We start from the raw sequence: 105,992 nt of genomic DNA, 5'->3' as shown, positions 1-105,992 counted from the left end.
ACCTAATGCACACTGCAGGTGTGACATGGATGGTCTGTTATCTCCTTTTCTCCTTTTGAAGACTGACATAGCACTGAGTGCAGGAGACAGCTAAAGCCAGATAACACTGACAGGAATGGATTGAAGGCTTAAACAAAAAGAAATAATGAGCATATGGTACATTCCCACAGTCGTTGTCAAGACAGACAACAAATATCTTTGAAGGTGGGCTAGAGAAATTGAAAGCAGACAGATTCCAGAATGATGATCAACCACTACAGTTTGGGCTTGGCTGGCAGCTCAGAAAGTTGCTGGTCCACTCAGTGGGGAGGGTAAATGGTAGTGAAGGCTCAAACTGCCCAGGATACACATGTATCTTGTTCTGTTCCTTTTCTTACTTCTGGTTATTGCCACAGCCAGAAAAGGAAACAAAATGCTTTTTGGTCCTGTGTGACAACTTTTTGGCACCTGTTATTAGTTTTATCTTTTCCCAGCATCTCATTTGCCCTTGGTCCCTGCATTGGCAGAAGTGTAGGGGCAAAGGTATCAGTGAAGGGGAGGTTCCTCTGTTCACTGTTTTGTGCTGTTCTCTTGTTACACCTTGGCCATTCAGGGGTTGCTCTCTTTGTGGCTGGTACCTGAAAACATGCACTTCTGTTCTTTTGTGCTTCATTTCACTGGGGTCTCTTTGCTAATGAGTGTGCAGAAGCAGCCAAGGTAAGCACTTGCAGGTGCAGGGATCTTTGCAGAACAGAGCAATGGTATCATCAAGGCAGATGAACCCAGATCAGCAGAAGCTGAAGCTGTTACTACAGCTCAAGCCTTCTTGAACATCCAGTCATTCCATTCATGCCCAGTCATTCTAGGCTCTGTAGCGAGGAACAGCTGAAGAAGAGGAATGAGAGAAACCCACGGCTGAACGTGTTTTGCCCCAACAAGATGCCAACACTGTCTCTTAGATGGGCTATATAAAATCCCCATAAAAGTTGCCAGTCAACATCACTGGTGGCAATGTGTGTTGGTAACACCTTTTTCTGCACAGCTTGCTGAGGAAGCTGAAGAAGTGATGCTGCCAGTGTGTACCGTGTGGTGGAGCAGAGGACAGAGAGGTGCAAGCTCACACGGCATAGCACAGCTCCTGACAGGTATTTTAGGCCCGTTTCAAGTACTGTAGAGCTGCTTATGCTCAGAAACAGCCTTTGTGCATATGGTCTGTCTTTGTGCACTCCCTTGATTGATACATGGATGTTGTTCTCAGTTATGAGGACAGACCAGGATGCCCTTCCCTGAGGGCATGCTCCAGGGCCTCCTCTAAATATGTCCTGAGTCTCCTGTCTTGAATGTAGACTCCACCTGTGCCTTGTGTTTACTGAAAGAGATTTGGAAGGAGTCAGACTTTATCTGTCTCAAGAGTTGATCCAAACGATTTTGATGGAATTTTGTCACTTGTTCCTGATTGTATCTGAAGAAAATAAAAATTAAGTTAGATTTGCCACCAATAGAGCTGCCTACTCAAAATGGCCTATTAATCCTAAATTGCTCACTGCTGCTTTTAAGGCCATTAGTTAACGAAAATGCACTGCAGGCTGTAGTCAGTAAGACAAATACAACGTTGAGGACTGGAAATTGCAATGGATCCCATTTTTCCCTTTCAAACTATGGAAGAAGGGCAGTTTTCCCTTGGGGCTACTCTGTTTCAGAAAGTGCCTGGATGGAGCAGCTGCCCAAGTGCAGCAGCCCTCCTTCCTCTGTGTTTTCCAAACAGCCTTTTCCCAGCTTGCTGCTTCCTGGTCTGTTCATCATTTAGCTGTGTCATTCCAGTGGTCTGCTTTCACCACTTGTCCAGATATGGAAGGTGATACCAGCTTTTGAAGTGTCCTCTGGTGTCATGGGAGGAGGCCATTACATCCCTTCTTCCTGTTTGTAATGGGGCTGATTCAATGATCAACATTTCCTCTGTCTGTGGCTCATTAATACTGCATCTCTGCTGTGACAGATCTGGTCTCCTTCTGCAGGCCTTGAGGACAATTAATGGACAAAATCCATAATTTCAGTGTTTAGTTGCACCTTTTTCTTGCACTGGAAAATTCCAAGCTCTGTCAAAACATTACTTTTGTCCTCTCCTTAGGTGCAATCAGGGTTCAATACAGCTGGCCACCTCAACAGGTTAGACTTTTTCCATACACTCAACATACATACAACCTGATGGATGCCAGGTTATTTTTCTGCATTTTATAAACTTTTTGGGTGATCCAGGTGAAAGACTCTGGTGACAGTTACCCTACCTGGTGTACTCCAGCACAGGAAGGACACGGACCTGTTGGAGTGAGTTCAGAGGAGGACCACCACGATGATCAGAGGGATGGGGCACCTTTCCTTTCAGGAAAGGCTGAGAGAATTTGGGTTACTCAGCCTGGAGAAGGCTTTGGGGTGCCCTAGTTATGGCTTTCCAGTACCTGAAGGGAGCCTACAAGTTCTTGCAGTGACAGGACAAGGGAGAACAAGTTCAAACTGGAAGAGAGTAGGTTTAGATTAGTTTTTAGGAAAATATTCTTCTCTGTGAAGGTGATGAGGCACTGGAACAGGCTGCCTAGAGAAGTTGTGGAAGAGAGACTTGTTATGTCCCAATCCTGGAAGTGTTCAAAGCTGGATGGGGCTTTGAGTAACCCGGTCTAGTGAAAGGTGTCCCTGCCCATGGCACGGGGGTGGAACTAGATGATCTTTAAGGTCCCTGTCAACCCAAACCATTCTATGGTTCTGAGCTGTCCTGCTGACATGCTAATGCTTTGCAAAAATCCGTGTTTAGTGAAAAAGCCTTGGGGAAAAAAAAATCTTAGGTGGTGTAAATAAACGTGGGATATTTCCCATCGCGCCTAAGTGCCCCTACCGCTTCAGCAGCTCACTGCTACACAGTACAGTCTTCCAAACTGCACCTGAGCACGTAGGAAACACAAAGGTAAAGTTGAAAAATAAAATAAAATAAAACAGCTGCTTTAGCTGGCTCGGCGGCGCGCGGGTCACGTGGGCGCGCCACCGCCAATCGGAGCGCGCCACGGGCGCTCGCGAGGCTTCAGTCTCCATGGCAACGCTGGGCCCGCAGCCGTCCGAGCGCCGGCGGAGCGGCCGCCATGGTGAGTAGCGGGAGGGGGCCCGCCCGGCATTCCCGCTTCATTCCCGCTTCATTCCCGCTTCATCCCGGTATCCTGGCACCGAGGCGCTCCGCCCCGGGAGGCTGGCCCGCAGCAGGGGCAGGAGCGCGGCCTGTCGTCATGCGGGAGCCGCTCGGGGCAGCTGCGGCCGCCACCTGCCCTCCCGGGCATCCCTGCCATCCATGCGGAGTCTCCCAGGGCTTGGGGTTTTTGCGGGATCCGGTGGCCAGGTGGCTTATCTGCGTATCAGAGTGGCTGATCACGAGTGGCCTGTGCTTATGTGTTTATTTACTAGTATAATTTCGTTTCTGTCTGTAATGTATAGAAGCTTTCAACTAAAAAAACCCTCCAGCAACAGCAAAGACGACATTAATTTAGTTTTCCGTATGACCCCTCATCTGCAATATGTGGGACTTGGTGGGCAACATCGGTCTTGCAGCCACATTGTAAGAGCTGGTTTTAATTTAGTGCTGCTTCCTCGGCTGCATTGAGTTTCCAGAGTATTTGTCAGAACCCAGAACATCCCTCTGGCTATCCTGAGCAGCCAAGACCCCTGCCAGGGGGCTCAGAGACCTTGGCACAGAGCCCAAGATGCCTGTGGTTTTGATTATGACCTGTGGAGCAAGTTACCAACCTTAGATGAAGATCTGCAAGCTGCAACAGTTAAGTAGAATGGTAGTGAATTTATCATGGGGTGAAAAAGTAGATTTTGAGGTTTTTAGAATGGAGATTCAGAGGGGCAAGATGAAGAGGTCTGGGCGTGTCCAGCCTTTCTTTTTGACCTCCGTCTTCTGCTGTGATGTTGGCACATACAGATTGGTTTAGAGTAGAAGCTCACTGTCTAACATAGGTGGTAATTATTAGAAAGTAATTGTAAACATTGTATATGTAGTTTTTAGTATAAAGACATAACACCGCCCTAGGGGCAGACAGAATGCCTCGGACTGTCTTGCTGAGTGGACCTCAGCAGGCCAGGAGAAAGAACTTTATAGATAAGATGCAATAAACAACCTTGAGACCGAGAACTGAAGAGCTCTGACTCCTTCTTCAAGTGCTGGGCTGAGAAAAGAGACTTTTGAACTTCTCTCAAGGTCACTCTGACCAGCTAGAGACCCCAACAAGTATTGATTGATCATCCAGGTATCCCAGGATAGCATTGTCACTGGAGCTTCCCTAAGGACAAGGTGATCAGATGAACTGTTTTGTCTGAGTTAGTACATTGCTGTCTCTCCCCAGCATCAGCCAAGCTAACAAAGTACATTGGAGTAAATGAAATGGACCTGCCTTTGCATCAGCTCTCCAGGGACTGTGGTGACAAACTCCCAGTCGTGCCCTGTTGTGCCTCCTTGTCACTCATGCTACCTGCATGAGCTGTGTAGTTCTAGTGTGGTTGCCAATGCCAATAATCCTTTGAAATAGAGGCACACATAAAAGGGCCACTTAGCCAGCTCTAAAATTACTTCCTTCTTAATTTGCCCTGGCAATATTTGTTTCTGGGTGTCCTGGTTTAGGGCTGTTGAGAAACAAATTCAGGTTATCACTTAAGATCTCCTTCTTCATCAAAACCAGCACAGGCAGCAGGTTGAGGGAAGTGATTCCCTCCTCTGCTCTCATGAGACCCCATCTGGAGTGCTGCATACAGTTCTGGTGTTTCCAGCTTAGGAAGGACATGGAGGTGTTGGAGCAAGTCCAGAGGAAGAACATGAAGCTGACAAGAGCACTGGAGCACTTCCCCTATGAAAATAGACAAGTTGAGGGTGTTCAGCCTGGAGAAGAGAAGGTTGTGGAGAGACCTCATAGCAACCTTCCAGTAACTGGAGGGGGGCTATAGGGAAGCCAGAGAGGGACTCTTCATCAGAAACTGCAGCAATAGGACAGGGAGTAATGGGCAGTAATTGAAAGAGAGTAGGTTTAGATTAGATATATGGAAAAAAATTTCATTGTGAGGGTGGTGAGGCACTGCAACAGGTTGCCCAGAGAAATTATGGATGCCCCATCCCTGGCAGTGTTCAAAGCCAGGTTGGATGGAGCTCTGAGTAACCTGGTCTAGTGGAGGTGTCCCTGCCTGTGGCGGGGAGTTGGAACTAGATAGTCTTTAAGGTCCTTTCCAACACAAACATTCTGTGGTTCTGTGAGAGTTTACATAAGTCTCAAGAGTTTACATAAAAAGTAACAAACATAACATACTTTCCTCTGGACTTTTTGTTAGTACATCTATGAAAGATACATCATTCAGCTACATTATGCATGTGTAATGTAATACCAGGATATATTTATCTAAGAGCTTCGTCTCCTGTACAGTCCTTCTGGTTCTGATTCTCTGATTGCCTCTGTCTCTGATTTTGTATGACTTTTTGGAGGTTACTTGAGCCCTTCCTTCCAAGTACTGGAGCTTTCTCACCCACCTATGAGAGGTACATAGGGACTCCATATACTAAAATATGGTTGTTTTTCACCATGCTAGTTAGCATGCTAACCCTGTGAAAGCAGCCACAGAAACTAGTCAGAAGGCAAGTGTTCACAGTAGTTATGCTCATTTTGCCTTATATTTGTGCTTGTATCCTCCTCCACAGGCAGAGCTGGGCGTTAATGAGCACCACCAGAACGAAGTGGTCAGCTACATGCGCTTCGCTCGTTTCAAGCGTGGCATGTGTCTCAAAACAGTGGATTCTTGTTTCCAGGACCTCAAGGACAGCAGGTGCTGTGTGGGGTGGTGCTGAGCAAGCATAAAGCAAAATATGCTAGCAGCAGTGGCAGGTTTGAATACTTTATGTGGCGAGTTTTCTCCATTTAGGTTTGTATGTTCTTGTATTTTCCAGAAGTTACAAGTCAAATGCTTTTAAACCCAAGCTTGTCAAATTCTTAGGAATTAACAGAGATATTGACAGCATGACATTGCTTCATATCTTGCTTCTGATATGTAAATTCAACGCAAGGCTGTAGCTGAATTAATATTTGTGATTTTAATGATTTAAAGAGAAAATTCAAATTAAATAACCAATTAGTAATGCTGTGGTCATCTAATATTGACTGACAGTGGATGTTTTTAGGAAACATTGCATTATATCAGTGGTGCCTGTGTAGTGAGATCTCATAACAAGGCAGAATTGTTACCTTTATCACACCTGACTCATCTTATCTCTCTGTTTAGACTCGTTGAAGAGACCTTCACAGTTGACGAGGTGATAGACATGCTGGATGGGCTGCAGAGTGTTGTACACAGTGAAGTGGAGTCAGAGCTCATAAACACAACTTACACCAACGTTTTACTTCTGAGACAGCTCTTCTCACAGGCTGAGAAATGGTACCTGAAGTTACAGACAGATGTCTCTGACTTGGAGAATCGGTAACAGCTGTTGGACTATACTTGCAACAATAAGAAAACATCAAAGTGTTGACTATTTGCATTCTTTTCCTAACCATAGAAACCTATTCTTTTACTATTGAATCAGTGATAGGTTAGCTTCAATGTTTCCATCTATAAAATAGCAAGATACAAAATAATTTCAAAATTGTGAGCAAGATGTTTGATTAGTAATATTCTTACTTGAATTAATCATGTAGGAGCTGGTGACTGGACTCAATTAAAACTTTTGTTGTCTGGTTAGATTATATTTTAATAAAGGATGCTAAATCTATTGTAATGCATGTATCATGCCATTGTATGTCATGATCTGTTGCATTTATGGTATTTGAGTCGGGCTTCATCCTGTTCTTCTGACAAGAATTTTACATGCAAGAAAAAGCATAGCAGCAGCCTGGTAAAATGTGTTTCTTAGTGTAGCTCTTAGTAAAGAAATGTCTCCTTATATTTTTCTTTGGTAAATAAATGCCTCTTTATTTTTTTTTTCAAGAGAATTATTGGACCAGGTTGCTGAGTTTGAAAAATCAGAATATACCTCTTCAAACAAAAAGGTAGAATTTTATTTTAATCAAATGTCATGTGGACTCATGACAGATGTTTAAAATGCCTAATATTGACTGTCTGTGCTTAGGAGAAAACCAGAACCAAAACCCCACCCTTTCTTTTTCAAAACAGTCTTTGAAACTCTCGAAGAAGTCACATTTTGCATTTTGGCACCAAGGCTCTCTCTGAAGTGCCTTGACTGTTTCCAGAGTGCCTGTTCTGCCCTTCTGGGGTGTGCCTCACACACCTCATCCCACGGTCAGCCAGATCAGGATGCGTTGAAGCCTCTGCTCCTGGGTTCCCTTCCCCTGGCACCTGGGCTGAGACTGGGACATTCACTTGTGCCAAAATGGACCCAAGAGCTGAGAAGATTGCACAGTAGAGATATCACTCTAGTTTGTCTTGCATGAATATGGCTGCAAACCTTATTAAAGGTGTATTTATGTATATTATATTGTATTTATATATATAAAATACATGTTATTTTTAATACCTTGAATGAGAAAATTATTTGGAGCTTTGTAGATACTTTTTACTCTTACAATCACTCAAATATTATGTTCCCCTTACTCCTTTTTTCTTTTGGTTGCTGCAGGATTGTCAGTCTTCTGTAGAACCATGTTTGCAATACTTTTATGTCTCTGTGCACTGTCTTTGTTTAACTTAAGCTCAAAGCTCCATAATTTAGGAGCCAAGGAAGCAGTAAAAAATGAATTTTAAATAAAAGGTTGTTCATTTGCTTTGCAAAAGAAAGCTGAATTGACTATCAGTAGTTATTTTACAGGCTAAAGAGTACTTTTCTTACCCCTAAAAATATGTATAATTTAATATTTTCACCTTTGTTATTTCTTTAGTCCACTGCAGATCCCATTAAACCAAAACTTGCTCCATTAAATGAAGGTGGATCAGAGCTGCTAAACAAGGTAAGAGCTTGACTGTTCAGGCAGTTGTGGTCAATGATCATTCTGCTTATGCAAATGAACTGAATAACTGTACAGTAATATTTATATAATGTGTCTGTCACTATACAGACATCACAGTAATATATCCCAGAATATAAAGTAAAATACTAGTAAATTAATAAACATTGTAAAGCATCAGAAATTTATTGTGCACTTATGATCTCTAACATGTATCGCAGTATCAACCCCTCTTTTGCAAAAACATTCTGGTCTTTATAGTAATTTATTTTTCCTTTTAATGGAATAAAATAGTAAATTAGTTCCATACAGCTAGCTGGAGCTTCAACAAGAAGTAAATTAAAATATGCAGCTGGCTGAAATGACCAGGTTATTGAACATTTTCTGTATCACCTCAAGTCAATCTTATTACATCCATTCTTTTTTGTTTTGTAAGTTGGTTAAATTCCTCCTGAAGAAACCGGCACTTAAAGAATTTGGACTTTACTGGTTTTGAAAACATTTGATTTCTAACTTGCTAAACATTTTCAGAATTAGGAAACACTTTCTTGTACTTAATACTATCAATAGTTTTTATTAGGTATTGTACTCATTTCATTCACCTGCACTTTTCTAAAATGTCACACTTTTTACAGTACCCTTTTAAGTTTTTGATTATCAAGATAATTATCAAGGAGTTTTATTTTCTGTCTTCTCTCCTGTATTCCCAAATGATGTGTTGAGTACAATGTCTGTCTCAAATTGTTGTTATTCACTGCAATAATTAAAACATTCAAAGAACTCAGGCTCGTGTTTTGCTTATAGGTTAATGTAGTTCTCTTCCAAAAATAATTTCATAACAATTTTTCTTGAATATGTACATCTGTTGTCTTTTTTTCCCCCAAAATCATTCAAAGTTCATGTGGTGAATTTACTCTGATGAAACATGGGTATTTCCTGTGACACAAAACAGGAGATGCAGTAACCTGGTATTTGTCTCTTTTGAAAAGGAACTGCAGATAAATTCTTCCTTACCTGTTGATTGAAAATATGAATTATAAGCAACAATGTGATTTGCATCCCTAAACATGCAATTTTTAATCATGAATCTTGTTACTAACAAGATACTGATCTCAATAATCTCAATGCAGTAAAGCATGTGTTTAAGTGAACAGCCCTATATGTTACAGTAGAATTGGAGACTTAAATTGCTTTCTCACTGAGGCAAAAAAACCACAATAAATTAATGAATTATTGATTTCTTGTGGAGGCCATTTTTATAAGCATTTAGGATCTCTTTTGTTTTCTGAAGTTATGAAGTGTATTTTCTTCCCTGAAATATTTGCAAAATCCAAAATGGCACCAGGGTGTGTTCACAAACATTTTCTTGTTCTTTAACCCAAAGACAGTTGCTCATCTCCAAGAAGAAAATGAAAAATTGAAGACTAGACTTAGGACCATAGAAACACAGGTAAGTTGCCTGTAATCTTGAATGCTTAATGTTGGTTACATATTTAAAATTATCTAAATAATAATCCCATGGTTATTATTCTTATGTTTTCAGTTAAAATACATTTCCGAGGTTTTAAATTTTCGATGTATTGCAGGCTACTGCTGCCCTAGATGAGAAGTCCAAGCTGGAGAAGTCACTGAGGGATTTACAGATGATCCAAGGAGATCAGAAGGTAAATATAATTATATCCCTCTGCTCCCATTTAACACAACTGCTGCCAGCACATCCAAAATGTTGGTCTGTATGGTGTGTTCCTGTTCTGGCAAATACAAGAGTTTAAGTTAGTGTTGTTCCTGCTGGTCTGTCAGTCAGCAGGTAATCCATAACATTAGTTGATGTTATGACATGTATTCAGGAACTATCAGGAAGTAGTATTCCAGAAGTCATATTCCCAGGGCTGATACTTGTATTAACAGACACAAATCTCTGTCTGTCTGTTTCTTCGTGTTTAGAGTGGTACCTGTCGTTGTCAAGGTGGTCACGACACAAAGCAGAGACCACAAGCAGTCTCAGATGGAACTCTATATTATTGAACATGGCTGACCTTTTATATACTTTCTACTTGTTTATACTTCTTCTGTCCTAACTATTAACTACAATAAATCAACATAACACTATGAGTAAAAAGTTACAGTGACTTCAGCTAACTTTCTAAAAATACTTCGTCCAGCTACAAAGTTATCTTCTTATCTTTTTTCAGCTCCTCACTTCTCTTAGTCTCCTTAGTTACAGCCTTGGAGAAAACTCCTTATCAGCTTCTTCTTGCTTCTCAGCTTCTTCTCACTCCTTTAGCCAACAAGCCTGCTGTTAACCCCTTCTACAGATACCTAACCTGGTTTTTAGACCAACAATAAAACACTAATTCTTTCACGCATTTGTCACTTGATGTTGACAGGAACAAGCCAGACTTGCTGCTTGTTTGATTTTTTTGTAGTTCTCCCTATAACAGCATACTGTTAAAACAGTTTCATTTTTTATTTTTATTACTTGAGGTTCCTAATCTGTTTTGTAAATGAGGACTCCAGCATGGTGAGGTGCTGCTGGCAAAAAAATGTAAGAAGCCTCAAGTCATGTTGACACAAATAACTTTCTTCATGTCACCTGAGTATTCTTCTAAGTTTCTACATTTATTTGTCAATAATTAAAATTCTCCAAAGTTTGTTCATATGTAATTGTGTCTTAAATTTAAAACGTTTCAGTTCAGGCTTTCAACAAAATTAGAAGACTTTAATCCCATTATTTTGAGTAATTGACTTTAAAATTCCTGCAGTATTTACAGATTAGGAAGCGAGGTTCAAGATAATAAAACATTTCTATTTTAATTTTCACATTTTAATCCTGATTTCTTTTTATTTTGCTTTCTACCTGGTTTATGGTATGTACTTGGTTTTCTTAATATGTTAAAAGTTTACTTAGTAGCTTTCAAAATTGTATTCAATAATATTTTTTAATAGGGAACTTGATTAATCAGTCATGGCAAATATTTTCTTTCTCTGTTTTGTTAAACTTTAAATTATTAAAGGTTTAAAATATAAAGGGGTGTATTAAATCCTGGATAATACTGTTTGTAGTGTTAAAAGATTGGAACCAAATCTCATCCTGCTTTTCTGGTTAAATATGAATTGGCCTCAGTGTCAGGGCTGCTGTGTATCTTCAGCTTTCATGCCCTTTTTTGCCCTCTGTAATCTGTGACTTTCTCTCAGTTGTTCATAAAGCAGTAGATTTCAAACTCTTTGAGCAAATAAATGACTGCCAAACCCCAACTAGTTCTTAGGGATCACTCATCAGATTGTTTTTTTTTTTAATTAATAGTTAACAGATAGCTTCATATAGAAAGTGTGAGTTACAGTAACTGGGAGTAACTCCCAGCAGTAACTGGGAGTAACTGCTTTGTCAGTTCAGTTTAATTTGAAGATTTAGAATTTTTGCATAAATGACTTATGTCATGGTTAGTAAATAACAATTAAAATGTAAAAAATGGATGTAGTGCTTATCAACACTGCAGCCTTGGACTCTGTCTCAGAACTCAAAATAAGCTTTTCATCTGTACAGGTACTACTATCCTGTTCTCAAGTCTTATGTTCCAGACAGAAAAAGGAACAAGGCTTTCTTAGGTTTTAGATTTTGTTGTTTTAAGGTGCTTCTAGTTCAGCCTCATCCTGAGTCATGACACTTTTGAGTTTGAAACCTAAAATGTTTTGTGTTTGGTTTTATTTAAATGAAAATCCATAGGACAGTTACATGATCATAACATTTTATGACTCAGAACTGATATTCAGAAAAGTTTCAGTTGATTCTTCTCATAAGGAACAAGAAAGTTGCTTTGCAACTTGGAGCCTCTTTGTGTAAGACACCTGAGAACGGTGCAGTGTTGGTACCTGGCTGAGAGTGTGAGCCTTTACACTTTCAGCCTTTCCTACCTGTCCCGCACTAACAGCTTTGGAAATGTTTCAAAAAACATTGCAGCGTAGACATTCAGATCTTAAATGGTAATTTACTGTTTCTGTGTGGTAAACAACTTCTTGTAATATGATTCATCCTCTGGCTCTAGCAAATTCATAAAGCAGCAAAGTACAGGAACTTAAAATTTCATCTTGGCTGAGAAGACATTCCAGCCATCTTTAAAAAGCATTTATTAACAAGTTTTTTAAGTTATAAATCAGTCCCTGCTCTAAGTTCTTTTGTAGTTGAAGCACTTCTCATTTAGACTTTACAGGAGTAACTTGTACATAATTTTTAAAAGTGAAGGTGTACCTACTTTGTGTGGAATTTGGCACTAAAAATTTTAATTATTTCTTCTCTTGAATTTGATGTATTTTAAATATTTCTTCTTGAAGAATAATGCAAACCAGGATATCACTGAACTGGAGAATAAAGTGGCAGCTCTGAAATCCCAGTTTGAGAAGACTTTGAATGACACTACTGCAAACCAAAAATTCTTGGAAGAGGACTTGGTGACAACAAAACATGACTTACTGAAGGTTCAGGATCAGCTATCCACAGCTGAAAAGGTTAGCATTGTATTGTAATGTGAAGATGCATTCCTTACTCACATTTTAACTGATTAGTGATTAAACAAGCATAAGCTACAGGATGCAGAGTTTACCAGGCCACACTTCTGCCCTTGTATTTTTGTTATTTCAGTGGCAAAACACGTGAAACCTAAAATAGCAAACCCACAACTAACTGCCTGGTTATAACTAGATGAATATTAAAAAATTGACTATTTGTCTCAAGAGAAATTTTTAAATGAAAAGTGTATTCCCAGTCTTCTGAAGACTTTTATCTTGATTTTGTTAGAAAATGAAGTTGAGGTATCTATGGCTGCCCCAGTAATCTCCTTTGAATCTACCAGCTGACTTTATCTAAATTTGAGTGAAGTTACAGAAAACTAGTATTGTCAAACTTGAGGAGGAAAAGCAAGTTGTGTTTTTTAAAAAATATTTTTTTCTCCAGTCTTCATAATATGTAAATAATATGTTGATGTTATTATGTAGGAACTGGAGAAGAAATTTCAGCAAACAGCTGCCTATCGCAACATGAAAGAGATTCTCACCAAGAAGAATGAGCAGATAAAGGATCTGCGTAGAAGACTTTCCAAGTAAGTGATGCTGCCCTGTCTGCCTCAACAAGATCCTTGTTCTGGATCCGTGTTCTGCTCCCTTTTTGTCTCTAAAACAGTCAATACATTTTCCCTTAAAAAGAACTTCTAACAGGCTATACTTTGATTTTTAACAAACCAGTCCTTTGAATGGATGTTTGGTGTGGTTAGGGCAGCTGCCATGTAGCAAGTAATGAGAGAATTTAGTGTGGAGAGCATACAGGGTATTCATGGCTATGGTAGGTAAGTCCTCAGGTGCTACACACAGAGAAATACAGATGGCAGATGTTCCAGGTGCTTTGGCAATTGGTTGGGTTTGTGGGTAGGTCATTCCTTCATCTTACTATTTGGTAAACTGGCCAGTTTTAAAAGGAGAAAATAGTCTAAAAAGTAAATTAATTTGTCTGTGGCTTAAGTCATAGAGCAAATCTTGACAGAAATGCGTCACTCTTGGGTGTAATTTATTGCTTTGGTTTCTTTAGAGACAAAATGTCTTTGAAGTATTTTCTAGTCTGTTTTAATAATTTTTCAATTTATTCCTTTTTAATCCTAGATATGAGTCAGAGGACTGAAATACCAAAAAGCATCTGATCTATCAGAAGTTGTCATGGAAAGAAAATGTAGGCTGGTATTATTTTTCAATAATTTTTGTTTTGAATGTTATATTCTTTCCTTCTAGTGTTTAAAATAACTCTTTATTAATATTAATTTCACACTGAAACTCTTACCTTACTTCCTTGTAAACCTACAGTTTATAGGTATTAGTTTCTGCAGTCATGTTTTAATGGTTAACCATTGACATTCCTTGAGAAATACCAAACAGACCTTGTTGAAGAACTGAGAACATTCCCTACAAAAAAAAAGGAGTTTATTTTTGTTAAAAAAAGGGGGGGGGGAAAGACCAAAAATATATGCATTAGAGTTTTTGATGTCTTCAAGATGGAAACTCCAGTTGTTACTTTTGTGTAGTTAATGTAGTTATGAAGTAGCATTATATGTAAGAATTCCATCAGTGAGAGAGTAGGAGGATCAAAAAAGAAACACTGATTCTGTAGTGTTACTTCACACTGGATATGTCATAGTTCAGCAAAGTGTGGCCAGTAGCATTTTTCTAGTGGGTGTTCATTAGATGAGATAAATATGCTTTATGGCCAGAGTGCTGGACCCTTTCAAATAAAGTTGTGCTTTTTCACTTTAATTGATTTAAAGCAAATTTGAACATCAGAAGACAGATTCTGATTTTGCCAGTATTCTAAATATTGAGATGATAATCTAAATATGCATAGGAAAGTTAGTGGAAGAACATGGGAGAAAACTTATTTTAGATGTTTTCATCTCCTTTCTTAATGTAACCTCACCAGAAAACAGCTTACTTCTCTTGTGTCTTCTACTTGTAATGCTCTGCCTTGCATTTGTTTGTCAGTTGCCTAATAGTGCATTCTACTTGTTCATCTGTTCCTGTTCATATGTATCTTGTATTTTACTTCAAATAAAATACTATGTTTTCAAACATTTGATCTTTAAGGAGCTGGAGTTTTTTAATAGGAGTGTTTTGTATAGCTGTTTTTTTAATATCTGTAAGACTGGGTGGCAGATCAGTAAAGTATCTTGCTAGAAATGAGAATATGTAAATTACAGATTCGTGCTCAAAGCCACGTCATGTCAAACATCTGTAAAAGAGAGTAGCAGTGACAGGGCTGAGGGTGTTTGTGTTACAGAAACTGGCATTTAACAATGTTTTTCTCAGGAGCTGCTTGAACTGAAACGGATCTTTTTTCCTCATTATTTCTTTAACAAGCAAAGCTGTTAAAATTGCTTAACTCAAATCTGCCATACACTTGCAGTCTGAGTTCTTCTTTTTTCCCTAAGTTTATGTTTTCATGTTTTCTGTAAGTTCTCCTGTCTTTTGCCTCTCACTGGTTAAGTGAGGTTGGTTTGAGATAAAGTCCCATGCCTGTGGCAGGATGTTATTGCTGTAGCACAATAGTAGAGAGTTATGGGGTGACATCCTCCTCATGCAGTGACAGTTAAGGTAATGAAAGGTATTCTTTTGCCCCTTGTACAGTCACTAAAATGTTAAGTTCCTAATAGGCATGTACCAAAGAGCTTTTTGGCCTGTGTTTGCTCAGAAGAACATGAGTACTTTTCTGGATGAATGTTGTGGTTTTTTCTTCATAATACCACTCACTTTATGAGATCAATTAGTATTTCTAAAATAGCAGGTGAAGGGTGAGAAAAGCCAGGGATTCTCATGACTCTTGCTGGTCTTCTCATCAGTCTTTGGCTCTAGAATACTGACTCTGTGATCATCCTTCATTATCTGTGTAGAAACCATCTCAGCAAGGAAGTACACTGTAGATGGCTAGGTCTCAGTAAATAAGTTGGCTTAGACAAGCATTGTTACACGCCTTGTTATCTCCTCAAATGAGTAAGGCAAATCTTGTAAAGAACTGTGCAGGGCAAAATTGAAACTCAGACTTTGATTTCTTGCCTTGCAGATTGCCAGTTTAGCGAGTGTGGGATCACTGAGATGCTTGCTTTTTGTGCTGCAGCATGGCTAATTAAAAGTCTTGTGTGGAGCTCTTGGTGGAAAATACATCAAATTTGACAGGTGATGTACCTGTCAAAGAAAACCTGGAGCATTATACAGTTGTGATTTTTTTTCTTGAGATAGGTACAATATTTTGAAGATGGAAATGACATCTGAACCTCTCCTGACAGTGCCTGATGTTTCTAAAACTTCACTTCTTTCCTTGAGGTGTAAATTCTAATACTCCGTTTAGCAGCCTTTGTTTCTTGTGCTGCTCAAATAGACATCATCCATTTCTTCCACTTCAGTTGTTAATTCCCTAGGTATGCCTGAAGGGAATGTTTAGAAAGAAAATTCCTGGATGACTAGCTGGTCTGCAGAAATCAGATCTCTTTCAGGCTGGTTGGGGTTTGGTTTTTGGTTTTGTTTTGGTTTTTTTCTTGCAGGCTGAAGAATATGGGAATGAAATCTAGGCATCTCAGCTTTGCTAGTACTGACTCTGACAGCCAACAAACAACCCTATGCTCCAACAGTGACTTCAGTGGTTGTTAATAAATGAGACATCCTAATGAGACCATGCATTAACCAATGATCTTTAACTGTTCATGAAGTACTCATTAACCTGTTTTTCTCTTGTGCCTAATAGCCATATAAAAAATGTCCTAAGGTGAGTACTAATACCTACATTGACACTTAACTTGCAAGCACACCTTTTTGTTTGATATTGAGACTGATATCTTGAACAGCTGAAATTTGGACATTTCCCACATACCTTACTTTTGGGAAAGCCAGTCATCTGCCAGGAGCTTAGATTTCAGACCAGCCAAAACGTTTGTAAGATTCCTTAGTTTGATTTCCCTCTTCTGGCATTATAAAAGACAGGGCTTGACCTTTGTGTGACATGAAGTGCTGTGAAACCACAGTGAAATCTTTACTGCCTCAGGAAGCAAATGTGAATCATGTTGGGATATCAGGTGGCTGAATGGATCAAGCTTAAAAGGTTAGATCTGGTCTAGAAGGATGTGCCTTCTAAAACATTGTGAAGTGATTTGAAGGTAAGTTTGTATATGAGCAGGTAAGAATTGTTATTGTAATTGTTACCATGGTTATTTTTGTAACTGACTTTGAGCAGAGAATGTGCCTACAGAGTTACCCTGTGTTTGTTAATTTTTACAACATCCCAGGGAAGGTGTTATCCCAGGATTCCTGCCGTGCTCTGGCTGCCCACAGACTCTCCCTGAAGATGTCTAGATGTGCCCTCCTTAACAGGGTCTCCTCTTGGACATATCCTGACACATTAGGCAGCTTCTTTGGAGTCAGCTCTTCTCCAAATAAAGGTGGGTAGGTACATGTCATTCTGTTTCAACAGAAAGTTTTGTTTGTTAATTATTTTAAAATTCTTTTTAGGAACTTGTTGATGTAGTGCCTTGGAGTGTGCAGGACTGTGGCAGGGCAGCTCACGACTGACAGCTACTGGTGAATAAGAGAGCTGCCCAGAGACCTCCCCAGAGTGCAGGCAAGCTTTGATAGAGGAAGGGGCAACTGGCAGGTGACAAGCAGAAGAACTGACTGAGTAATCCAGCTATCTTTTAGTGACATGCCAGTTTCTGACTCTCATTTGACACAGATCAGTTTTGAAGTCTGGGTGAATTAGGTACAATTCTAAGAATCCAAACTTTATGGAGTGAGTACCCTAAAAAATCAGACAGTCAGAAGATGGATAGAGTTGTGATGCTAAGGAAAAGCAAGGAAAATAATAGGAGAGACTGTTTTCAGGCATGCTTTTCTTGGGAGGTTGAGGTAAAGTTAAACAGTTTTAGGGGTGTTTGAGAGGCTGGAAATGACTTCAGGGTAGAGGCCTTAAAGGCATCATCTACAGTTTGGAACTAAGCAGCAAGTAGTAGTGATAAACTGGAAGGAATAATTGTAATCCTAGTAACTGCTTAGAGGAGTAACTGTAACCTCCAATTACTCATAGAGCAATTGCCCAACAGTTGTCATGGCCTATGAGTTGTCAAAAATCCAGATGGATTATTTCTTTCTCCTAAGGTAAGGAAATAGGCATCTTAGGGTAGCTACTGTCAACAGTGAATCCCAACAGAAAACCCATATGTGGAAGCTGCTACTCCCTTGTCTGCATATCTGCTTCCCATGACAGCATCAGTAAATACATGCAGAGGCTGCAGACACTCCACGCCTTTGCTTTGATTGTCATCTGACACACTAGCAGATACACACTAGCAGTGTTTGCATCTGGAAGTGAGTTCCTCCAGGAACTGAAGATACTGAACACCAGAGCTGCTGACACTTTGTCCCCCTCCTATGTCTGGCTCACCAAGGAAAGCACAGAGGGTTTATTTTTAAATTTAAGTGGTATAGTGATACATACTGGAAGTAGCATAATAAAGGTCCAGGCTACCTGGTAGAATTTCTTCCCTTGTTTCTATGACTTTTGCCAATCAAACCATTGAGCTTCTCTCCCACCCTGAAGTCATTGTCCCCAACCTGTTGGTAGGACCCCAGATTCCCTTTTTGTTTGCATTTTAGGTAGCTGGGAGAGGCATTTGGCTTTTCACTGTACTGGCATCAAGAGACACAAGACCAGGGTTTTTAGTTGATATCTTCACTTAAGTTCTTGAGGTTTTGCTTCAGTGAGAAATGGGATTCTTTGCTTTGTTTATCAGCTTCTGACTTGGTTTATATAGGGCAATTCTCCTGGGCAGTCCCATCAGTCCCTGGTCTGCTGTGCAGATGAACCCCTTCCCTTCTCAACCACTCTGCCAAACCCCACATCTCAAATTTGTTAGGTACTAGGAGAAAAAATTCTTTCTAATCCTTCTTTAATATGAACAGTGACATGATCAAAATTTCTTCCATATGTCTATTAAAGGCTTATCTTTGTCCCTAAAGATAAAGCCAAGCCCTTCCCTAACTCAAATGAAAGCAGTTCAGAGGAGATAAAATCATGAACAACATCAGAAATAGCATATTGATAATTTGAGGTGTATATAGAAAGTCCCACAGCAAGAATTCTTGCATGTTGTCTGTTTAAATACATTTAAATATATTTAAAGTGTGTGTCCCAAGGAGCCAGTAGATGACAGGCACTTTGCTGGGTGCCTATGTGCTTGACCACCTTTAAAAAAACTCACAGTAGTCTGTGATCTGAGCTACTGATGAGACTGACATTTGTGACAGAGGCAAGGATTCATCTCATTCCACCTGAACTTCCTGATCTGGCCTGACCCAAGATGAGGACATCACACGTCTCTGCCTGCACAATCTCTTCCAGTCCATTAGTAAACTAGTTTGAAATGTAATGGGAAGGAGGTACAGAGCCAAGGAAATCTTTAACTTGATGATGCTCATCAGTAGGAGTAATCTATTCACACAGAAGCAACCCAAGTGGTAGCAATGTGCTATTTTTTAAGGCTGTCCCGTCAGCAAATTATTTAATACTGTAAGCTATTTTTACACATAATTTATAATAAATCCCACTGCCAGGGACAGGCATTTGACTTTTTACTAATTTCTGGAAGTTTTCCTGATGTGGGACAACTCACATTCTCTGTGTGTGTCTTTCAGTTTAACAGCTTATGGATTTAAAATTACTTTGTATTATTCCTTCTGGCAGAATTCTGGGTTATACCCATGAGACATATTGCCAGGGCTAGCTGGCATGCTGCAGTTCTGCAGGCAAGACAAGAACTGCGTGGATACTGCAAAAAAAAATCACAAACTCCCTCAAAACTACAGGCAGCTTTGGCAAACCCTGATGTTTTCCAGTGAGAACTTAGATCTCTAGCACCACTAAAACACACCCCAAAGAATGGATGCACTTACAGGAGATGTGTACCATCACATGCTTTAGCAGACACAAAAGTGGTGTCCCACTTTGTGACTTTGGTAATACAGGTGGCTGGTCAGCAGGTCCACCTGAGTGCTGCTGCTGGGCTCAGCAGCACTGCAGGACACACTCTGCAGTTCAGGCTCCTGTCCAGAGCCCCCAGGGTTGGAGTTCTCACCCATACCCACAGCTGGAGGCTTTGGCTCAGCCAGTGCCCAATGGGATGCTGGATCAGCACACCCAGAACTGGCTGGGACCAAATTCCTGGTGCTGGAGGAATGAGACTGACAGCATCTGAGTCATACTTGTAAAATGATCCTGAAAGGTGCCCTGGAAAAACCCCATTTAAACAGAGGAAGGAAGGTGAGTCCCTGGAGTTGCTCAGCTACTTTTTATTGCTGCAGACGCTGCTGGCAGCCTCCTTCACTGGGAGACCTGTCCAAAGTGGTTGAGCTCAAAGTGTACCTTGGCAGGGGCCCAAACACACAGGGTTCATGTTCAGACATGGCACCTCAGTGTGCCTTCAGATGACCCAAAGGTCCCCTGGATCCTCCTGCCTCCATGATGGTCACAGACACCTTTTCCCCCTGGCCTTTGTGTTTGGTCCCTGCTGCTTGAAAGTATTTTAGAACAGCAACCCCTCAGAAAAGTTCACCTGCAGCAGTGGGGTTTGAGCATGAGGGTGAATGAAAAAGACTGGCTGTTTCACCCTGTCACACACATGCAGAGTATGTAGAGGGAAAGCATTATTCCAGGAGGGTCAAACTTGAGTGTTGTCAAATGTGTACCAGGGTGGGGACCTGCAGGGCTGATAGGACTTGTTTCAAGGCCACTTTTGGAACTGGGGAGTGTGCTGGGTTGGTTGAGGTGAGCACCAGGGCACAGTGATAGGATGTCTGAGGATTCTGTTTATTATTACCCTAAAAGCACTGACAGTCTCTAAACCCAGTCCTAATTGTGTGGGAACCCCTCTTCTGTGCAATCAAATTCAAGCTGGTGCCTCATGCACATGAATGCCACTTGGTAGGAAGGGAGCCCTGTGGGGAAGGAGTGTCCCATTTCCAAAACCAAACTTCAGCCCCAATGTTATTTCCTCACAGCTTCAAGTTGGCATGTGAGTTACTAAAAATCCGTCAGCTCACATCCTTCCCAGTCAAGACCCAAGCAGCTATTCACCCAAAGTACCAATTTTATAGTTCTGTGTGTGTCTATAATCTATTTACCAGCATTCCTATTTCAGTATGTGCCTGTTAATAAGATTAGTAATTAAAAAGCTTGATAGGAATTGGCAAGCACAGCTCCTCCGCCTTTCCCTCCCCTCTGAGCCGGACTGGCGTGGAGTGTGAGGCACGGTTGGCAGAGTACCTGAGGGAGTGAAGGCAGGAGGCTCTGCTGCAACCTCTGCCGGCAAGAAAGCAATGGAGAAATCCAGACCCTTATGGGACAATCCCCTGCAGTTTGTTTTCGCCTGCATTTCCTATGCTGTGGGGCTGGGAAATGTGTGGAGGTTTCCATACTTATGCCAGATGTACGGAGGAGGTAAGTGGGGTTTACATTTTCTTGCTTCCCTCGAGGAGGAGTGGGGCAAGATTTAAGTGCAAAAGTATGTTGTCCATGTTAGTGCTCTGTCCACCCAGCAAGGTCCAGGGCAGAGAGGAGGTCTGGCTTTCTGTTGTTGTGCAATCTGTTTTGTTGTGGCTTTATTTTATGTATTCTTTAGCATTAGGTTTTTACCTGACAGCTGCCCCAGTATAGTGGCATTGTTTCCTGTAAGTGCAATGAAACAGTGGGAAGGTCCATGTTTTCTAAAAATACTGAGGTAGAGTGAGAGATCCAGATCCACATAGTATTCATTTATTATATTTTTGTCCCACTGAATCACTTTGAAGGTGTCAGAAATTGGTTCATGTTCTTGTACATTCACTTATGGGGACTTGGAAAATATTGAGAAGGGGAGATAATTATACTGATTTAACTTAACGATCAGCTGTATTATTTCAAGTACCTGTCATTAATATCTTTTATATAAAGCTTTGCTTTAGAAGATAATAACTTGACTGCAAATCTGCCTTGAAGTTGAAGCCTTGGCTGAAATGCCCTAATCAACAGGGGTTTCATAGCTAAAGCCTCCCAGGAACCTTTGGAAATAAGGAATAAATTGATTTGTCCTCCAAAAATAAATAAACCAACCAAAAAGACCTCAAAACCCTCTTTAAAAGTTTATCCTCCTCCTGGGTCCAAACTGAAGAAAGATGATATTTGTGGCATATATGAGCCACAGCTGTTCTTCCTTAGAAATGAAAAGTCAGATAATTAGATTAATTAAAGACCATTATTAATAATCTCCTCTAGTATACAGCTACCACAGTTTTGAAGAATCTTTAGAAACAGGCTCTCTGTAAGACAAGTTTTTTTACTTCTTCATACTTCATCTGTTGACATGGCTGGGGACTCATCTCAATCTTGAATTAAGGGACATGATGAGCATCTGCCTTATCTACTTCTGGTCTCCTTCTGCCTTTTCTTCCTTTCAGGAAGAAACACTGAGATGTTAAACAGCTTTTTGCTTTTATGCTTATTTTGCTGGCTTGTAGCTTACTTCTGAATGCACTTGTAGTGGTAACAGTTGGTTCATGCTGCTATTTGAAAAGCCATCTCAGGGCTGAGACTGCATCAAAGCTATCCTGTGGGATCAGGTCAGAAAAATCCAGATAATATGGTGGTGAAGTGTCAGTAGAAGATAGATGCTGCAGTGGCTGAAGCTTTCTTAGAGAGTTCAGATAGCAGAAATGATAGATGTGCTGTAATCTTGTGTGTATTACCCTCCATATGCTTTAAGGGTAAAGACTTCATATCTGACACTGAACTCTAGCACAAAGCTTAAAATGTGTTTCTGTACACAGTCAAACTGCACGTGATCAGTTTGCTAGTTCCCATCATGGCAGACATCCTGAAGGGCAGCAAAACTCTGACTTTTGGGGGGCTTTGGGTCATTCTTTTAATCAGCCATCTGTACTGTGATGAAAATTCTCTGAAAGGTGGTGAAAATTCTCTGAAATGTAACCAAAACTGGAACATTTGGTTAACCTGAATAGAAGCTTAAATAAGCTTCCCTGCTCATTGCAAGGGCTTTGGACTAGATGATCTTTAAAAGGTGCCTTCCAACTCAAACCATTCTATGATACACCCAAGAATTTTCTAAAAGCATGTTTTATGTTTTTCCATTATTTTTCATTATATTTTCCATTGTTTTTCTCTTTACCACTTATATTTATGTGGGGAAAAGCAGCTCTTTCTATTGTGAAATTAAAACTCCTGACAGGAGGTTTTGCTTTTCTTAATTGTTTTATCCACTGCCCTCTTAAAGAGGATTCTGTGGCTTTCCTGGGGTTCACAAAACCCACGCATACAGAACATCGTTTCAGGAACTTAAAAGGTGGATATGTCAGGCTCTGGGATTAACTAGGGGGGCGCCAGCTTGTTTGGCATCTTCCTTGCAGTAAAGCATGGAGCCAATCCCTGTCCTGCCCAGCAGGGCAATCGGGCCCTTATCACGGATGATGCTGAGTATTTGTAACCTGAGTATTTGCACTTTGTAACCTGTCATTCTGTTCATCAGCAGTTTCCCTTCTTCTCCTTCTCCTTGCTTTCCTGCTGGGAGCATGACCTGAGCAGAGCAGGGTGCATGCACCCCTCGTAGGTGCAGTTCCTCTGTCCCTAAGCGGGCTGGGCCAGGCTCCAACGAGGCTGGGCCGGGTCTGCAGCGGGGCTGGTGCTCAGCAGCGCTCAGCCCTGGGCAAGGAAGCCCCCGAGCACCAGGCAGGAGCCCGAGCAGGGCCGAGGGTGCCACTGGCCAAGCCCAGGGCCTTGAGCAGAGCCAGGGCACACTCCGCACCTTTTGCCAGCTACAGGGATCTGGCCTGGGGCTGGTTTGTGCAGACAGCTGGCACCGGAGGGAGCAACGCCCGGTGTCAGTAAGCGGGAACTTGAGTAGAGCCGATTCCCAGCTGACAAGGAGCTGGTTTATTGGCTGCCCAGAGTCACTTGTGTGAGCCGTTTTGGTTCTCCTCTTTGGGAAGAGTAGCACTAGGAGCAAGATCTGTGTGCAAACAGGATGCAGAGCAAGGGGCAGGGGCTTAGCCCTGGCACCCCAGCCGTGGGGGGACACTGGGGTGAAGAACAAGCCTGAAGGCATTTCTCCTCCTTGCCAGTTGGCACAGTCAATGCCAAACATGTGGCAGCGCTGCTGGGAGGGTGGAAAACCTTTGCAAGGCCTAATGCTGATTCCCCTGTGGTAGATGGCAGAGCTGCCTCAGTGGCTGCTGGGGCAGCTCGCACCCCACCGGCACAGAGCGGCTGCGGGAGCTCTTAAACCTCCGACGGCTCCCTTGTGGCAGAGGAAGTTATCTAACAGAGTAACAAAGGGGTTGTTAATAACAAGAGAGCTGGGAGGTGGGAAATTAATTCCCAGAATAAACCGGATTATTGCTCTGTGTTTATTTCCAGGTCTTTGCCTCAGTCGCTGCATGGAGTTCATTCCTCCACAGCGCTACACAGAGCCCATTGCAAGGAATGTTAATGCCACAGATTAAATCCTAAATAAGAGATATTTACGTAAATATTTTGGCTTGCTGTAAAAAGGGAAGCAGGGAAGCCTTCACAAAAATCCAGCTTTTGACTCAGTCAGCAGCTCTTTCTGAAGTGAGCCCCAGGTTGAATACAAGGATTTTATTTTTTTCTGGCAGAAATTTAAGCCAAAGCACATCCTGATTGCCAGACAAGAAGGTACTTTTCCTTTCCTCGCTGTCAACCTTCTCACTCCTGCTGTTCCTCTTCCACAGGAGCATCTCTGTGGCTCTCCATGTGCAGGGAAGCAGGGATGAGCAGCCCCATCCAGGAGACTCAATGCCTGTGTCCCAGGGTCTGCTCCCAGGCTGGGAGGAAAGGCTCTGGGGGAAAAGCCTTCATTCATTTGCTGGTGCTTATGGGCATTTGGGAACTTTTTTGTTTGGTTTTTTGATTGTTTTTTATTTTTAAGCAAGGCCAGACTTTAATATGTAACTCAAAACTCTCTGTTTGACACAGACATTGCTGTTACCTTTTCTTTGAGCACTTTGGGTGTGCAGCAGAACACCCCACACTGAAGTAAATCTTTCCCTCATCCTCTTTGTCTCATTATGGGTTACAAGGTTTCGCAGGTGGCTGGTTACCCTTTAACAGCCCCAGCCCCCAGCATTGCTCAAACCGCCCGGATGCATCTGGGCAGTGCTGCCGCGCAGCAGGGCCGACTAACACAGTTTAACAGCAGAAACCCCAGCCCTGCCAAGTCCCTGCGGAAAATTCCTTGTGCCCAGGCAGTCAGCGCCCACCAGCCTCTGGGACTCTGCCTGAAACCTCTGTGAGATGTCCTTCAGGATTGGGCCATGCCCTCAGTACTCCAGGTACCTGGACAGGACCAGGACCAGGCCAGCCAGCCTCTGGGGCGCTGACAGCATGACTTGAACACAAATAGGGCAAAGTGGTGTTTATCTTGCTGCTGATCTGCTGAAGGCTGACTGTTGGGTTTGTTCTCCCAGGTGGCTTTTTGATCCCATACCTCATCATGCTGATTGCCGAGGGAATGCCCCTGCTGTACTTGGAGCTGGCTGTGGGGCAGCGCATGAGGCAGGGCAGCATCGGCGCCTGGAAAATAATAAGTCCCTACCTCTGTGGTGTTGGTATGTTCTCAGTTTCCATCTTTGTTTTCCAGCATGCAGGGAACCTGGGTGATTTTAGATTGGAGAGCTTTGTCTTTCAGAAAAAACCCAGGTGGGAGCTCAGGTTTTACTGGGTTTCATCAGGCTGAGCAAAGACAGACACCTCATGGCATGCATTTATCCTGTCCCTTGTTGGGCACTGGGGCTTGCTGTGTCGGGTCTGGATTCAGAGGTGTGAGTCCCCCTGCCCGCAGGCAGACTGCCAAAATCATGTTGTGAAGGCCAGTGCTAAACCCAGCCCTTGGGGCTGCCTACACTGAGTTTTGACCCAAAGAGCACCTTCCCAATAAGCTCAACATGAGTGATAAAATGGTGCCCTAATTTCCTACTGTTCCAGTCTACCATTTACCAATGTCCACTCTTGGCTACATTTTTATATTATTAAATTACCCTGAAAACCCAAGCTATCATTAATTTGCATAAGCACACTTGTTTTTTTAATGATACATTGAATAATTCATTCCTCATGGCCCAGAGTATCAAATCCAGGTCAGGATAGTCCTGGTGGGAGGAGGAGGCACTGACTGCAGTGTCAGGGACATGCCCTGTGCACATGGCTGTGCAGGGACAAAGCCTCTCCTGTGTCAGCCATGGTGGTGCTGCTCCCACATCCCACAGATGTTGTGGAGCCCTGGGAATTTTGGGGTTTTCTGCTGACCAAGTGTCTCCCTCCATACCCACAGGAGTTGCCAGTGTTGTCGTCTCCTTCTTCCTCTCCATGTACTACAATGTGATAAATGCCTGGGCCTTCTGGTACCTCTTCCACTCCTTCCAGGTGTGTGGGCTCCCAACAGCCCAGCTTGGCCCTGCTGTGGCTGTGGAGGGTCACAGTGGCTTTTCCTTGGTGCTGGATGTTGCATGGCAACTGGGAATAGGGAGGTGGAAGGGTGTCAAAAGCTTCAGAAACCCAGGGCTTTGCTGCAGGGAAAAGTTAGGCAGTGATGTGGTCCTCCGTGGTCCTCCCAGAGACATTGGCTGTTGTCTTCTCCTCACCATGGAATTCAGGTCAAGGCCAGGCTTGTGACACTTTGGTCACATGTGCCTTGGTGCCAGGGCGCCCTGCATCCTGGGATGGGCCTGTCTGATGTCAGGGGAGAGGTTGGTCCCATGGTAGAGGCTTGGAGAGTGTCACCTCCAGGGGAGAGGGTTAAAGAGGCTCAGTCCTTGGGGAGAGAATCAGTCTGGTCATCCCCAAGGAAGAGGGACAGAGCTGATCTGTCCTTGGGTAGGGGAGTTCAGAAAGGGTCATCCCCAGGGGGGAGGATCAGAAAGCATCAGTCCTTGGGGTGAGGGTCATTGCCAAGGGAGATTGTCAAAAGAGATCATCCCCAGGGGAGAGGGTCATCCCCAACCATGCAGAGAGAAGCAAGCCCGGGCAGAAACCTGTCCTTGCCATCATCATCCTCCCCATTCCCCACTGGCACCTCGGCTCTCCCTGCCATGCCCTCACTCATGGCCCTTCCTGCCAGGACCCACTGCCATGGGCCACCTGCCCCCTCAACAGCAACCGCACGGGCTACGAGGAGGAGTGTGAGAAGACTTCATCCACGCAGTACTTCTGGTACCGGCAGACCCTGAACATCTCCCCGTCGCTGGAGGCCAGCGGCAGCATCCAGTGGGAGCAAGCGCTGTGCCTGACGCTGGCCTGGCTCGTGGTTTACCTCTGCATCCTCCGCGGCACCGCCTCCACCGGCAAGGTGAGAGCGGGCACAGCCCTGCCGAGCCCGGGCGGGACGTGCGGGGCGCTGACGGGCAGTGGGGAATGGCTGCTGCTCCTCGGGGTCAGGTATCCCCCCGAGCACCGAGCTCTGCTGCCCTGTCAAGGTGCAGCTGAAGCAGGATCAATCACAACGCTGATACTGAAAAAGTAACCCGGGGAACTCCTTTAAGCACAGCAGCTCTCTCTCATGGGCAGTTGTCAGGCTGCTGGCCATGAGGAAAGCTGCCTGCCCCAGCAGAGACGTGTCAGGAGACGTCTATTCCTTGGTCTTTGCAAGAAAAACAAGACATTACTGGGCATTTTTTGCTTGCATTTATTCACAGCAGAAGTTATGAGGAAGTGGGGAGAAAAACCCCAATGTCCTGGCTGAGCCTGCACTAAGCAGCAAACTGAGGGCTGTAATCCCCAAATCGTCTTAGCCAAATACAGAAAGCCAAGAGACTGTAAACTAGGAATAACCTCTTAAACTTGCTGCAACTGATTCAATTAAATTTTGATTCAATTTGATTAAATTCAAGTTTTATTTTGACCTTTTATGAGCTCTGCTTGCCTTCCTTATAGAGCAAACATGATGATGACGATGATAACGATGATGTGATGATCACCTTTGCCTAATGAGTTTTTGATAGATGGTTGTGAACTGGTGTTATGCCACCAAATGATATGGAACTGAGTTTGCTGCAAATATTTTAGATTTTTGTTTGATTTCCAGTCTAAGAGAAGACACTTGGAATAGTAGCACAGGTCTTCAGGATTATTAAAAACTTGTTTCCCTAAAATGTAAATCTAAAGTTAGATTTGTCTGATAATGTTTTGTTAAAGATTAATATCAGGATAACAAACACATTAATGGAAATTATTTATGTAAAGTGAGACTGACATAGCAGATTAGCTTTGTCTTACATATTCTTTAGACCAAGGTCTTTACCCTCTTTCCCCAGGTCGTCTATGTGACAGCCTCTTTGCCATACTGTGTTCTCATCATATACCTCATCAGAGGTTTAACACTTCATGGAGCTGTGAATGGGCTTGTCTACATGTTCACACCAAAGGTACAGAAAAACTGTATTGAATTCTTCAGGAAATGTTATTGGTTACTGGGCACGGAAGTTTTAAAAGGTCTTGGTCCTTCTTTTTTTTATACTGAATTTTTGCTGCAGTAACATAGGTCTGGCAGCTGGGAACCTCAGCTGGGAATGGCTGGAGGCTGCCATGGTGCCCACAAGTTGCTTGCTTTTTCCTGCAGAAAAAGACCTTCCCGTTAGCAAACCTGTTGCTTCCAGTCAGAGCAGTAACCCTGCCCAAAACCACCCCTGACCTGTAATGAGTGCACAAAGGGCCCCATCCTTGCAGGCTGGAAGGGGCAGTGCTGGGCACTTGGTGGAACTTCATGGTTTTGCTCTCTCATCTGCCTTTGCAGCTGGAGCAGCTGTCGAACCCCAAGACCTGGATCAGCGCTGCCACGCAGATCTTCTTCTCGCTGGGCCTTGGCTTTGGCAGCCTCATCGCCTTTGCCAGCTACAACGAGCCCTCCAACAACTGCCAGAGACACGCCATTATCGTGTCCCTCATCAACAGCACCACCTCCATATTCGCCAGCATCGTCACCTTCTCCATCTACGGCTTCAAGGCCACCTTTAACTACGAGAGCTGTATCAACAAGTAAGAGCCCTCTGTTTCACTGGTTTTCACTGCATGCTGTTCTGGGGCAGCTGAAGGGGGAGGTAAATAAATAACAGCACGCAGCTCTGCCAGCACTGCCCCAAGACCAGAGCTGATACTGCTCTAATAAAGCTAAAGGAGCTATTCAAAGCGATGAAGCCTGAGATGAAAGGTCAGAAAGCTTTGCCTTTTGACACCTGGGTGCTGCTTCCAGGCACAGGCCTGGTCAAGAGGGTGAGTTTGCCTGGGCAAGTCATAGAGGAACTTTCCCCTGTGTTCTTGTCCTGGCCTGTGCTCCAGGGAGTGTGGGGGAAGCTGATAAATGCAGTGATGATCAGATCCCCTTTTTTAAGGCTCAGCCCTTAAGTTCCACAAGTTCATCCTCCTTGGCTGTGATGCTCTGCAAGTGCCCAGCAGCCTGCAGGATTGTGTCCTGTAGCTGCAAGCTTGCGTGCAGTCCCTGGCACAGGGCCCATGTCAGTTACACATTTACTCATATTTTTAGAGCTTTCAATCCATCTGTTGATCAGAGAGGAAACCAAGCTGCTAGTCCTTGCTTGTTGACAAAAGACTTTAAAGTTGGTGGGGTGTGGACGTGAGACCACAGGGCAAAGGGGAAGAGACACCAGGCAGCACTGGCCAGCTCCCAAGATACCTGCCTGGGACCAGCAGTGTGGGCACAGGAGCTGCTCCCTGCAAGGCACAAATGAGCACAAGGTTGCCAGTGCCCCGGCACTGTGCTGGAAGTGCTGCTCTCACCCAGGGACACTGAAGCCCTGGCACCAGCAAAACATTCCCCTGGGGCTGATGGAGAAAAGGGATGGGGCTCTGGGCCTGAAAGCCATTAAATTCCTGTAATCCTTCCCAGGGTGATCCTGCTGCTGCTGAATGCTTTTGACCTGGAGGAAGGCTCTTTAACAGCAGACAACCTCAATGAGATGAAAGATTACCTCATGGCCACCCACCCAGAGGAATATGCCCAATTAGCACCACAGATTAAAAACTGCAGCTTGGAAGCTGAGCTAGACACGGTGAGTTGCACCACTTTGTGGTGTCTCCTTTGCTCCCATTGAGCCCAGGAGCTGCCTGGCCAGGGCTGGGGATCATTTCTACACCTCAGGATGGGGCAGGGGCTCTTGGGTCATTAGCATCCAGTGTCCATGCAGTTGGGACAAACCAGTGAAGACCTCACCTGCCTTTGCTGTACAAAGCCACAGCTCAGGTGTACATGGTCACGGCACAGAGTCACTCTCTTTTGTCCTATGTCCTTTATTGAGCTGAGGAGCTGCCTGCAACTCAGTTTTCTCCCCTTGTCTCCGTCAGGCTGTCCAGGGGACGGGACTGGCATTTATAGTCTATTCAGAAGCGATCAAAAACATGGAGGTGCCCCAGCTGTACTCTGTGCTCTACTTCTTCATGCTGCTGATGCTGGGCATTGGCAGCATGCTGGGGAACACGGCTGCCATCCTCACACCGCTGACCGACAGCAGGGTCATCGCCTCCCGCTTCCCCAAGGAGGTGATCTCGGGTAAGCACCTGCCAGGCTGCTCACAGGCCACACAGGGAGCACCTCTGTGAGTGTGTGTGTGTGTGTGTGTGTGTGTGTGCACAAGCTGTGGTGTCCACTGCCATTGAGTGAAGTGCCACTCCACTCTCTGACCTCGGGTGGAGCAGGGAATAGCAAATACGCTGCTGGAAGGGTTTGCCTGCCCTTGTGAAATCCTGCCCATCCTGTGCAGGCCTTTCCCTTGGGAGCTCCCAAAGCAACAGGGCAGTCATGGGTGTGTATTTCCAGGCTTCCCGACACACCCCAGCTCCTTCAGACTCGTGTCTCCTGACTGGTGAAGCTCAAAGGGAGGATACAAATGGCAGCATAGTTGCAGCAAGCAGCTGTTCAGTCACATTGCCAGTATCCCAACTATGAACCACCTCAGCCATTGGTCAAAAGAAATAAGTGCTCCTTTCTGGGCATGGAAATCAGTTTTAAAAAACTTGTTTTCGCTGGACACCCAGCAACAACAGCAGATGCTGCATGCACGTGTGACATGGCTGTAGCTAATATTTGGCTGTCTTGGCCATGTCTGGATGATGTGCTGTGACTGTGCAGGTCTAAAGAGCAGCAGTTTAATAACAGTCACCCATGCTAAGGGGCAGGTCTTTTCCACAGGGAAAAGAAAATTCTTCTCCTCAGAGAGCTGCTCAGCAGAAATCCCACCAGCTTGTTAGTCACAACAAGCGTGACATTGTCCCTACACAAACTTCCAGGTGTAATGGCAGGATCCCTGTTTTTATCCACACAGGTGTTGTGTGTTTCGTGAATTGTATAATTGGCCTGATCTTCACCATGGAGGCTGGAAATTACTGGTTTGACATCTTCAACGACTACGCAGCCACCCTCTCGCTGCTGCTCATCGTGCTGGTGGAAACCATCGCTGTGTGTTACATCTATGGCATAAGGAGGTAAAGCTGGAGCCCTGCTTCCTTCATAGTGTCACAGCTGGGGAGCAGCCACAGGCCAGGAATAGAAATACTGCCTTGGGATGAACATTTTTTCCTGTGCTATAGGATCAGCAAGGGGATGGGGGTCTCCCCTGCCCTGCAGACCCCTTCTGGGGCCCTGGCTCAGGGCTGTGAGGGGCCAGGCTGGGCTGACAGGGCAGTACTAAGGAGTTGTACACACAGCTCCCTGCTCTTGTCTTCGGTCTCAGGAGCAACTTCTGCCAAAACTCTGCTCCTCCCATGACAGGAATTCAGCACGAGCACAAGAGTGCCAGTAAGTCTGGTTTCAAAGGTGGTCACCTTGCACATTGTTTGTCTCCCAAGTCAATCCTTGTGGGTAAAAGGAAGCTCTGGAATCAGGAGAAGTTTTGAACAGCAGAGGCATTTGAAAATAGCTGAAAGGAAAGGCTTCAGCATTTGCTTTGTTAGTCTGCCAGCACAGAGGGTGTCCAGGCACATATGTGGGTATTTCCTCCCTGATGAATTCAAAGCATTTGAGTAAGATCCAGGTGTCCTGTGAGATTTTAGGTACCATTCCCAGTGTCAGTACTTCCCCATAGACAGTCAGGTAACAGCACTGAGAACACTCAGCTACACAAACCCAGCTGTTTTCTCCACAGTACTACAGCATCATTCTTTCTCTCTGTCAGCTGACACCAGTAACAGCCCAAGCTTATGCTTCAGGCAGAACTTTCTTGTTGTATCTATTTCTAGCTACTCTCTGCAACTTGGGATTCTCTTGGAAGCCTCACTGTCTTTGTTGACTTCCCCCTCACTGTGATTATAGTGAGCCAGCTTTTCAGATAATTCTCTGCTCATTTGTGGTCAACTGTACAACCCTCCCTCATCTGGCATCCTCAATTCTGTAGGCAGCTTTTGAAGTAACTCAGAACAAGGTATTCATCAAGTATCTGTAGCCAGTCTCAAAAATACGTGTTCGGTTTTCTTCACAAAAATGTTTGGTTTTCTTTTGAACAGATTTGAGAAAGATCTTTACACCATGATTGGACACAAGCCAAACTGGTATTGGAAAATTATGTGGGCTTTTGTTAGTCCACTGCTTATTATAAGCCTATTTATTTTTTACCTCACCGACTACATCCTCACAGGAACATTGCAATACCAAGCATGGGATGCCACACAGGTAAGAGTTTTGGGTCTGGGCTTTTTTTCTGGTTTAGACCTTCCTTATTTCCTGCAAGCATACAAGCTTCTAAGCTTCTAACTACACTCTTCCACAAAATGGTGTTCTGAAAGCCAGTAGCTGGAGTCAGGGCCATCCCTTAATTTCGTGGAAAGGAAAACCAGGGAAAACTTGACTTAGTGATGATGCAGTGATTCTGTAGAATCAACTAATTTCCCTCTGTGATTCTTAATCGACCCTTCATAGAATTACATTTCATTCATGTTGAAGACCCAAAATCATCTTTAAAAATACACTTTAAAACCCCCTACTTTTTAAGCGTATTTACTTTGAACAAAATTAGTGGTACTTTATGAGAGCTGAGCTGCTGCTAGAATAGTTTTCCTAATTTCCATATACATTTTTCTTCATGGCCAGGACACTTTCTTAAGAATACTGGCCTGTGCATTTGTCACAGAGCAATTACTAATGGATAAGCAATCACTGGTTTTGTAACATTTTGTGGAAATGTTTCCATCATGCAGGAACAAAGCACATAATTGTTTTCATGTCATGGCCAATTTAGGACTCGTGGCAGGCCTGGCCTGTTGACTGGGTGTCAGCATGAGCCCACAGGCTCCAGGAGAGCAACAGAGCCCTGACAGAGGTCAGGGCCCAGCCACCTCATTAAGAAACACAAATCAAGCCAAAATCTGCTCTTTACCAAAGCTTGCAGAAGTTTACCCTGATCCTGTTGTTAGCAGCTCTGTTCTTGTCAGTTTTCAGTGTGTGTGGTTGGACAGAGAACACCAAGGGCAGCTGTGAGCTGCCACAGACTGCAAATGCTTCTCAGAGGTCCTGCTTAGGTCCATACCCACAGCTCTGCTCCTAGCCCGACTCTGGGACAGATCCCACAGATCCCACTCTGTTTTCTCCCTTGCAGGGCCAGCTGGTGACCAAGGATTACCCAGGCTATGCCCTAGCGGTGATCGGGCTGCTGGTGGCATCATCCACCATGTGCATCCCCCTGGGAGCACTAATGACTTTTGTAAGGAAGAGACTGAAGAGGGAACGAGTCTCAACTGTGGCATGAAAGCTGACAGCTGGATTTGGGAGGACCTTACCCCCATCACCAGTGACCGGGCACTTCTGGAAGACAGCAGCAACCATTATTTGTAGCAGCTACTTATAGAGTTGAGAATGGTGGGTGCTATATTGACCAAAAAGTGCTCTTGAGAAGTTCCACAATGGTTTGGGGAAAAAAAGCTCTTCTGTAACAAGATGAAGCTTTAAAGCGGCCTCTGTAAGAGGTGAGAAGGAGAAGAGCAGCTCACAAAATGCCAGCTAGCACAAATTAACCAGCACATCAGCCCATTACACGTTAGGTGATTCTTTTCCACTGTTGTAGCACTGCCGGTGTGGAAACATGACCAACCAAGCATGTTCCTGCACCAATTTACCAGCAAATGCCCCCAAACCATTCAAGACACTTAAGCATACTCATTGTTTGAAATGACATCTGTATTTCATAAACAGGTGAAACTGCTGAAGTCTGGCACTGAGAATGTGACAATTGCTTTGCTACATGGGGAATAATCAGCAGGATGGCACTGGGAGATAAATGTGGCCAATGTGGCTTCTTTTATACTTGTGTCCAGCAAAGCAGTGAATATATATATTTATATTTGCATATATCTATATATATGCACACATATGTGTGAGCTGCACAAGTTCTCCCACCTCCAGAAGTAAGCTTCCAATTCCAGCATGCAACTGTGCGCTGTGCTGTACTTTGTATTTTCTAGGGATGTACTCTAAGTACACTGGAAGATATCTGTGATAAAGCTGCTTTACGAGCCCCACCTAAACAACAGTATGCCATATAATTAGCTTTGACAAAGTTCATATCCAGGTATTCTTTAATCATCAATGTAACAATCCAGCAGTTCCATGGACCTGTTTAATTTCCCTGTGCAAATGTTTTATAAAGAAAGCAACATTGTTTAAATTGCAAGCTTCATGTAATAGAAAACATTAAAATTATATCTATGAACTTTAGAAAAGGTTGCTCTGAAGAACAGTATTAGAGACACAGTCATGGGACAGGGGTTCTTAATACAGCATCTTAACTATGGAACCATTAGAAGATGGCAAGTGCCTTAGAAAAGAGGGATTCATTTCAAACACTGTGAAAGCACAACACAAGTCTCTCGTTCTGGGGCAAAAAGCAAGAGGAATTGTACAGCCCCCAGGGATGGGCAAAATCTCGACAGTGACAACCAAGATCTGTATAGTCTGCAACAGCCCTAGAAAAAGAACACACCTGCCTCCCTCCCCAGGCTTTGCTAACAAAGGAAAGACACCTTTTCACATTTCTGTTTATTAAAAATGGATACCATAAACAACACCTGTACAAAATAAACCTGAAATTGCCTAGAATATGGTAATTGCCCAAAATTGCCCAGAAATTGCCCAGAATATGATGAGAAGTTATCGTCTTGGGCCTCCTCTTCCTCTTCCACGACCTCGGCCTCTGCCACGGCCTCTTCCACGGCCTCTTCCAGCAACTTGGCAGGCAAAAGAAAAAGAGAAAATAAAGTGAGACCAAGGAATCCTTTCTTTTTGATTAAAACATTCTGTATCGAGCATAATCACCACACTGCTTCCCTGTGATAAGACATTACATTAGGTATTAAGTCTGTTAATGCTCAGTAAGTTTCATGTAATATTTTCATCTTTTGTGTTAGTTCTTCCAGTATACAACATCCAGAGACTACTGTCTGTCCTTGGATTCACTGCAGAAAACAAGGACATAAAATAGTTGGCTGCTCCCAAATGACTGGGTAATCTGACAGGAAACCAGGATTCATTCTTTTTATATATATATACAGTCTAGTTTTTTTTAGAGAGAAATGCAAATTTTGACAAACTGTGAGATTCCCAAACCCATCTTGTCTCAGGCACCATGTGGAAGGTCAGCGTTTTGAAAGGATCCCAGCATCCACCAGCTCCTACTGGTCTCAGTGATGCCTCTGCCAATTGCAGGTGTGATTCTAAGGCAAAGGTCTTGACTGTGTGCTCCCAGTTTTAATTACTGCTATTTAATTGTAAAGGGAAGACAGAATCATAGGACAGTGCAGGCCACAAGCAACTCCTGAATATCATATGATCCATAAGGTGAGAACGTGCCTTTGCATCCCTGTCTCCCAAAGAAATGTGACCCACCAGGTTGCAAGGACACTCTGCAAACTTTAGATTATTGGTTCACTTCAAAGGTGTTTGTGAGTGCAGGGCTCACAAAGATGCTGAAAACTCTGCAGCAGTGGGTGGCTCTCTAAGAGACACCCACTGGCACCCACATTCAAGCAGCAGGCTGATTATTCTGGGATGCAGGTTAGAAATTCGGAAGAGACAGAAGGAGGAGAGACACAGGACAAATTTGACTTAAGCAAGGTGTCATTATATTGCTGGTAATACACTGACCCTGTAAAATCCATGGAAGCATCAGCCCCAGCTGGATGACAGCATCAGGAGGCAGCTGTGCTCACCAAGTGCCAGCACGCTTGGACACAAGGCACACGTGGCACACACAGCCCAGCCAGTATCCTGCCCTTTCCTCACCACTTGCTAAGGACAGAATCAAGGGTTTTACACTGCTGAAGCCCAAGGGCATTCATGGATTAAGGCAAAGCACAGCACAGCTTTGGTCTGAGAGCACTTCCATGCAGTGGGGATGCAGGGAGCATCAAATGGAGGTAACTGGAGCTATCAGGGCTGCTTCCCCAAAGCTGACACCAAGTAGGGATGTTCTCGTTCACATCACGACGTGAGGTTCAGGAAAAAGCAATCCAACCACACTCATTTCTCCGCGTGGTCAGATTGTTTTAATGAACTTGAGAGGAGCAAAGCCCCTCTGAGAGCTTTATCCTTATTGCCCACCAAGGCAGCAGCTGCAGCGCTCACACTCGGTGCTGCACAGCTGAGGTTCTCCACCAATGCAGAACACCCTGCACGCCCACATACTTCAACACTAATTACAGGAGAAATGGTACAACATGATTCTAGAGCACAATTAGCTTTCACTTACAGCTCACTGTTTTTAAAACACACAGATTAACTGGTGGGCAAAATATATACTGCTGCTGATTTCCTGGGGTTTACTGGAGACTCATCTTCAGTAGTGTGGATTAAACTTGAGTTATAGTCTATACTGTTAGGCTTCCAAAAAGAAAGATTTTTATTCAGCATCACTTTGAAAAAAAAAGTTCCAGGAAGAGCAGAAGAGCTGTGACTGGAACACTACTGGGAGCCAAAGCTGAAGATGCACTCACTGGAATACAGCCTTGATTCCCTCAGGTTCTCAAGTCTATCAAATTCACTGATACCATTTTTATCCCCCACCAAATTTCAGTGAACCATTCAACACCATCTGAGATAAGGTCCTGCACTTATTATCTGTGTGAAGCTCCCCATACAAACTGAGGAAACACAGACACCTGGGGAAGAGGAAGTAAATCTCTTTGGGTGCCAACTGTAAGACTCAGTTAGGTTAAGACTTACTCAAGCTGATAAACATTTACATTTTGAAAAACAGAAAAGCCATAACACAACTTCATGTGAATGAAGCTCTGCAGATGCCAAGGAGGTGGGCAAGGCAGTCTGAGCCAGTGCCATGTCAAACCCTTGGGGATGAAGGAATTCAGTGCCAAATGCAGACACCGACAGACTCCAATCAGACGCCTTCAGACACACAGTACTAAATTGCACACAAAGGCAGAACAAACACAGACTAGGAAAGCACAAACTCACCTGCTTCTCTTTTCTTGGATTTGACTTTTGGTTCAACATCCACTAGCAAAGTATCCAGAGGCAAACTGTCAGGCAGAATGAAGTAGCGGATGTTGTTCCCTCGAATACTCAGGGTCTCCAGCTGTACGGGCTCTCTGTTCTTCAGAGTCATTTTCACTGCTTTCAGGTGTGTGTTCATACTCACATCCACTCCTGAAACAACACAAGCCTCATTTCAGGGACAAGGTCTCTTGTTGCCTGCTTTTAAGTGCACACATGAAATGAGATTTATCCTGTTCATCAACACCTGCTTCTACCACTCATGAATTACTTCAGTCTGTCACAGAATGGAACTACATCTCTTTTCTCTCTTGAATTACCCAGTTACCATGAGAGGCCTTTAGCTCCTCATGGTTAGAGATCTTTATCCAGGTCCTGGCAATAGCTGTTTTGTAAATGGTTAAAATAACTCCTCTGAACAACAAATAAACTGCTGCTTAATACAGAAGGCTAATACTAATCTTTAGTCCTTTAAAAAGAAGAAAAACAACCCTTGGAGAAGAAAAAATAACACGGGCAAATTCCTTTTTCTGTAAATCTTAGGAAAATCCAACCACAAAAGCAACATTTACCTCCTGATAAAATACATTCAACACCAGAGTGAATTCTCTGTGAAAATTCAGAAAATATCCCACTGCAAGGAACAACCACTGTGGTTACAAACTCTGAGAACAGCCAGTACACAAGAATTGTATGGAATCAGTACTGTGTACACTATGCTGTGTTATGCACAATTCCAAACTGGAAAAAACACCTCAGCTGGATGCATGTACTGTGTAATAGCTGTGAGGAGCAATTAAAAAAAAAAAAAACAAACCCAAAGTTTTTATTTTGCATAGAGCTTTAGGTGGGATCTGATCTCCAGCTATGAAGATCAAAATGACAGTGATTTTATTTTTCTGTCTGTCCCCCTCCCTCTGGATTTTACACAGCTCCACCTGACCCAGTCCCTTGGCTGCTGTGAGGGGCATTACACAAAACCTGCCCCTTCATCCCTGCTCCTGCCCTGGAGCTGGGAGGAAGAGGACATTGTGCAATGTTTTTGCAGATTCTTACCAGAAAATGAGAGAAGCTTTGCTCAACAATTAAGCCTGAAAGAGCAGCGAGGTCAGGAGCCCAGCAGAGTGTTTGCTTCCCATCTGGCTGGGTTCAGCAGAGCGTGCTGCAATCGGGCACCGAGCTGGCTCCCTCAGCTCTTAATCAAAGCTGATGGACCTGGCTGCAAAATAATGCCAGTTTTGAACTCTGCCAAATCCCCACGGATTGCTGCTGGCCAAAACAGCACCTCAACAATCCTCTAGAATAAAACTCAAACTCAACAAGAGTTGTATCTTTTTTTTTTTTTTTTTTCCAAGAGTGCGGGGGCAGAAGAGCTTCTGAAAGCCACCTGGGGGTGAGTTTAGTAAGGGAGATGCAGCAGCTTCCTCGGCTCAGCCCTGAGGGTTTGCCTCATTAAACACAACACGCCCCACCCACATCTACCTGCTCTAAGTACAGCTCAAGGGAACACTCTCAGAGCAACGTCCCTCACTGAGGTTATTAAAGAAAACAAAATGGCTTGCACATGTTTTAATATGTGAGAACTACTTAACGAACCCTGCAGAATTCCCTGCAACTTTCAGCTCAGTGGTATAAAGAAGCACCTGGTAATCAGGAACCCCCAGGAAAGCACAGGACAGACCTCTGGCAGCAGAGGGGGAGCAGATTCTCTTGGCCAGGATTCCTCTTTGCCCTGTATCCCACACCCAGCTCTGCCGTTCTCAAACCCGCCTCTCACACAATCAAACATATGCAAATATGCATTTCCATCTAGACTTGCTTTAACAAAAACGTGCTCAACAGGAATAATTATTTTTTAGTCTACATGCAAAATTTAACCAATTTTAGCCCACATCAGCTGGAAAAGGCTGCCCAGAGAAGCTGTGGATACCCCATCCCTGGCAGTGTTCCAGGCCAGGCTGGATGGGCCTTTGAGCAACCTGGTCTACTGGAGGGTATCCCTGCACATGGCAGAGGGTTAGAAATGGATAATCTTTAATGTCCCTTCCAACCCAAACCATTCTGTGACTCTGTGACCGTGCTACTAAAATGACAAGAGACTACCGAGCAAGGTTTGGAAGAGTTTGCTTCCTTCCTCCCCCTGAGCCTGTCTGCAAAGCTGCAGCTGGGCTCAGAGGCTCCCAGTGCTGCAGCAGATTTACAGCTCCCAGCAGAACCTCTAAAACAAATCTCTGAGCATGGATGGACTCACCCACTACTGCACATCAAAGACAATCCGTGACCCACTGAAATTCCCAAGTATTTTCGTGGTTCCCTATGGAGAGCTGGCTGGTCACAGCTCCCGACTGTTCCCAGCAACCCCCGACAATTTCCAGACACTTTTGCAACACAAACACACCTCACGCTTGCACATAAAGCTATGAATTGAATTACAAAGCCCATCTCCGGCACTTCCCTGTGCCGGTCCCCGCAAGAGGGAGCACAGGACAAAAAACTCATTCAAGCCAGGACTGCCAATTGTCTGTCGAAAGGCAACCGGGAGTATTTTGCTGCATCCTCCCATCCTTCCGTACCTGTGATCGTTCCATGCACCTGCGTCCCATTCTTCAGCTCAATGGTCACAGTCTCATGGCTCAGCTTCATTAGAAACCTGGGAATTAAAAACGCATTTAAAAAAACCCCATCCCGTTCACTTCCACACAAAGCCGTACGTGTTGGACAAGCAGCACCCAGCAGTTCGGCATCCTGAGCTCCCTCGGACGGCGCTCACGGATTCTGCCGGGAATGTTCAGTGACACACTCCACGTCCTACCCAGCCACCGGGAGCTGGGACGCTTCAGTGACACTACTGCCGGATCCAGCATCTACTTCCAGGCCAAACGGCCATTATTGTACGGAGAAGGAACCATTTTAAAAGTCGTTACAATCGCGGGAAGGCAACGCCAGCCCACTCCGGGGGGTTTCCCTCCAAAAAGTGGGACGGGGGCTTTGCTGAGCGACCCGCGCAGGCCCCGGCTCGCAGCGGGGTCCCCGCCCGGTCCTGTCCAGCCCATCCCGGGCCGCCCCCGCTCCCGCCCGCGGTGAGGGGAGAGCGCGGGGCGGCCCTGAGGGCGCGGGCTCGCCCGGCGCTGCCGCTGCGGCCGGGCGCGGGCAATCCGCCTCCATCCATCCCCATCCGCGCCCACTCGCTCACCTGACGAGCTTCATGGCGGCGGGCGGGCGGCCCCGGGCGCGGAGCGGCGGCGGGCGGGGAGCCCCGGGCGAGCGGAGCCCCTGGCACGGTGGGGCGGAGGCACCTCTCGGTCAGGCCGCGCCGGGCCGCGCGCGCCAGGACGCTGCCAGCACAGCGCCCCCTAGCGGGCGGGCGGACCCTTAGCGAGCGCCGGCAGCGCCCGGTGCCGCCCGTGGGGGAGAGGGCGGGGAAAAGGTGAGAAGGTGGAAAAGAGGGATGGGGGAAAAAATGTGAATAGAAGGGAGGGGACTTGGTCTATAAAAGCCTGGCTGTTCGTAAGGTTTTACATCTACCAGCTCGCCTTCCTTAATTAAAAATAAATGCTAGAAAAAAGAAAAAAGTACTTTGTTTTAAACCTGCTTTGAGCTGTACAAATAGGAAAAAAATCCAAAGCCTAGAACCTGTAAAACACTAATTTATAGTAAAAAAAGTTACAGCTTCACGATCCAGAATAGAAAGAGTGTAATAACAAGAATTCTTGTAATAGCAAGAATCTTCTCTGTGCGTGTCAGTCTCTTCACCTAGCAAAGGTAAAAGGGAAAGGAGGAAGACACCTTGAATTTTCACCTATTGGTATGGTTAATAAGGGTGCCCTTGTGAGGAAAGAGGCAAAGAGCCATTGGCCCTGAGCAGAGGTGACACTGGAAATGCAGTACTGGAGCACTCCAGGCACAGGTGCTCCAGACAGAAACATGGCTGAGAGGAGCAGAACATCTCACAGTGCAGACTGAGACCAGGCTCTGCCTGAGATCAGCACAGTTTGAGTGATGATCCCTGCAACGAGCACACACAAAACTGAAGCAGCCTTCAGGTGTGAAACAGCTCCTAAGGAATGATTTGAGAACAGTCTGCTCCAAAGCACAAAAGGCACTGCAGACAGCACATCTAGAAAAGCTGAACATTTTATTGTCATTTAAGAGTAGTACACCATTTGTGATTTTAGAAATACAGACTCTTTGCAAAGCACTGAAACACAGGTGCCTTCCAACTTCTAAAACCTACATTATTCTAAGTCTTACAAACCTTTTATATTAGCAATTCAAGTTTGGTCTTTGCTGCAACAAGTTCTTCACCAAAGATGCAACAACTTAGTTCTAGACTGCAAGACAACTGAGCCAAGTTTCAAACTCCACCTGCCATTGAGCCACCAGAACCACTGCTTTCAAATATTGAGTCTATGATGTTCTTGTACTTTGTGCCCATGAGGGAGTTCACCTTTGAAAATTTTAAGTTAGGAGGATTTTCCAGTTAGCCACCAACTGGTATTTTTCCATTATAGCATCTAGATGCAAATGGATACCTTGCAAGTACTAGTGCTCATGAACAGGTTATGTTTACACAAAACCCAGAGAGGCCTCCAGAAACATTCAAGGTTAAAATGAACAGTTGCAAAAGAAAAAAAAAAAAAAAAAAAAATCTGTACATATTTTCAGTCATAAAATCATAACACAAGGTAACACTGGAGTATCAGTGTTTTGTGTTCTAGCTTCAATAGTGACACCTGTGCTAGCCCTAGTAGTATTCTACATGTTTGTCCCTTCCCCCCATTTAAATTTTATACTCGCAATCTGAATATACAGCTGTACTTACAGGAAATATTAAACAATGCACAGCGCCTTAAGCAAGTTCCATGTCTGGTTTTGAACAAACCATATAAAATAAGTGACAAAATAGTTTAAAATTGGTCCTTATTTTTATACAGCTTGGAAGCACTAAATTTAAAGACACACATTAACCAGCACAAATTAGTCAGCAGATTTTTTTTTCTTAAAAGATTGTGTTACAGTATCATGCATGAAAAGCAAGCTGCTGCTCCCAAGTAGAAATTCAGAGTTTAGACTTACTGCTTTCTTCTCAGGCTGTTACTCCTTTAATAAATTATTTCAATATAACCAAGGATAGAAGCAGCTGACTAGCAAAACAATATGAAGTTCATCTTTTATGTTGTGACCCATTCTTAAAGTAATGAAGTACTTTGGAACTTTAGCATAAGGAAGGTTCAATAAACACTGCAAAGGACTTTTACATTCTTTGATTTTTGTTTACATCTTCAGAAAGAAAATTCTACATTTTAACTCGCTAACTACTGGATTTTCATATGGAGACTGTAGCATTGAAACAGTGCAAGACATTTGCAACTTCGGGAACATCCAATTACACTGCCCTTTCACCCAAACAATGATTAGCAGAATATTGCATCAGTTCTAGATAAACAAGACAGGACATAAACCTCATTTTAGAATAGCATTAGGATTCAAAAATCTTTCATATTTAGTGAAAAGAATCCACACACTGATATGCACGAAGGACTCCTTAACACAGACTTTATCACAACGAACGTAATCCAGCTGTAAGTCTGGACCAGGACTTTTTATTGGTAAGAAGCCATATTTGTTCAGAGATCCCTAACAGATGTTCCATTAATAATGCTTCAACATTTGGGTATTTTGAGACACGAACAGCATCAAAGCTCTCCTGTCAAGGCCAAAAAACCAGCTGGAACAACCCAGGTGGAGCATGAGCTTAAGCAGTCCACTTAAGCTCCAAAAACATTCCAGACACCAAAAAGCTGGCTTTTGTCTTTGCATTACCCCAGAAAGAGTGGAGCCCTGTCCACTAATGCAATATTCCAAAGACCATTGCAACTAAGACTGTCAAGTCAGGTCTCAGTTGAAAGCTACCACCACCACAGGACACCGTTTCCTTACCCCTGACCCCCCCACTGCCAAGGAAGAATGTTCATAAGGGCATTTTTGGTGTGGAAAGCAGGTCAGTAGAGACTCCAAGTGTGGCTTGAAGAATCCTCAGTACCAAGCCGCTTTCCACACACACAAATTCAGTCCATCTTCTCCTTCTGGACCAGCTTGGGTGCATCTACAAAATCCTTGCCGTTGTAAAGGATGATAGCAAAAGTTCCAAAGCTGGCACTTCCCCAGAAAAGCACATAGGCCAGTGTCTCAGTCCATGTATCACCTGAGAAGAAGAGTCAGATAAACCTTTTAGCTCATTATCTCCAATTAGCAGACAGTTTTACTTTAGGACAAATGCAAATATTTCAAGCTCTCCCTCAGAGATTTGTTGTCAAATGAAACCAGAAGTCTTACACAAATCTTCTTCTGTTTCCTTACTTTGGAATATTTGTACTTGCCACGCAGTTCTTGGAATACATTGAATAGAGATCTATGGAAGTCAGCCAAGAACTCTACTGGCAACAGTGTTAGAAAATTCAAGGCAAAAGCAGAAGGCAAAAACCTTCACCACTCCCAACACAGATTTAGATTAAAGGGAAATCCATCAGAACCAGGTTTATGCCTGTATCTGACAGCTCTGAATTGTCTTTCTGCCCAAAATTAGATAGGTATTCCTCTGGGGCTTCATCCAGCCTACAATAAAGCTACAGGTGCATCTAAATTTGGAGATAATTAACTGTCCCTTAATTGATTTCTGCATGAGTTTTAATATTGTTTTCTATAGCATCTCCATTTTTTCCACACTAATGATACAGTGCTAAACCTCAATCTCCAGAGCCATATTCAAGCACCTTTTAGAATGACTGAGAAGCAATTCTACACTGAACAGTTACTGGTAACAATTTACACAAAATTCACAGAGAAATAAGCCAGTTTTATACAATTAAACTCAATAGTGACTTACCAGCCATTAGCAAACAAATAATGCACATGGAGAAAGCAACCACCATAATAATAGGCAACTGAGGAAAGAGAAACAGAATAATCACTTGATACAGAAGTACATATATTCCTTCCTTTCTTTTAAGATGGATGGTACTGTTAAGCTATTTACTTGCTTTGCTTCTCAATTCACCTGCATTCAGGTACAAATAAATGTTTGGATAGTTCCAGAATCTGGAAGACTCTATTTAATAATTATGTTTAGCATTGAAATACACTTCCTGTGCATTAAAAGAGAGGTTGAGGCGTATGCTTTGTTTAAAAAACAGATAAATACACCAGTTAAACCCATTATGTTCCCAAATCCCATTTCAAAACAGGAAGGGAAAGGTGAAAAAAGTGAAAAGAATGAGGGATTTGTGTTACAATCTATGCTCCTGCATGAAGTGTGAGAAAAGAAGTCCACAAGATTCTTCTGCAGAAGACAACAGTCATTGATAGTGACTAGTAGAATATTCCCCCTTCCACCTGGTGAAGCGTATTTGAAAAAAAGCAAGCAGCAGATTTTCCAATACCTCAAGGACACTCCATTTTCTGTCAAGGGAACAGTCTGGGTTTAATCCTATAAGCAGGTGTCACAGAAACATTACCAGATGACAGGGATGCTTCATGACTAACAGACAAGTCCTACTCAGGCATAATGAAGCCAGTGACTGAATTGTTGTGTTTCTCTTACTACAAATAAAGTCTCCATACTCACAGCTAAGAACTTCCAATCCTTCTTGACATGTAAAGGACTAGCAGGTTCTACTTCATCCACTGAATAATTTCCAAGAAAAAGATCAATTGCATCCTGGAAGAGAAAGGGAGGGCAAGAGTTAGAATGCACAACAATGTTTATCAAATACAATTCCCCATGGTTAAAAGCTTTACTTACTTGTCTAAATCCATCAGAAAAGTTGTTTTTGTAGTAACGTATTAATGAGTTCCAGCCATCCATTATTAAGCCCCACTGAGTTCTCTTCCCAGTTCTGCAAAGAGAAATTGTGAACAATATGTAATATATGTATGCATTGAGGACTATAATTTCAGATTTACATTCTATCACTATCCAGATGTGTACTACATTAAATGAACACCTGCACAGGAATACATTTATCTAGTGCTGCCTCTGCATTACTACCACGCATACTTGTAACAAAATTGTAAAATAAAATTACACTTCTTTCCATCAGACAACATAAATGTGCATCTTCATGGCACACTGCCTTGGTTTTCATTTCCAAATAGCCTTTACTTTCATATAAACACAGCATGGAATCTGGAGATTTTAGTCTGACTTTTTACCAACTGAACCATTGCAAAAAACTCATTTATAGCCTCAGCCCCAGACTAATAATCTTCTCAGATATGAGGGCTTGAAGGAAATCCCAAACATGCTTAAAAACCCAGAAGGCCCTTACAAGAAATGCTGACTTGCCTTGTGTAATCGGTCTTTAAGGCACCAGTTCCAGCATATTGTTTGGCACAAGCATTAGCATTATCAGCCCATGCTGTGAATAGGAAAATGATAAGAAATATTAAGGAAGTTATATACTCTCTGCAGAGAAAAAGTCATTGTTTGAACTCTATAAACAGCCTACCATTTTTGTAGATTTTCTCAAAGTCTGCCTGCTCTTCAATTCTCTGTCCCACATGCAGAACACCAAGTCTCTGGAATAAAAAGCACATTGAGGCTTGCTAGGAGTTTGAAAGAAAAATTAGGATTTGCTTTCAAAAAAGGCTGTATTTCTCAAACTTGAGTCTAGTCAATGCAGCTCAGGCAAGTAGTACAATAACTCCACTATGCAAGCTCTTACCGGAGCATTCAAATGACATTTCCATTCCAAATGAAAAGCCTCTCTCCTCTTCCAGCTTGTCAAAGAAGAGTAAAGCATTTACCTGCAGCTGGGCCTGCAGAGACCTGCGTGCCAACAAGCTCTGGATGACGTTAGTCCGATCCAGGCAGTCCATGCAGTTACTGCGGAACGTTCCTTCCTGCTGAGTCACAGTTTTACCCTCCGAGTCAACTAGAAAGTAACTAACACACACAACATACATATTTAGAGATAACAGTCCATATAAACCACATGGTTTCACGTGTAAATATCCTAACAACCCAACCACAACTGTCCTGAGCATTTGATGAGTGCTCAGCCATGTCTTCAAACTTTGATGTCTCCCTGAATTCCTGCCATGCTGAAAAACAGCACCAATGGATGAACATTTAGCAATCTCAGGGCAGTATTCACTCCTACCATTCAGAAAGTCAATCAGCAATATTGAGTTATATGCTACTGGGAAGAGCAACTTCTGGTGCAAAAATCAGGGACTTGTGGGGTTTTTTTTCCAGTTATTTTAGTGTCCCAGCTCCACAGATATGAAAATCATTAGCAGAGCTAAGCAGCAGAAGTAACCAGATTTGTTGGTAAGTGGTCACCAGTTCAACCCAGTCACCAATGCATAAAAAGCTGTCAGGCACATTTCTTCCAGGAAGGTACTCAGATTTTTTAAGGGTGCTTGCAAAATATGGAAGAATCTGCTACTGTCACATGCTATTCTCTCCATTATATGAACATGGGGGGGAACCAGATATTCCACCTTGCATATGCTAATTATTACCTTCATCTTTTAAATCCACTAAACCAGGTTTTTCCAGCAGTTGATGGCAAACAGCTCATTTTAAATACTGAATTGCAGACATGCATTACAACAAAACAAATATTCCAATCTACTTATCAGTTGGATGTGTGAACGGCACAGAAATATGCCTGTCCTGCCACAGCACAAAACTTCCAGTTTTCTACAGTTTTACAGATTATAATCCATAGATTAAGTTACTCCAAATGTAATTATGAACTCTGGATTAGCATATAATCCACTCTTACTGTAGAGCATTTTTATCAAGAGCCTCAGCATTTTTATCAGGAGCCTTAGAAACACATGAATTTACTTTGATTAACCTTGTTTTTTCTTCTTAAGCGCAATTTTCATCGCTCTTGAGCTAGTTTTGTTACACCATGTTTTACATTGTTGAAGACTACAGCGACAATAATACTTGTGAAGTCTTCCTTTTCCCCCCAGGTTCTGGCTACAACAGATATTAGGATAAGATAGTTTTTTATTATCCTATTTAACTAGAAATGTCTGTTCTTAAATGCTGCATCTCCTATAGCTGCTCTAAAAAATTAAAAAACTAACAAAGAACACCTCCACAAACCCAGCTCTCCTTTCTGACAGATCTTCCACAACTGGATTTAGCCCGCAGAAAATAAGAGTTGTTTACCTCCCTAGGGGTTGCAAAACTATTTTCTGTGACGATTAAAACTCAGACTTTTCTGTTCCTATTTAAGCAACAGTCGTTACAAATGAAATAAAACAAGTTAGAGCCAGCCTTGAGAATGAGTCTTCAATTTCATATCTTGTTTTAGAGATGGCTTTTTTTAAGTTTTCATTTCAAGGAAATCTGGTTATTTTCTATGCCTCCAGTGGCAGCTGACAGTAAACAAGTTAAAGGATTCAGTATTAATTCTAAGAATAAAGGATCCTTGCTATATAAGAAAAAACTGCAATCTTATTTCTCCTTATTTGAGGTGCTCAAAGTCAATTTATTCATTAGGTCTTTATGAGTTTTTAAGGCCTGTTTTTTTTGTGGTAGACAGAGAATATTAACTATAAGCTGATTAATTTATATCATTCCTGTAGCCATCACTCCAGGCAAGAGACTTCGTTAACAAGACTCTTGTTCTAGTCCACACCTTACCTCATTTTATTTTGTCAGGACAGAGTATACCACTGCTAGTTTTCTAATGTTTTAGCTAATCTACTTTGTACTTTAGTCATAAGGCTTCAAGAACAGGAAGGAAGCACTCAGAAAAGCAGAACAAACGAAACTATTTCCCTAGCAATCTACAGGTCTACAAGTAGCTATGACCAAAAATCTACTTGTGGGACTAAAGATTTAAATTGATTTGGACATTTTCTGTATTTTGATATAGAAAATAAGAATGTGTTTGCCTGTGGGTTAGTTATATTAGCAAGGGGTAACAACCAATGCCAATGCAAGGTTTGGAGCCACAACAATTTGTGTTAGAGAAAACACTTTTACAAATGCCTGTGGAAGGAACACCCAGTGTTTTACACTACAAGGCAGAACAGTTTGCTGTCAATACGACCCAGAATTACTATGGATGAAAACAAATATAACCTAAAGAGTCTTGCTTTTAAATAGCTCCAGTTGTATGCACATTCATTTCTTTGTCCAACTCTCCACCCAACCTTACAAAGGCAGCTCTTGTCACAACTCAGGGTTGCTGCAATTCTCAGACCCACTTTATGGAGAGGCAACGTGGGCTCTTCATCCAATCCCCAACCTTGTGTCTAACCTTGCACATGGTGTCAGCAGAGACATGGACACACTAATGCACACAGATGCATCTTCTTCACAGATGGCTACAGAAGGTCTGTATTACTGTGCCTTAATGCAAGACAATAGAAACTCTGAGAAGTTGTCTCATTTTAACAGCACAGAGGTGAAAGAACTGCAGAGCCTTACCTGAACTCATCTTGCTGGTCTGCCAGTTGATCCATCAAAATCTGAAGCCGATCCCACCTCATCCGACTGCACTCTTTATGGAAGTCAAACGCCACGTATCTGTTCAAGAGAGAAGCACTTTTTCAGATTATGTATGTACTGCAGTGAAGGTTACAGAAAATTCTACAGTAAGAGGCTGATCTATAAAACAGGTAGTGACAGAGGACTTGTTTTTCTTCAGAGATGACAGAGCACTGGCAAAATCTGCAGTTGTGCTGAAAGTCATCTTCCTGATGCTGCACCCTTAGTGTGAATGTTGACACCATTAAAAATTCTTTGCAAAATGCCATTAGTCTGGGGAAGCACACATTGTGTTCCAAGTTCTGTGTATGTTCCATTCAATGTTCTGGCTAATATTTGTCCTCCAGAAAGTACAGAAGGGATACAAATCTTAATGTCTTTTTTTTCCCCCACCATGATTCTTTTGTTTTCTGTTCACTTTGAAGCTACTGACTTGGAACAAAATTTTAACAGCTGATTTCTGGCAAGAAGTACTCTAAATGAGTGGTACTTGATTAATTAAACATTTATGTGTATATGTTTGCTATGAATAACAGGGCATTACACTCCTCCCCTCAAGCATTCATAACCCAAAAGTTATTTGACAAGATTTCAAGACTATGCATGAAGAAAGATGAACACTGAAACAAATAACTGAAGTCTCTGGCAGGTCAACACCATCAAAAACAATTAACCAAGAAAGTGGATTTTGATAGCAGTAGTAAAATAGGGCTGCCAAACACCACTTTTGAACATACACAGTACATTACCAAAATGCACCTTCACATAATTTCACATCTTGGTTTAAACCAGATGACTTTATAGCAAATATGCACAGAATAAAAAAGCCATGGCACAGTAATTTCAAGGATAAGGTAGAGGGGCAAATAGCTGTGTGAGATGGACACAAGCTCTCCCTCCAGAAATTAACAAAAGCAAGTACAGACAGGTTGTAAAATTGTGTACTGCACTCTGTATCCCACAAAGAGATGGAATTTCTCATAATCCAACTGGATTCTCCACTCTTGGCCCATTGTTACACTGAGCTCCAGGCATTTAAATTGCTTGTTCCCCTTCTGTTCCATCCAGTTTTGCTAACACTCAGCACTCCCTCACTAAGTTAGCAATGTAACCAAGCCCTTTTGCCAGAAGCTAGTTCTACAGGGCATGATTTTCTTTTTCCCAAAATGCAGACGATCTCCATTGCATACTATGGCTCCAATACTGGAATTACCATTGCCTCTTAATTTCCTTCCTTATTCTGCCTGTGTCCTCTCTTAGCAAGTTACTTCATAAATATAAAATGCAAACAAATCACAGAACTGGTAAAGGCCCCTGAAGAGCTGACCCCTCTGTGAGTCTCAGAGGGAATGCTTAACTTGTAACACAAAATGTGTCACTTCATGTCACATGTACCTGACCATTCCATTTGCCATGCTGTTCACCATTTTTGAAAAGGTTTGCTCAAGAGGCTTCTCTGAGCCTTTTTGGTTAACCTGGGAAAAGTGAAAACAAAGACAGAATTACTCAGAAGCCTGCTTAAAAGAACAACAACTTTTTCAGGAAGAACAAGTGAAAGCATACCAAGTTGACAATCATTTGCTTTCCATAGCTAATTATTTGTGAGTCAAAATGTCTTTGGAAGCCATCCATCTAGAAGAGAAAGGAAATGGGTTGACAGATGTACACTACTATTAAGATCTGTGCTTTACAAGGAATCACCATTATAATATTTTTGATGATTCTTATAACTGTTTGATGTTCTCTATTGTGCCAAAGCATTCCCACTTTCCTCCTCCCAGTCCACTCAGTTCTCCTCATTAAACATGCTACAGATAAAGAGTATTGTACAGATACTAAAACTGCTGCAAACTGGATCCAAAGAGAAACTACTCCCATTGATGCCTGCATTTTTTTCAGCCTTTTAATTCATTATAAGAAGTACAAGGTTTCTTGCTATTACTTTTAAAAAATAATGCTCAATCCAGTATTGCTGATTTTTATTCTTCTGATTACAGTTTGCAACCCTATCACACAAACATGAGCCCAGTAACATGTTAAAACCCCAAGACAAAAACACTCACATACATGGTTTACTGACTTGCTGATCTGTGGCTTTGGTTTATACTTGAGGTTTGGTCTTTGAGACCAGAAAAAAGGAATAGATCCACGGGTCTGCAAAAGAATGGTAATGGTTTTAAACAGCAGAATTTACAAAACGCACTTAACATTTAAAAATAAAGCAGACAGGTTTATTTTGTTAAACTAATTCAGTCTGTTTGTTTAGTTTTATTTGCATATCTTATATGCAATCTATATTTAAAAGCACAGACAGAGCTATCTATCTACGTATCTATGTTTCTTACAGTGGCTTTACCTGAACAAACGATGCTTTGCTCCCCTTGTAATGCACAATTTGTTCTGTCTCAACAAAGTTAGCAGCGTGCCCTTCTGAATCAATACCTGTGAAGGAAAAAGACCATGTTAGCCGGCTCAGCCTGCCTGCAAAACAGTGACAGCACATCAGCAAAAAGCTTCCTGCCCTTCCAAGCCCTCACAGGAAGCACAGAGCTGCCTGACAACATAAAATTAAACACAACCTTGGTAAAAGTTTAATATGATCTGTACCAAATTTAAGCAGAACTGTGCTTCTTTAAGTTAACACATTAACACATTTTGGTATTTCTAGCACTACAGATTATCATTTAATATGAAAAAAAATACCAGTGCTCTTAGACCAAAATATTCACAATTCTGTTACAATGGTACTGCAGAAACAGACAAATTTCTTCAAAAGCATGTATGTTTGGACTAAGAACAGAAAAAGTAAATTAAATTCATTGCCCTGTTTGCTTTTTAACTTGAAACAATTAGAGAACACCACTCAGGGCTCCCCTGCCAGCACCAGTGATGCTCTTATCAGGATTTACCTCTAGACCAAAAGGGCTATTACACACTTGCATTTAGCATCAATGAAGATAGCCATCTGCTAAAAATCACTACAAAACTTTTGCAGTTATGTCTTAAAGATACGAAGAAGAGTAAGTTTTAATAAATACCAAAAATGCTTCAGTTCTTAATATTTTCTTTGGAGGAAGAATCAAAACAAACTAAACAATGGGTTTTTTGCATGCCATTATCCAGCAATTACTCTTAAAGGTAACTCACATGCGCAGATGGAACACATAAATCAGTTTTTTCTTTTACCTCTTACATAGTAGCGTACACCAGCCCTGAAACAGCTTCTTCTGGAAATAAGCAGCCAGTCAAAACACTTGCCATTAACAGAACAAGAGTGCATAGTGATAACTGATAAACAACACTCAGGAAAAACCCCAATGTTTCATTAGGATATTTTTACACATCAACAGGTAGGAAACTTTAAGGAATCAAGAGAACTACATTCAAATAAATCTGTAAACATTTGTCACCCCAACAACAGTTGAACACTTAACTGGAGAGACAGTAACAATATTAGGATCAATATGCACATTGCAAAACAACACTCTATGGTGATGTCACTGATGAACAATCATTAAAACTGCTGTAATTTTGAGAAAATGTGATTCTAAAGAAGTTTATTCAGGGTCTTATGGTCCTAATTAAAAATCAGGAATCCATCTAATCCATAATTTCATTAGACTACCTTAATAGTTTCTTGCCCCTATTGTTTTAAAAATTAACAACTACTTCAAAAATACCTCTTCTAATTTTTTTCTAGGCTTTTAGAAGAGTAAATATCTTGGGGTATACATTTTGCACCTGTAAGTGCAACATACATCACATCTACAAATGCCAGAACTAGCAGTAAAATAGACTGGCTTTCTAATCTGTGTGAAGAAAAAGAGAATGAACACACATCAAGACTCCAGTCTGAACTTCTCACACAAGAATGGTTTCCTGTAGCCCGGGCTACATACCCAAAGTGCCAAATGCACCTGGGACTAACCAACAAACAGGGGCAATGACAATTAGTTTCAGCTTTACTCTTGGTTTCATGCTACTTACAGTGGCACTTATTTGGGACTGCAGTAAGCTATCAAGTCTAATAGAGACCAGCACTCATGAAAAATTTCTCCAGGTAGATGCACCAGTTTGCATGTTTTGCCCCTAAAAACTGAAACCTATTCACTTTAAAGCAAGTAAAAGATCAAAATAGTCAATATTTAAATTAGTCTACTGCAGTCTTCTCTTTGAGGAGTCTAGATACTTTGTCTCAAGTGAAATTTAGGTTCTGTATCTATTATTCAAATGGGACATAAAGCAGCTGTGTCACACATGAGCGCCTCAGCTCTGTTAAAGAACACACTGATTTCACACATGAGTCATCTTGATTTCTGTTTGTATTTATGCCAATACTGTTTGTAAACAACCCCCCAAAATATAATACAAATTGTCCCCATCCAGAATGTTCTCTCAATTCATAAATTAAGGCTGAAAAATACCCATTCCTCTGTTTCCCTTTCCCTGGAAAATTACTGCCAGGTCCTCTAGCCTTTAATTCAACATTTGCACAGCCAAAGTATTCTGCAAGAAAGATTACCTCTAACATTAGCTGCTTAGCAATTGTCAGCCTATTTTCTGTTGGCAATCTGTGCTCATTTAAAATGACAACTTGCTATTAGCAACTTCCTAGTATACAGATAAGGACAAGACAGAATTTACTGTTCTTTAGTAGGGCTAAAGAACTTTAGTACTGTTCTTTGGTTTGGAGCAGCAAGGTAAATACTAAATGTAGCTCAGGGCTTCAGGTGATTAAAATCTCAACTATCCAAGTCCATTATTTCTCATCACTGCAAGACTAGAAGCCTAGCACACGTAGTTGAAAAAATATATTTGGGTTCATATGGGGAAATAAAAAAAGCAACTTTGATATTATTGAACTATCTGCTAGTGGCACTCTAACAATTCTGCTGTGGGTTTTTCCTAGCATTTTTACTGCTAGAAATCCCATTTCTTCCAATTCCTGAGTTGTCTAAGGTTTTGCTGTAATTCTATTTTAAACAAATATTCCTTATGCTAATTTTTATACAGTGAAAAAACAGGCTTGAGGAAGGTGTTAATTGCAGTCTGTCAGTTGTTAATTGCAATTTACCCAGAACCAGCAGGATAAGGATTAGGGTGTTTCAATGTCTCCCTTTTGCTATCTTTCCTTTGTCTCTCTGCCTACTCCCACAACATTTTCCATTAAATGAAGTCACAGGAAAGTACTGGAGATCTTCCAGCTGCTGACAGTCCTATCAGATCAACTGATTCCATCTGGAAACTATTCCCTGCACACACCTGAAGGGCCTTTGCAATGGATGAACAAAGCAGAACCTGGCATGAGTCGCTCCGTCCAGTCTTGCCAGTCTTTTTCATACTGTCAGTCCAGGAACAACTACCTGGGACTTACTGCTTATACACACTGCCTCCAGAAAGCATTCAGCTTCCTAGCAGCATTGATCCCTTCTCAAAAATAAACTCATGACTGCTTTGCTAAAAAGGCTGTTTCCCAAAGTGTTGGTGCAGAAAAAGCAGCTGCCCAGGAAAAGCATCCCAGGAGCCTTCAGCAGAATTTTTCCTTTTAGTCATCAACATCCATAAGCACTCCTTCAAGTCAAAACTGTTCTCCCTTATTTTGTATCTAAATTAAATGCATCCTTATAGCAAGATAAAAAAGTACTAAAGCTGATGGGAGAGCATCTGCCATATTAATCTTAACCTTCCTATTGACCGTTATGCAAACCAAGACTGTAAAATCAAATATATTAAACCCATACAGCAGAATATTCCAGGGAGTTAACACACGAATAGACTACCAAACAATATGTAACACCCATATATGAGCAAACTATAACTTATTTGTGACAATGTGCTCTATGTTATAATTGCCAGTGTAACAATAGAACAGCCTCACAGCAGCCATTTTGTTACTGGACCACCCATTTCCAGTACACAGTTTTACAGAACAAAAGGATACATCCATGCATCACTGGTGTAGCAAACCTATGGATCTGAAAAACACAAATACATGTGAAAAATATTAAACACTAGTAGCCAAAAAAGGTAAGTGAGTGATTATGCTTTGCCTAAGGATTTTGTGGTAATTTCATATACTTTATATAATTTAATTTTTGTTTAGGGTGAAACATTCCTTTCTGAGAAAAGAAGTTCAGGGAAAGCAGAAACATATGCAATCCTTATCAGCAGGAAGAAAAAAGTAAAAGTGTAATCCTAATTAAGCAGCCTGGACAAAAAGCAAGCTGCTTTGTCCTCCCTATACACGGCATTTATTCTCTTACAAACATACCAGATATAAAGCAATACTTGCTGAAAATTCTTTGACATGGTGTGTTTGCTTTATCTCCACAGAAGGACATTTGCAGAGACAGTAGTTACAGAAGCCTTCAGTAAGACTTATTTTTATGTGATAAATGCTCGAAATGCTTGTTCCAGGGTTTTTCCTATCTTGCCATTCCATCTTCCAAGAAAACTTCAAAGTTCAATACTAGAAGTCAGAAATTACACACTTAACATTACCTAAAACTGTTCCTGCATCAAGTCACCTTCAACCGTAATCAACGTGAGGGGAAGCGTGGCCTAAAAATACCAGTTATCTCTCTTTTCAGCTTCTGTGCTTTGCCCCCTAGGTCTGTTTTCACTAGCCAGCCACACTTGATTTTCCTTTGCTGCTCCCACCACAGCTTCTCTCTCATTTCCCAAGCTTTATTTGCATAGTACTATGCAAACTTTAGACCCAGTAATATGCCCCTGGAATATGTACAACAGCCCTTCTCTAATTGCTATCTTCACATTCCAGAAGCAGGGCACAATCCAGCCTTTTGGAACAGTGCTGTCTAATGTACCAGCACATCTCCACAGGTTACCGAGGCAGAAATAGAAGCCGTGCGTCACTTGCTTTGATAAATGCAAAGCACTGGTGGAGAGAGGAGGCTGCTGGAGTGCAGGCAATCCAAGGAGTTTAACAGACAGAGGAGGTCTCTGGCAGGAAGGAGCTTAGACAGTCTGGCCATTAAGGTGCCACAGCTGTGGCTCATGGTCATGCACTTGTATTTGCTGGACTAAGTGAATTCAAGGGTTACACTTCATTTGAAATAAACTGGAAGAATCTAAATTGTCAGTCTTACTCTCAATTACCAGCTTTATGATCTGTTCACTAGCAAAACGGAATTTAAACTGCATTCATAGAGAATGATGTGAGACAGTCTTAGGAAAAAAGTGATGAACTGGACCTTGCCTATACCCAAAGATAAATAAGTAGCTAAACTTCAAAAACTTGAAAAGCATACACTGTGCAGTGTAACTTCCCCTTTGGTTTACAGGAGCAGCTATCTTCACAGCACAGTATTTTCAAATACTGACACTTCCAAAAAAGTAGCTTTCTAGAAGTACTACTGAGGGCATTAATAAAGTTGGAAGCTTGAAAGCAGAAGACTCGCTGTGCTAAACTAGACAATGATTAGCCATGTTATACTAGATTCTGGCTGTCTGAAAGAGACAGAATCACAAAAAGATGTTGCATACCTATAGCAAAAGTATATTTGTTCCCTATTAACAGAATCATTACTAAGTGTTTACCTCTGGTTGAGCAATAAATTCTCTTAGAAGGTGTCCATTCCATACAAACCGTGGATCTGCCTGCAGCAAAAAAAAAAAGCCAAGATGCTTTTAGAGACTGTAAGTTCTGTTTAATTCAACATAAAGGCAGTATCATAGCATCCACAGCATCATGTAAATTTACGTGAACGGGTACAAATGGAGATGACGTTCCCTTCTTTCATCAGTAGCCTTCATATCCTCAACTAGAAATCTAAATAAAGATTGGAGAGAGCTATTCTTTTAGCTACTCTTAAGGGTGTTGCATGACACTTCTAAACCACTGACAACTGAGCTGCAGAACATAATGCATTGGTGCCCTACACCATGGTTGTTTCCTTCTTCCAGTACTGTTATAAAAAACAAACACAAATATCAAACAAAAACACCCACACTCCAAACACAAACCAGACTTCTCTTGCAGAGGAAAACTGGAGATGTTCAAAATTGCCATTGTCCTTTTGATAAGCCATTATACTGCAGTCATGGGCATATGAAATTACACTGCAATTAACCATATGATATCTGAATTTACTTGTAACTGATGTTTTTTACTGTACTTTGCCTTTTAAACAACCTTCTGAAGTAACACAATTTTAAGGCAAACCAATCCTTTTGTCCTTGCTCTCCCTGGCAAGAGCACTGCCCGAGCAGCCTTTGATCATGCAAAACAATCCCCAAATGTAAGTAGTTTTTCCAATATTAAAAAACCAAACCAAACCAAAACCCCATCAATACATACACAAGAAAATTTCAAGTTCAAATTGCATTTGGCTGCTTTCTTTAAGACAAAAACAGCATACTAAATTCACGCTTCACACAAAGAATTGGAATACTTTAGAAAGAATACAACATCCCAAGACTGACAGCCATAAAACCTGCAGGTCTATCCCAAGTTACCCTGGAAAAGAATATGAACACAAGTACAACTTATTCCACTTTGGATTCCTCCCCCCCGCTCAAAGGAATTACTTGCTTTCTCTCAATTGCCCAAAATACTTAGCTCCTTCTTATAATTAGAAATGTTCAATATGAGAGGCAAAATTTAATTTCTTTTGGATTTTTCAAAATCAGTTTAAAGTACACTTTAGGAAGTACTTCCAACTGCTGATCTGGAAGTGTGACAGGAGATCAGAACAGATCCCTAGAACGTTGTGCTGCTCACAAGTTACGAGACTTGTGTGGACCAGTGTGCTCAGACACAACCCCTAACAGCTTGGATAAAACACCAGCATCATTTAAACATCATCTGCATCAAACTGACTGACAATTTGCAAGACACAGACACGAAGCAAACTCAAATGCTTACCCTCTCTAGAAGGCTCATTTCCTGGAACTCTGGACTTGTGTTGGCCAGCCGCTGCAGGGTGTGTGTTAGGTCGTAGGTTGTTGAGAAGTAAAACCCGTCCACGCTCAAGACATGGTTAAGCATTGATAAAAATACTTTATTGTCCTGCAACTGTTGAGATGAGGAAAGAACAAAAGAGCTGTCAAATACTGCTATCAAAATATTTTACTCTTGTAAGCTACCACTACTTTTTGAAGTGATGAGATGAATTTTGCTAGTGCTCTAGCAATACATGACATCATCCAGAGATTACCACACAAGAAGGAAAGCATGACAGTGCAATTCTGATACCAGCTCACTGGTAACTTGCAGCTAGCACACTGCAACCAAATTCTGCAACAACAGTAGAGAGCAGAGAACAGTATTCCTGTGAGGCAAATTGCTACTGATATTAAACGAACCCTAACAATTTCCAAGCAAAAGGGAAGCTGTTAGTTTCCCTGAAAACTATTCAGTCAAAAAAAACCCAAAAAACAAGATGGTAAGACAAAAGAAAAGTTATAATCTATGTTCTGGTTCAACCTCATTCCTTTCCTGAAAAAGCATCAAATTCCCTTCCAGCTCCATTGGTTAGACACCCTAACCTGCTCTTTATCAATCCACTACACATCTGTTTTAAAAAAATCTTCCACCTATCTCTCCCTCAAAAAGGTAAAAGTCAAATTTTCCCTACTGAGTAACTAAGTAATTGAACAATTCCATAAAGAAAGCAAGACAGATAAGGTGACAGCTATGCAGTTTATTGTAAGGGCTGTCAGAAGAGTAAACCTCTGAGAAAGACTTAACAGAAGCATTAGGAAGGGTATACCATTTAATAGAAGCAAAAATGCACATCCATAAACTGCAATGATATTCTAAATTGCACCATGTGAGTTTATCACCTTGAATTTTATATACTTTTTATCACCTTGATTTTATATACATCCATACCCAAATATTAAAGCCATTCTAGTAACGTGAACAAATCAGAAAAGAGGTATTGTTCAAAGAGCTTCTTAAAAAAAAGAATTCATAGCTTCCTCATGTGGGAATCCACAAAATCAGATAATTTTGAGAAAGCTGCAAAAGGCAGGCTCCACACTCCCATAATCAACATACCTACCTGAATATCAGTTAAATGCAGCATGGTCTTTTTGTAGGAGAGGATGTCAAAGTCTGTTGCTTTCCAGATTGCATGACCAAAAATCTCACCTACTTTTTTCTTTTTTGTTATTACAATAAGATACGTGCCTGTAAATCAGAAAGAACAAAGTTAAAAAAAAAAAAAACAACCCAAAAAACTGCATGTATTAAGAAAAGCAGCCTATACCTATATCAGAAAACTGAAACCAACTGGATTTTGTGTTCTTAAGTGTAGCAAAACACACAGGGCTGGAGCAAAAGAAAAATGTACTTTCTAAGCTACCCACTTCTCTATGCTCAGAGATCTTGAGCTGCTCACTAAGTTTAAGGAACTTTAAAAAAAGCAGACAACATAAAGTGTCACCTACTCTTACTTCTGATCAGTGACAGTCTGAAAATCTTCAGGTTTGCCAACTCAGAAAGAGGCCAATGCTCTTAAATGTGGTTTGAAAAGCACAGAGTAAGCCCAAAATACATGAAAGGAAGTATGCTTCAAAAGCAAAAAAGACTATTTGACTTATCATGAAAAAATATTACTCCTAACAGATTCAAAACTGTACAAAGATTTGGGGTTCTTTTATCATTTAAGCCAGGAAGTGTGCTGTTTCCCTGACTGCATGAAGCAAAAAACCCACCCATAATCACGGACAGTTCACTCAGAGCAATTAATTTACACTTGCTGGTGAACACAACACAACCATATTTCTAAGCACAGCATATTTTAGTATCACCTTGTTTTTGAAGAAAAATTTTACTCTTAATACTGCAATAGGCAAAGAATATTTATATTTGTTAAAGATGCTGCATTGCTAGACACAGGGTCAGTTTTACAGCTCACAGCAGTGAACTGCCTAATAACACTTAGCTGAACATTTAATTTAACTAATAACATCTTTACTTTGACAGCTGTATGCTAACGCTCAGTGCAAAGCTCTGGGGGACAGAATGAAAAAACCCCAAGCTTTTAAGAGACTTAACATATTCTATATTTTATTTAATATTCAGGCAGATGAAAAGTAATCGCTACCAAGCCTGTAAGTGATGACAATTCCCCTTTGGGGCAGTTCAGTTTTTAAACAGTCAGCACTCGTGGAGTCCCTAAGACACATGTATCCATTACATTGCTCTTAGTCTGCAAGACCACAATTCTTTAGAATATGAGCATAGAAAATTCAGCAGTTTTAAGATCCTGTAGAAGTCACTGCATTCAACACAATGACCCTTTGCTTCAGTTGGGAATACTGCAGTGAGTGATCTTTAATCCCTTCTACATATGGGGATTTTATTCAGTATGTATACTGCTTATTACATCATTTTTCAGAGTATTTCAGTCTCAAACTCTACCAAATTCTACAAAAAGGATTGTTGGAGCAGCAATGCTTACTCTCCCAAAAGCTTACACTTTATGAATCAGGTGTATTCATGACACTGGCTGCTTAGACCTGACCACTGAGACACTTAGAAATACTGGACAACTTATTCTTATATTATCCTGGAACTCTCTGAACTTAGAATTGTTCCAGTCTGCCCTTGCCCTTTTCAAGCTGGATTTTCTTTGTATTTGTAGGGCAGCTGCAACACAATCATTACTTGAACAGCTGCATCTACTTGTCTATCCTCCAGTCACTCTCAGCTATTTGTGTACCATGATTATTGATCAAGCTTCACAACACAACACTTGACTGTTGCATCAAACCCTGCAGCTGAGATTAAAATAGTTACAAAGAATAAGTAGATGAGCTTCTTTGCACTCATTTGAAATGCATTCCTTACAACTCAAACAACTACCAGTTAACCCTACCTTTGGAGCACCTCCTGGTTTAAGAGTTACACACACATTCATGATAAAGAAGATGTGGATGCCTCCATCCTCTAGAGGCCACATGGAAAGCCTATCATACTGATGAAAGTGCATCCTCAGATATTTGCAAATACTATTTTTGCCTTTAAAGCTTCTTCAGCAATCTATTTTGTCTAAGTATTTTTAAAGAGCAGAGTTCTGTTCTCCTTACCTGCCACCAATCGGATTGTTCCCAAAATACCAAATATAGGCCTTGTAACAGCTGAAGGGGGAACATCTTTTTTAACTGAAAAGCAGAAGAAAATAACATCAGAATTTCAGACTGCTTCTTTCATGACTGTATTGGAACACAATTAGAACAAGGTTTCTCCAGCCCTCCTTGTCAAATCAAGTTTTGCTACAGTATATTTATAAGTATATAAATATATTTAAGTATAAGAAACAAAGCAGCAGAATTTCAAAGCCTGATGGAGCTTTGGGAGGAGGATCTGGGATTCTAACCCACCATCTAACCAATTTCTCATGTTTAATCAAAGTAGTCATTCCATTAAATAAATTCAAGCTTATTTTCATGATAGCATAGCAAGAAGATTCCTCAATAATGTACTGTCCTGCCAGCTTCCAGAAGCTTTGTTTTGAAGCCATCAAGACATGAAGGATAACCAAACCACAAGTGCTTGTGCCTCCCAGGTCTGTTTGCATCTTCTGAGCCCTACTCAATTTCTGTCTCAGAAGACCTAAGCTGTCTCTGCAAAACTACCAACAGCAGCATACACGTGGCAAGGGACACAGTATTCCAAACAATACACCAAGAGAGCCAAAAAGTATCCAAATCTCAATTAAAAGTCTTACCATGTCTAAGTTTAATCTATCTACATTTCTAAAACAACAGAAGGGATTTTAGAGAAATTGAAAGAAACTCAAACCATCCCCCAGAATGAAGCATTTTCCCCGAACTCAGAAAACTGAGAAAGGTAATTCTGGAATCTTCTTTTGCTTTAAACACCTTGCAGGTTCATCTGATAAAAGAGCAGCAGTAAGAGAGATGTAGACTGACAAAAGACTTGGGATAACTATCTTGACAGTTTCAAAGGGACAGTTTTGAAGGAGAAATTGAAATAATTTACTATGATACCAAAAGTATCAGTGGAATGGGCACACTGCTCTTACATGAAATATAAAAGAAGCCTTATAAAAGAGAGACAATGACTGCTTTTATATTACTATTACTGTAGCATTTCTGTCTGTTTGGAGATCAGTAATACTGTGTTACCAAACTCCTGAAGTATCAAAAGGAAAGTCACCCAGTGCCTTCATTTTACTGTTATTTAATCAAAGTTCTTTGTTTCATACTCTTTTAAAAACGTAACTAAAATTTTCAAGACATCAACAGGCTTAAGACTCTTCCCACTGACATTTGAATCTGGATTTACAATACAGAATGAAAATTTCTAGTAAGAAGTTTTTTACTGTTGCTATTTCTGGAGACTTTATGAAAAGTCAGGTTTCAGTTTTATATAAAAGACAGCACTGGGACAATTTGCAAAAGATGAAGAATGCCAGTGTTCAATCCTTTCCCTGTTTGATCTTGAACTTCTAGAACCAACCCCAACCAGCCTGGATGAGTCAGCTTCCCCTGTTGTGACGGACAGTCTTACCAAAGAACAGGCAAGCACTATCACCCTGGGAACCCTCAGAATCAAACCCGCAGCCAAAAGGCATTTGAAACAAAGCTCTGCAGAACAGAATGCAAAGCATTGTTTTAAACGGTAACAAAGTAAAAACAATTATGTCAGTATTATCTCAGTAATGTCGTGAAGATCTTCTTGGACTCCTAGAGCAAAACAGACAAAAAGGACAGAGAAGACTGTATTGAGAAATACTGGTGAGGAGAGTCACCTGTAAGAGTGACTTCTGTGGAGACTCTGTCAATGGCAAGCACATCATCTGCTCCATCATCACAGGCTTCCACATAGAACTTCTCTGGCGTTATATGCCTGTAAGGGAAGAGAGAGGAAAAAGGAATTCATTTAGCAGAACTTACTTTGGGTTTGTTTATTCTTCATCACCTGAAGACAGAGCAATCAATTTTACACCTTATTTCAGCTGCAAAATAACAAAATTCTCACTGGATTGCTCCCCAACAGCCACTGATGCTGCCAGTGCGCAAAAAAGCAAAAAAAAAAAGCAAGTCCAGCTCATCAATTATTGCAAAATTCACAGCCTGCTCAACAATCTTAATCCTTTTTTATTACTATTACGTAAAGACATGAAAGTAAATTTGTGTATATAGTGGTCCACTCTGATTCCTGTAAGCTTGAACCATATCTGATAAGCCAAAACCCAACACAAAATCAGAAGTTTTTAAACCAAAAACTTCCTAACAGATCAGACCACATCCCTAATGCAAGTCTAATAAACAGAAATGCAATGTACGAAATTGTAAACACACCTGTTTCACATTAGTGTTGTAAGTATTGCAAGAATCCACTGGAAACAACACAGAAGAAATGGAAAAGTTCAAGTGGCACACTAATTTATTGAAGCAGGAGTCTGAACACTACCATTTCCCAGATGAGTTAGCCAGGTCTACATAACACACATGGCATTAACATGTACCCCTGCACCAGACAGACAAGTCACACATCGACTTCCTGTTCACACCTCATTGCCATCTTTCCCTTCCTTCCCCCCAAAACCAGCACAAAACCTAATGCTAGTCATAAACACTTTTTAGAAGTGCTCCTTAAAAACACTCCCATTGTGGTACTTGCAAGAAGCCAGACATGTTATACTGTGCATTGATAGGAGGGTTATGCAGAAGTGGCTTGTAGCCATACACAGGAAATGCTCAGGAAACAAACAAAACACCCCAAACACTCTTAAACTATTGTTCTTGACTCTTAAACTAAGAAAAATCACTGTAAGTCTTGACAAGACATGGGGTCAGAGTTTTAAAATCCTTGTTCTGGTAACCGGGTAGGTATTTTTAGGCTCCTTCTCCCTAAATAGATCTTGCATTTCTACGCATCTTTTATTTTTTTAATCCTTCAGAAAGCTGAATTAGAATCCTAATTTAGATCAGAGGAGTCTGATGGCCAGGTTTTGGTAGCAGGGTGAGGGGGGCCACTACAGAACTGGCTCCTGTGAGAAGCTGCTGGAAGCCTCCTGTGTCTGACAGAGCCAATCTCAGCCAGCTCCAAGACAGACCCACTGCTGGCCAACACCAACCCATCAGTGATGGTGGCAGCACTTCTGGGATAACATATTTAAGAAGGGGAAAATGCTCACCACAACCAAGCAGCAGGAGAGAAGAGAAAGAACATGTGACAGGAACAACCCTGCAGACACCAAGGTCAGTGCAGAACAAGGGGCAGAAGGTGCCCCAGGAGCTGGAGCAGATATTCCCCTGCAGCCCCTGGTGAAGGCCAGTGAGGCAAAGCTGTCCCTCTGCAGCCCAGGGAGGTCCATGGCAGAGCAGAGATCCATCTGCAGCCCTTGGAGCACCACAACAGAGCAGGGTGATGCTGGTTAGAACAGGGTGCTAATAACACCCATGTTGAAGGTTTGAGGAAAGCAAATACTGAACTGAAAAAATCCACCAAACAACATAATACAACCAACTGTAAAGCAATGCATTCATTCATTAGATAATTTAATTTCATTATAGTCTATGGGTCCTAAAATGGGAAACATATCTACAGTATTTCCTTTGTAAATCAGCATCCTTAAATCTTTCATGTACACATATTAAATGCTTAATCTTTGAAAATAAAACCATCAGAGTAAGAAATATAAACATGCAGTTCACTGAACACTGAAGCCTTAAAACACCTATCTTACCTCCATTGCTTCTGTTTTTGATGAAGTGCACATGCACCCCCAGCTCTTTAGGGGAGTTTCACAGCAATAATGGGAGCTATCTTCATGGCAAAAAGCAAAGAAGCTTACACAGATAGAACAGGGGCAAGACAAGCTTAAAGCCATCTACAAACCCTCACTTTGTTAAAGAATCTAAAAAGAAAAGAGGATGTACCATTTAAGATGCAGTCAGAAACCTACTGCTAACTGGCAGGAGGCAGCAGGACACATTATTTCCACAAGAGAAGCTTGTGGAAGAAGAAGAGAAGCAGCTTTAGTTGAATGCTCATCTTTCTCTGGGATGTCAGTTCACACACAAGATTCCAGCTAAAACAACAATTGGGAAGAGACTCTATGAAGTTTAATATTGGATCTGTTGTGTCATTAACACAGATGCTTATGGACTCTTACTCATCTGAGCATTTCAAGCAAAATAAGTTGAAAAAACACCTTAACTTATCAAGTCATAAACAAAGTGTTGAGAACTGCAGTTTCAGTTTTTGAATACCCTGTATGAAGAGCACATCACAGACAAGACATCTACACTGACTGTACAGAGCACAAAAAGCATTTCCATCCATGATAATATTTTTAAAAGCTGCTCCTTACATTATAAAGTGCAACATAGCAATGACACTACTACAGTCTCAGAACAGAGATTCACATGCATATTGGTTAAAGCCTGTTTTTAACCAACTGAGAAGCTTACAAATCTCAAATAATTGTCATATTACAAATGTTTTCTTTATCACATGCAAGAATAACAATTTCTCCCTGAAGAACAAGAAGTCTTATCTCAATATCCCCAAACTGAAAAGAAAACAGAGAATTAGGGCTGCCACTGCAAATCATGCTGGTCTCTCCATGTGTGTCATATGTCCTGCTTTGCTAGATCACATCCCAGTATTTCTCTCTCTCAAATAAATCCTAGACCAAGTTATTTCCTGCCACTACCATTGCTTTTAACAACTTTATCATCTTCATTTCCTTTTACACAATGTCTATAGTTTAAGCAAAACTAGAAATGTATGTTTCACATTTATTCAAAGTCCTCTTCCCATGGTTCTCTCCAGGACCAAATTTGGTGACAAAAATGTCATGAAGAATGTAAGGCAAGTCACCCCTGCTTTCAGCTCAATAGACCAAAAAGGCTTCAGCATCTTGCAGCAGTCTGAAACAGAAATGTTGACTCTTGAGTGAGAGGGGAATCAGGGGTAAGAGGAAATGAAATTACCAATCTACAAAGTTGACAGAACCTGAACAAATACTACACTCTTGAGGTCACCTTTAAAAACTGCCTTAAATAAAGCTGTACAACACAATCTGGAAAGCCTAAGGCCCTGCAAAATACTGAATTTGTGCTTCAGAAGAAGTGGGATAATTAGTGCTCTACAAAATCTTCAACAGAAAGATGATTCACTTAATCCTTGCCTCATTTGTGCAAGAAGTTCAAATTCAACATTTCCTAAAATATAGTTGAGGAAGAGGCCAAGACTCCAAGCAGTTCCAGCCCGAGTGGTGATTTCCAACTTCACCTATTACCAGAACTAGCTAGTAGTCTCATTCACACTTAAATGAATTTTTCTGTTGTAAAATTGTTAGAGTCAAGATGATTTCCTCTCACTTGTCTTTCAGAAAGGAAACTGATGAACATTGCATGCAAGAATAGGTTCATCTCCAAACTCTGCTCACCAGCAAGCCTGTACGTCTATCACAAGTTTAGACAGCACACATGCTAATTTTGATCATCTGACAGGGAGATAGTAAATGGTGAAGAAAAAAACTGCATATTAATTCTATTTTTTTAATGAAATAAGGACAGATGAAAGTCCAAGTGACAGTATTGTATAAAAAATAACAATTGGGAAAGCAGTATTTCATAGAAGCCCACAGTGTCTGTAGTTATGAACTGGTTTTCATACACCCAGCCACATTTTGGTTTTGTATAAACTTCATATGTGACAGTGGAGCCTGCCTTCTCCTCAGCTACACTGTCACTGCTGTCTAGAACCATACAACACATCAAGAGCTCTCACCACTTTGCTTCATCACCATCTTGCTTCCCTTAAATTTTGTGATGATTTGACATGCTGTTAAGTTCTGAGTCCTTCTATTTCCTTTTTTTTACTTAAAGGAAAACTGACCACCATTATAATGAACTATTTCTCAGTACTGCTAAAGAAGAAAGGATGCGATAAGCGCAAATATTTTACATTTTTACTATAACTCACATTACTCAAGAGAGGAAGTATTGAAGAACTGCAATAACCAAATTCCCATTTCAAATATTACTGAAGGTGACTTGAATTTCATTTTGATAGTCTGCTGCAACTGAAACTATGTAGATTGATGCAAGAGATAATGCAACTCAGTAGATTCATTCCTACAATTCAAAGTTGCAGGGAAAAAGTATTGATTCCTAACATAACAGAAACACTAAAAAAACAAAACAAAAAAAGAACAAACCACTGCCTGCTTACATCAAATGTAAAGTCAGACTCATTTACAGTTGTGAGATAGTATTTCTTTTGTTTATGTATTTGTTGTGAAGTTTCACTTCCTTAGTTACACTATAAAGCAGCACTGTGTATCATACAGATGATGCACAGTTGCATCCCACATTTTAATTAGGCTGATCTTACACACAGGAATATTCCTGTGCTCAGATACAGCATGAAAGAGGACCCAGCATGCTCTAATGGCCACTAAAGATAGTACTTCACTCAATATCACTTAAGCCTTGTAGGCCTCAACAGCCAAATCCTTACTTCAGTAATTGATTATTTCACCATAAATACTTAACATTGCCCTAATGCAGGAAACTCTTTGATGTCAGCCTCTGAATACCGTAATAAAGCAACCCAGAAGCACACCCTGTACTGCACAGAGATGCATTTAGGATCTTGAGCACAGCAAACTGCTCTGCAGTGAGATACAAGATGTTAGTTTATGCAGAGTCCCAACAGTATGTTAAGTAACAGAGTGAACACACAGGTGGTTTCAGCGCTCCAGAGATTCCAGATTTTCTAGGTGAGCAGGTGTGCTAATTATATGTCTCCCATAAATATTACTCCTTGAGCAGAAACAGCTCAAGGAATTGGAACATCTCCCATACAGCAGTAGTTGTTGCAGGGAGAAAAACCCCAGGGTTTAGAAACCTAATGGAAATACCATTTAAAAACAACAAAGAAAAGACATGTATTAAAGGCTACATAGTGTCTGTTTCTACTGAAGTTTCACTCTAGATGAAAATAATTTACTGTGTAAGTTAATGTCCTGCTCAACCAACATCCCTGAGCTTTACCATGACAGCTACTTAGATGGAGAAGGAAGAAAGAATAGCTAAAAATCCCTTCCTATAAGTGTTCTTCAAACCCAAATGCCCTTTCAGACCTCCTCCAAACACACACACGAGTGGAGGGCAGTGTCTTCAAGTGCAGTGGCTACCAAAGACCAACAAGTACTTTCACAAAGCATGTGAGGCAACATAACTATGGGCAGGAGGAGTTAAATCTGACACACAGCTAGGGTCATGGACCCACAGGATACTGAGAAGGCTATCAGCAAGGTAAGCCTTCTTCCAAGCACAAAGAGGAAAAAAGTTATTTTAACTGAGCCAAAACAACAGTCAGAATTTTCTCTATTCTGCAGACAACCTTTAACAATCAGTTTTATATATTAACCGGACTGGCAACTCCATTGCCAGTTGTGGATGCAATACCTGCAATAGCTGTTTGAATTTTACAATTTATTCCTGAGGCTACCAGAAGAAGTTCATTAAATATAGCAATGTCAGAGGTGACAACTGTGGATAGCAGTTTTCAGGTTCATAGTTTTCCCAATAACTGTTGCTGTAACTCAGAAAGTTCCACAAGCAGCACAAATGCCAAACATCAGCACTTTCACTGTTACCACCTGAACTTGACTGATGAGACTGGTCAAAGCACAAAAGGTGTGAACCACTGCTTTTGATAAGGTGGAGAATACAAGAGGTTTGTTTTGAGAGCTAGAACCTGTGACTGGATGTACAGAACAGGACCCTGAAGAGCATGGCAATCAGGGAAGCTCCATACAGGGCCAGCAGACTACCCAGAAAAGGTACAGCTGCAGAATCTGACCTTATCATCCTGAGAGTGAGTAATCAGTCAAAAATCCAAACCCAAACAGTGCCACCACTAAATCCCCAAACTGAAGTCTAGCCTGGATTTTTCATGAGAACATTCTCCTTTGACCTTGACAAGCTGGTAGGTTTGACTCATCACACAAGTTATGGCCCTTATCTTCAAATGGTTGGTAGCAAGGCTGCAGCCATTATCACAACTTGGTGTAATGACAAGAAAATAAGCTCATTTTTCAGAGCACAAAACAGTTCTGTTTTCATATTGATGAAAAAACTCATGTTAAACTACATCTGAGACAGCCTTGTTCTAAAAAGATCAAAGCTTACTTTTAGCCAAGATTAAACTTTGAATGAGAGAATTCTTTACTAGCCTGTATCCAGAAAAGTGCTTTTTACTTGAAAGAATCCTCAGTAAGAGCAACTGGGCACTACAAGTCACACAACTGCTACTCACACAACTCACCTTTACTCCTCTGCAGCCAAAAAGATCACAAGATCAGTGTAAAGAAAGACAAATACTGCTAAGGTGACAAGAGAAGGAAAAAAAAAGAAGAAAGCTTTCTGCCAAGTAAAGTCTTTCTGCTATCACTGATGATGTTACTCTTCAGCAATACTCAATTATCTCCAGGGTCGGTGTACCCTCACATACCTACCTAACCAAAATAAGAAGCCTGGTGACTTTGAAACACATAACAGCATTATGGCAAACTGTTTATACAGACCTCCAAAAGATCTGTTTGCTCTGAATTCAAAAGATGACTGTCAAATGAAACTTAACAGAGCATAAAGTACAGTTAAATCAGGCTTAAGAGTCACTTTCAGATATTGCTGCCTGAAAAGGGCATTGGTAACTCAATCATGGAGTTTCCAGCTACTGTTTAGAGGTCAAAAGCCTGGGAATGCCTTTAGGACACACAAAGACACTTCACTTTTGGCTTCAGACAGTCATGAAGAGTCTCATGCTCAGAGCAATATCCTCGGGAGTTTGAACCAGTGTGAAGGTTTATAATGGAGATGCCTCTTGCAGCGTTAATTTTGCACTGCTTTCGGTTATGCAACTTCTGCTGCTGTATTAAAGGCTGCAAACAAACATCTGGCATACACACACGTTCAAAGGGTTACAGTCTCCCCTAAAAAAATTTATTTTAATAATAAAATTACACTGGGTAGTTAGAAGAATTTATCTGGAGAAGTCACAGCCGGCACTGCACAGGAGAGTCCCGAAAGTTCAAAGCCCTCAAAGTTTAGTCATCGACTGGCATCCAAACTATCGCACACCACAAAAAAAGCAGATTTGTGTGACGAGAGAGCGATGGACAAGCACGCCTAGGGAACCTTCTGCTGGCAAGCGGCGCGGCACACCCACAGCCTGACAGCAGTGCCCGAGCCCCTCAGCAGCAGCAAGGCAGAATCCCAGAGCTGTCAGGGCCGGAGGCATCTCCGGAGATCACCTGGCCCGACGCCCCTGCCAAGGCACGGTCACCCGGAGCAGGTGACACAGGAACGCGGCCAGGTGGGTTTGGGATGGCTCCAGAGAGGGAGTCGCCACAAGCAGCGAACAGCGCAGGCTGCTCACGGCAAGGGAAGCCCCGCAGGCATTGACCTCCGGGACACGCGGGAGGGCAGCGAGACAGACAGACACGGGAGCCGCCCGCAGCGCCGTGGGATGGACGGCGACAGGGGAGCCGCGTCCGCGGCCAAAGTCCTCCCTCGCCGTCCTCCGCCCGCACGCAGCCACCACTTCAGGCCAAGCCCTTCGCGGTCACCCGGGGAAGCGAGGGGGCCGAGATGGGCAGCAAGGGCAGAGGACAGGCCGGGGGAGGGCAGGGGACAGCAGGGGACGGGTGACCGTCGCTCCACCAGCGGCTCCTCCCATCCCTTTCCCTCCTCTTCGGCAGGTGCCAGAGCCGCGCCACCCCCGTCCCAGCGGGTCACTCACAGCTTCAGGCTGGCGTAGGCCGCCGCTGCCGTGGTTCCCACCGGTGCCGCCGTCGCCATCCGTCCCCTCGGGCTGTCCCCGGCCGCGGGCTCCGCTCCGACCCGGCCGCTCCCTCCCTGCCCGACTGACGCGTCCCTGGGCCGGAGCGACGGGGCCCCGCTCGGGACAAACCTTCACGGGCGCGCTGGCGAGCCCAGGGCGGGGCGCCGCCTATGGCAGGGAAGGGCGGAGCCGGGCGGGCTCGCCGACGCCACCATTGGCCGAGGCGGCGCGAGAGAATTATGTTGAAGTATGCGGGGGCAGCAGCAGCTTTCGAGCAGGGCCAGTGGCGCAATGGATAACGCGTCTGACTACGGATCAGAAGATTCTAGGTTCGACTCCTGGCTGGCTCGGCTGCTCCTTTTTCACTCCTTTTCGTAGTAATTTTTTTTTTCTGCTTTCAGCTGAGGACGCTGCCTACAGGTTCCCCCACTTCTTATATGCCCACCGCTGCCACATCTTTGCCCTCAATGTGGGAGTCTCCAAACCTCCCAGGGTTGGGTGGTGTTACAGGGCTTCCTGCCCTTGGCAGCCCCCCAGCTCAGGGACAGCTGCTGTCCACCTGGCCACCCTTCCTGATCCTGCAGGCTATGGGGTTTGGCAAGGACCAAACCTGGGGCACCTCCTGGCCCACTGGATCTAGCTCTCTGGGTGTCATGCCCCAGGTTTGGGCAGCTTCTTGCCCCAAGGACGGGGAACTATAATTAGCTATTCCTATGTATTTGCTTCATTTTAGCTGACACCTCCAAGCTGCTGTGGTGCTGCTTGGCCAACATCCAGTCTTTGGGTCTGAGGCATCTGGTAGCTGATAGCAGGGGCACCATGGGAACATGGGAACACTACCCAAAACCCTCAAGGAACCCATGCCCACCAATGCTGCAAAGGAGACTCCCATGCTGGGGTCAGAGCCTGCTCCCACATGCAGCACATCCCTCCCCACACCCTCAGCCTGGGACCTGGGCCTCCCCAGAAGGATGCCAAAGCAGGACAGCCTCCAAGGGAGCTGCAGTAAATACCAGCAGCCTGCAAAGGACTGGAAATTCCCAGTGAACCCCACTGAGGTGGTTCTCTCCACCCTCAGCCACTGAGGTGGGAGGACAGGAGTAAGGAAGAGGTTGGGAAACCATCATTCCACAGCATAACTGCCCCCACTATGGACTCTGGGCAATGACAGTCATTGTAAGTTTAGGAAAGACATGACTCTGAGTGTTGCTCAAGATACTGTCTTTAATCACTGAAATCACAACAGGCCAGTGGCTACCAGTCTCCATTCTTTATAAATACTTAATAGCACAGAAGAAAAGAGGGCTGTGTCCACAGGAGGCTAAGGTTAGTTACACCAGCACAAATCTTAAAATACTCTCTCCTGGAGCCGAGCTTTGAAGGAAACATAAAATAACTAGTACCATTCAGTATCGTTATGCAGGCTCTGGATTTGCTTTCTGGATGCAGAAAGGCAGAGCCTGGGGGTGTGCCTGGGTCCCTGCCTGGCCCTGCTCCGCAGACCTGCTGCGTGGGGAGGAGGGCTGGGCTGGCAACTGCAGCCCTGTCATCCCTCCACCAGGGCCACAGGGCATCCCTGCCTCAACTCTCTGCCATGGATTTGCACGTGGGGACAGTTTCTTCCCATCTCCTGCCGTGTCTGAGTGGGTTGCAGATGCATTGCCATACCAACTTCTGGCTGCCCTGGAAGAAAGCAGGGTAAGGATTTTTATTGCTCAGGAAAGCTTTGCTTCTCTTAGGATAAGGGTGGGAGAGCAGTTCCAAGCTCTCTCTGGGCTCGTGACAGGAAGATGTCTGCCCAGTCAGCTCCAGTGAGGACAGCCAGAGCCACTGCAGCCAGTGAGCAGCAGGACTCAGAAATGGAAAAGAAAAATGAACAAATGCTGTGCCATGATGAGAGATGCAAAGCCCTTCCCAGCTTCTCCCAGTGGCACTCACAGGATGGGGGAAAGGGAAGTGTATCTGGTCATGGCCCTTCCCTGCCTGCAGGTACTGACTCCAGGGGTACTCCCCAGTGATGAGGCCTGGGTCAACTTGGCGTTACATTCATGAACAGAAAGTTGCTTAAAAGGCACCTACAAGCACTTGGCGTGGGCACAGAGGTGTGAAAGGCAGGTGTGCCACACAACATGTGCATGGACACAGCTGCACACACCACCCCAAAAGTGAGCACATAGCAAGTGGTCAAAGCCCACATGGGATTCTTTTTTTCCAAAAAAAAGATAATCCTTTCTTTGGAATGGCCAGCCAGACCCATGCCAGTTCTTGGAAGCTCAGTTTCCCCCTTTCAAGGCTGCCACATCACACCTGATTGCTGATGAAACTCCATAAACTCCATCATTTACAGACTAAGCAGCTATTCACTTCGTAGTAAAAAGATCTACCAAAAAAAAAAAAAAGAGCATTTAAATCTTGAAAGACTGGGAAAATGTTTTAAAAGCCCCCAAATGAAATTCAGAAACTGAAGAGCCACAGATCTTTTCAAATGCTCCTTACCAGAGTGTTAGAAACTGCTGTTCCCTGTGTTTTAACATCAGGGCAGTTTCCCAAATCACTTTGATCACAGGTGCTTCTTACACTTTAAATTACACAAAAATGTCTGCTGCTTCTGTAGCTGGGGTTTTCCCCCGGCTCTTATGCAAAAATCCTTATTTAAATGAGTTTCTGTGTTTTAAGCAATAGAAATTTAACATCATGATCTGAATGAAAAAATCTTTTAAGCTCTGGTTCCTGAAAGCAGGCTTCAGGGAATTCACTTGAATAACTATTTGCATGAGAGTTACTCATTAACAGCACAATGGGACTTCCAAGGGTCCCTTACTTTAAAGCCAGTCAGAAGAACTTGCTGGGGGAGGAACCAAGACTAACTTCTCATAGCACGTTTTCATAGCTTCTTAATAAATTAAAAGGCAACAAGATTCATGTGAACAGCAAAACCCAACGTGTATCAGCCAGGAGATAGGTGGAATTTAACATGTTCTTTGAAATTCTTCTGAAGAGGACACAAAGTGTCACACGTCCAGCTCCAGAGCTATTTCTCCCTTTGGGGGAGCTGCCTGAAGGCAGGCAGGGAGGGCTTGCAGCTCCACAGATGCCTGGTGGAGGGTCGGGAGGAGGAGAAGGTTCCCCTCTGTGCAGGATGCCCCTGCCTCCCCCTGTGCCAGACCCACTGTCAGGCAGCTGCAGAGCTGGGGAAAATCAACAGGGACTCACACACTCACAGCCTGGGAGAAATAATACTGAGCTTAAAGGAATTCAAACTCCCAGAGATAGAAGCAGTGCAAGTTAGCACACACAGGGGTGCAGGGCAGTGCAGTAGATGCTTTAGCTTCAAAACCACAAGCTCACAGGCTCCTTTTTTCAAGAGCTTCACACTGTCACTTCCAGCTCTTTGTAAATACCGGAGAGTGTTAGCATTTAATAATTTATAGGGGACCTTAAAGCTGGAAGTAGGGCAGCCTTCATTTCCCCAGTGCTGAGGGATACAGGATGGCTGACAGGAGTAAGAAGACACCGTGTGGGAGCAGAGGCCAAACTCTCTGGTGATGCAAAGAGGACTCCTGCAAGACATCTTGCCACAAACTGCTGCCCTTGAGGCTTTCCAAGAAGGAAAATTATCCTTCTCCCCACTCCTTTCTCTCCTGCTTATGTTAAGGTTTTGGGGAAGGCTCCAAGGCTGAGACAGAAGTTTAGACTGCAGTTTAAAAATGAAATACCAGTCCCACTAGTGTTTTCAGATCTTTACAAAATGAAGGCAAAAAAATGTGCACAAGGGCTTGATCTAAAAAATCAAGAGGTAGCAAAAGCATGAACTACATAGCAGCTGGTCTTTCAGAGGGAGCAACAGATGACCAAGGCTGGTGTTTCCAGCTCACTTCAAAAAAACCCTTTGGTATCTCGTTGCCTTCACTGCCAAAAGCAGCCCAGGGCACAGAACCACCTGCCCAGGACTATTTGAATTATTTACTAGGGATTGTGAGCTGGTGTTGTTTTCCACCTCAGTCCCTTCAGACAGTCCTGAGATCACAGTCACACCTGGAACACCCCCTCCCTGCTCCAGCCTAGCTGTGCTGCAGGACACAAGCTGATGGGATGCACTGCAGGGAGAGAACTATGGGATCTGCCCTGGCTGTTGCTGCCCTCGATCCATCCTGCTTGGATGCAGCACTGCTTACAGCTCCCATCCCTTTCCTAACCAGCATTTGGAGGCTAAATTTAAGGCTCTAGGAGGGCTCACATATTTGGGGTCAATTTTACCTCCTCTAAAATCATAGGTAAAACTCTCAGAAGATATATTTCACAGTGCTAAAGTGCCCTCCCTTGAGTTTTCAGTTACTCACTGAAGGGATTCATGTCCCAAGCTACACCAAAGCTCTGGATGGCTCCCAGGCAGGACCAGCCTCCAGCCCCAAGCTGCCATTCCCATCCTGAAGAGCAGTGGAAACAGGCAGAGAGAGACACTTGCAGCTGGATGGGGCAGAGGGCTGGGTGGTCAGATGGCACCATGAAACTCCGGGCCAGACCCACCAAGCTCTGAGGCTGGGGCAGCTTCACATTTCAGCCATGGGAAGATGATTCACTAGCACAGGCAGAGACAGACAACTTGCTGTTACCTGACACCTGTGCTGCTCCAGATGGGTACATGTTGCTGTCTGACTACATCAAGTGAAGTTCAAGCTACATCCCTGCTATTGGAAAAGAGGTTTGGTTGAACTGTAATGGCTTTTCAGCATGGGAACATTTTGGGAGTCTCACTGCCACGGCTCAGCTAATTTATTGTTGTTTCCACACTGAAAAGTTCTTTAAGAATGGTATCCCATCCTTTGCCAGTCAGAACCAAATTTACATCTTCAGCACAGACACATGAGGATTTAACCCCAACTGCATCTGAGGCTTTAAATTAAGAACTTTTTGTTAAACAAAAGTACCAGTACATGAGGGGCTGCACAGCTTTGGTAGGGACAGAACATGCACTGCAGGCACACCTATCAGAAAAAAAAAGGGAGCGGGGGAGTGGGAGGGTCAAGAAAAGAAACAATTTGCCTTCCTGCTTTCTCAGCAGAACGGAAAGTAAGGGCCAAGCTCTCTAACCCCTTGCTCAGATAAGCTGTTATTATTCATAGGAGCAAATCTGTTTTTGCCAACATACTCATCTGAGTTCAGGTTGTGGAGCTGGGCTCTAAATCCCTGCGTGACAAAGCCTTCATAACAATCCCAAGTTCATTCCCCAAACTCTGAATAAGCACCACTATGAAATGGCTTTGTGCTGGGTAAACACCATGAAAAGGAATAGCCAGGCTGAGGGCTGAGCTGTGAGGACAAACTGGAAAACTCAGGCAACTGTCTATATATGGAGAGCTTTTTTCCAAAGTGAGCTCTGCAAGCAAGAATGAGGGAGGATTTCCCCCATGTCCACACTTTCAGCATCCCAACCTTTCCTTTCCAAATATGATCCACTATTCAGACTCTGACACAGCAGACTGGCCCCTGTGTGTCATGCTGACACACAAGCCTGGGCCCCAAGTCATTGCAGTAGCTTAGCCTAGCTTGTTCCAGTTTTTTGTTCTGTTTAAAATGGGATGTTGGCCTTCAGTTGCCAGACAGCATTTCCTGGTTTGTGCTTGGAGAGTTAGTACTCTTACAGCCAGACTTGATACTGGAGTTCAGGGAATTAACTGAAAGGTCTGAGTGTGCCATTTTGCATAGACTCCTTTCTTTTGTTTTCCTAAAGAATTAATAAAAACAGAGAGTGTCTAAAAAGCTGGTACTAATAGGTTGGTGTCCTTCAGAGAACCTGGTGAAATGTGCTTTCAGGAAACAGTAGACTGATGGGATGTCCCCAGCAGACAGGCAGGCAAGCCAGCCTCTGGCTTTTTAATTGTGCATGGCATGATCTGAGTTCATAGGCACGAGAGCAAATTGTGCTTTCACTGAAGAATCTTCCAAAATGAGCCCAGAGGAATCTCCAGGCAGCAGAAAAAGACATGTAAAAATAAACTGATCAGTTTAGGTGACATGCCACATTCTTGGTCAAGTAGATGTGGTTTGATGCAGCTGAAACTCACAAGCGTACAAACTTGGTGAATCCAGCAAAAATCTCTCATATCCTTTGACAGGAACATTGCTGACTGGCAAAAAACATGCACAGGAAATCAGCTGAAGGTGGGGAGAGGGGGATCATGTAACAACTCTTCTGTCCCAGCTTTCCAATGCTGGTCACAGTGACTAGTAGTGGTGCTGGTAGGCAGCTGCTGGGGTTGTGCCATTCTCTATGTGCTTCAGGTGACAGGAGTGACAAAGCAAATGTTCATCCAGTGGGTAGCAGCGATGCCCGTCTTCGTCGTTCAGCTCCATCCCACAGTCCTGCAAAGAGAGGCCGTGCAAATTATTAGAGCTTGTGCTCATCTCCCAGTGTCAGCTGGAGTCTGGCTTCTAGGAAAGTCATTTTGTGACAAGGACAGAAAATACCCAGCCAACAGCTTCTTCCCAATAGGTCCAGCATGTACCACAAGAAGAAAAGCATCTGATGCAGGCATTTTGATGGGCAGCCTTGTACAAATTTGCTTAAAGCAGTTTTATTGAATAAGCTTTATCTTGTGGTACAGTGCAACCCTCTGTATTTGAAATATGCTTGTGCCTCCTTACACTGTCAGGTAAGATTCACCTCTTCACATTACAGTTGTACTGATGTGAAATCAGATTGTGGAGTCAGGGCCTCTTTTCACTGCATTATAAGCACAGTGAGAAAAAACAACTATATATTTTAATTCTCAATGAAGAAGTAAGACAGCTTTCTGAGAAGCCCTGCACAGACTAAATGGTTTTTAAGAGCTAGCATCTCCTGGAATTTTTTCTTGTGCAGCCATATCCTTTCTTAAAGACACATTCATTTCCCATGAGAGTGAAGGTAACTTACACCCCACAGGATCAGTCACCACCTTAGCATTTTTCAGCAATCTGACTTGGAAATCAGATACACTGATGTGATCTGGAGCTGGAGGCTTCTGGAAGGCGGCAATAGACCTTACTAAGTCACCATGTTTCCTGCATTAACAAACAAACTGCCACTTTTGAAAAGCAACAATTAACTTGTTGCCTGTAACTTTAAAGATGGCAAATGAAATTAGAACTGAAACCCATTGCTGCAAAAACTTTTGTCTTCAATGTGGAAACTTCTCGGTCACTGACAGAAAGGGTCTCACACTGCAAGGTTTGAATTGCTCAGCTACTGCTGCTGTAAAGCAGGAGATTTATTTCCATCTTAAAAACAATGGCAGTTATGACTATGAAGTGCCCACTCCCTGAGAAAGCTGCTGACCTACCTCGCAGTGATAACATTCCACATGGTAATCCTTGTCCATGGACACAACCCGAATGGTCTCATCAGACCCCTGTGAGCATTGGAGCAAAGCAGAAATTACAAAGGATTACAGCAGCATCAGACACATGCACTCTGTAGATTGCTTCCTGCAACAAAATGAATGTTGAGGAAATGCATTTGGGCAGCTGGTTGGAGACCACAAATAAATCTTGCCACTTGCATTTATTTTTACAGTAAAGCTTCCTCATTGACTGACTGCAGATATCCTCTAAAATGTGATACCAGAAGTATAAAAATGTTCTCTGTTTAACAGTAACATCTATCAGAAATCACAAATAAATGACTTTGTAATTTCAATAGATCACATTTTTCAGCATTGTAAATTACTTTTGCCTAAGATTCATCTCCAAGTATTAAAATGTATTAGTCCAGAGTGGACACAGAGGACATTCATGAGTACCACCAGCATCTATTGACATAAAGGAAAATTCTCCTGAACACAAAACTAGCAGCAGCATGATCCTGCAGGAGATGAAAAAAGCAGCCTGGCAGAGGAGGAATAAGCTTCACCAGTGAACAAAAGAAGGGTCACATCTCAAGAACAGTGCATGAGCTTAGACCAAAGGGTTGCATTCTGGAGGAAGCAACCATCTCTCCCCATCCACAAGCACATTTGTTTTGACACATAGTCAAGTGTGAAAGAGAGCAAGGCCTGACACTCCTCCCACAAAGGGATATGGAATAAAAGGCTCTCACCTCGGAGGGCAGAATGGGAAGTCCACACGCTGCACACTTTGGAGCTAAAACTCTGGAAGAGCAATGAAAAATTGAAGGCAAGTTATGGATCAACATAAAAAGAGAGGTCTGTATTTTCTCAGTGATAACATGAAAAGTTGCAGCTGTAAATTACTTATCCACAGGAAAGTTTTGCATCCTGAGATCATAAATTCATTTTAGCATTTATTTTAAGCAATGCTTGGCACACGTTGCTCAATCAGGCAAAAAAGAGACCTTGTATCTTACACTTTTAGTGCCAGAAAAAATACAAAATTTCCCTATAAAATTCTTGGCTGCTACTGAGAGATTTGGAAGAGAAAATGAGGAGGAACTGAGCAAGACTGTCCCCAGAAAAGTACATTAAAAGAAGTGGCAGCCTCTGGGCAGAAAAATTCTGAGAAAATACCATATGACTGCACAGCTTCTTAAGGCCTTATAACACAATAATTAATTAAATTAAATTGCAAGGAAATATTAATTATTTCCAAATAATGATGGCATACGAGGGCACTAATCTTGGCAACAGGATTGTAACAACTCTAGTCTTGGCACAACACAGAAGAGTTCTAAGGGCTGCCTGAGCAACACTTAATACCCTCCCTGATCAGAAAATGGAGCAAGGACCAAAGCAAGCCAGAAGGACAAACAAAATATGTGCAACTCTAATACCATAACTACCAGCCAAGAGCACAGCCATTTTATTTTACTGTCTAAATAAGAAGTGATTTTTAAAGTGGATTTATCAGTTGTTTAATTTAGAAGTGGCTAAAAGTTTTGCTTTGCATATTCAGTGGCAGTTCTTTAAAAGTCAAATTCAGTCCTTCAACTACTCAAAAAGTAAATCACATTGATTTCCACAGGCATTCACAGGCTTACCTTAAAGCAGACTAATTTTGTACATCACTGAACATTTCAGGAGCACTATTTTTCACTCTCTCTGCTTTGCAGAAGGGGCAGAGAACCTCTGAAACCCAGAGGTTATTTAGCTTCATCAGAGTTACACAAGAGTCAACAGCTGGATAAGAGGAGAGAGGAGGAATTTCTAGGATCTAGCCCCATCCTCAAAACTTCTAACCCTGTCTCTATTTTACCAATCTGCACTCCTAACTAGCTGAAAAGCTAAATTAGAGGCTTGCTGCTTGGAAGATCACTGCTGTTTATTTTGCCCTTACTTGTGGTAATCCCTGACACAGTAGATTTTGTTTTCAGAGTCTACAGTGAACGGCACACCATCCAGACACTCGTTGCAGATGACGCATCGGAAGCAGCCCGGATGATATGATTTCCCTAGAGCCTGCAGGATCTGCAACAGAGCAAGAGAAAGGAAAAATGCACATGAAGAGCCAATAAAGGTGAAAATAGCAAACACACAGCTTTACACCAGATAATGCTGCATACTCATCAGCAGGGCTGTGTCTTTTTTCCCCCGTTTCATCTGAAAAATCAGTTAACAAGGATGGAAAGGGCAGCTGGAATCAATACAAAGCACCTGGCTCTACGGATATTAATTATTAGCATGGGTATGAAAACAATTTAGAGACTCAGTCAAAGTGTTTAGCATGACAAAGGCTAGAAGTGACAGAATTTAAAAGAAATAAAATAATTTCTGAAGTCAACAAGTAGAGAATACTTAGCAAGATCACAAGGCAAGATGTGTCAGCCTAACAAAGGAAATACACTTTTATACTCTCTGCAAGAAGTTGAAACTAGTATTATTGCTGGGTTTTCATAATTCCTTACATATTGAAGGGCTTTGTACTCGCTCGCCTGGCTTTCTAATTAGCACAGACTATGGAAACACAGCACAGACTGTGTTGAACTCAACAGCTGCAATTCACTACCTGGAATACCATGGTCCGTCAGTAGAAGGATCAGACTTCTGAGTAGGAAGTTCCAATTGTAATGCTTTCCAGTGTAAGCAGGCAAACAAAGATAATTAATGATAAGCATTAGAAAATGTTGGGAGGCATGCTGTCAACCAGAAATTTCTAATTCCTTTGCCTCAGCTGTAGTCTTACACCACCAGCTATACCAGTCTCTCTCTGAACTTCCTATAACTGAATGCTGACCCCCTGAGTGTTCCCCACCCCATGCACATCTGGAATGGATGGTACCTGCTGCAGGCTAATCCTGCTTCACACATCTAAACTGAGGTCTGGATCACACACCTTGGGTCAAACCTGCTCCACAGAGTATCAGTACCCACAAAAAACAACAAGAAAGTGATTTAATGCAGAATTCATGGGAAGCCACAGCTTGACTGCAGGAAAGAGAGGCTGAGAGAGCTGCACTGATGCCTCACAGCAAGGGAGCACTGCAGAGCCACGACACTGCTGAGCAGGAAGCATCAACTGGATTACAAATACACTGTCCAGAGAAGTCCGAAAAAGGGATGAAAGACCTCGAGGCTCTGCTTTTCAACACCCACTGAAAACAGGCAGAGCAGTGTCTCTGCATGATGTACACTGGGGTGCCAGATTCACTTCCTTGAAAAAATCAACAAAAGGCTCAGTGGATTTTCCTTCTGATACCAGGCTCGCACTAGGCAAACTACCAGATGATAACAGACAGCGCTGGATATGAATATATTTTTCTTTTGATGCATTCTTGTAAAAAGCTGTGGGAGCTTTTTCTCCTGAAGCAATTATCACTTACCATGTCCATTATCAAATGACCACAAATGAAACACCTGTCAGCCGACTGCTGGAAACCAGAATACTGCAAGGACAGAAAAGAATTCACTTAAAATTTCACAAGGCCACTCAAGCATAAACAACAGGGTGCTGTGGAGTGTTATTTGCATATTTGTTATTGGTCCTTTTTCTGTGCTCCTTAAGACAGAAAAACGAAATTTTCCAATGCTTTTTTCGTTATATAAAGGTGTGGATGTGTTTCTGAGTGCTCGGGTTTAGAAAGAGTACAAGTTCCTGTAACTTCCAAGTCGAAAATTTAACTTTAATTTAAAGTATAAAAATAAATATCATAAATGCACATGCAAATGAGGCAGTTACTAATAAGACTTATTTACATGCTTATTTGACCACATGAATCTACAAGACAAGAACCTACTTGTGTTTATCACATACTTATGTTGCAGTATCTGTATATATAGGCCTGGAAAGCCAAATTTTTCTTTGGTTATATGGTTATAATTCTGTTGAAGGTTCTATAAAGTCAGTGGTATTGTTCCAGCTCCCTGGTAGGATAGCAATCAAGTCTGGCCCACTACAACTTTTTTGATGTTTTTCCTGAGATCTATTGATAAGGGACTGTCTGTCATGTCCATGACATGCACCTTGGGCACAGCACATCATCTGTCTGAATGAAGGAAATGCACACTTGGAAAATGACATATTTTAGGTGCATTTAATTCTTTAATTTTCATCCTATGTAGAATTTACTGAAGAGAACAAAGGTGACCCTACCTCTCTCTGACAGAAATCACTAGGATTCATCAATAAGTAAGCAAATACAACTTTTTCAAGCCTCAAGGATGGCTTCATCTACCAGGACTCAGGGGAAGAAGGGTATATGGATTTTTATCTGCACCAGCCAAGGAGAGGGGTGCAGATAAAAAAAAAGGTCTGGGGGTTTGCTTCATTCTTAGGTACACTCACACAAAATCCATTGAGGGCAACAGAAAGATATCCATTAAGATATCCATTAGGTCTCATCACAAGAGTCAACTGAGTGCTTACCAGGAAATCTTCTTCACAGAACACCTTTCCATTGACAAAATAAAAGGCTTTTCCTCTCAGCTTTCGACCTAAGGAAAAAAACACAGAGAGAAGAAAAAGATCAGAAGAGAGCAAGGAGAAAATGTGTTCAAAACCTGGCTGCTGAGAAGCAAACAACAATGAAGACATCCAAGGACAGATGTCACACAGGTGGAAGAGAGCACCTAATCCCAACATGGGTCTTCCCAGACTCCAGCATGCCAAATTCTCTTCCACTGGTGATTGCTGATGAATGCCAGTTGGTGGATCTGGACAAAAGTCCCACCTTTGGGTAGGAAGTAGGAGCTTTGCAAGCCTGGAACATCTCCTGGCAGATTACCATGTGTTGTAACCCTGGGAAGAGCGAGGGAGGATGCACGGACTCATGCTGGAAAACACCCAAGGAAAGGAGCAAGGAGGAAAGAAGAAAGGGCATACAGAGAGTGACCTACACTTAATTCCTCAAAATGTCACAACATTACTGCTTTGTTATGAGCGAGCAGCAGCTGCCAGACAAGGCACTGCAATACCTGAACACTCGCTCTGCCGCAGCGGAGTGCAACATCAGAGCACTCAACAAGCTTCTCTGCTACCTACCAGCACATTTGTTACTGCAGCTGCCAACAAAATGCTTTGAAACTATTAAAAAAAAAAATCCAAATGTCATAATCAAGACGAGATGACAATGTTTTTCCAAGAAAGGACTCTACATATGGAGAGGATTTGTATTTACTTCAGCTGTCATGTTTATGCCTCCCTTTCACTGCCTGCTTTCAGTTCCATGTGATCACGGCAATGTTTGCTCACACTGCCACCACTCCTAAACTTCTCACAAGAAAAAAGGGCTAGGTTTTGTTTGTTTATAAAAAGCTGCTCCTACCTCTTTGCAGCCTGGTTTCCCTACTGAGCCCAGGGTTTGAAATGCAAGCCTGGCACTGGAATGGTTCTGCACTGGAGCCCCAAGCGCATGCCAGGAGACAGAGCCCGGGGCAGTGGGACCAGCACTGCCTGGGCACAGCTGGAGCAGGACCTGCTGCAGGCTGGTTTTGGACACCTACCAGGCCCTGCTGGAAGGAAATTGGGTCTGAGACACTGGGGCCCAGAAGCCTCCTGCTTGACATGCTGGATGTGGCCAGCATAATTAAAAAAGTGATTGTCAGCTGCTGGGTGTATAGATGTGAACATCACATGGGACTGGACTGGGGGTCACCTTATGGTATGCACCTACCTGGCAGCCTTCAGTGAAGAACCACGCTGGCTGCAAGGCTTTAGGGAAAGGAGGAAGCTGAGTAAACCCAAGAAACAAGTGGGTTTTCAAGAAACAAGTGTTACAGTTTTCTGCATACGCCAGAGGGCACCCTCAGGCTGGGAAACAACTCCTGCTGCCAATTTCTTCCTCTGCTGCTCTCAGCTTCTCCCTGCCCACTTTTGGGATGGACTGCTCGCAGTGTCTCTTCGAGGTAAGAAAGCACCTTCTCATCATACAATTGGGAAGGCAAGATGCAGGAAAAGCTCACTTCCCCAGGCTGCACTGGGAACTGTCTCAGTGGAGCACCTACCAAAATCACGATGCTCCAGGGAAGCTCCAAAGTTTTGCCAATGAATTGAGCCAGACCAGCATTTCATCAGCAGCCCTTAGTGCCCAGTCCAAGTCCCAGGCAGCAGGGCAGGTGGAGGACAAGGCAGTGTGTTTTCTCAAGGAACAAACCCCTCTTTGCATGTGCAGGAGCTTTGTGGTTAAACTGTGGGCACTGCTCAGCTCTGTGTTTACTGGAGCAGTGTAGAAGCCAAAAGCACATGGCCCCATCACTGTCACTGTCCCCCATTCTCTTCAAATCCCTGCTAGGGACAACCATGTAACCTGAAGGTCAGAGATGACCCAGGGCACCAGCCCATCCTTGCATCAATGCAGACATTGGATAGGGCATGGAAGAAATTCTGACCATCCTGAAAGTGTCCCACTTTGTTGATTGTTCTCATCTGCCCTCTGTTGCCAAGGTTGCTGGAACCGAAACAGGACCCAGAGTTCAAAATAGAAAGTATCTAATCTGGTACATGTAATCTTTGTGATTTATAACCCAGGGGGTGTATTTGCATGATAACCCCACCTGTGTGTCTGCCTGTCCACAGGTAAGCCTGGCATGCTCACCAGCTACTCCAGAGTCACAGTTTCTGAGGAGGGACAGGAGAGGCATGGGAATACCTGAGATTTCCATCACCTTTGTCAAGGGTGGTCCTAAGCAAGCTAACAACAAGCCTAATGCAGCAAGAAGTACTCCTGAAAATCTTCCACTGATTGAAATGCAACACTGGGATTTGGCACTCCAACACTGGGATTTGGCATTCCCAAAAATGAAAAACAAACAAAACCATTTAACTTTGGTTTTAAATTACATGGTAGCAAGGGCTCCAGTTCAGCGCAATGGGCAGGTGCCCAAGTGACTTTCCACCTGCATGCAATGTGTCTCCTTAAAGACAAGCTGACAGTGGTGAGGAAAAACATACACATGGGGCCATGCAAAGAGAAATATTTCTTTGGATGAAGGCCTGGTGCATGAGCAGCAGACATTCCAACAGAAGGGATGAGGTTTGGATCACTGCCACAATGCCATTCTTCCATGGTGACAAAAAAAGCATTTACCAGCCATTCTGCACCCAGTGTATTTTTAACACGGTGACATTAGCAGGTTAAGATTGATGGCAACAGACTTTCAGTGAAGGTGCCACAGCCAGCATGCTATGTCTGGGCTTCTGCTGTAAGCTCATTCAGCAGAGGGATAAGTCCTTTGTAAAGGATCTATAATTTGGCCATTGGTATTACGTGAGTCCCTGAAGAGTTGCTGACACCAAGAGCACTTTGAGGCAGGACAGGGACAATTTAATTACTTTTGTTAGGGAAGAGGTAAGCATTTTAACTATTTTTAGCTCTCCATTACTTTCTTTAGGCTCCTGGCAGAAATGTAAAAGGAAATCAGCAAAACCCATGAGTAACCAGGTGCTCCTGCAGCCACTGTGGGAGTGGTTCATGCAAACACAGCCCATGTCTTCCCTGCTGCTCTCAACTTCTCCCTGTGCACTTCTGGGACGGACTTCTCCAGTGTCTCTTTGAGATGAGGAAGCATTTTCTCATCATACAATTGGGAAGGCGAGATGCAGGAAAAGCTCGCTTCCGAGGCTGCGCTGGGGACTGTCCCAGTGGAGCTGGGAAATGCATGTTTTTGCTGCAGCCACAGCAGTAAAAGGAACAGCACTGGGACTGCCCCACAGCGCAGAGCAGGGTGGCAGTGACTTCTGTCCCCGCACTGAGCTCCCTGCCATGGGACAGTGCCTTGAACTTAACCAGGCCCTCTCACAAGCAATGCTTCTGACTGTGCCTGCAGAGGCTGGCACAGGTTTCATCTGAGCATGGAGATGCAGTTTTACTTTCACCAAAAATAAGGATTGAGAAGTTAAATGGCATGTGAGGAATCACATATTGATAACTGCCTACTTTCAACATGTATCATGATGAAATATCCTCTGACAAACCCAGGAATATTTAAGGTGTGGTTTGCTGCTTTCAGGATCAATTGTTTTACTACATGTCTTATACTGCTGGCTCCTGACTGCATTTCACTTTTGCTTCACCCTGAATTTAGCTAATCTCACACCTGAAAAGATTCAGACAATTAAAATTTTTTGGCATTTCAACTTTACTGTCTTCACTTTTTTACAAGGTATCTTGTTCATCTTTTGACAGGAAGTTTGAGCCCTGAGCTTTTATGTACTGTTCATCCCTCACATGTCTGTCTAGTCTGTTTAGCTGTGGGACCTTCAGGATGACCTCGAGGTCATTTCAGCACCAATTTCAAAATATTTCAAGCTTAGTCACTAGTGCCTTTGTGCTAAAATAAACACACTTTGCTTAGCAGCTGATAATAGGCATACCATCAGGCTGCACTCCCAGGATGCCAGTGCTTTTGTCTACTATTTTCTCAAATGATGGCTCTCTCCTTTTGAAGACCACTCAGAGAGAGTTTAACCAGGGACTTGAAATGTCCCTGGCAAGGAGGATCCTGGGAGATGCATGATTTGCTTGCTGGGGATTTGGACTTAACTTTCTCTTTTGAAGTTGCTTTTCCATTATTTATTAAAAACAATGGGGTCACAAACCCATGTTCAAAGACAAGAGATAGCTTGTCAATGCATACAGTGGAACAGGGCCATGTCTGGATCCCAGGGCTCTATGGAGATACACAAGCAGGATTGCTGCATTGCTGGAGAGGCAGTGTGCAGACTTCACTTATCACTTATCTAAGCACCATACAACTCCCTGTGGTATCTGCACAGCAGACGGGCAAAAATCACTGCTGACTGGCAGCTTCTCCTGGGTCCCTTCCACACTGACAGCCCTGGGCCTCTGCCATTACAAAAACCAGTGCTTTTTCAAGTACCACAGCTGTAAAATAAATTTAGATATGTGATTACTGATGGCACGTTAAATTCAGCCAGTGCACGTGTGTTTTGGAAGCCCTACGTGGACACTCTGCTCACAGGCAGCATGGTGTCCCACCATGTGCAGCAGACAAGGTCAAGCATCAGACAGCTCTGCTTCATTTCTGACATCTGTCCCATTTCTCTTGGCCACCATTAAAGCTGGATGCAGTACTCAGGCTGACAAAGAAGCGTCAATATTTCCAATCAGCCCTAGAACTGAGCCTGCATGAAAGGGTCACTTCAATGGCTGTACATCCTCCAAATCAGGCAAATGGCAGGTAGCCCAGGACAGACCAAAGTCTTGCTGAAACCATGGGCAGGAGGATAGGATATCTGCAAGAGAAACTGTGCTGTGACACAGTAACTCCATTACCACAAAAGATGTTCAGTCTCTCTCAACTACACAGTTGTATGCTCCGTGCTCTCACCATACATTTGAGGAAGTAGGGAAAAACCAAACAAGCTCAAGCAAAAGACTTGGTGGCTGTTTTTTGCTATTAAAAAGTGTTGCTTTATTCTTCAAAACTCTCAGGAAATGATCTGATGCCTGAAAGCCAAAAACATGCACATGTAAGAAAGGTCAGCTGCCTCTAATAGCAACACAACCACAGGTGAGGGTGGAAATAGATCCCCAGCCAGAAACACTGCAAAACCACAGCACCCCACACAACTGAGCAACACCTCTCCTTTGCCATCAGGCAAACTGCTGCAAGAAGATATTAATGAGTTCTTCATTTTAGGGAAAACCCCTAGAAGTATCAAAATTCAGAGGTAAAATACAGTCACCTTGGGACAAAGCAGCACTTTTGATCCAGACAGTCCCTGCTCAGGAACTGGTTTTAATCCCAGTGCTCAGCCACTCTGCATCACTCTGGAGATGGCTGCCCAGCTCCCCAAAATGCACCAAAACCAGGTGGCTGTCAAGAGCTGGCCTCCCACCCTGTCACCCAGTGACTCATTGAAACACACAGAGCCTCAGAGGAGGAAGGAGGGGGAGGCAATCTCTGTGACCTCGATGAATTAACTGCATGTTGAAATGACATGAGAAAGTAATTTTTAAATTTCTCTGGTTATGGAAAGGGCCTCATCACTTACTGAGACACTACTCAGAAAATTAGTCACAGTATCATTAAAACATTGTAAGAAAGCCACTAAAATCTTTACAGCACAAATTAATCCTATGCCCATTCTTTACAGAAAACAGTACTTTGAAGACGACATTATAAAATAGAAAGACTAGAAAGACTAGCAATTTATTCCACAGAAGATTTCAACCTTTTTTTCCTCCTCACATTGTCCTAATGATTTCAGACTTTCAGCCAGCACTTGCAATTGACTGAAACCACTATTACACTGGTAAATAAATCCCTGATTGCATCCATCCCCTTGTGGAGCTGAACAGCTGCACCTTTCCCTCAAGGATATCTACTGAGGACACCTGATCCATGCCAAAGCCCCTCCAGCTCAGGCCTCATATCACTACTGCCCTGAAATCTGGTCAGGAGAGGAACAAGTACTGTCACCTTACTGTAAAAGCTGTCCTGGCTTTTCTCATCTATAGGAAGCACTTCTTGTGACAAACAATAGGATTTTTCACCAGTGAGCTGAGACTGAAGACAAAAAGTCAGCAAGAACATAGCAGCCATTTAGACTGAAGCAGAAAAATATACTGATGAATTACCTGTCCCCTAAACTGTAAATCCAAGCACACCTGAATCTTTTCTGACATTATTTTTGCTAAAAAATCATATTGTTTACTATGCAGACTCTGGCATGATAATTTTACTGAAGGGATGCTGAGGGTAGATTACTGGCAATGCTTTGCACTCTCCACTCGGAAGATTTGCACATTTCTCAAGTTGATTGGTGTGGTGGGTTTTTATCCAATTATAGGCACTAAGTTCTGCTTCCATCAGAAGAGATGGCAGTTTCTGCATCTGAAGACAACCATACACATACACTTGCCTTGGAGAAACCACTTGGCAAGGCTTACTATCCTGCTGTCTGGGATTAAGTCACATGGGCAGAAAAAGGTGACTTTCTGCTTGTAAAGTGATTTAACTGTGCCAATAAAAACCATGGCCTTCTTTTTCTAGGAGTTAAATACCAATAGAGGACATGTTTATTCAACATAATTAGCCCAAAGACACCAAGAGCTGCATTGCTCTAAGTAGCCAGGCTTCATAATCACTGCAGCAAGATTAATTAGCCCAAGCAGAGGGTTATGCTTGCAGAAAAATCTGCTTTGATAGCTTAGCTACCTAGTGTAGTAAATGACCCTTAATACCTCTAAACACAACTATGTTGTGAAATATTAAATATAAAATATATACAGCCAGAGGGTGGCAAGAGGCAGCCAGTCTGTGTGATTTCAAAGTCTGTCACTGGAACAGCAGTCTGTTAACCCCTGCACTGACATCAACATTAATCTGAGCTTGCAAAAATAGAAAAGAAAAATAAAGGAATGAAGTGATATTGACATGTCAAAGACTGAATTCTGCAATCTAGTAAAGGTTTCCAACCTTTTTTTCTGTAATCTATGCAACCATTTTCTGTAATCTATGCAAGGCTTCCAACTCTTTGCAGTAAGGAGTCAAAATCTGGTCCTCACTTTGGCCCTCATGTTGTAGTTCAACATCAAACACTCCTTTCAAATCACCTTGCAATCAGTTCTTTCTTTCTGACTTCCTTCCTCGTTTACTGATTTCCTTCCCAGCCATCTCCAACATTTCCCTTGCACTTTTTTAGCTTTCAGATTTCCTCTTGAGGACCAAGTGGTTCAAGTGCAAGACTCTTCTGCTCTAAACTACACTTCCAGCAGAGCAAAAAGGTCTGTTTTCCAGGCAACCTGTGGCATTTGGATACAAGCCTGGCTGAATCCAAGAGAAAACACTAAAACTTAACACAGAAGGTTAGAGTGATACAGTTTAGCTAAAAGTGTATAATTTGTAAGGTCTCTTTACTACCTAAATTGTAAATATCAACATCGGGAGACACACGGATCTTTTTATACCTCTGAGGCGGCATAAATTAGTGAGTTAATTTAAATGGTTAATGTGTAACAAACCATTTGATAGCTACAACTTTTTGCCCAACAAGCTGCAAAAAAACCCCCAAACCCCAAGGCGGAAACAGACACCTTGAGATTGCAGGAAACAGCTCAAGGCGTTTGGAGGCTTTTTTTTTTTAACCTACTTTCATAGCCCTCCTGTAAAGCAAATATCATTTATTACTAATCCTGCAGAAAGAGCTTGAAGCTTTTTTCCTCTCCCTCTCTGCAAAAGACTGCCTTGTTTGTGCCTCTGCCCTGTAACAAACAAGAAGATAAACGAGACATTTCTGCCAAAGTAATAATTTTAAATCTGTTGTTTTGACCTCTAAGCCAAATTTTCTGCATTACATGCCACTGGCTCAGATAAGACAGTACATTTTTTTCCTGCCAACTGAACCCTGTAGTGTATGCACAGCCCTGTTCAACAAACTGCTCTATAATTTATCTCTGAACATATGTATTGGGAAGCTGAGGATGAAGGAAATTTGGCACTATATGGGGTATCACCCCCCCACCTAAACCCTTGCTCCTTGGATCCTCTTGATTTTCTGTGTTGGGAAAACCAATGCACATTTGGACACAAATCCAGCTAGGAGCAAAATTAGAAATCCTTGCTCAAATGAAAACAGCAGGACAATGGTTATAAATATCTGGAGGACGATACGCTTTACCTTAATAGGTAATTTTGTATATTTTATTTATTGGAGTGGAGGATATTCAGTGTTCCTCCAGAGAAGAAATTTTAGGACTGAAATCAGGGGCAACCTTGACTTCTCAAAGTCAAGTTTGTACTGGATGGTGTCCAAGATGAACTCCACTTGACCTTAAAAGCACTACTTACTTTTCAACTAGAAACCAGAGTTTCCACACAGGCTGCTCAAGATGTGCTTTGCAACTAGAAAGACAACACCAAGTAAGTATTTATTTTTCTGGCAGACAGAAATGGCCTCATCACATTTCCTGCAGTGACACAGGTGACAGAAAGCCTGCAGAGGGGCACGTGTCCTCTTTGAATGAACAACAGCGTGTGTGCCCTTTGTCCCCACAGCAACTGATGGTCTGTGGGGCTGGGAGATTACTTTGGGCTACAAAAGGTGGGATTCCTCTCAAGTGGGTTTCCTCCCTGAGTGCAGCGCAGGATGTCCTGTACCTCCCCAGGCAGCCACAATGCAGAGGTTTGATGGAGCTCAAAGTCAGCCCAGAGCAGGTAAGGCCACAAAGCCCTGGAGCAAGCGAGCAGGGGCAGTGCAGGAAACCACCCCCTGCACTGAAGGGTTTCTTGCAAACCTTGCTGCTTGTAGAGGTCTGTGCACATGAGGGAAAACACCCACTACCCTGTGGCACCACTCTTTTTGGAGTGCTGGGAATCCCATGCCACCACACACCTTCCCCTCCATCCATCCATGCCATCCTGCCAGCTGCCACTGCCTCCAGTTTCCATTTTAGTATGGCCACTGCCACAATGGGAAGAATTTTATCTTCCATGACTACTCTCCTAAATATAACAAGCTGAATTAGGCTCTCACTTATATGCCCATGACTTGCATTCCCCTTTTCTATCTTGTTTTTAATACAGTCTTTTCTACGGAGGGAAATACCATTATTGCTCCCACACGCCTTTCTTTCCCCACCTCCCCATAATTTTCACTAGCCTTGTTTTTTAATTTTACTTTCAGTTTGAAACCCTTTGCCCCAGCACATCTAGTCAGCACATTTCTCAGTTACAGCCTGGGTAAGAGAGAAAATGGGCTTCATTTTGCTAAACTTGGCTTCTTTCCATCTTTCTAAGTCTCACCTGACATCTACACCTTTTCATCTTGCACTGGAAACATTTAGAAAGGGTTGACTTTTAAAATAAGCAGCAAATAACTATTCTTTCAACCCTCACCAACCCATCTCATTAGAAATGGGATTAAGTTAATTTTTAACCAAACACAGACAAACAAACAGACGTAACCACGGATACCTCTGCAACCACAACTACTTTTCCAGCACTGGTCTCCAAATAAAGATTGTAAAATTCATTTTAAAAGGAGGATCAAAAGTGTTTCTTTCTAAAGCACCAGTTGCATGGTAGTAATTTTAGAAATTTAAGACAGCTCAAACCTGCTGCTGGATTATTTTTAACAGGATCTTTGGGTGCAAGGGCAGTTCAGAGACTGCCTCGCCCTAGAGGGTGAGAGGTAACTGAAGCAAAGCCTTGGCTGCAGCCAGGAAACCTCTCCATGGGAGAAGACAAATTAATTTCAAATTAATGTCTAAGAAAGGACAGAAGAGTGAGCAGCTGACTTCTGAGCCTCTAGGAAACTGCCACTACATGCAAAAAACCAGTTTCTCTTTTCAGTTTTCCTATTTTCGGTCAGATGATGGTGAAATACTCTACTAAAAACATAGGTGAGGCAGGGCAGCTGGTGTAGGACAGCTGGGAAATAGGCATAGTTCAAGGCTCAGCTATTATTAAAAAGCACACACATCTTTCTATATTTATTCCAACTTTACAGCTCCAAATAAAACACATGCAGTCCTGATGAGTTTATAACTCTAAATACGACTCAGGAGGAAAAACCCTCAATCTCATCTGGGAAAACCAAACTCATATATACAAAAGCAGCAGAAGATTATTATTTTTTCTGACACCACATATACAGCTACACTTCTAAAAATACGCTACTACTGCTGGAGTTAAACACAACAAAACAGAAAAACCACTGTCTTACAAACACAGCCACAGTTTAAAATCAAGTGGCCAGTTCTTCATTCCAGCTCCATCACAAACCTCCTGGAAAATCCAAGGTGGATTTTTCCTCCTGGAAAAGCTGCTCAGGAGGATCCACACATTGCTGTACACCTCACCTCCAGATGTGGGTCTGACAAAGTGCCCCACAGGGAGTTCAGCAGGGCCAGCTGAACTATTAACTCTGCTTCTTGGGTAGATTTCATAGGGCTCATCATCACTGCTCCCAGGCTGATACCTTTGCAGAGTAACCAGTTCCCTCCCTGGAAAAACCATAAACCAAGCTGGCAGAGACATGCCCCTTATCTCAGGGCATGGCTGCATCTCCCTGGAGAAAAAGCAAGCAGGATGTGTAACCTGGAACATTCATGCACTTACATGCTTTAACTGGAGGAATTTCAGAGGTACAAAATTATTTTAGCAAGTAAAAGATAATGTACACAGCGAAAACGCTGCCACTGGATTTACCCTGCAGCAGCTCCATCTGAAAAGTAAAGCCTGCTGAGACAAAAAACATGCCAGCTAAGGCATTTTCACTGCCACTTTGAAAAAACACTCTTGTAAGAAAATGTGGCTATAACTGAGAGACAGAGGAATGAAAACAACCATCCCCCATACCAGAAGGCAGAAGCCTGGCACAATCCAAAATATCATTTCTACATGCCTTGCAACAATCCATTCAAAAACAAACAGCAAGCACCACCACCACCACCACCACCAAGTCACAGAGCTGCAGCAGACTCCAGCTGGGAGATAGTTTATTAACTGCTTTCTTTTCTCCCCCCTTTACACCAGAACAATGTTAAACCTGAAGAGTTTGCTGCAGGGCCTGGCACCAGGGATACTCAGGGATCAGACCAGGCCAGGGATACTCACTGCAGGCTCCACAGGTGAAGCAGCTGTCATGGTAGAGGTTGCCCATGGCTTGGCAAGCTTGGTTTGCTCCATACACGCCCTTGCTGCACTTCACGCAGGTACCTGGGGGAGAGAAGAGAGGTCACACGTGGGACCCAACAGGGTGCCTGGGGACACTGGTTGGGTGACAACGTATTTAGCTCGTCATGGTGGCTGAGCAGCTTAGGACCATGCAGTTCACTGAAGCCACAACACGTAGCTGACATCACTGTGACCTGCCCTGAGAGGCGCTGTTAACACGACATGACAGTCATCAAACCTCCACAGTGAAAGACTTTTGCAAAAAACTAAACTGCACAAGAACAGTTCCTTCCTTCCTTCCTTCCTTCCTTCCTTCCTTCCTTCCTTCCTTCCTTCCTTCCTTCCTTCCTTCCTTCCTTCCTTCCTTCCTTCCTTCCTTCCTTCCTTCCTTCCTTCCTTCCTTCCTTCCTTCCTTCCCTTCCCCCATCCTTCCTGACAACCTTTATATACATCTAAATCTGCTTAAGGACCCTTAAGGACCCTCACAAAAGCAGTGAGTATCAGTAAGGGGTGCTCAGAGCTCTTCATAGACAATAGTTTCTGGCAATTATTGTATAAGATAAGCTTGTTGGTCACAACTGATGTGAGGAAAACACAGCTGTTTACTTACCTCCTTTAAATCATCCATTTAAGTTCCCAGTTGTTCCTGCTGAAGGCCCTAATGGTTCCCCAATAAAACAGAGCCAGACTACCTGACACCTACCTCTCTTAACAAGGAAATGGGACATCAAGCCATTTTACTCACTTCAGGCATTGCCCTGCAATTGTGACAGGCTGTTTTTAAAGCAGCACCACCCTTTAACTACTGCTAACTGAGGAACTTGAATCTCTGTTTAAGCAAATAAATGAATAAGAGGCAGTGTGAAGGAAAAACAGATTATGTGTTCCTGTCTCTGGTCTGCAGTGACTCTAATGTGACTTCAACTTTCACCATTACCCAGACCTATTAATCCTGGCTCTTAAAATCCCTGGTCAAGGGACTGTGAGTCACACCTCACTCCTACTGGCCCAGGAGGAGGAACAACATCATCTTGCTGGAGATCCTTAGTTATGTGAAGGATGGTAAACAAAATTTCACTTCTTTTGGGGCACTGCAAGCTCCAGAGTAATTGAAAAAGTCTGGAGAAAGCTGGGAAAAAGTCTGTCACTGAAAAGTAACTCAATTCTGGCAGCACCAGGCTTGCACTGCCAGGGTGAGTAAGAATTTCTTCCTGCAGCCAGTAGCCCTGGCGGTCAGTTTCCACACTACAGGGATAAAACCACTCAGGAGTCCCTTGCAGTAGCACACACATGGCCGCTGAAAAGCAGACACTTGGTTTTCCCAGGTTTTTGCAGAGCAGACCTGGCTCTCAGAGCTGCAGCTGCCTGCGTGCATCCAACCAGCACGCTGAAAACTGTCCTAGTGCTGTGCCAAGCCCCACTGCACTCAGAGCCAGAGTCCACACTGACACAAACCTGCAGAGAAGGCTGCAAAGAATAATTAGTTACTTTGTTTTGTCCAAATCCTACACGAATGAAATGCTCACTTGGCTGTGGGCCCACCCCAGCACTCAGGCTGGCACCAAGCAAGCAAAACTTTCTGGCTTTTTTTTGAATTGAGCAGGTTTATCTCATTTATTGAAAGAAACATTTTAAGAAAGATAAATCGTACAGGCATTAGAAAAAGGATTAAAAAAAAAAGTCAAGGCAAAGATAAGAAAAAATTGGCTTCTTAAATGGATGTGTTCTCCCAGAAATGCACACATTCAGCAGCAGCCTGAATTTCTGTGCAATGATCTGACACAAGAGCTAATGACTCAAAATTCCCTCTTGAGTACACCAATGTCAAGCAGAAAGTTTAGAGAGCAGAAAACCTGCCAATTTTCCACGACACCCACCAGGCTTTCCACAGACCCAAGGTATTTATTGCACTGCAAGTGCTGCATTTTCCCCTTCTCTGTGCCAATGAGTGGCTGCTCCAGAAAATCTCACCAGCATGCTCCAGTTTCCTCCTTTCCACAAAGCAGCCGGGTGACACTGACTGTGGATGAGCAGCAAGAAGAAGCAGGAGGCAGAAGGCACAGCCACTGAGGGCAGGCACAATGCCCAGTAAAGATGTTGGCAGGCATAAGCCACTATTAAGTAGGCTAGGGCAAACCCTATGGAGGGCAGAAATTGCCTCTGCCATCTCCTGTCTATCCTATTATGCTTCAGAGCACAGGCACTGCCCTCTGGCTTCCCAACAGGACAGATCCTGCAGGAGCTGTCAGGGCTCTCACATCTGTACCAAAATCTTCCTCCACCTCCCACCCCTCAACCTTCCCAACCACTCTTCCACCTTCCTTTCAGTCCATGCTCCATTTCATGCCCTGATTAACCCTTTGCCCCACTTCTTTCAGTATTTAGGCCCCTAAAAAATGGGAAACAAAGTCATGGAATGAAAGGGCTTTTAAAATACTTTGACAATGTGTTCTGTAAAAACTGTAATGTGCTAAATTACTCAACGACGTCATAACCAGACACGCCATAAATATTCATACATATCCTGTGCCAAGGTTGACAATTGAAAAATGGCATTATGGCACATCTGAATCTAGTTTATATTCTTACATGTATCTGCTAAATCTTACTTGAAAGCCTATTAAATCTCAGTAGCAAGTGAAATTACTCTCTAAATAAGTCTTTGTTCTTTCCAGATATAATATTCCGAAACATTTGAACCAACATACTTGAGCCTTCATCTCTGACACTCAGCACACCTGGCCTGAAAGGGTGGGTGGGGGAAGTGATTTTTATTGATTTTTCCTTTTTTTATTGATTTTTCCTTTCCACTTTTTTTTCACCATTCACTCCCTGCTGTCACAATGATCCTGATCCTTTGGCTTAGGCTAAGCAAGGCAAAAGCAAGGCAAAAGCAAGGCAAAAGCTGCTGCTGATGGCAGCCAGTCGCTGAGCTCGGCAGCACGTGTGCTGACGGCAGCCAGCGCAACCGGGGCCACCTCCAAGCCCATCCTGCTGCAGAACGGGCTCCACGCCCTGCTCCATGCCAGCTCCGACAGCTATTTCCCGAAACAGTGCTGACTGTGCTTGCTGCTGGTGTTAAAATGTCAGCAGCATCACTCCAGCCCCACATGCCACTGACACTAGTCAGCAGTTCTGGGTAATTTTCTTGGCATGGAGTGGCTTTTAGCAAAAACTTCTGTCCTCAGCGTGAAGCAGAGGGATCCTAAGCAGCCACAGTTCAGCAAGATCCCTGATTCCTGTGCTCAGTAACTTTGCAGCTCCTAACAAGTGTTTATCCAAGTACCAATCGCAGCGGACATCCCCTCTGAAATTATGATTTTTAACCTTAGACAAGGTTATTTATTAAGAAGAAATGACAGGTTTCCCTTTTACCACCAGGATGACAAACCACACATGCACAGCACCACTAAATTCATGCCTGAGCGCACAGGCAGAATGGCAGCCAGATTTGGGAAGGAAAAGGGATGGAAATTGCTGATTTCAGTTCAATTTCTGCTGGCAGGGCAGCCGTCCCTGGACAACAAAGAAATCTCTGTTCCCTTTCGCATCACGCAGCGAGCAAGCGCCCGCGCTGCAGCTGAGAGTCTGAACAAAGGGACCTTTGGAACAGAGCTGGGACCAAAAACATGCCCTGGAAGCCACTTCCCAGCACTTGCCACTCTCCATCTCAGCACTGCAGACCAGGAGGGCTCTCACCAGGAACAGCCTCGGCTCACATGATCCAAGAGGTTGGACGCAGACCTCAAGGGCTGTGAGAAATGGAAGTGAACCCGGTGCTCAAATGTCAGTCCCACCCTCAAAATTCAACAAATGCATTTCCATTTACCACCCGACTCAAAGCCCCTGGAGGCATTTTTTCCTCCAAGTGTTGCTATTTCACACTCACCAGAAGGAGTTTAGTTACTTACTGTATCCCACTCGCTAAAAATTCAACACAAGCCATGCTGAACAGCAGTGTTTTCTGGGACCAAGACTTATTTCCACATTTCAGACAACATCAACCTACACACCAAGACCACAGTTCTTCCAACAGCATCCCTCTTCTTTTCAGCAGCCTTCACCTCTACCCTCACCTCCCTTCTCAGCAACACACAGCACAGCCAACCTTTCCTACACGTGCTCTTGATTGGGCTTACTAATACTGTCACTTCATTTTGAGCAGCCAAATATGACAGTTTTTTCAGTGGTGACATTTCTTTGTCATGCCAATTTGGTCCCAGGTAAGAGGAATGCAGGGGCAGGATGATTCTGGTGGTGTGGGTCTGCTTATCTGGCTAATCCAGAACCAGCAAGTCTGTCCTACTCCTTCCACATACTCTGTGCAAGCCACATTTCCACAATCGGACTGACTCTTCTCCATCAGATGCAACTGGTTTTTGCCCCTTATTTACAGGAGGCTGGATTTATGCTGAAGAACCCTCAGCTGAACTTAGAAGAACAACTATCCCCTCTGGTAACATCATTCCCATCTGTCCACACATGCACACAGCAGATCCTGATTCCTCTTGGCAGAAGTTGTACCTTCACAAGGGTCCTCCCCATCAGAATTCTGCTTGACACTCACTCTGACAGGGAGGACCCTGTGCAGGTGCAGCTGCTGTGTCTCCAACCCACCTATTTATCCCAGGAGAACCAAGCCCTCCACTTGCACACACGTGTTTCAAAGACTGTCTGCTGAGAAAAGCCTTCACCCTGTCATACACGGTGTGATGCTCAGTTCTCCTGGTTTTACTTTAGAATTTCTCTGGAACTTGAACCCACCCACCTTCCTATGGCTCACCTTAACCCAAGTAATTCCTACATCAAACTCTAAATTACACACATTGCATGCCTTGCTATGCTGCTTATCCACTACTGAGCAGTAACTCTTGCTGAGGTCATTTCAAGGAGATTTGGAGGCCTGAGTGAGACTGAGTGCCTCAAAACCTGGCAGATTGGTTTTATTCATCACGGAGGGACTGGGTTGTCTGTACAAAGATGGACAGGTACTCCCCTGCCCAGAGAACCACAGAGTTAGTAAACACAAGTTTTCTGCTCCCTTTTTCATGCCACATTCTTGACCCCCAACTTTGCTGCAGACCTTCACGAACACACTGCCAGTGAAGGACGAAAATGCCATCAAACTCACGTCAGTGACATTTTAAGTACCTTACAGTGGCATCAGAGATTATGATAACTCCCATTCCACATGAATGAGGCTCCTTATTTCTTTCAGTCCCACTCTTACTGTATTCTGGCTGACACACTGATTGCTCCTCTGCCTCAACTCTTTGCTTTTTCTTTCCTTTTGGTAGATTTTTCCTTAGCTTGCAAACCCAGCTGAGCTCCCAAGAGGAAGGGAGGAGAAGGACATACTCCTGTAATCTTGAAGAGCCATATTCCAGGCCAATACTTATTTGTTTGGTTTCTTGCAGTGAGATAAGCTTTGCAATCTGTACACACCCACTACTCCAAGTGCTGTGACCCTTCTGGCTTTCCTTCTTCCACCAGGACCTGTCTCTCCCTGCCTCCCCCTCCTCTCTGCTGTAGGCAGGTGTCCCCTTTCAGCTTTGGTACTCTCTCAGGAGAAGGTAGTAAAGGATGCCTCTGCTCATTCCCGGTGGAAATGGCATTGTCATCATCACCCACAGACAAAACAGACTCAGAGGAACTTTCATTTTAATCAGAAATTCTCCACTTGTCAGCCCTGAGATTACCTTTGCTGCACAGAAAGTGTCCTGGTGCCCCACCATCAGCAGGGTTCAGTAAAGTCCCCGTGTGTGTACAGCCCCAAAGTTAAATGAATTGTGGTTCCAGCAGTGGTAAAACACTAATTTCACTGTGCACTACACTTCCAAAGAGCACTGCTGGCCTTTGAGCTGCTCACACCCATTCAAAGGTGCTGGGCTCCCAGCTCTCCACAGGGCTCAGCGGCTCAGCTACTGCTCTGCTTATGCCAAGGGGAAAAAAAAATCTGCAGACTCTGCTAGGAGATATTCTCCGCCTGACTGCTGGGAAGCATCCTAGCTTTTCACTGCAAAACAAGATGCCCAGGGCCCTCCTAAATCACCCACAGCTTATCAGCTCTGCTGTAAATAACAAGAAAGCCAGAATACAACAGCTAACAAATATTTATAACACAAAAACCATTCATAAAAATGGTTTTATAAAAAGCTCTTAGTAAGGGTGTAGATAATCCTCATCAGGTGGAGATTTCCATCTAGCTGTATGAAAAAAGCACTGTTAAAAACGTGATGCTACATGTTACACCTCTAGAAGCATCCATCTATGCCTGCAGACCAAGGCACTGCATGCTAAGACAAGCAGTCAAACCTCCCTGCAGACCCCAGCACACTTCAGCCAGGCCCCTCCTGTACCAAGTCACTGCCAGGCAGTGCAGGCAGATGCTTGGCTTGGTTGTGCATCTCTCTCACCTGAAAACTCATCAGGCACCTTCAGCCTTTGGGATGGTGTCGCTTCACCTAACCCTAAACATTTGGGTGGTGCTACCAAAGGATTTGCAGCTCCCCTGATCACTCCTATTTAATCTCTCGTCACCAAGAGGAGATGAAGGCTGATGCACCCAAAGCAACTCCATGGGAAATCAGTGGGATTTGGGCTCCTCACTCCTGAATGTTCTCTGGAAATAATACACCAAAACCTAAATACATCCTAAGCTGGCTTCCAGTGACACTTCCCAGGGACATGGGGGCCCTTCTCTGCTTTATGGGAACCAGTCTCTCTCACAGGAACCAGTTTCTCTAGAAAGCAACCAGTTGCTCTCTGAGCAACTTCAGCTTTTCCTTCCCCAAGCAAAAGACCGAGTGATACCTGAGACTTCCTATGTCCTCCTTGACAGCCCACATAAATCAAGTCAGCACTTCAAAAGCCCTCTTGGAGAACTGAAATTCCTCCAGAGACATGCACAGCCCATGCAGCTCACACACAGGTCACTACTTCCAAAAAAACAAAAGGAAAAAAACCGCAGAGCAAATTCTTGGCTTTGTGTATTTCTTTCCTTTCACTTATTATACCTACTCTGAGCAGACAAAAGCATTTTGCACAGCAAGTTGGTGCTGACAGATAACCAGACTGCTGCTCCTCAGCACAGCATCTTACCTGTATTTTACCTAGTCCCTGGCTTATCCTTTTCTAGGCTTTCACATACAAGCACACATTTTCACATAGTGAAGGAGAAAGCAGCTCCTTTACTGTGATCAGAATTGTTTTTTATAAACATTTGGTCCTGACTGAGACAGACTGAAGGACAGTATGACAGACAGACAGATCCATCTTCAAAAACACCCCCTTGTTACAAAAACAGCACACAAAATTAGGAGAACTGAAAATATTTTTTATAAAATACTTTGGTCATTTGTACTTTAGTCCTGGTTTCATTTCCTGGCTCTGATGAACTTCAAAACTGCTGCAACAGACTTCCTTTCACTGGGGAAGAAGTCTGCAACAAAACAAACTATTGATCCTTTTTATCACTATTGCATAGAAGTGTTTATTTTACACCCTAAAGTTTGGTAGCTTGAGAGTAGGGCACAGCAAAAAATAGTTGAGAAGGCCAGCTGTGTCCTTTGTTCCTTCAAAGGAAGTAAGGTAACTGTGCAAAAAATGAAAATAAAAGTGAGAAAGAGAGGGGGAGGAGGAGGCCCAGAATTAAAATACCTTGATACTTGTTCCTTCCTGTTCCTTGGTCTTCAGCAGGGCAGATCTGCTGAACCTTTGCCTGCTGAACTGAAGCTCCAAAAAACTTTACTTTTCCCTCTGCCAAGACTGCATAATTTCTTTTTTTCATCTCACTCTCCTCCTTCCCATATTTCTCAGACATCACATCCTGGTGCAAAATCTCGTGGCAGGAGGATGTCAGAACACCTCATCGGGGATCAGGCAGCCTCCGTGTTTCCTCCCTCCCTGGGGCTCACTCAGCCACCTGACCAGCTGGGCTCTCCATGCTGCCAAAAATACTCCTGCTTCACTATAAATCTCCCATGGGACAAAAGCCTCCTCCTGCCTTGCATCCTTATTTTGTGACAAAAATGTAAAAGTAATCTAGCCATTAACTGGGTTCCTCTGCCTCCTGAGCCATCCCCAGGCACATTTCGGATGAGGTATGATCCAGCCAGTTTACACACACTGCGAGGAGCAGACACAGCAGGGTCTGTTGGAGAGACCCCTGACACCTCTCCAGTGGAGCTGAATGTCACCTCCAGAAAAACACTCCCATTTTCGAGCACCACCTCCGAGGAGCCTGCTGTCCCGACCCCATCCCCGTTATCAGCTCCTGGTCACGGCATTCAGCCCCCCCCAAGGAGGCTCCATGTGCTCATTCAAACCGTGCGCTTCCTGCAGGGGACGGAAAGTGACAAAACTTGTTTCCAGGCCAAAACGCTGTGAGCAGAGCAGCTGAACACATCACTTTTCTGCGACAGGATAAAAAATGCTCCTGCCCTGCCACAGGGCTTAATCCAGTCTCGGATACCAAGATAAACAACCCCAGCACAGCCCTCTGCGGGCAAGTCCCCCTGCCTGCTGCCAAGAAACACATTTAGTTATGCAATCTGCAGCTGAGTGCACGGTGGTCCCCCCCAGCTACACCCCCAAAGCTCGGTGTGAAGCTCTTGTGCGGCTCAGACCACCATGGAGCCGCCCACCGACTCCAGCAGACAGGACCCTGTGCAACAGTACCTGTGCAGGCTGAAATGCAAACACTTCCTCAGCACCAGGCTGAAGAGTTTAATCTGTCCCTGTTCTACTTCTGTGACTGCAAGTCTACAATCATGAGGCATATCCATACACCTGACCTGCTTCCATCGTTTCTTAAGTTAACCATGGAGTCTCCAGTCTTCCCAGCAACTCACTCTGGGTTTCCCTCTCCCAAAAGCTGAGCTATCTTATCTGCTGTTAAATTGTGAAGTGGCACAGCAGGGAACGGAAACACGCAATTCGACCCTGACCTCCCTCCATCCTGGGATAGCAAATCAATTTAATCCAGGAGGACATTCAATATTCTCATCGGGAGTCCTGGCATGTAAGTGGCTCCTTTCCAATGCCAAGTGGCAGTGATAACCTCTGGTGGTGGTCTGGACTTGTCACAGACCCCATATTTAGGGAAGAACGTGCCTACTGCTTGCTCTGCCATCTTCAGGATGCACCAATCATTTCACTGCTGATGGGAACCAGCACCTGAGGGCAGAGGGAAATCCTGGCAACTTTGGGAAACCACCGCAATCCCCATCTCCAAGATACTTCTCTCTGCCCTTCTCCATGACGGCAGCCTATGCAGGCACGACTCCTCCGCAGGCTGGATGGATGCCTTCCCACCCACACGTGGTCGGGACGCATCCTTGTAAGACACAGAACCAGGAGTATTGGCAAGAAAAGTTAAATGCCTCCCTGCTGGCAACGAAGGGCACTTCAAAATACGCTGCTCCAGTTTCTTCCCAGAGCTGCCCCCCTCAACCATGCTAAACTACCTTTGCTTTAAAATTAAGAGAGGTAGGATTAAAGAAAAAGGTGTCGCAGGAGGAAGAGCGTCTAATCCCTGTGATAAATAAAAGTTAAATAAAAAAACCCTGCTCTGGGCAACTGACGGAGCACAACCAAGCAGATGTACAGGCAAATGCAATCCTGCAGGTCTGAACCCTGCCGTGACACTTTGCGAGGAGCCCTCCTCGTGCCGACGGGCGGACTGCCTCCTTACCGAAGTAATCGGCCTTTGGCCGAGCATCCATCTCCTGCTCCAGGCGCTGGGTCAGCGCCTCCAGCTTCAGCTCAGCCGCCGATGGCCCTTGCTCAGGCTGCGGAAGGAGGGTCTGGCAGGGCAGCTTCACCTTTGCTGTGCTGGAGCCATCCAGGTGCCCAGAGTCTGACCGTGGCCCACTCATGCCCTCCGGGAAAAGCATCTGCTGGGCATTGGGAGCCACCATCCCTCGGGAGGCCAGGCGTGAGGAGCCCGCCTCAGGGTTCCCGCTGCCGCTGGCAGGCCTGTGGTTCTGACCGTGGGCCACGAAGTGACCGCCTGGGCCGGGGTAGGCAGCGGCGTGCTGGTATTCCACACTGGGAGCAGCAGGTGCGGAGCTTGGCGGGAAGGACAGCGAGACACCCTGGTACCACGGCTGGCTGCCATCTCCTCCGCCTTTGGAACCGCAGGGCTCAGCGGAGCCTGAAAACCCCCGAGTGGGCTGCGCGGAGGGTGCCGAGAAGGATGAGGACCTCTGCTGTGGCGGGGGCTCCTCTGGCCCCACCGAGGGTGCCGAGGGGGTCCCGGCGTTTGAGAAGGAGGACCTCTGTGCGGCTGGCATCGGGTCACGGCCCCCGACACCTCGCCTGCCCTCGCTGCCGTTCTCCTGCCCGCCGCGGCAGGGCTGGGGGTCGCCGGGGCTCCCAGCCTGCTGCTCCCCGCGCCCCCCGCCAGGCTGTGAGCCCCCCACTCGGGGGATCCTGTCGGGCTCCGCTTCCCAGCCCCGGCGCCCGGCCTGGCTCCCCGGGGCCTCGGCACGTGCGCCGCTCTCTCCGAAGCCGCGCTCCCCTCCCTCGCAGGGCCTCGCTCGCGGCCCCTCGGCGGCGGGGGGCGGCTTCGAACCCCGCGCCACCGGCGGGCTGGGACGGGGCGGGTGGAAGGCGGCAGCCCCTCCGTTCATCGCGGCCATCAGCATCTCCTCCTGTTGCTGCTGCTGCTGCTGCTGGAGGTGGATCTTGGCCATCTTGGTGGCGAACACCCGCCTGGTCTCCTCGAACTCGGGGTTGTTGCCGGCAGCTTTGTCCACCCGAAAGAGACCGTCCTTGGAGGCCTCGTACATGTTGAGGTCCTCGATGAACTTGCTGGCTTCCAGACCCAGATCGTCGTACTTGTCCATCTTGCCCGGGTTAGCGGGAAGATTCCCGCTTTCTTCTTCTTCTTCTTCTTCTTCCTCCTCCTCCTCTTCTCCTTCCCGCCGGGATCAAGGCAACGCGGGCAGCAGCAGCCGCTCCGTCCCGCCGCGCTCCCGCCGCGCCCGTCCCCTCCGGGGGCGTGGCTGCGGGCGCGGGGAGGGGGCGTGGCCACAGTGAACACGCCCCGACCGTCCCCGCTGACCGCGCCCCAAGCTACGCCCACCCGCCCAGCGCGCGCTGCTCGCTCCCGCGCCGTGGTGGGCGCGCGCGCGATCCGTCCGGAAAGGTCGCGTGCGGTTGCGGAGCCGCCCCGCGGTGTCCGAACGGGCTCGGGAAGGGTTCGGCTCAGGCAGCGGAGATGGGAAAGGGGCTGCGCACGGTGGTTAAAGTCACCCGGATGATGCAAGGAAGGTGGTTTTGCCTCGTCTCCCCGCTGGGTAATATTCCTCTTTTTCACCCTGCAGCCTGGAAACCTTCCTGAAGAAGCCTTGCGAAAAATCACAGACACCCGTCGAGGAAGAAAAAAAACCAACAGCCCTACTCCCCCATGAAAAACTGCGAGGAAAATTTCATTCTATAACTATTGGGGCAATTAGTCTGTATAGTAGGAAATGGTATGAATTTTCTTGGTGTAGATAGACGTGGATAGATAGATAGAATTTTCTTGGTGTAGATAGACATTCTGTGCTGGATAGAGAGGCTTAAGTACGCATGACTAAAGGACCCCGGATCATCGCAGGAAGATGACCCCTTGCCTGAAGAATAAAGGATACCTCTGGATGCCCAAAATAATATCAGCATCCCAGCCTTCCGGACACCTTTGGGAACCCCCACCCCATTATCCAGCATCATACATGTAACTGCAGCAAGACCACCTCCAGAGACATTTAGATCAGGAAAGATGGATCATGACATGTTAAAATTATTGTTGCTTTGGAATTCAGTAGCATATGTGCGATACATAGGGACTGGGCGAATCATGCTGTTCCCAAATCCTTAAAGGGTATAGGAGCTGTGTATAAAACTGCCCCAATGTGATCGGGACACTTCATGCCTATGACTAAATACTTACCCATGTGAATCTACACTTTACATACCAGCTTCCCTCCTCTGTCAGCCTGGGCCAGTTGCAAAATTTTCACGGCAAAACACAGCCTGGGGCTATCCAGAAGTTGGAGGGCTGCAGTGGGAACTCTGCTGGGCTCATGGGAGAGGCTGGTTGGCTGGGAGCTGTGGTACCTCTCACTAAACTTACTGGTGCAGTTGATCCTGCGGGCCCAGGCACGTGTCTGGCATTCCCATAACTTGTTATTGTAATTCTCCCCCAGGCTCCAGGAGGGAGGGCCAAATGTTAAGGAATGTGGAAATTCTCTGCCTTTAATAATAATGAATTGGGCTGTGATCAAAACATGTCAGAAGTAAAAAAAAAAAACAAAACCAAAACCAACAAAACCTCCTGAGCAACTGAGGCCAGACCTAAAATATCCTGCCTCTTCCTGTGAGATTCGGCCCAGTGTGCTTAAAAATGATGGCACTGTGAGCCCCTGGAAAAGGTGCCTTGTCTTCTTTCAGGGCAACCTTGGAACTGCTTCTGTGTCTCCGAAAAGGCTCTGAGAAGGACTGAGAGGCTGGAGACTTGTCCCTGCAGCAACAGACTTAGGCTGGAGCTTGAGCTGATAAATGATGAACTTTGGACTCACAGAAATTAGCCCAGCCATAGCACAGCTTTAGATAAGGGGGTTTATGGTTTCT

General features: G+C 43.6%; 5 protein-coding genes and 1 non-coding gene across 7 annotated transcripts; 3 read left to right on the top strand and 3 right to left on the bottom strand.

The window, feature by feature from the left end:
• The first annotated feature begins 3,056 nt into the window (after positions 1-3,056).
• On the top strand, positions 3,057-14,560 carry LZTFL1 (leucine zipper transcription factor like 1). Its single transcript, XM_066556298.1, has 10 exons — positions 3,057-3,110; positions 5,702-5,826; positions 6,280-6,474; positions 6,983-7,043; positions 7,890-7,958; positions 9,340-9,405; positions 9,542-9,619; positions 12,285-12,458; positions 12,945-13,048; positions 13,602-14,560. Exons 1-10 carry the CDS (start codon positions 3,108-3,110, stop codon positions 13,618-13,620), a joined length of 894 nt encoding a protein of 297 aa, XP_066412395.1. The 5' UTR covers positions 3,057-3,107; the 3' UTR covers positions 13,621-14,560.
• Positions 14,561-14,629: 69 nt separating this feature from the next.
• On the top strand, positions 14,630-34,624 carry SLC6A20 (solute carrier family 6 member 20). The gene is made up of 11 exons (XM_066556287.1): positions 14,630-16,915; positions 25,002-25,142; positions 25,865-25,956; positions 26,651-26,878; positions 27,843-27,953; positions 28,322-28,563; positions 29,432-29,594; positions 29,887-30,091; positions 30,864-31,023; positions 32,041-32,206; positions 33,129-34,624. The coding sequence occupies exons 1-11, from the start codon at positions 16,681-16,683 to the stop codon at positions 33,276-33,278; spliced, it is 1,893 nt and encodes a 630-aa protein (XP_066412384.1). The 5' UTR covers positions 14,630-16,680; the 3' UTR covers positions 33,279-34,624.
• SNRPD1 (small nuclear ribonucleoprotein D1 polypeptide) lies at positions 34,087-40,344 on the bottom strand. Its single transcript, XM_066556315.1, has 4 exons — positions 40,227-40,344; positions 39,607-39,683; positions 36,995-37,186; positions 34,087-34,752 (listed from the first exon to the last, which is right to left on the bottom strand). Exons 1-4 carry the CDS (start codon positions 40,238-40,240, stop codon positions 34,676-34,678), a joined length of 360 nt encoding a protein of 119 aa, XP_066412412.1. The 5' UTR covers positions 40,241-40,344; the 3' UTR covers positions 34,087-34,675.
• An 805-nt stretch (positions 40,345-41,149) lies between these two features.
• SACM1L (SAC1 like phosphatidylinositide phosphatase) lies at positions 41,150-70,449 on the bottom strand. The gene is made up of 20 exons (XM_066556284.1): positions 70,321-70,449; positions 62,300-62,397; positions 60,612-60,686; positions 58,580-58,707; positions 57,439-57,588; positions 56,112-56,171; positions 54,493-54,526; positions 51,738-51,839; positions 50,908-50,993; positions 50,619-50,705; positions 50,115-50,183; positions 49,947-50,026; positions 48,492-48,590; positions 45,839-45,977; positions 45,541-45,610; positions 45,378-45,450; positions 44,835-44,928; positions 44,658-44,750; positions 43,920-43,977; positions 41,150-43,238 (listed from the first exon to the last, which is right to left on the bottom strand). The coding sequence occupies exons 1-20, from the start codon at positions 70,377-70,379 to the stop codon at positions 43,102-43,104; spliced, it is 1,791 nt and encodes a 596-aa protein (XP_066412381.1). The 5' UTR covers positions 70,380-70,449; the 3' UTR covers positions 41,150-43,101.
• A 190-nt stretch (positions 70,450-70,639) lies between these two features.
• TRNAR-ACG (transfer RNA arginine (anticodon ACG)) lies at positions 70,640-70,712 on the top strand. The gene has a single exon. It is a non-coding gene; the product is annotated as a tRNA-Arg (tRNA).
• Positions 70,713-72,795: 2,083 nt separating this feature from the next.
• Positions 72,796-104,341, bottom strand: LIMD1 (LIM domain containing 1). 2 transcript variants are annotated; one of them, XM_066572090.1, is made up of 9 exons: positions 103,799-104,341; positions 103,069-103,714; positions 93,315-93,416; positions 82,159-82,226; positions 81,116-81,178; positions 79,633-79,763; positions 78,440-78,491; positions 77,685-77,753; positions 72,796-76,725 (listed from the first exon to the last, which is right to left on the bottom strand). In XM_066572090.1, the coding sequence occupies exons 1-9, from the start codon at positions 104,222-104,224 to the stop codon at positions 76,588-76,590; spliced, it is 1,695 nt and encodes a 564-aa protein (XP_066428187.1). In that variant the 5' UTR covers positions 104,225-104,341; the 3' UTR covers positions 72,796-76,587. The 2 variants fall into 2 exon arrangements, with proteins under 2 accessions (XP_066428187.1, XP_066428178.1); XM_066572081.1 differs by having other exon boundaries at positions 103,069-104,341.
• Positions 104,342-105,992: the final 1,651 nt, after the last annotated feature.

This window comes from Molothrus aeneus, chromosome 1 (assembly GCF_037042795.1).
Source record: "Molothrus aeneus isolate 106 chromosome 1, BPBGC_Maene_1.0, whole genome shotgun sequence".
In the NCBI taxonomy this organism is placed as follows: Eukaryota; Metazoa; Chordata; class Aves; order Passeriformes; family Icteridae; genus Molothrus; species Molothrus aeneus.
Note: the sequence above shows the minus strand (reverse complement) of the source record. Positions and strands in the feature narration are given on the sequence as shown.

Excerpts from the sequence above, each read along its gene's own strand:
- LZTFL1 (XM_066556298.1), top strand. Across the intron at positions 7,959-9,339 it reads GATCAGAGCTGCTAAACAAG|ACAGTTGCTCATCTCCAAGA; the intron begins GTAAGAGCTTGA and ends TTTAACCCAAAG. Across the intron at positions 9,406-9,541 it reads TTAGGACCATAGAAACACAG|GCTACTGCTGCCCTAGATGA; the intron begins GTAAGTTGCCTG and ends GATGTATTGCAG.
- SLC6A20 (XM_066556287.1), top strand. The coding sequence starts at position 16,681 with ATGGTTATTTTTGTAACTGACTTTGAGCAGAGAATGTGCCTACAGAGT. Across the intron at positions 27,954-28,321 it reads TCTACATGTTCACACCAAAG|CTGGAGCAGCTGTCGAACCC; the intron begins GTACAGAAAAAC and ends CTGCCTTTGCAG. Across the intron at positions 29,595-29,886 it reads TGGAAGCTGAGCTAGACACG|GCTGTCCAGGGGACGGGACT; the intron begins GTGAGTTGCACC and ends TGTCTCCGTCAG.
- SNRPD1 (XM_066556315.1), bottom strand. Across the intron at positions 37,187-39,606 it reads GGTGCATGGAACGATCACAG|GAGTGGATGTGAGTATGAAC; the intron begins GTACGGAAGGAT and ends GTGTTGTTTCAG. Across the intron at positions 34,753-36,994 it reads ATCCAAGAAAAGAGAAGCAG|TTGCTGGAAGAGGCCGTGGA; the intron begins GTGAGTTTGTGC and ends TTGCCTGCCAAG.
- SACM1L (XM_066556284.1), bottom strand. The coding sequence starts at position 70,379 with ATGGCGACGGCGGCACCGGTGGGAACCACGGCAGCGGCGGCCTACGCC. Across the intron at positions 44,929-45,377 it reads TTAAAGACCGATTACACAAG|AACTGGGAAGAGAACTCAGT; the intron begins GCAAGTCAGCAT and ends TTCTCTTTGCAG. Across the intron at positions 44,751-44,834 it reads TTTCTGATGGATTTAGACAA|GATGCAATTGATCTTTTTCT; the intron begins GTAAGTAAAGCT and ends TTTCTCTTCCAG.
- LIMD1 (XM_066572081.1), bottom strand. The coding sequence starts at position 104,224 with ATGGACAAGTACGACGATCTGGGTCTGGAAGCCAGCAAGTTCATCGAG. Across the intron at positions 78,492-79,632 it reads TGTGTCAGGGATTACCACAA|AGTTTTAGCTCCAAAGTGTG; the intron begins GTAAGGGCAAAA and ends TTGCTCTTCCAG. Across the intron at positions 76,726-77,684 it reads TGGAATGTTATCACTGCGAG|GACTGTGGGATGGAGCTGAA; the intron begins GTAGGTCAGCAG and ends CTCTCTTTGCAG.